This window comes from Centroberyx gerrardi, chromosome 12 (assembly GCF_048128805.1).
Source record: "Centroberyx gerrardi isolate f3 chromosome 12, fCenGer3.hap1.cur.20231027, whole genome shotgun sequence".
Lineage (NCBI taxonomy): Eukaryota > Metazoa > Chordata > Actinopteri > Beryciformes > Berycidae > Centroberyx > Centroberyx gerrardi.
This window is the reverse complement of record NC_136008.1, coordinates 18885072-19028752: the sequence shown is the minus strand read 5'-3', so window position 1 is coordinate 19028752 and position 143681 is coordinate 18885072. Positions and strand designations below refer to the sequence as shown.

Here is a 143681-nt window from a genome sequence, read left to right as displayed (position 1 = left end):
GAAAATTCCATGACCAGCCAGAAAATACTGTCCTGTATGTTGATTCTCCACCCACATGCCTGTGAGCAACCCTGCTCAGATTATAAAAAAGTTACAGAGGCCAAGATGCTCGTTCAGTTCTGTACATAAAAATGGGAGATTCCGATTTGCTAACCAAGCCACAAGCATTTTGCACAAATAAACCCTGGGAGAAACTGTGGTACAGACTTTGTGCTTCTAAACTGTACAGTATGGTACAGACCTTCTGAGTTTCACTCACAATTTGACATGTTTTTGCATTTATTTTGCAGTTAGGGCTAGGAAAATATACTTATTTTAGGCTTGCATCCTGCAGTTTTCAGTTTGCTGTTCCTTTGTACAGGAGAGTGGGGCTTGTGATTACCACTTATGTCTTCAAAATAGGTAAATAATACAAATTTCTTCATATTAAAAAGGCAGTGAAAACAAGAGTATAGTACTGTCAGGCACAAAGTAGTTGACACTCATTTTGACATGGGTTTTATATTGCATCTTTCATGTCAATACTGCAGAATATGGGACTATAAATATTGTATTCCTGGGTTATTAGACAGATTTTGACAGGATGTAATACACTGTAACAGTGGGCTATGAGATATATAATGGCTACACAAGCATTCACTGCTTTTCAACCTTTTCAGTTTTTACGATTTTCCCGACATGGGATTACCATGGATTCAATTAAGAAATGTAATCAAAAGAAAAATACTGTAATGCCAAACCATACAGACACAAATTGATCTAAATGAATTACAAAAATATTTTTTTACAGAATATAATTGATTCCATAAGTATTCATGCCCTTTGCTGACACCCTTAATCCGCTCTGGTGCAACCAGCTGTTTTTAGAAGTCCCAAATTAGTGAAATGGAGATCACCTGTGTGCAGTTACGATGAAGAAATAATTTCAGGTTAAATGCACCTGTATCTGGAAGGTGCCGCAGATGGTTACCACATTTCATAACTACACCATGAAGATGGAGGAAATTTTCAAATTAATCTTGAGTAAATTTCTTGAAAAGCATAATCCAGCTATATGAAAACAGATTTCCAAGGCATTACCAAGTCCCTTGAAACAAAATAAAGACCATCATAAAGAACTGGGGGGAACAAGACATGGCACAATTGTAACAATTAAACAAAATAAGCAAAAATTGAGTGTCTGGATGAGAAGGGCGCTAAAATGTCTAAGGCAACTCTGAGGGAGTTGGAGTCTTTTATGGCTGAGATGGGAGAAACTATGCATACTATAACAGTGGCCCAAGTGCTTCATCTGTCTTGCCTTTATGGAAGACAAGCCTGAAGAAAGCTGTTTTGGAAAAAAAAAAAAAAAAATCCTGGTTAAGAGTTTGCCTAAAAGTACGTGAGAGACTGAGTGGAAGAAGGTTACATGGTGTGATGAGAGGAAAACTAAGCTTTTTGGCCTTGATGCTATAAGCACTATGTTGGGCGCAGGCCTAACACCGCACATTACCCCGAACACACCATCCTCACTGTGAGGAGAAGTCTGCAGGAGAACTGCAACCTGGGAGAGGATTTATCTTCCAGCAGGACAGTGACCCCAAACACACAGCCAGAGCCTAGACCTCAACTGAATTGAGAATTTAGAGCAGGCCTTGAACATTTCTGTTCGCTCATGGTTCCCATCCAGCATGATGGAGCTTGAGCAATTTAGCAAAAAAAAAAAAAAAAAAAAAAAGATTGAGCAGAAATTGCAGTGTCCAGATGTGCAAAGCTGAGAGAGTTGTCCACATAGACTCAGAGCTATAATTGCCTCCAAAGGTGCCTCTACCAAATGTATACTCACGTGGAGTGAATACTTGTGAAATACATTTTCTTTTTATATTCAGATTTAGATCAAATCATTTAAATTTGTTTTTACTTTGACATTGTAGTATCTGTTGATCAGTGGGGGAAAGCCTATTTAAATCAAGTATGATCAAGCAATAAGTTTATAAGTATGTTTTACAGTGATTTTAGAACAGCTTAGAGGTGATGTTAGATACAAAACAAAGCATTGTGTATTTTTTATTTTTTAAATTAATAAATAACAGTGTTACTCATCCTCTAAGCAATATACAGTAGTTCTAGTACCTTTAATGAGTGGTGATTTTTGTCTGGAGCATGAATATTTAAAGTAGTTATGTGGTCCCAGTTGTGCATTTTCCGGTATTTACAAAAGCTTTGAATGTGACACTGTCAATCACAACTGAGGACTGGAACTATTTGTCTTATAAAACAGAAAACAGTTGATTCAGAAAGTATTCCCTTTACAGGACGCCTAATTCCATAATTGCGTGATTTAGGCGTGTGATCCCCTGTTGCAAAGCAATAAAATATAGAAAAGTTCAAGGATGGTGAATATTTTTTATAGCCGCTGTAGCAGTAATATCAACAAGTGAGAAGTATATTTTGGCTCCAGTATATATTTTTGCTACTGCTTTACTACGCAAATGTCATGTATACCAGCTTTTTGGTCTCAGGGAGCAAAAACCATAGCTGTCCCACTTTTTACTTCATGCTGCAGTACTGCTGTACGGTGGCTCTGTCTCCCACAGAAACTACTGGGTTCAAAATGTTCTCTCTTTCTTGCTGCCAAAAAGTGCAAGCAACCATTTGGCAAATCTTTGTTTGACAGACACCTGTTTTGTGTTTGAATATACCAATTATGTTATATAACATTCAAGACTGTAGAATAGAAATAACGGAAGATAAGGGCCTTCTATGATGGCTTCCACTGTACACATAAATAGTATAATGGATATAATGCAGTCAAATCACAAGATATACCGTCTATAGTGGTACCCAAACCTAGATGGGGTAAATATTCATGCAATACATAGTGTTATGAGTTATTAAATAGCTGCCATTGCCTATCAGTACAGTATAGAATACAATCTGCTATTGCCTAGGCTGAGGATTACAAACTGCATCAGTTTTTGAGGAGGTTCAATAACTCACTGAGGTGACATGGGACCAGCACTCTCACTGTGCTGTGCAATAACTTGAATCCAAGTGTGAAATTCAATGCCTGTACATTGTGTTTTGTTGTTGTGTGTCCTCCTCCATGTTTGTAGGCAGTTTTCTCAGAATTCTTTCCTCACGCTGCTACGATTATCAGTGAATTGCCTTGACACTGATGATGTTGTCTTGTCCCTTTTTTATTGGCTGTAGACTAGCACCAGTCGGAGGATATATCCTTTAGAAATCTATACAGCCGGGGGTTATGCTTGTAGCCAAACCTTGACAGGGGTGAAGAGTGGGATTCATATGGAACATATTGTTGTTATGAGCGGTGGAAGCTGTCCAGCTGCATGTAGAGCTCAAGAAATGTACAGGATCATATGGTCAAAAACCACAGCATCGTTGCTCTCCACAGCTAAAACCCTGTCCCCCCCCCCCCCCCCCCCCACACACACACACACACACACACACAGCACTCACATACACACATGCTCGAACACACAAGACAAATACATGTGCACTTGCACACACTATCTCACACACAAACAAATGCACACACACACAAACCACCCAAAACACACAGCACAGTCGCTCACATGCACACACAATTAATGCTGATATAAATCAACTGCCCAGTTTTTTGTTGGATAGCGGAGCGATTTTTTCCGAAATTCCACAAAATGATCTGCTGTAATTTACGGTGTGTTTTCCACCGAGGGGAGTGATACCGGGTTCTGGGCTGTAAACGTTTCTCTGCCATGTTTATTTTCATTTCATTTTGTTCTGCCTCTACTAACACTTTACCTTGGTGATTTAAGGAGGCTAAGAGCTGCTCTGGAAGACAACCAGCTAGCTGCGTGTGCGTGTGTGTGTGTGTGTGTGTGTGTGTGTGTGCGTGTGTGTGTGTGTGTGTGTGTCCCTAAGGCACTGAGCTACTGAATTCTATTCTATTGCACTCTGTTTTATTCCATTCTGCAGTTTGACTGTGACAAGGTGGACAGGAATCACCCCATTTGTCATCAAAATCATCTCAAAGTCTGTCTGTTAATTAGAGGGGAATTATTGATATAGCATTGAATTAATTCCAATTATACAACATATATACTAGATCTTCACATTGTCTTCTGTTAGCAGTTTTGGTTGTGCTACTGTTAATTAGCCATTATTTTTGAGTTGTGTGTTTTGAGATCAAATTGTTCTCAGTCATTTAAACCTGTTTGGTTTATTTCTTTGCTATTTATTTTTAATATGTTGTGTGCATGCAATTAAACAATTAGGTTTGCACTGGGAATGCATCATCTGTTCCTGAGTATATCTTCTACCTTCTTATAGACTCTTTGGCTGTTTTGGCATATCAATACTGAGACACACCAGGACTGCTCTCTTTCTGTGTGAGTGTGTGTGTGTGTGAGTGTGTGTGTCTAGCTATACTTACGCACAGCAACTTTTATTTGTTTCTATTTTGTTCTATTTGCTGAAATAAAACTGTAAAAGTAAGAAACACAAACCTCTGCTAGGCATTTTAAAGTACAAGCCTTTGCTTTCACCTTCCTCATAATCATTTGGTTTAATTAAATAAAGGATGTAAAACAGAGCAGGTGAATGTAACACATGCCATAAACCAGAGGTAAGATTAATGGCTGAATAGTTGCAGATTCATATCCTGTGATGAGCAATATGCTGTGGTGAACTGTGACGGCTCAAAGCTTTTCTGGCACATGACCAGGACAAGATGGCTGCTGACCGACCTGCCACTCAGGTTCAAGCTGTTAAATTATTATTTTTTATTTTTTTTGCACAACAGCAAAAAGAAAGAGTTAACTAAAGTGACACATACGTTGTCAGCCAGTGAGTGTCGCTCATCAGCCAACCAGTCAATCACCCATTCAGTGAGCCAGCCTGTTAGACAGCTTGTCAGCAACCAACTAGCCAATCAGCCAGTCAGTTAACCAACCAATCAAAAGAATCAGCCAGCCAGCCAGCCAGCCAGCCAGTCAAATCAGATCCCATCATGTGGGTTAAGACTATTTTTCCTTAAGGAAATCTGATTAAGCACGAAATAGAAAGCGAGAGAAACAGGAGGCTGCATGAACCATGTCTGGAGCATGCACACACGCAAATGTATGTGTGTGTGAATAAAGTCAGATATGTATCTGTGTGTGTGTGTGTGTGTGTGCAGGCAGATCCCAGAGTTATTTTCTGTAATACCCCCAGTTTCATTTCAGGTTTGGTTTGGGTCCAGGTGGTTGGCTTTAATGCAGACCAGATGGGAGACGCAGAGCGGAGAACGGCCCGATTTTTCCAGCGTTTCGGTCGAACCAGGGCTTTGCTAATAAAAGCAGAGGAGATTTTCACAGTTCCGCAGACAAAACCTCGCATTCTAATTCTCTAGGGGGGACGGAGAGCGAGCGAGACCGCAATGTTATACTTTGTTTTTATTAAAGCGGGTGATTGACAGCTTGGAGGGAATTTTCCAGCATTAAACCAGGGGTCTTATTGGAGAGGACAGAGCAGAGAGCACAGGGACCTGGCGAAGCAAAGCAACGCTCTGGCAGGCTGCTACTGACTGAAGACTTGGCTTTCTTTCTAATTCTCTCTTTCTTACCATCTCTCTTTCTCTCTTTTTAGTCTGTCTCTAGCTGAGGAAAGGCTCTCTGTAGTCAGTATTGCTCCTGTACCTGCTCCTCTCCTCCTCTCCTCCTTTCCCCACTGTCGCACACATTTCCTCTCCTCTCCTCTCCTCTCCTCTCCTCTCCTCATTGCTGTTTTCTTTTGTTTTATCTCTTTGGTTCTTCTCCCTTTCCTACCTTTCAACTTTTCATTTCATTTATTTCATTTCTGGTGTTGTCTGCCTAATAACTGCATCTAGGGTGCTCTGAGGAGGGCAGCATGTGTTCATAGTCGGATCTGTAAATGCCTGCTTAGAGGCTCATAAAACCTAAAGAGCCTCCTGATTCACAGAGCCTGTAAAAGGATGAAACACTTGCAGCAGCCCTGTGTGTGTGTGTGTGTGTGTGTGTGTGTGTGAGCGCACTTTGGGCAGGGGTGTGTCTCATTCTCTATCTATCTAGCTATCTCTCAGAGTATCTACAGTATTTCTGCATTTCTATCTCTGTAGCTATCTATCTGTCTATCTACTGTATAGTCATTTCAGTTCATGTGTGAAAATGTAACATCTTTGAAATGTAACAAAATTTCCAAAGCACTAAAGTAAAAGATAACATTTTTACATTAAATACCTTCTACTAGTAGTGTGTGTGTGTGTGTTTGTTTTGTTCATACAATGTTCTCAGGTTGTGATAATGCATATTGGGTAGCTAAGACATACCATGCCTCCTTTTCCTAGTAGCTCTTCATTTTGAAGTCACCATAGTTAGGAGGAAGTGTCTTGTCTCGACATCACTTGTTGAACAGTCACCAGATATTCTGTTTTTCTTTGGTTGCCAAGATTTCTTATGTCTCCCTTTGATTGCCAGTTGGTGGTTACTGAGCCTGTGCTTGGTTAAGGTCCGGTACTGTTTTCCATTTCCATCAGTAGAGAGCTTTTATGTCAAATCTTAAAGTCTTTTTAGTACCAGAAAACTTTCTGAACTACTTAATATTTTAGTTTCTTTCTCCCAATGTTCAAAATATATTATTGACATTGCTTTATCATTTCGTTTAGGGTTAGTATTCTCAAAACAGTTGAACTGAGAATTGTTGAGGTTTGAATGTGTAGGACTAGTTATTCTTGTATAGTCTTTCCACTGCACAAGTGCTGTACCGTACCCTACTGGCCTGGGTCTGGTTTGGCTCTGAATGGCACAGGATCGGTACCTTTTGGTTTTCCATTGCAATTTTTAACATATGGGACCCTGCCCAGAACTCACATGTGTAACTATAGCAAATGCAAAACCATAGCAACCGCAGCGTCAACATCGACATGTCTCGACTTATTTTTGAAAACACTTTTCCATTAAGATCATTCTGCACTTTCTCGTTGGCCAATAATGTCTTCCTTTTTCCCATTGTTGCAGTGTTTGTTCCATTGTTTCTTTATGTTTTGTCTCGTTCTCAACTTTCTCGGACTTTCCACTTTCGTTCCGTTTGTTTACACCATAGATTGTATATTTAAAAATGGTGGATGTGACTGACTGTTGAGCCTGTGCATTGCTTGTGCATCGCTTCCATGATAACGACAATCCTGCCATCACCCTTTAAAAGTGGGCTGGTATCAGATACATAAGGCTGCTGTATCAGCATCCTGAACAAAATATAATGGGAAAACAGCCATCTTGGCTCCAGCTTGGATCCAGCTTCCAAACTCTTGGTTTTGGAAGCGTTGTGTGGGCATCTGTAGAGGGTATCAAATTAGACTTTAGGTGCTTCCAAAAATTTGATGTTAGTTTGTGGGTGTAAATCATATATAGTATCACAGGATATTTTTTCCCTACATACAATTGTAGGGAGCTTTGAACTGTATAGCTGACAAATGACTGAGTGAACCTGATACACGAAACTCCCACCAGGCACCTTGTTGCAGGCTGATCTCCACCACGACACCTTGACTGAGTTTTGGGGTTGAGGGTGAAAAGTGTTAAAGGTTGCATTACTAAGTAACCTCCCACAATCCCAGTAAAGAGTGATTTATGAACAAACTACACAGAGTCAGTGGTGAAAATGGCCAGACTTTCATGGAGGAACCTTCTTGTAGTCACTTGCCAGCGAATTAAGTAACTGGCGAGCAAAAAGGGAATTTCCCTACAGAGGTCAATAAATCACATTATCATCGTCATTATTTAGACCAGAGATAGGCAACCATGTGCCACGCAGGTTAGGTAGGTAGTATGCAGGTTTTCATTCCAACAAAGCACCTTCAACCACCTTCTTATTCATTCACTCACACAGATATGCAGACACACTCTCTCTCTGTCTCTCTCTGTCTCTCTCTCTCTCACACACACACACACACACACACACACACACACACACACACACACACACTTTTATGTCAAGCCTAAACAGTTAAGCTATCATTTCATTGAGGATTGTTCTGAAAAACTGGAGCTAACAACAACGGGGGAGGACAAGGGGAAACAATCATTGGCTGGAGAGAGAACACTGGTTACCTGGCCAGAAGCTGGCGGTTCAGGATATGTAAAGATGCCTGACAAGTGGAGCTGAAGAGAAACAATTGGCCTATTAAAATCAGGGTGTGTTCAGGAGACAAAACATTGTGCAAGGCTCACAACTATTCAGTTGATGAGAGATTTTGATGTTTCCCACATGTAATCGCTGAAAAAAATCAACCGAGTCTGTACCATAACGCTGTTCCCCCGCAAAGATTTACTAATGGAACAGTGTTCCAGTGCTTTCCGGCCCATTTCCAACTCTGCTTAGGCCGATTTTATATTACGGGGGAAACTGGTTCCTAAATTTAGATTGATTTATAAAATCATACTTAGAGTATATGTGAGTTCTGTTTTGGGGAACATTTCCCTTTAATTGTTCAACGTTAAAATACACATTCTATGTGATGTTCTGGTATTTCAATTTCAGTGAATTTAAACATCTTGAACATGTCATTCTTCTGAATCACCTCCATTCCTGAGGGACTGGAAAAACAAGGTTCTTCTGTGATTCTGAGGTCTTTTGGTGTCACTTGTGGGAAACATTTTTGAAAATGGTGACTGAATATGATTAATGAGTACATGAGTGATGTGCACTCAGTGATCTTACAGGCACATAGGCCTTCACCATACACACATGCATACACAATCTTACAAATATATATACTGATCTTATAAATACGCGCACACACACACACGCACACAATGAAGCTTCCATGGTGGTATCCTCATCAGGAGGAAATGTCTTTTTAACAACCAATTAAAGGTGAGCCAGGCTGCTAGCTAACCAGAGGAATGTTTACACAGAGGGGCCATCAGAGAGAGAGCGAGAGAGAGAGAGAGAGAGAGAGAGAGACTAAGAGAGAGAGAGAGAAAGAGAGAGAGAGAGGGGGTGGGGTGGGGGGGTGGAGAGATTCAGAGAGAGAGGAGACAGATAACGAGAGAGGGGAGATAGAAAGAAAGACAGAGAGGAAGACGGAGAAAGAGTGAGCAGAAAGAGGTAGCGTTCAGGATTTTGGCACTTTCACAGGTGTGCACAACAGGGGTTTGAGGAGGAAGGAGCTTGTGTGTGTGTGTGTGTGTGAGTGTGTGTGTGTGTGTGTAAATATATATGTGTGTGTGTGTGTGTGTGTGTGTGTGTGTGAGTGTATGGAGCTGCCAAACTGGCCACCTGTCTTTCCCTCGTTGTAGTTTTAGTGTTTCCTTTCATCCGGCCCTCGGCAGCACAGCTCCCACTTGGAGCAGTTAGCCTCCTGCCGTGTGTGTGTGTGTGTGTGTGTGTGTGTGTGTGTGAGTGTGTGTGTGTGTGTGTGTGTGTGTGTAGCTCAGATCCCAGTTGGGTTAGAAAGACTAATGCTCCTAAAGGTGCATTTCACTCTTTCCCCCACATTTTATATCTTTGTTCTTTTTGTTTTATTGAGACAGTTCAAGTGGAGGGAGGAAGTTGGCCAACAGGCCGACAGAGCAGCAGAGAATACAAGAGGAAAGTTCTGCTCCAATGTCAACAGGAGGTCATGCTTCAGGAAAACCTGCGCTACCTATCCGTCTTTAATTAATAGGCCTTATTCAGCTGGGTGCCATCTGAGCGCAAAAACACAAGTGGGTTGGAAAAAAAACAGGAAGTGCTCCTGACTCCTGCATCGATTCTCATGTTATGGCCGTTGAAAACATTTTAAAAAAGCACAAAAAAAATAAAAATAGTGAAAATAAAAATAGACAATAAAAATGACTAGTAGATGCTTTTTTAAATGAGAGCGAGTCCAAGAGCCTCATTCAAAAACTACGCTGATTAAAAACAAATTGGATTTGAGTGAGTTGCGTCATTTTGATTATTTTGATTATTGAAGTGGAATTTTACGGTCAAGTCTGCTTCCTACTCACCCACTTCATACTTCAGTCAGTATACTGCAGTGGTGGGTGGGGCTAAAGTCTATAGTCACCCCATTAAAAACCATCATCCACTAGCCTTTTCACATTGTTCAAATTTCTAAATGTTTCTGAAAACACTCAGATTTGTAAAGTTTCTGCTGAAGGCGTTTCTGTATTATTAGATTGTGTACAGAGTAACAGATGGAGGCAAGTAAAGAACGTGAATCACATCATTTTAGAAAGCGATGTATGATCATTTCCACAAGTCACAGTCCCACTAAGGTTCAGGTGTGCCACAGGGAAATCAATTGGCAGTGTAATTTTCAAATTATTGGTGAGCTCACCAGAGGACTTAAAGCCTTAAGTTTCATGTGAATGACAACACTTATGTGACATCTTATTCTTTCCTAAGCCATTTAAATACCTTCCAAGTTGGCGTTTTCCTTGTTTATGACTTCACTGGGTTCTGCCAGTTGTCTGTTTGATTCAAAATCCTGTTTTGTTTTCCTAGATAGCCTTCAAGCCCCATTGGCATCGCTGCCACCTAAGCCTCTCCCAAAGCCAGCGTAAAAACTACAGCAGCTCTTTGACTTTGTCTTTTTATTGCTTATGTTATCGGTAGCCAAACACCAGATTTCCATGGGGGCATCATTGTCAAAGACCATTATGATGATAATGAGAGCCAGTCGATTCTCCAACCTCCGGTTCACCTTGGTCCAAAACCGCCCACTTAATACGCCACAGCAGTCTGCCCCTCAGCTGATCTGTTTTCATCAATGTAAAATACAGAGATCATTAGACAGCTAAGCTATATCACAGATCCTTCTGCTTAGCGTGTGTGTGTGCATGCGAGCGTGTGACTGCACGTGTGCGTATACGCCCACATACGTCCATCTATTAGCGCATATGTAAGTTCATCTGTGTCTGAGCTGAGCGCGTCTGTGTATACGGTCATCTGTGTGTGCGCAGACGTGTGTGCATGCGTGTGGAGTGTGTGTGTGAGTGTGTGTGTAGGCGTAGGGGGAACCTGATCTGTTCTGTGTGGGAGTAACCAGTTCCTCTCCCCCCCCCTCTCTGCTGCAGAGACAGACGGCCTGCTAGAGAGATCAGACTCTCAGACTAACTGGACCAGAAGTCATTAGGACACACTAGACACACAGCGCTTTTCAAAACTATTGCTTCCCTTAAAAAAACTCTCAGCAGTAAGATTATCTTTGTCTCGCTGACTTATAATAGATCTAAGATCTTTTAAACAAGACACCCAGTGCTTTTCAAACCTCTGTTTCAGGAACTAGCAAGCAACGGGGACCACTTACAATGAAAGGATACCTTAACTTGAGATTTGGTCTGTTGTTTTTGCTCAACACTGTGTTACATTCTGGAGAAAAAAATCTGCTCTGGCACTTCAGTTTAAAGGGCATTTCAAGCATAATATGCCAGAACTCCATTTTGTCCTTTTTGTCTTTGGTGTAATTGATTCTCCAGGAAGAACTTTGCAACTATCTTTAGTTCATTACTTGGCTGTACTATATTTTTTTCTATACCCATAAAGCAGTCTTTTCGCGATGAAACTTTATTTTTCAGTCAGTATCCCTCCATCACACTTTAACTTATACTTTTTTCACTTCCATTATTTTTGCAAGTTATTTTACAACAGATCGAGTAAGTGTCCTCCAGATGACATCACTCAGTGGACAAGTTCAAACACATTAACTGTATAAATGACTGTTTATAGTTTTGGGATGTTTGTGAGATTATACACACAATAAATCAGCTTTGTTTTCCAGTGCCCCTTTCACCAAAACTGTTTGCTGGCAGTACGATCAAGTGACGTTTGAATTTTGAACTGTCGGTTATTTTTCTTCACCAGAAACTTGTCACATTGTTGGAAAAAGACTCATAATTGGCACCTCAGTTACCCGAGAAACAGCTTGTTAGTATTGTTAAAAATCATTAGGACACACCAAACCAGTGCAAACTATTTGGTCGCAAGGACCAGCAGGTTGATTGCCTCCATTTAAAACAACCACCCATTCATGTTTCACTTAATAGTGGAAAATAGCTCCCGTTATGTAGTTTTAAATAGACTGGTTATAGACTGCATTAATGACCGGCCTATTCCCCCTAAAAACATCTTAGCACTAAGACAATCTCTGTCTCACTTAAAGTAGAATGAAGGAGAGTTTTACATTTGACACAAAGTGCGTCTCAAACCTTTTGGTCTTGAGGATTATAGTATTGGGGATTGGTTACATTAAAAACTCCTCTTTCCCTGACAGTTTATACTAGAAAAGAAACAGTGTCTCTGTCAGCCAAAATGAGTCAGTGATCACATTGGGCTTCTGATGTAACATTTCCAGGCAATCGGTGCTTTGATTTTCCTTGGGATTGTATTTGTCGCAAGTTTTGCTGCAGGACCAGATTGGTGTAGCGCCACTCTGCATTCAGCTCCGTCCTACCAAGTGATTAAAAACACAAAATGTAAAAAATGTGACAAACTAAAAAAAATAAAAGGTAAGACAACATTCCGCATCGCTAGAGCCCCGCTCATTTTCCATGGAGGCACTGGACAGATTTCTCAGTGGAAGGAGAACAAACAGTATAGAGAGATGCTGAAAGAGAGGGACAGTGGGAGCGGGAGATGGAAAGAGTGGGAGAGAAGAGAGAGAAAGAAAGAGAGAGAGGGATTGGAGGAGGCCTAGATAGATAGATAGATAGATAAAAAGAGTAAAAAAGATAGGGAGAGAAAGAGAGAGGGGGTATGTGGTGCGTGGCTAAACACGCTGGAAAGCCATCACCAACCAGACCCTGGCCAGTGGCACTCCAGGGAAAAGAGAGGAAGAGCAGAGGAGGAGAGGAGGAAAAGAGAGAAAGAGCATGTGGAAAGGTAAAGGAGAGGACAGCGAGGGGACACAGGCAGATGTCCAAGTAGCCATACCTGCAGATGCAATCTGTGCCTTTTTTCCTCTCTCTTCTGCTTTCCTTTCTTCTGCTCCTGAAAAACCCTTCTGTTCCCCTGATCTTCTATCCTTCTCTGTCTCTGTCTACTCTGATCTCCGTTCAACAGAATGGCAACTGTCTAGAGCTGGGTGCCCCGAAAGAGAAACAAAGAAAAGAAAGAGGAAATAAGAGAGGGAGAGAGAGAGAGAGAGAGAGAGGGAGAGAGAGAGAGAAAGATAGATGTATCAGTGAAAGCGGACAGGGGCCGAGCGGCGATGAGTGTTAGTCAAGTCTAAAAGTGAAGTTAGGTTGATGCGAGCTACAGGTGGAGTTAGTTTCACTTAATGCTTGCTGCTTCCTTGGTGAAAAAGATTTGGGTTTTTTTTAAATATTCCCAGCTGCCTGAATGAGCAAGGAATGGTTTGGCCATCATTTCATTTGAGAATATCTCAATTCTGTTGTACTTAATATGTTATAATTAATAGGCTGCAGTACAGGATAGATTCACAATGGGAGCTTCTATAATGGCCGGAGGATTAGGATGAAGTGTACAATCTGCTGAAAATATCACATATTGATGAAATATACTTCCAGATATACACAAACATTTATTGGTCATCTTTAGTTATTTTCCAGCATCAAGACACTCTTAAAAATGATTATTAGAAATACCAATACCACAAAAGTTCCAGCATGTATTTTTATGTTGTTGTAATCATCCCAGAGAATGTTAAAATAAATTGTGTGAATGTGAGAATAGCCAATGTTTTGCAAGTAATCCTCATTATCCATCCAGAACGTGATATGCCCGTTAAATAACATAGTTTCATTATATAATGTTATGTCACATAAATATACATTTATATTTCAGTTTACACATTAATAACACACAGCTTTTGATGAATACAAATTCGTCTTTCATAAAAGATAGGTCTTGTGTGTTCTCCGATCATGTGCCGTAAGCTCTTTAGACTCAGAGGCTGAACAAAGAGTCGCGGAGTCTTTGAACAATACAGTAAAAAGTCCCTTAAAAGCGCTGTTAAAAAAAATTCTTCATGTTCTCGACAAGCATGTGAAAGCCCTTTAAAAGTCATTGAAAAGTACTGTTAATCTTTTGAAAAGTGCCTCAGACATATTTGAAAACACTCTGAAAGGTCATGTAAAAAGTTCTTGTAAAAGCACTGTAAAAAGTCTACAAAATGAAACGAATTGCAAAGGTCCTTGGAAAGTCCTGGAAGTGCTATAGAAGTCTTTCAAAAGTCTTTGAGAAGCATGGTAAGTCTTGAAAGTCTTCAAGACGCACTGGGAGAGTAATTGAAAAATCACTGAAAGCACTGTCAAAGTCCCAGATGCTGGACTGGCATTTTATCCGTTTGCTGTGCGTCCTCGTCGTTAGCTTCTGATGGCCGTCTTCCTGTCTCTGTCTTTGTTCTGAAAGAGAGAGAAAAGGCATCTCACATTATCAAGGTCTCAGCACTGAAATCAGGTTAAAGATTACAAGGTTGAATGGGCTGAGGAATAGAAGATCGAATTCATTATTCACATTTAATCCATTTGTCAGACATCGGTGACAGATAACCACAACTGGATCTGATTTCTTTTATATTGCTCTTTAGGTACAAAAGCTCTATAGCTGCAAAGGTAGTTCCTCTATCCCTGGTTTGTTTAACTATGGATCAGGATCCAAACAGACAAAAGTGTTAATGTATTTGAATGAGTCTGTATCCTAGGGTGAGAGACAAAATATCTGGTTCATACAATTCAGCAGCAGGGTTAGTGTAACATTAGGGGCTAAGACTGACATCTTCTAACTGATAAAAAAAAAAATGGATTGGCATCTTTGTGTTACCATTTCCATGTTTCCATGTTTTGCTTCCATCTTTTTCCAGGCACCAGCACTACATTTGATCATTTGCTTATTGCAAAGGTGATTTGTAAAATCACACAGCACTGGAAGACATACCAGCATGTGTTTTATTTGACAGAATACTACTGCTACTACTAGTTTCCAAAATATGTTACATATGAAAATAATCTGTATTTAAACTGTTTTAACAAATGAACAAGTTTCTTAGGGAACATGGGAAAATGTATTTTAAGATACGTTTGGTAGGTGAACAACACTGAGACTGTTTTACTGCAGTCACTGGGAGTTTCTGTGGGTTGTGTTTGCACTTTGGCTCCCGGGTTGAAAAAGTGTATGAACGTTGGCTGCATGCACACATGTATGAAGGCATACTATGCACACGCAAGCACACACATACAGTACATCAACTTTGGTAACCTAGATCGATAGTGACACGGTCAGCTGATGTACGGCAGCATTGCATGATATGCTGACTATTTATCTGTGGTATCAGCACAGAGCAGCCTTGATTTCCTGGCTGGCGAGGAGACTTTCCCTATCTGGCCAGGAAAATAACATCACATTTTCCCTCCTCACCTTGCCTCCGCTCCGCTCAGTTCTCAGGCCATCCACCACTTAAGAAATTCCTTTTCAACCAACAGTCGCAGGATTTTGTCAACCTATCGAACAGACCATTGAAAGGTATCTAACACGTGAAGCCACTCATCTCTGCTCTGCTAACTAAGTTTCAGTGTTGTCATCTACCAAAAGTAAACTCATAGCCGACAAATCTCTGAAAAAGTGCTTTCCTCACCTTATTGTCCTTTTGCAAACGAAAGGAAGCAAGAAAAAAAAAACTAAATGTATCAAATACTTTATGATTGTGAAACCAAATGTGCTCATTTCCAGGAACTAAATCATACATGGAGGAGAATAATCAAAAACAACCAAATGACTAATATGTTTTAGTTGAAGAACATACTGACAAATCGCCAAGGTGACTAACCCCAAATAATCTACAAGTTCATTTCATGCCGAAAGTACACAAAGGTGCTGGGTGAAAATTCTTAGTAGTGTTTTTCTGACCCTGCAATGGCTCTATCTTCTGTTTTTTTACTGAAACTCCGCGCCAGTCCTGTCCTCTCCTGACTTCTCTCTTCCCCTCTCCTATTCTCCTGACTAATCCTCTCCTCCTTTCCTCTCCCCCTCTCCTTCCTCTCATCAGACGAACACCTGTTACACATTTCCTCTCTGACCATGCACAAGGTGTAGGTGTTTGGAAAAAGTCGTTTGACTGACATCAACAAAGGTGGGTAGGTGTCTGGAATGGTATCAAGCCGTGATGAGAGTGAGATCATTGAAATTGGAAAGGAATCGGTCCTCCCACTGATTGAGGTGAGTGTGAGGAGACACAGGCATGTTAATGTGAATCCCTCCTCCAGCTGGACTGAGTGTGGAGGATTGTCATTGGATTGCTATTAGCTATGTGCATGTGTTTTTTTTCTTAGTCTCATGGATAACTGGTCAAACATAGATAACGGATTTCCAGCAGCTACAATGGATTTGATAGCGGAACAATTTCCGACTGTCTAAAACATCAACGGTAAACGTCAGGTTTTGGTGTCAGTGCCTCAGATTCAAAGAGTAAGAGCTTCTTTCTAGACTTATCATTTGGCACCAACGTTCAACAATCAGACAGGTAGATATCCATCATAGAAGAGGAAGAGATACCAATTTCTCCACTGACAGTAGCCTCAATAGACCAGAATGCAATGCAGCCACCAGAAATGCTGCATTTTGTGTCAAATGGAAAAACTCGCTATCACTTTCACTATCGCTCTCTCCACCTACACGTAAAAACCAACAGCTGGATGCAACAAGTTCAGGCGTGTTCTCTGGGGGTTGTTGAAAGGCATTCTGGGAAATCACTAACGGAAGTAAAAGTAGATGAGGCAGGTTGAGGGAAAGTGGGTAGACCAAAAAATAAACTACAAAGCAAAAGTAAATTACAACACCTCATCACAAAGTTTCCTTTTGCTATGAGCTCTGACGATTTAGGGAAGAGTATATCTAACTGGCATGAAACTACTCCTGCAGACATTCTGTTTTTAGCCCAGGACCCAAACGGAGTTATTTGACCTGACCTCGTGACCCAGGCTAAATGAAATCCTATAGTATTCTTGTCATGTGGGGGATCCACTAGGCCTGCAGCTCAGTGTGGGTGTTGAGCCGCAGCTCAGGGAACACAGCTGTGGATGAGTCTTTGGCGAGGGCAGTTCAGCTGGAGTGTAACTGGTATAGTCAAAACAGGACAAGGGGGCTTTAAGCCGGACCTGGTAGTCAAAACAATCTCCTGAAGACTAATAGGGCATGGTCGGATGACATCTCTGCTCTCCCTCTCTCTCTCTCTCTTTCTTTCTCTCTCCCGCCCACTTTCTCCAAACACACACACACAGACATACCACTGAATTCTCCGGGGAGTGATTTGTCCGACACTAATATGATTACCTGATGATATTTACTTTAGATACAATATAATGATATTACCACGTTGGAACAATATTATTGTTTTATTAAGGTGAAAGGGGCCTGTCTTAACTTGAATATGAAGATAGTAAATACTCTCTTCACGGCATCTTATCAACTCTACAAATTCACCCACTTTGAATCCATAATATTGTTTTTCTGAAACTCAATCTGGGGTGTTCCTTTACCTATAACCGTGGATTTTCCATGCACTCTCTTTTCCTGCGTTAAGCCGCTCTGTCAAACACAAACATCTAATTTAGTTTCTGGCTGCACGAGCAGAGGAATGACTGGTTGGAAAAAATAATTCCACTTGGGTACTGGCCCGACAATCGTATAAGGAGATTGGTATTCAACCATGAAATGAAAACTGGCAATATCCCTTTAGCTTACAGACGATTTTATCGAGTGAAAGTCACATTTAAGTGAATTTGCATTAGTGCCTCAAGTGTCTAATATCAGCTTCACTGAGTTCCCTCATAAATGATCATCGATGTGATTGTAGAAAATTATAGACAGACATTAAAATGCTCCGATAAATAACACATCAGAGAAATCCAGACATTAAATTAAGCTAACTAACTCATCGAATGAGCCACAGCATGCTATTATGTGGCTTGGATACATCAGACACGTATTTCACTTTGACCCAGCGGTTTGCTAATAGGCATCGTGATGGCTTTTAAAAAACACTTGATTTATCTTAGAGTACCTATTCAGATGTGATTCGCACCAGCCAGCCGCACATGTATTTAATTATTCCCACAATTTAATAATCTGTCATAATGACTCCAGAACAACACCAACATCATTTTCACCAGTCTTCGATGACCTAATTCTGATACATTACACACTAACCGGCACTTTATCATCAGTGCTGAGATGTGCACTCTGCAGTAGCCAATATGTGTCATTAGCATCAGTGCTTGGCTTAATAGATATTGTTTTTAGAGACTGTACAATTTAAACCGAGGTTTTGGTTTTCTCTGTGCACTAGATCTGTTTTAGATTTGCTTTCTCCCCAGCTCAGTTTTCTGTAGTTTTGTTTCAATTTGCTCTGTGAGCAACCCTTTCCCTAATGACTAAATGACAACAGAATGATAGTTTTGCTAATAGATTTTGTTAGCTATCTGACCCGGCTTCTCCTGTTGGTGTTAAATTAGAGTTTAACTGCTTCCATCTGCACTGAAAATACACAGACAGACCCATGCATGTAGGCACACACACACACATACACTCACACACACACACCAAACATGGGCAAGTATGCATTTGAAAATCGCCTCCAATATATTAGCCACATTCGATGCACTTCATTAATATAGCTTGAAATGAGGAGCAAACAGACGAAGCCGTTGGTTCTCTTCATGACTTAACATCAGACACAAAACATTAACTGCAAGTCAACACTAACATTATCAGTGAATGAGGGTAGTTTAGTTTTCATCTATGACCTTGAAACTTCTATTTCATGCACCCAAGTGACGTAATGCTTTTTTCCAGTAAAAACAGACTAATAACCAAACGACTGTAAAACCACAGTCATTAGTGAGCTTCTGCACATGTCCCATCCATGCATTAAAGCTCTCTTAGGTGCACGCTTCATTTGATCTCTATAAAGAACCAAAGTGTAGTTTTTCGGCACAGTCTAAAACCAACTGTCCAAACTCTAGGATAAATAGCAAAGTTGATTATCCCTTAGAGTCTCTCTCTCTATTTCTCTCACTCTCTCTCTCCCCGTCTCCATCTCTGTTTCTCTAACTTCCTGTAGACCATTAGTTTCGAAAGTGTTGAAAGCAGAATCTCGATCCAGGGCTCCTTAACTGAGTAATCATATATTTTTTGGCGTCTCTGAAGAAGCAAAGAGCTGCACCCTGGCTGAAAAGGGAGTTTATTGAAAATTAGAAAAAGTTGAATGTAATGCCTGTGATAAAAGTGTCTGTGTGTCTGTGGTGTGTGTGTGTGTGTGTGTGTGTGTGTGTGCGCACGTGTCAGCGTTTGAGTGTGTGTATGAGCGTGAGGGTGGGCGAGCGTCTGAGTGTGTGTCTGCCTGTGTATGCTTCTATGGCCGTGTGTATGTGCGCTAGTGTGCATGTATATACGTGCCATATGTGTGGGTGGGTGTGTGTGTGTGTGTGTGTGTGTGTGTAAGCAGAGAGGGCGTTTCACAGAGCGTGGTTTCCAGGCTTCTTTAACATCACCATCAAAGCCCAAAGTCAATGTGTTTCTAATAGCAGCAGCTGAATTAAACACTGGGTCTACAGGCCTCACCAGAGGATAAATCATTTACAGAACAATTAGCTCATTTGTTGCTCTGCTCTACACTGCCAATGACTTCCAGACATAGGGAACAGCCTGTGTGTGTGTGTGTGTGTATGTGTGTATACGTATATGTATATACTGTAGACACATGGACACATACAATCTCTCTGTCACTCACATAAACTCCCATAAACACGCAAACACACTCTCATACACACACTCACACTCTCATACACACACTAAGTAGTGTAATACAAACCCACACGTAGACATGCACACTTTCTTTTTTTCTCTCACACACACACATGCAGTCTTTCTCATTCATTCACTCACACAGATACGTCGACCCATTCTCTCTCTCTTTCTCTCTCTCTCTCTCTCACACACGCACATACACACACGTGCACACGCACGTAGAAAGAACAGATACATTGGTCAGTTTCCTATTGCACAAAGCAGTTTAGTTCCAGTGTATTTCCATACGCCCTGCTTTCCAACCACCCACAGAAATAATCACATATAAAAGTTTTACTGCAGCCCAGATTTAAATTAGAACTATTCACAGTATTAGCAACAGTGTACATCATTTGGTGCATCTGCTATTTAACTGAAAAAGTTCAGTTTGTTTTCATTCCAAATATTCCAATTGTGCTTTCTTGAATTGATTTATAAATTCCTTGAAGCGAGAATTAAATGTCAAATCCGAGCTGTGCTATGAAATGCACAAATTGAATACACAAATTGAAGATACTAAGGAAATACACATAAACTCAACTAATTTTCCCCATCTCAAAAGAACGCAGGCTATTTGTAGTTACCACATTATAAGCATGATAATAGTTTTTGTCAGATTTTAATTTTCCATTGTAGCCAGCTTGATTTTGATTTAATGACATGTTGTTCTGGATGCAGTGATTTTTTTTTTTTTGACATTTTTGCGCTAATGTACGGTGTGTTTCAAATTTCTTTCTAGATAAAAATATCTTGAGCTGGATTCGGTTCACTTTCAGTTCAGTAAATTGGGGATCTCTTTAAAATTCAATAATTGGAAAATGTGTGGCTTGAGAAAATTGTCATATCCAACCTATAAGGAAAAAGTTGAGCATGAATGCTGTTATTGGCAAATGAATTGCAGTTTCTATTTACATTTGCAATTGAATGGAATTGACCCTGTCCCTGATTCTGGCCAAAAGAAATAAGCCACAATTGTGGAGGTAGTTGTAAAAATGCTCCAAGTGTTGTAGCCTATTAAACGTCAAAGTAGACAGATTATTACATTCAAAAAGCTTTGTTTTTCTTCTCCTAAGGCATGTTCCCTTCTGTTTTATTGTAGAATTACTCAGTAAACATCATTTGAGTATTAAGCTGAACATTATGCTACTGCAGCCTGGTGTCTGCCCAGCACTGCTACTGATGCACAACTGCTACTAAGTGTTTCAGGGTCATTACAGGTGAATACAAATGTTTTCAGGCTAACAGAGGTAGGCTGGAGATGTGAAAGCCAAGATAATTAAAGGAGTTGTACTAATGCAGTATTCCTGCGGTAGGTTGAAGCCAGATACCTGACAGTTGCACTGATCGGCAGAGGAAGAGAGGCCTAGCACAGGATATCTGGATAAATCAAGCAGACAGCACAGGGATTTGAACAACTCTCAGCACACCTCAATCCTCTATCCTCAGTCCTGTGCATTTCATTTACAGATGTAGCCGTCATTAGTGTCCCACTTTTTACTGCATGTACCACAAGCAGCAGTACACTAGTGTTGCACTGTCTCTCCACCCTAAACAGCTGTTACTCCTCAGAATTGTTTGGAAAATTAAAAAATAACTCTCATCCATTAGAAGGCTCAATAGCTTGGCTACCAGTCAAGAGATACAGTCTAAGGTTTGTGTTGCAATATCCCTATGAAAATAATAGGCTACAGTAGTAAAGTAGGATAGACTTCCACTATGGCCACCACTGTGACTAGGAACCTCAGCAACACTGCATAGGTTTCAGAAATCTTTAAAAAAATTATGATATTGATTATCTATCTCACACTGAGGGAAGCCCCAGTATTCACAACATAGATCTTCATGTGCCTCTTGAAATTTGGAAAACTTGGTTGGTCCCTGATTAACAAGATGATACAGTATATTGACCTCATATCCTTCTTCACCTGTAGGCACTGACTTTAAATCTCTCTGGATAATATGCATAAGAATACAGTATAATGAAATCAAAATACTATACCATTGAATATATATGCAATACTTTACCTTTCTCTGTGCAGTAGTCACTACTTTTAGTACTTTGTTTGTTTTGAAATAGTTATACTGTATACATACATAATAAGAGGAAATGAGCGTATACTTTTCTCACTTTTACCCTCTCCCACATTGGAAATAAGTGTAATTGAGGTGGCTGGTCTAAGCAATCTTGACAGCTGTGATGAACCTCAATGACCATGAAAACATACAAAGAGAGCACTCAGGACAGAATGTCTCATTTTACCTTCACAATCGTTTCCTCTCCGTAATCACCAGCACTGACTCTGCCCTTTAGCCCACTTAAATGTACTGTATAGCCACTTTTCCAGGGAAAAATGAAATGGTCTCAAGTTCTGCAGATCAGACTTAACCATTTAAACGCCAGCTGAACTTAGGCACCCCTTACACTTCTCCTTAAATAACTTTCAAGGTTACAAAAACAGACACATTTGGCAATTCTATGTTCAGCAATATGCTCAAGCCTGAGACACCATTTTGTTATAGCAGCACCGCTGCTTCGTAATTAAATATTGTGATATCTTACGCAGGTTGTTATCCATGTTAACCTGTTAGCTGGCTATGCTACATGCTATGTATCGATGGAGCATAAAGGTTTTAAGGAGGGACTTAAAGGGGAAATTAGTTCAACTGAAGTTTAACGGCCTTTTTAGAATACAAGTAAGGATGGTTTTCTATATGCTGTACATTTTGACCCAGCATTACTGATGAAGTGATGAGCATGTAAACTAGGCTTACACGTACGCCAGCGTGTCATCAGTGAAACATGTCGCTATAATGATAACTGGAACCAAACAGGAAAGTTTTTAAGGGAAATCCAGTGGGATTATTTTATGTAATGTAGGAAATTACACTGAATGTGCAATATATTAGGATCATCTTCCTGATATTGAGTTGTAGCCTCTTTTGCACAATCAGCATCTATCTATATCAATTGTCTCAAAGCTTAAAAATCCTTCTCTAACTCGTCTGCTTCTCTTTATCTCCTCCTTTGTGATTGGTAGAGATTTAATAAGGGAAATCAATAAGGGATAATGGCTTTTACCTGCATTCACCTCATCAGTGGACTTTATGAAAAGATCCCTAATGCTTTGTGCATTCAGTGTATATCATGCATAACAGAGAAATGTTGTTAGTGACAGTGATAGCCATAAAAAAAAACATGAAGTTAAAGAGCATAACATACGACGAACAATAAACAAGATATGTAACGTCAAAATAACAAAAGCAGCCATATTTGGGCGTGGCCAGCCAAAAGCCTGTCTGTCTGGGGGGCTTTTAGCATGAAAAAGTCTAAGAACTGTCTGCTACCCAGCATGCATTTACAGGCCTGCAGTACTGAGTTGACAGCAGCAGATAGTATTACACAGCTGCTACTGACAGCTTTGACCTCCACTAGACTGATCAATATGCAGACACACAGAGCTGAGGGAGGGGTGGTGGGGGAAAGAGAGAGAAAGAGGCCTAGGAAAAAACACACAGAGACGAGGAGACAGGGAGAGAGAGGGGAAAATAAGAGAAGGAGAAGAGTGTGAGAATAAGGGAGGAAACGAACAAGAGAGATGGAGAGAGACTCTGGGAGGAAGGAGGCAAAACGTGAGCGACCATAGCAGAGAGAGGTAGAGGGAAAGAGGTCGGTTTCCACACCATGGAGACGCTGGTGATCTCCCAGCTGAGGGTGTCTGGGTTCAGACACCGAGGACGTCTAGGCTTTCACACACAGAGGTTCAGAGAGGAGGGAGAGGGGGACTCAGGGAGGAGGGAGAGACACACTGCGGAGACTCGGGTTATCCCCCAGCTAAAGGGTCTCTGGGTTTAGACACTGAGGAGGGTATTAGCTTTCACACACTGCTGGGGTAATGGGGGAGTCTGCCAGATGTCAGCTCCTTACCCATAAATCCTGCTAAATGGGCAGCGGCTAGGTTAGAGGGGGAAAGTTGAGCGGACTTCACCTCTCTATCATCTCCTACAGAGGGCTAGTTATTGTTGAAGTCGGCGCTGGAGTCACCTCACTTTGATTTCAATCAAGTCGAAATATAAGTACAAACGGTATTTATTTGCCAGTGACAGAGCCTTCATTCTCCATTATTCATCTGATTGACAACCTTCTTCTGCCGAGAGTGTTTTTGATTACATCCATTTCCTGTGTTGATACAGTCTAAAGTGAATTGTGAACCCAGTGCTGGATGAAGTCCCCTCTATCCTGCATCTAGACTGCAACGGCCTGCAAGATTTATCAAGATTTCCCTCTCAGGGGGCAGACCAACAGTGCAACAGCAGTGGAGGAGGTTTGTAAAAAGCGTCACAACTTCATGCATCTGTATTCGAGGGAATACAACACCAGTCCGACCTGATCTGTCACTGAAATGACAGTTGTTTTTTGTTGCTGTCAGAGGAAAATCTTGTGCAACATTTAACAATGGCTTTATTCCTGTATTATTAAGTTGTATATTAACAAATGTACACAATAATACTCTCTAAATTTCCCTGATACATTATGTACTTATATGGGTATAACAACACCATGTAATAACAAAGTGTACAAGTAATTATTTGTACTTTATGTTGTTAATACATTGGAATAAAACCGATCTAAGTGACCAAAGCTTGTATCTCCGGTCTGTTTCTCAGGAATTATGATTAAAACCTTCTCATATTCAGACTGACGTCAATGCATTTTTGAAATTATACACATGGTTTTGGATGGGTTTCATTGGCTCCCGGGTCATAAAACTCACTCAGTACATAAATGCCCTTGTAAACTTTAAATTCAAATAAAAAAAAAGAAAAACACCACAATTGGAGTTAGAAGTTCTCGCAACAGCAGTGCAAACTTTGTCTGTCTGTTACAGTGAAAAGGGCTGTAGGCGTTACACTGTTTGACCCTTCTAGCGGGACAGTTTGAGGTCACTTCTCCACCACCTGTCGGCCCGTCCCTCTCTCACCTCCTATGACTCCAGTCCTTCATAAGCACACAGAAAAACACCTCTATCCTCTGTAATGTCCACTGAGTTTCCGAAACCACCTTGAACTTTTAAGCCACCTGCTCAAGTAAAACTAACCCCCAACAGTACAATAATACACAGTCCTTCACCCCCAAAGAGGACTTTAAAGAGGTTCTCCATTTAATATCCCTGAGGGCCAATCTGTTTTATAGCCACAGTCACTGATCTCAGGTCAGCTTTAAACACCAAACTGACCCTAAACCACCACAGGGTTTCCCAAAAGAAGCTTCACTGTATGATCAGCTTTTCCATTGGCTCAATCTTGGTGCTTTTCTATTTTTTAATTCAGGGAAAAGTTGCTATATTGCAGAGACCAGGAATCTATTTATGTTTTAATTGTTTAGATCAAATGGTTTGTTTGACATTTCAAGGGAATTTGTTAATTAGATGGAGGGTTTATGGTATGAAACTGTTTGGTTTGACTTGACCTGATCTTTTCTTTCATTTATTTATTTAGTTTATTTTGTTTCTTGTTCATCAGTTTATGGTTTTCGTCCGCTCACCATTTTCCTCTGGTTGCTGAGGCAGAAAGTACAGATGTGCTTGGGCTGAGCTGATTGGTCAGATCCTCGATTAGGGGAGGAGCTTAAGTGGAAGAACGGTGGTGAGGGGGCGTGGCATGGCTGTCCGTCATGAAGTCCCTCGCCCAAGAGCAGCACGTTTCCCAGATGACTGATGTAGCTGCTGGCCAATCGTAGCGTCTCGATCTTTGACAGCTTCCTAATAATCAAATCAAAACAAGATTTATTGGTATGAATAAGGAAGTATTACAATAAGACAATAAAACAATAAGATACCCATGAAAATATCAACAATGCTATTTGATAAAATTTGTGAGGCAAAGTATTGTGATATTACTATGAGGAACATAGACAGTGAATAAAAGGTTGATGTATAATAATACAAGGTGGTAAACCTATTCATCACCACTGTAGTCTAGAATGGCCACCGCCTGGACACTGGAGTATAACGTAATCTCTAACATTATAATACACCACTCATGATAAATATACACTCATAATCAGTATGCAGGGGTTTATTAATTTTTCACTGTGTCTAAGAATTTAAGTTTGTTTGTTTTCCAGTGCAAGGCACTACATTTCCCTATTTTGGTTCCCAACTGAAAGTTGTATGAGGCCAATTTGATGTAACCTGTCATTATCAATATCGGTGTGATAACAAAAACACTGATTATTTGCGTGTGAGAGAAGTCTAGTGTTGCTGCATGAAGCTGCTCTGTACCTGTCAGCGGGCTCGGTGGGGATGAGCGTGCGCAGCGCTGTGAAGGCCGTGTTGACAGAGTTGGTGCGATCTCTCTCCCGCGCGTTGGCTGCGTTCCTCTGGCGGACCTCCCCAACAGGTGGGGGGGTCAAGCCTGGGGGGCCGAGCCTCCCCACAATGCCTCCTACTCCTCCTCCTCCTCCCCCTCCCCCTCCTCCTCCTCCTCCTCCCCCGCACAGCTTCCTCTTCCTGTTCACCTTGATGTGAAAGGCAGACGGAGAGGAGGAGGACAGACGGAAGGCGGCGGAGTGTGGGGAGGAGGTGGTGTTGCGCTCCTCTGAGCCCGACCCCTCGCTCCCGTTCTCGTCGTCATCTTCCGAGAGCAGGGCGATGTCGCTGTACAAGAAGCGGCTTGCCGGAGGCGCCGTTCGCAGCATGGCGAATGTCATCTTCACCGCAACTATGGTCTGACGGCTACTGATCTGTCCTGGCAAGACTTCCTCCAGAGAGAAGCTGTCGGTTGTTGAAGTTCGACCGCTGTCGTTTACTGTTTGTTATCGGAAGTTGCTGAACAAACTTCCGGTTTGCTGGTGCAGCCAATTAAAGATGTCCACCTCTGAAACTGGTGCTTTTCCCCCAGCTGCCTTCTCTTGCTTTGCTGAATTTTGTTAAGCCAGGTGAGTCAGCGTATAGAGGGATGTTGCCCTTGCGATGCTGAGATATGCTTAGTTTCTAACTTCGCTCACTAATGGTTAAGCTTTCGACTGGATACAGGTGAGTTGATCCTAAATCAGCACTCAAGATCAACTTGACCACAGAGCTGCTGCAGTGTCGCAGGTGGCTGTAGCTTCCAGTTCCTTCTTGTCTCTCTCTCTCTTGGCTCATACAGAAAACACTTCACATCCCAAACACTAGTTCCTCCTTCAGTTAAATCCTTTGGAAGACAGCAACAGAAGTCATAATGATATGTTGAAATCAAATGACTGTTGAGTTCTCCTTTTTTTTTTTCTTCGTGTCTATAAACCTTTCTCTGAGTCCTTTGTTTCTGTGTCTGTTTCAGTCCCAGTAGCAAAAACTATTCCTGGCCAGTGGCAACAGTTTGACTGCAACTTTCCCCCCCTCTCTCTCTCTTTCACTCTCTCTCTCTACGTCTCCCTCCCTCTCTTTGCTCGGTGCTCCACGTGTGCCTGCTGTCTGAGTGTTTCCGTCTGCCTCTGGTCTTATAGCTGGTGGGAGGGCCGAAGGGCTCCTCTGCTCCTCCCTTTGAGCTGTGCGGGTCCCTCGGCTGCTGTCTAGAAGCAGGCCAGGGAGACCGGAGGCAAGAGGCAAACCATCGGCAGGAGGTTGTTTTGGCCGCACACTAGTTTGTTTCAGGGGAAATCCACCCTAAAACAGAACATGCATCATCCCTGTTGTTGTGTGAAAACTCATTTGTTTTTCATTTCTTTACTTGGATTGAAGGTTTATATGGATACCTCATTTGCTGGGTAGGTTTTATGAACTTAGGGCCCATAGAGCACACTGAAAAATTCATTGTTATATTGTAATAATGTTTTTATCTTATTCTGGGAAGGTGACCTTTGGGAGATAAAAGGTTCTCATCTGACAGGAGGAATATGTTTCATCTACGTCTTCGTTTACGTCTATGATCTTGGATTGTACGGTCAAATGACCGTCAAGAAAAACACATTTGAAATCTGTTTTAGGGTGGACTTCTACTTTACTGCTGCAAACGTTCGACCAAATGCTGCGAACCCATGCTCATTTAATTTTACAGGAGACCAATTTTTGCATCAGAAAAAGCTTGATCAATATTTTGATTCAATATTCAATCATTCAAACAAAGTAATCTATGGACATCTATTATCTAATATACCATTTTAAAGCTCTAAATGCAAGGATCAACAACCCAAAACAAAAAACAACTGACTTCCCCAATCCGCCTGTTTTTCCATGTTGGATGACATTTTCTTATTCCTGCACTATTTGACAGCCTAGTTTAGGAGCAGGCTGGAAGCAAGAGGCAGGACTGGGGGAACTTGGGATTGTAAAGGTAAAAAAAAGTGATACTTTGTTCAGCCGTTTTCTTGACAGCAAGAAGCTGAGAAGCTTGAGTGGTGAAATAAGAGTTTGCCTCTCTCCCTGTGTCTTCTTTTTTTCCCTCTGCTCCCCCTCTGTGCTGTTTGTCCCTGGACAGCAGGCTTGGAGGCGGGCGGCCGCAGCGCTGGAAGCTGAAGGCTCAGGCTGGGCTCGTGGCTGGAGCTCGGAGCTGGGTTTATTTAGCCATGGCCAAAGCCTTTTATCTGTAAAAAGTTGTGACGTTGAAGGGCCTGCAACTATTTTAACCTCTGGGGATTCAGCTTTTTGGTTGGAGCGTTGGTGATGAAGGGGAGGCTCAGGGGCTTGTAGTAGGGGAGCTGCAACTTTTACTCTCTTACACTCCCTATAACAATCTGTCTTCCTCTCAAAGAGCAGAAAGAATTAGACGAGACAGCAAGGGGAGTCAAGACGGAGGGAAGAAAGGAGAGAGTGTGAGAAAAGTAGTGGGAGACAAGACACAGAATGAAAGAGATTAAAAGAAAAGAGAAGGAATAAATTCTGCTTCTAATGAAAGATACAATGTAAAAATATCTGAATAACTGGTCATGCTGTCACTGTTGAAACACCAATCTATCTATCTATCTTACATACATACGTACATACACACAGTGTGAGAGGGCATTACACTGACACACAGGTACAAATTAACTATGTATGACAAGGCTTACTGGTGTTCCAGCAGTTTTGAAGATTAGTTTTGCCTTCAGATTTTGCTCAACAGTGACAAAATCAATATATAACAAAAGTATTGCACTAGCCTCATCAAGATATAATCAGCCTATTTTGCTCTTCCTACTAAAAGTTAATTCAGTTCGATCCTTGGCCACGAGTTCTTTATATTTTGCCATTTTCTTATGCATGATCAGACTACGTTTTATTTCCAAGAAACTGATTTACCTTGGAACTTTGTGTCCTGCTTCTAGTGTGCGGTGGTTAAAGGTTGACAACCGATGTAGTACTCAACTATGAACTCTCTAATCCTCAATAATACATTATTGAAAACCCTAAACCAAACTGCCATTGCTGGTATGCCTCTAATGTGTAGATTGGCAACAGTAAGCTGCTGCTGAAAACTAATAGCGCTATGAATAATCTGTCAGTTACACAATGTTACAGTCAGCATTCATCATTTTCTCTCTCTCTCTCTCTCTCTCTCTCTCTCTCTCTCTCTCTCTCTCTCTCTCCCTCTCTGCCTTCCTCCTGTCTATCTCTACCCTTCAATCTGACTGGTAGTGTTTATGCTGTGGTACTGACTGTATGAACGGAGGCCAATATTGGTTGCAGTGGTTGATTACAGACAGGAAGTGCTTGGGGCAGTTGGGATGAGAGGGAGGAAGTGGACTGAGGAGTCGGCTAGTGCTAGGTGGGGATCGAACCGCTGTCTAAATGGAGCAGTGAGCAGGGGACGTACTGTAAAAAGAAATGACACTCAACTCCAGACCTTTCCCTAGAACATTATACGTGCCTGGTGAAGAAAAACAGGAAAAGGATTAGGGATTGACACCCAGTGGCGCCCCCTAACACAGAGGGCACTCGGGACATCACAAAGTCCTTTACTCTGCATTGATAGGTCACCCGAAGGTGAAGTTTTAACACGCCGTGTCCAGCAGGACTTTTGTGATTGGTCCTCAGTGGCACCCCCTCGCAAACCATCAGGGCCCCATCAGGTCCTCTGCAATCAACTTTACCCTGGATCAATAACCCACACCTAGGGGTGTCACCTCACTGAGTGACCCAGTTTCAATATTTTTGCTGAGTGACATCATCGTTATCACTGTTATAGGCTGGTTCCTTGATGGTTCCACAACATCAGAGTTAATTCAGAGTGTTACATCATTGCTTTAAGATTACCTTCTAGATGTTTTAGATGTGTTCACAGTGTACACAGTGTTTTGCAATGAATAAAATATCATAAATAAAAGCAACATAATAGGTGAGTGGTATATAGAGGGTGGGGAAAATAACAGAAACACCACATGAAAAAGAACTTTGATGAAACTAAATCACAATTAAAGGCAGCTACACAGGATAGTCTTATTCATTTGAATGCCAATTAGCAGTATGTGCCAGCTTTAAAAGAGTATCATCACTTTTATGTGAGTTTTCAAAGCAACAAGAGACCAGTTCCAAGGAGGTCAAATAGTCAGTGCCCAAATTACAGATGCATCGGCCACAAAAACTGCAAAATTGGTTTTGCTCTGGCAAAGGGAACAGTCTTGAAAAACATGATAGTGTACGCCAAACACGGACAAACTGCCTCGGCAAGGAGGAACACTGATTGCAAGTCAAAGCTCACAAACAAGGATAGATCCATACTTAAAAGGATAGTTGTTAAATACCACAAATATGGACTCAAAATCACCACAGAATTGAATACCTCTGTGACACATGCAGTCTCATCAAAAAATGTGCATCATGAGCTTCACAAAGCTGGTATTTATACCAGCTATACTTGTAGCTAAAGCCAAAACACAAAGATGCATAACCTGGTGAAGGAGCACAAAACTTGGATCACCGAGCAATGGAAAAAAATATGTTGTGGTGAGTCATCTTTTTTTTTTTCTACATCTGCATGTGTTTACCTTTGGTGAAAGCCAAAAGATGCCTTAAACTCACAGTGTCTGTTACCAGCTGATAAACATGTTGGTGGATCTGTAATGGGATGGGCAGCCATCTCATGGGAGTCAGTAGTTCTCATAACTGCTCTGCATTGTCATATAACAGACAAGGAATATGCAGCTATTTTATAGGACGTGGTTCACACTGTGGCGCAAACACTGCTCCCTCAGGATGTTTCCATATTCCAAGATGATCATGCCCCATACACTGCTTCACAAATTCAAGAGTGGTTTCATGAACACCAGGATGAAATCAAAAGCCTTCCATGGCCTCCTCAATCACCAGATCTAAATGTCATTGAGCTTTTATGGCTAAGATCTGGAGCATGGAGTGCGAAGTAGATTTCCATTTCCTTCATTCCTCAAAGAACTGGATGTTTCACTTGTTGAAGAATGGTTCCAAAATTGCAGTACACACAGACCAGGACTTATGGCAGCTTTAAATGGGGGATTAGCTGCTCTGAAGGAGAATGGCCCTTCTCCTTATTAGGTTGATATTCATACATTGTTAGGTGGTTCTGTTATTTTGTCAACCCCCTGTAGAAAGTCTCTCAGTGTCACTAAACACAATCATATTTTGCAATTAATCTTTGTTTAAAACAGGTTTGCAAAAACCTCTGAGCCCACTTTTTAGTATGTTGCTCAAGGTTTGAACATCAGTCAATCCTACACAGACACACGCTTGAGGTTTGGAGTTAAACCAAGACCAAGACAGCTGAGTTTGTCTAAACGTGTTCAGGGCTAATTAAAGAGACCCAAGTTTTGTGCAGATTTAGTTCAGGGAAGTTTTAGGACACCCAGTCCTTGAAATCAGCCGGACACTGATACAACAACCGACCTTCAGAGATTATTTCTAACTGAAAGATACAGTTCAGTATTGTCAGCATAGCAGTGAAAGTCTTTTATTATCCTCTATCCAAAAGGTCCTACATTGAAATCAATGAAAAGCGACTTATCAAGTCCAGACTGAGGCAAAGTATATCAGCAAGAGAGACAGATGCTGTCAATCCCAACGAAAAGTTCACAGTCAGCTATACTGTAGAAAGGGAGAACATTATTATGGGCAGTGATGACAGAGAAATCAGTGGTACTGAATAAAAACCTAAAGTCAAAGAGCAGTATGTTATGTCATTTTGGGTCTTTATTTGCCTCCAACTTTACTGAAATATTAACCCAGCAAAAAAAAAAAAAACAACAGCAAATTTAGCGCACTGCCCAAATAATTTGGCTACTGACTATACCTCAGACTGTATTCAGATATATTTTGTCTGCTCACTATGAAGGTGCATTGCTCCAAACCAGCTCCACTCACTGTGGTCACTCATTACATGCATTAGCATGATCTTTCTCTGATTTGCATATCTCCCAGGAGCCTGTGGCTGGTCTAACACAGTATCCCTTTCTCTCAGAATTGCTGCCTGCAGGGCAGAAAACATTTGACTTGGTATAATGTAGACTTAAGTCTTTTCATAATAACACATGGCAGCATTTGCCAGCAAAATGTTGTGAGAAAAGGAAATAGTTACATTACAATATAGTAATAGTGGAATTTAAATAAAATTACATATGCAGACCTAGTCTACAACATAGACCATAATCATGTTGAGTGTGCCTGCATTTGACCGTAAAATGTTGGTTGTCATTTACAACTTATACAGTATAAGAATTCACATAAATACTTTACATAAAACTACATTAAATATGGACTAGCTCTACAATGTAAAACCTAGACAGTGCATAACATGGTTATGCAGTTACAGGCAATACTTATGCTTGGCAGAATGGAAAGCATGTACATGTGCTGATGTCGCTCAGAGACTGTAAGACTTTCATTAGGTCCTTGTTGAACTGAACAGTTTTTTCTTAATAACATAAAACATAACATAAAACATAGGATGGAAATATCCAATGAATTAGTTAATGGATGCTTTACCGCTTTTGTTGCTGCTTTTTTACAAATTAAATTCAAATGTCAAAGAATATATCTTAGAAAGGGTGCAAGGTCCAACGGATACTTTTCATTTGTTGACTGATCTATGACAGTTTTAACCTTAGCAGGAGGTAGGAAGGTGTGTGCTCATTTTTCTTGTAGAGAATTGTGTTGCTTTCTTAAAAGAGAAAGCTACACCCCTAAACTTCCTCTAACTTGAACTGTGAACTATGCAACAATTTGTTCAAAGTTTCAGTGTTCATGACAAATGACCAAACTATTTATCATGACTGGTGTGAAACACCAGGGAATGCTGCTAAATTTCAGTATTGAAATGTTACTTAATTCCCAAGGAACATTTCAGTTTGCATTAATAAAGATTCACAACTGTCTTCCTAGGCAGGGAAGAGTTTGGCCCAACTCCTACTCTGGGATGTCATGCTGATGTGCAGCGAATGAATCAGAAATGATGGAAAATGTGACTGATTGTATCCAGGAAGATAAGAATATAGACACATTTTCCAGTTAAGAGCAAACAGTACAACTATGTGAAGTTTATTTGGGTGTAAACATTTCAGTAAACCTCCTTTGGGTCCACAGTCATTCTCCCATCTTTTGTCACTAGTGCTAGGCTTTACATTATGGTGACATCAGAGATTACAGTCTTATCTCTCTCATTTCTAACTTTGAGATACAATTGTTCATGTTCACAAATACTGATTGCACAGTTCCAGGGCATAACAATCGCATATGTGAATTCTTAAATTGAGTGGTGTTCCCCTTTAAAAAAAGCAGCAGCAGCAGCACAGTAGTAGAACGCCATCTGATAGTCATTACCCCTCCCCTCTCCTCTCCCCTCCTTTCTCCTCCTCTTCTCTTCTCGCTCGATACTCTTCTCTCAGCTCAGACGTATTATTCATTAGTCTGATGAAAAACACCCACCAACTTAGCCAGGCCCAACCTCATTCACACACACACACACACATCCACACGCACACACACAAAAGACACATGCACACACACACACACATCCCCCCTAGTCCCAACCCAGCTGAACCATTCTGGCGCGGGTCAGGGACCTGTCAAAACTCGGAAGCAGGTCTGGACCCAATACGGTACCACAGAGCAGACGTCTAGAGAGAGAGAGAGAGAGAAAGAGAGAGACTCCAAGGGATAATCAACTTAGCTATTTATCCTAGTCCTTGGACGGTCGTTTTTAGCCTGTGCTGAAAGTGATAGAAGGAGGGGAGAGGGGAAGCGTTTCTGGACTTGTTATGGTGCCACTGAGCAGACGTCTGGAGAGGGTCATTACCAAAAGTAATTGTCTGCTGTCCTCACTGAGAAAGAGAGACGGTGGGAGGGAGAATAGGACAGAGGGAAGGGTAGAAAAGAAGGAGGGATGGGGGGAAAGTGGGAGGAAAAGAAGTGAAGGAGGGAATGAGGGGAGAAGGGACCGGGGGAAAGACGGAGGCGGTGGAGGAGAGACAGAGGGAGAAAAGCAGGACGGAAAGGAAGGAAATGAAGGAGGGAGGGAAAGAAGAAGGGAGAGAAGGAGGCGGGCTGCCAGGACTCCAGACTGCATGGTGTATTGCATGGGGAAAATGGTCGGAAGTGCTCGCCCCCCAACTTGTCCCCCCCCACCAGCCCCAATTTCAGCCTCATTCAGCCCCAGCTCCAGCCACACTCTACGCTGTTTCCCAAGAGAGCCAGACTCTACAGCTGGCCTTATTAAACTGAGAGAGAGAGAGAGACAGAAAATAGAGCGAGAGAGAAAGGGAAGGAAAGAGAGGTCACACAACTGGAAGACATCAGTTGAAGCCGTGCTCACTCTCTTAGTTTTTCCGTTCATATCCCGTTTTATGATAGAGTTTCTCACAAACACGCTCGCGGTGCACTGAGTTCAAACACATAGTAAAAAGCCATTGTTTGATTCGACATCCCTCAGAACATTGTAAAATAATGAAACAAATGCTGGGAAATTAAAGTCTGTGTGACTTTTATCTCATTTGTCTGAGTGTGTCTGCAAGCTGTCGTCATTTGAGCCCTGCTGTGTAAGTCTGAGGGTGCCTCTTGTAGTTTGTTTGAATCTAGCAGTATTTGAGAACACAATGGAGCAATAAAAGAAATGTTGAAGAATGGAAGTCTGTATATGGTTTGTCTACAATCCAATATCCAGTATTCATTTATAATTTGCCTCTTTTCTACTGCAGCTCGTCTGATTCATACTGAAACACACTGTTTGAACTTTGAATCATCCGAGGAAGTGTTTTGCTGAGCATGCACGCTCTTTTTCATCAATTCAGCCTTGCTTCACATCCATACAATTACACACATTCACACCTAGGAGATGCTCAGTACACCCACAAGTCACCTACTGGACAGTAACCAGTTCCACTGGGGCAGCTGGGGGTAACGTGCCTTGGTCAAGGGCACCTCACTGGTAAATGTTGAGGGACAGGAAAGCGTTACTCATTTACTTTTCCCCACCCAGTCTGGGGATTCAAAGCAGCCACCTTCCGGTCTTTAGCCCACTTTTTTGACATTTAGGCCACCACCACCCTTGTGAACTTCATAAAACGATGAAAGAAATGCTCGGTTATAGAAGCATGCATATCTGTATTTGGTTTGTCAACAGTCCATTTTGCCTTGTTGCTAGAGCCTATAGTTTTGCCGCTTTTTAATATTAATGTAAATGTATTGGTATGGCTGTGGGACACCCATACCAATACATTGTGATAATGATTCTGTATGAGGTTTAGTGCTGTAATCACTTGCATCACATAGTCAATTAAGTCAATTATGTGCTCAATTACACAGCCAGACCATTCTCCACACTGTTCCCCTTCTTTTCAGCACTTTACCAGTGCAGGTGAAAGGTCTGGCTGATGTCTGTGGAAATAAAGGCAGTAAAAAAAAAGAAAAAATCTAGAAACTGTTTTGTATGTCTGCAACCAGTCACAATCCAACTAAACTAAAGGTAGATGGGCACTGTTTTGTGTGTAGGTTAGCTATAGCCTCTGCTCCCTTTTGAATGAATGTGGGACACAGAATGAGCGGGCGAGATACACAGAGAAGGTTGTGGGCGTAGAGAAGGAGTGGGGAAAAAAACAAATGGAGCTGACGGTCCGCCAGCTCTGTTGGGAAGTAGAAGGCGCTAGTCCCCTGTGAAACATTGGCTTTGTTAGATTATACAAGACTTAGAAAGCTCGCCATAGGCATGTATGTGAGCAATATCAACAAGTCTGAGCCGTGATCACTCCAAAAAATGGCTTCTCCAATCAGAACAAAGCCAACCTCTTCTTTACTCGCTCGGAGTCGTTGGCTACATCAAACAGTCTGCTCAGTAGCAGCGTAGCTCTACTCCTCTGAGTAGTTAACTGAGGAGCAGAGGAGCGGTAGTAGCCGACTAAGGAGAAATCAGCTGTGATGTCATCGCCACTAATGAGGTGGCAGGAACGATTCGGCCACCTGGCTCACTCACCACCTCACCTCTCTCTGTGTGTTTTTCACTTTCTCTTAAACTCTCCCAATCTGTCTCTCTCTGTCTCACTCTCTTTCTTCTGCCCCATCACCCACCATCTCTGCCTACCAGTCATAATGTGTTTTTTTTGTTTTTTTCCCCCTGGGCTATGTATTTCCCCTGGCTGGTTATATGAGCTTAGCCAGTCTGTCCTGCTCTGCTATGCCCTGGCTGGTAGGTTCCAATCATTTCCAGAGCCATACTTCAGTGTAACAGTTGGGCAGTCTGTGCTCACCAGGACAAATGCTAAACGAAGCTCTTGAATCACAGATCTGCACACGCGGTTAGGACTGTTACTTTCAAAATGCAGTTCACTGTTACCTGTCTGAAACTGTAATTAACAATTGTGTCTTCTTGTGACGGAGATCCCAACATCTCCATCTATCTCAACAGGACCAGCCTGGATAAATGAAGGTTAAATAAAAGGTAAAAATGTATAAACTCTATCTTTGACATTAAAGGATCTATAGACTGTTTTTTGTGTGTTTACCCCACACCACAACCCTATATCCTAGAGGTTTGCCAAACTCTTAGGTAACATAAGGCTCTGGTTGGCTCCAATAGTTCCATGCTGTAATGGCTGGCTGCCTCAAATGCCAGGGAGCTCACATCACTGGAGCTGCCACTGAGAGAGAGAGAGAGAGAGAGAGACAGAGAGAGAGAGAGAGAGGGAGAGAGAGAGAGAGAGAGAGAGAGAGAGGCACTGACAGACTACTGGCAGAATATTGCCACTAGTCTGCAAGACTAGGAGTAGTTATTGCAGTTGGAATTGAGGCAGACAAATACACAGAGAGAAAAACAATATATAGAGGCATATAGAAAGAAAGAAAAACAGAAATATTTAACAGCCATTTGATTTCAACCTGTTGTTATGACTTTTGTAGCTATGGACAGCAGCTAAACAGCAGTGAGTGAGCACTCCTTCCAGAGGAATCTGAACTCACCAACATTAGATTTGTTGCCTCTCTCGTCTACCATTTGGTATAAAGTTATAACTAACTTGAACATGCTGTTTGCAGTTTACAGACATCAAGTCACAGTCTGCTATTTGGTGCCGCCCAATACCAAGTTAACGCTGACATTTTTTTCAGTGCTATAGGAAATAGTGAAAAACGTTGTCTTTGAACACTATTGGATTTTGAAAACTTAATAAGTGGTAGTCAGATCAAATGACATTCTGGCTTCTATTTCTGTATTTCCATCTAATAGCTTTGTGCTAGAATTCAGTTCATATGTGTGTTCAAGTGATTTAGTCTGGTGTTGGCCCCTTTACCTATATTGGTGTACCATTAGTGGATACCCTTTAAAAGTGATTTATAATCAGCCGCATGTTGAAAGTTTTTATGAATCTGAAGCAGTGATTATGCCTGAATTGATGTAGCTTTGAGGTATGCCTCAAATAAAATAGATAGATAGATAGATGGATAGATAATAATGCATTTACAGTAATTTATTGTAGTGAGTGGTGTAGTTCTTTAAATGCTTGAGCATAGAGACTAGTGAGAACTGAATTGTTTTGTCGGGGGAGTACTTTTGGCATGGCTTTGTCTCTCTAGATACGTCATTTCAATCGCTGTCAGTTTGTATTTTAGCAACTGTTCTATTGTAGAACTAAAAAATGGCCACTTGGTTCCAGCTGTTGGATTACAGTAACTTAATATAAATGGAGATCCCCAAGGAAGTCAAACTGCATTCATAGAAGTGAGATTTCATAAGCATGCTTGGAATTACTGGTGAGAGCACTGCCTTGTCTAATCCTTTTCTATAAACATCTCTCCATATACTGTATGCTCTTTATTATGTAATTAATAAAAAGAAGTTGTATTATTGTAAAAATGTAACTGAAAGTATAAATCCTCACAGCTGCAATTTTACACACATCTCCCATAATCCTCTTTTCAGGTGCAAATTAATTTTGATAACGTCACACAACAGAAGAAGAGACTTCTGGGTTCCTCATCTATTAGTTGGATGGACTGCTGCCGTCAAGTGATGTATGGTGATTAGAGCTAAATCTCTTTATGATGCAAAGACAACACATACTCTGGCATTTATAAGTAGTACTTCTATGTGTGTACGTACTATGTGATAAGCTATGTTTGCTCACGTTACTGTACTCCACAGAGGAGGCTTTATTGATCCCTGTAAGGAAATTCTCTTTGCACTTGCCCCCCTCCAGGGAGGTCAGAGGTCAGGCTCAGATACAGAGCAGCACGCATGCAGCTGGTAGGGATTCACTGTGTTGCTTTAGGACACTTCAGCATCTTGTTGACATGGGGCTTGAACTCTGTTGAAGGACAGTTTCCCTACTCACCATGCCACCCTGCTACCCCACCACATATTACACTGCAAAATTACACTGTATATTAACAGCAAATAAGAGTAGCTTAATCAACTATCCTTATATGTTTTACTGCATTTCAAAAGAAGGGAGTGAGGCTGCAGGAGGTGTGAGAAGGAGGTGTCAGGTAAGTTGGGAAGGGGAGAGGAGAGCAGAGGGGACTAAAGAGGAGGTCATTTGATGAACTTGTTAAGTGAGGCCGAGGGTTGAAGTGTGAGATGTGTGGAGTCAAACCTTCTTTGTGTGTGTGTGTGTGTGTGTGTGTGTGTGCATATGTGTAGGTGTGTGTGTGTGTGTGTGTGTGTGTGTGCATGTGTGTGTTTGATGTTGTAGTCTTGTAAAGCAGCAGCTGGAGAGGGCTGTCCCCTGAGAACCACTAACCGGCTAGTAAACCACACACCACTGACTGACACACACACACACACACACACACACACACACACGCACGCACACACACAGATGCAGTCTTTAATAAAGCTATTGCTAGGGAAACAGACCAGACCCGGCTAATCTAAGGCTCTTTCAAGGCGAGAGTGACACGGTCACGTTCACATACATCTAGATTCACATCCTTTTAGCCAGATGAAATGACAGGCTGCTACAGATGAAACTCATTAATCTGAATTTCAGCCAGTTAACCGACCAGACATTAAAAAACAAAAAGTAAGTGGAAATGTAAAGGTTATGTTCTATTGTGCGCATTTTGTTTTGAATTTCCTAACTGATGTATGCAATTAAAAGTATTTTACCTGCATATGGTTCTACTGTAAAACTGTAAATGTACTGTAAAACTGCCCAGTCCAGATGTGCAGTTTAGTAATACTAGCCACAGCAGGGGGGGACACCTAGTGCTATGAAGTCAGTAGCTCAGTTAAACTCATTAGAATCCTGAAACACCTGCGACGCCCTGTGAACCAATGGACTGAGGTACATTTTGTCATCTATATTATGTATTTTTGACAATTTGTAATACATTGTCATTGAGATAATGTCAGCTGGCAATGAAAAAAGCAAAGGGAAAATGGAAAAAAGAGGACGCTCATGATTTGCGTATTTGCTTACTTAAAAAAAATAGAAGCAAGTGTTTTTCCTTTATTTTGTTTTTTCAGCCGTTCATTCCCCTAAGAAAATCAGAGACAGGTGCAAGGGCTTGGGCAACAAGTTTCTCAGTTTACGGCACGTCTCTGTTTAGACAAACATTAGCTGCAGACAGAGCGCTGAATTAGTCTGCACCACAAAAATCTCCATATTTAAGGAAACCACTGTTTTTTGCACATTCGCATGTCATCAAATATCTTTTTTTTTTCTTGATTGTAGGAATTATATTGGATGACATCATGCTGCAGCTGACTGGGACCAAACACTCTTATTTTAGAACTGTGGACCGTTTCCAAGGAGATGATATAACACAGTCCAGATGACTCCCTCCCTGGATTATCTCATTATCACACACACCGCAGCTGCACGACCACTGTGTATGTGTGTGTGTTTGTGTGCATGCGTGTGTATACATGCATGTGGGCGGCACGTGTGTCTGTGTGTGCATTTGTGTGTGCATGTGTGTGTGTGTGTGTGTGTGTGTGTGTGTGTGTGTGTGTGTGTATATATATATATATATATGTGTGTCTGTGACCATTTAAACTCTACTTGCAGTCAATTACCAGAAAATGACTTGTGTGGACCATTTTCCCTCCAAAAAAACTAATTATAGGGTTTGGGTTAAGGTTAGGATTGGGTTTGGGATTGCAGGAAAGGCTCGGACTGTGCTTGCTCCATGTAGGCTATGTGAAACCATTGCTTTATCTTGCACAAAACCATAACTTTGATCATAACAACACCAAAGTGTTCAACAAGTTAGAAGAAAATACCATTCAAAAAAATACTGCTGTAGCCGAAAACAATTACTGATATGGCTTCGGACAGTTCAATCAATGCTTATGAACACACTCAATTCACCCCCAAAGCTACAAAACCAATGAACCGACACTCTAATCTGATGTAAAGGCACCCCACTGACAATGAATGGGAGACAATTTATTGACTGTTCATCTTGAAAGTTCATCTTATAGTACTGCTAATAGTTCTAAAATATACTGTAATCCCCAGAAAATAATCCAATAATGGATATAAAATTAAAAAAACAACATTTTATCTATCAGTCAGCTCACTGACGATACTTGCCTTTTGTTAAAGAATCAAGCAGGTTCACATAATTTCAGACGGCCTACAGATTTTCTCCACCATTTCAGGTCTCAAGGTGTATTCAAATAAATGTGAAACAATGATGGTACATGATTCAAATAGACTTATGACATCTATCTGTAGAATTTCCCTTAAGAAATCTGTTGAATATTTAGGTATTGAGATTTGTAAATCTCCTGAAGGAGTTGCTCTTAACTTGTCACCTAAAAATGTTTTAGGTGGGAATTAGGAAATCAAATCAACATTTAACTGTTGGCTACACATCTCAACAATCAAGGTTAGATACTATCAAAAATGAAAGGCATTTCAAAACAGTGAGAGGAGTGGGCCAGTGGTAGAGCAGAGAGCCAAAGACAACAGGCCTTTTACCGGGTGAGAAATAGTTATAGAAGTAGAAATAGTCGCGGTAATAATACCGCAACCTATTTTCTGGGGCACTGGCACAATCGGCCCAATTACTGACCAATCAACTGGGCCAAGTAAATGTTTTATTGGCCCCCAGGTATACAAGGTATACAATGTTGTAAGGGCCATACCCTTAAACATTGCTGAGGGTTTAGAAGTCACTGATCCAATGTGCAGCAAAAGCGCTCACGCTTCAGAACAGCTGCCATCCTACAAACATCTCTTGGTGAATACTGAAATTTCCTTCATCAGAGGAGAAAGGTATTTGGAAAAACCCTCACAAATTCTCGTCAACTGACAAAGTGAACAAAAAAAAATCCAATCAAAATTTTTACAGTTTCTACTCTGTAATATGTTTCTAACTTTTGAGGTAATCTCCTCTCAATTCTCCATCTCTGAAAATGAATATTTTTTACGCCTGTTTTACAACAGGTGTTTTGCAAATTCTCTCTGGAAAGACATCTTTGTTGACTTTTAAGCATCTCAACAAACTAATTCCTATCAGAACGCATGGTTTTCCATCTCTTTGTTGATACTAACAATAGAAGTGCTTAAGACACTTTACTGAAATTATTGTGCCTTTTGGGTAAGTATCACATGAATAAATCTAGACTATTGAAGTACAGTCATAGGTGGCGCTATTAAGATGCAAAATTGTCATGGAAAAAAAAACGGCAGTCCAGTAGCAGAAAATGGGAGAGCGAGCAAGCGAGAGAGACAGAGAGGCGAGCGGGAGGGAGAGGATTGAAGCAGCACACTTTGCCTACTACGGCCCACTGACACCTGAAAGTAGTATCAGCAAATGCATTCACCCATGGGCTCTTGAACGTTCTAGTTATGCACACAATGAAATGTGGACAACTTTATTTTTGCTTGTTGTATTTTAAAAACCGGAGTGAAATTCCTTGTATGTGTACATACTTGGCCAATAAAGCTGATTCTGATTCTGATTCTGATTAATAATAATGAATTAATCATTTTAATTTAATATGTCAATAAGTCATATTAGTATGACCGACGTCAGTCGGCAAGGTATGTCAACTATCAAGTATGAGCAACCCCAATTAGGAAAAAGCTGCATTTTGTGCCTGTGTTACATTCTTTATCGTGTGTAGAAAGATCAAAAAAAGAAAGAAAAAAATTAAGATGAAGACAATCTTAATTTCTGCACTGACCAATTGTTACAATCTGAGAGAAAATAAGTTGTGTATATTATTTGTGTGGTGGTCTGGGAGAACCCGTCGGATGTCGCCGCTACACATTGTTGGCAATGAGCCAAAGTAGCTCGAAAACTAGTTTTGCGGGTATTTCGAGATTTTGAGTGATTTGGTTACTTTCATCTCCGTAGTACATCATGGTGAATAATTATTTTAAGAAAACAAAAGGGAAAGTATTTATTTTTATGGTTTTGTGAAGGGTAGTTGGCTAGCAAAACAAGTTAGCCGGTACTGTCTCTCCCGTTCTGATTCCGACTGCTGACCACATCGCACCGTGGCAAGAGGAGCGGACTTAACGTTACTAACTTAACGTTACTAACTGAACGTTACAAACGTAACGTTACAGCTAACGTCCAGGAAAAAACACAGGCTGCCAAACAGATCACAAAATGACAGTAACCTACTTATCATGAGTGTTAGCTAACAAGCGGTAGGACAGAGACACTTACTATGAATGAAGCTAAAGGTGCTGGTTGTGTCAGATATCCATGATGACTGGCTTGAGACAAGGTCATTTTTCTTTATTTTTTCAAACTGATGGAGAGGAGGATGAAGCCTGGTGGTATTGACCGATAGAGAGGCGAGTGAAGCCTGGTGGTATTAGCTGATGGAGAGAAGAGTGAAGCCTGGTGGTATTGGCTGATAGAGAGGAGAGTAAAGCCTGGTGTTACTGGCTGGTGGAGAGGAGAGTGAAGCCTGGTGGTATTGGCTGATAGAGAGGAGAGTGAAGCCTGGTGGTATTGGCTGATAGAGAGGAGAGTGAAGCCTGGTGGTACTGGCTGATGGAGAGGAGAGTAAAGCCTGGTGGTATTGGCTGATAGAGAGGAGAGTAAAGCCTGGTGTTACTGGCTGGTGGAGAGGAGAGTGAAGCCTGGTGGTATTGGCTGATAGAGAGGAGAGTGAAGCCTGGTGGTATTGGCTGATAGAGAGGAGAGTGAAGCCTGGTGGTACTGGCTGATGGAGAGGAGAGTAAAGCCTGGTGGTATTGGCTGATAGAGAGGAGAGTAAAGCCTGGTGTTACTGGCTGGTGGAGAGGAGAGTGAAGCCTGGTGGTACTGGCTGATGGAGAGGGGAGTGAAGCCTGGTGGTATTGGCTGATAGAGAGGAGAGTAAAGCCTGGTGGTATTGGCTGATGGAGAGGGGAGTGAAGCCTGGTGGTATTGGCTGCTTTTCACCATGACGGACTTTGTAACCTCTTGTTTTCAAAAGTGCTATGAAGTTAAACTTACTTACTGACTTACCTACTTACTTACTTACTTACAATTTACAGTTAATACAGTAGCCTATATAGTATATAACAGGTCAGAAATCGAATTATATCAATACTTACAGACTACAAGAATGCCTAACTCTGCTACCTTCAGACAGCTTGCTCAGCAGATCAGAAACCGAATTGTATCAAAAAACAATTACATCAAGACCTGAGAACTGTAGCGATACCAGGGAGACATTTGCAGAAAGCCCACAACCTTTCTGTTGCCTTCTTGAATCAACACCAAATGGCCTATCACAACAAGTGGCCATAAAGGTGTCGAATGGACACAGTCCATGGCTCAAGGAGTTGAGTCTATGCCAGCCAGAGATGTCTCCACAGGACAGCTCAGGAAATTAACGACAGGATACCAACCCGGCGAAGAGCTTTGAAACTCACACATTCCACAATTAATGACCTTTATCTTTCAGCCATCAGGAGGAGAAGGACTCAAGAACTCAGGAATACTAATTAACTATACAATCACACATCCATACTTCTCACACATCTGAATATAGGGAATCACCCTCCTTTCTTCATTTGGAGTACCAGACTGTTCTGGTTAATCAGAAGGGACAGTCACCATTGGGTGAGAACGGAAATATACACCGTGTCAATACGAAGGAACCAATGACTGCTGTTGACACTTTCCAGAGTCTCATCACTACCCCCTCTCTAAATCAGGACAGTCATAAATCTCTTCCCTTTTCACATTCCTTTAAAACCTACTTTCAACTATATTTTCCCAATGTCTTTAATGGATCTATTTTGTAGTTTGGAGTATACTAGATGTGTTAACTATAGGCCCATATATATGTTGAAGATGTTCAATAGCTGAAGTTACATGCATAGACCATGATAGGTTAAATGATTGAATTGTTTCAGATATTCATCCAGAGACACTCTACTATTTCCATGGTCCTACACTGCCACCTTGTGGTCATTTATAGCAACGACATGTCCGTATAAAATGTCAGTGCGTCCAAATGTCTTAAATGTTTAAATTGTTTTTCTCATATTGATCACGAAGTTAGAGACACAAGTCACATATACGAGTTAACTTGATAAAGACTTTATAGCCACAGATTGTACCAGGAAGGTTTATTTGATGTCCTTATATTGATGTGCTAGCTATATAAGTTTGAATGTAAGTTGACAGGTTTTTATTATTTCGATCAATTGACAACAGTAATTGGTGGAGATGTAAAATACCGACATATTATTTTAAAAGGAATCTTTATTAAGATCACTTAGTAAGAGATCCCAAAATAAAATAGACTAGAGGAATGATTCCTCTTGCATTCCTTTCCCCCCTCCCTCTCGGTTCGGGGTGAAATCTTCTCAAACAAAGAAATTAATTAGTAAACAGAAAAAGAGCGCGAAGCGTGATTTGCATGGCAAACCACGCCTGAGAATTCAAAGAGCTATAAAATGTTCTTATCTGGGTTTTCAGACAGTTCAACATTCCGCCCTCGCCAAGAAACCTGCTGAAGCCAAGACCAACAATTTAGCTACAATTCGACTTTAGCTGAAACTTAGAGTTTGAACCTGGAGTTAGAGACGTCTTCTCCAGATGAACTTAAGAATCTCTTACAAGAAGTTTGAACCTCGCGTCTAATAGTTAAGAAGTTATCAACGCTCGGCCAAGCAAAGATCATTTTCGAAGCTATTTAGGAACGAGATCATTTAGTTTATAACAGTTAGAAGAGCTAGAAACGTCAACTCTTCCAAGACCAGCAGTCAAACACTGATGCAACATCGCCGCAGTGTTCCACATCCAGAGAGGCCTGTTGTCTACAGCTGTGAAAAGCCGGTAGCGCTGCTTGCCTCGACGTGACGATAACACATCAGAGACCAGCTGTTCCAGCGTCTGCCGTTGCCAGGTAACCGGCCACGCCGAGCCCGTCTCTCCGAGCTCAGCGGGACCAGACAACCCGACCCGGCAGGACTTCTCAACTGAACAAAGTAGGCTCTGATTATCCACGTCTTTACTGCTGAGAGTTGATGCAAAAGTTTAGATTCAAATTACTTAAATAGATCAGGAAAAGTTAGGCTTTTATAGTTTAGTTGCCCCGTAGCTTTCCGCCTCGTTTCTCTGGTTGATTGATCCATACATACCTCCATTTACTGCTGCCAATTCTTATTCCCATATTTCATTATCATTTCCCTTTCATTCTTATTGTGTTTCATTGCATTTCATGTCTATTTTTAGTCTATAGTTTCCGTTCTTCATTCTGGTGATCAATATACGTGCATTATATTGCTTATTTCATTGAATTTGTTATGCTTGTATAGTTAAATAAATATTCCCATTTATTACAGAGAAGTTGTTATGTGTTTCCTTACTTGCAGAGTAAAGTAATGCCTGTATTGAAAAGATTTCACAATCTTTAGACTGATGACTGATTAGTATAAGTAAAGGTCCTTCATCTACGAAGGTGGTGCCCCTTACGAGTGTAAATTGATATCTTTATCAAAGTTTCATATTTTCATACCTTTACTAAATTCTAGATTTGATAATTGCGACTCTACACGCTACAGAACAGTGTATCACAACTCACTCCAGCTACCATATAATGCTAAAAACCTATTTACGTCTAAAATCATAGGAGGCTGCAGCTGCTGCTCTGAGCTAATAGGACGGCTGACAGTGCTGGCATGGAACAGCACACTCAGTAGATCAGAAAGTGAACTGTATCAACAAATAGGCCTATAGGCTAAAGGGACGGCTGACTCTACTGACTTGGAACAGCCCGCTCAACATATCAGAAACCGAATTGCATCAACAAATATAGGCTAAAGGGACGGCTGACTCTGCTGGCTTGAGACAGCCCGCTCAGCAGATCAGAAACCGAATTGTATCAACAAACAATCATACCGAGATCTGAGGACAGTGTATCACGCCGGCTACCAAATCTCTAAAAACCTATTTATGTCTAAAACTATACTATTTACAGTACCTACAGTCAGAGTCTCAGGTGTCTCTTGGGAGGAGGGGGGCTGCTGCTGCTGTCATCGCTGGTAGCTTTCCTCTTCCTCCGACTCATCGCCGCCACGTCTCTGGCCCTCGGGAAGGTACAGGAGGGACAGCTAAAGGGACGGCTGACTCTGCTGGCTTGGGACAGCCCACTCAGCAGATCAGAAACCAAATTGTATCAACAAACAATCAAACCTGGGGAAGGTACAGAAGATGGACAGCATCATGTGGCTCTCTGGACTGTAGTCAGTCAGCCTCCCCCGACCCTTCAGCTCCCCTCTCACATGGCAGCACACTGGGGAGATGACCCTGATGAAATGGCTGCCCGCCACCTTGGAAATAAGAGTTTTGTGTAACACTTTCATCCTCTGGGTTCAATGTAAGTCTTTTAACATGTTTGATTATTTTTTTGCGCATAATAAATTCAATCAATCACCTCCATAGGGTAGACGTTGTTCCTGGGGTCTGCCATCAGGGCTGCTAGCTCGACCTTGTCAGGGTGGCTTGGAGTCACAAGGGAGCGAGCTGAAGACCTGGAGGCTGCTGTGGACATTATCACAGCTGCCGGTGCTTCCATCACAGGACCTAGGGATGGGACAGTATATTGAAATTCAATATATCGCAATACAAAAATGGGACAATACGTATCATGGGGCAGAAAAATCGCAATATCAGCTATATCTTACTCTGCTGTAGTAATCACAAATGAGACGGCATGCCCATCACAATTTCACAAGCTCTCTATCAAAATTATTAGGCTATTTATTATTATTTGCACTTTGTAATGACATTTTGAAATGTGTTGTTTAGGTTCTAGCAAGCCAATGCCATTGCTAGAAAGATTTGTGGTTCAGAAATAAACATAATTCTGCAGAGTCATACTTTGTTGTCATTGAACTTTTATCCTATTACATCGTTTCGTGGTTGCAGTGTTTCCCCTACCATAGAAATTAGTGGGTGGGCCCACTAATGTCGGGCCCAGTAATGTCGATCACCTGCCCACTAATCCCTAATCCCTAATCACTAATCACAATTACACCAAAGTTTGCCGGCTCTGCAGTGTTTGGCCCTTCAGGAGTAACTAAGCCCCAAACCCAAATCTGTGGTGAAACCTGACATCTGCTACCCTACCCCTCCATCTACCCGACTTTTCACCATTAGATGTCAGGCTACACCACAGATTTGGGTTTGGGGTTTAGTTTAAAAAAAAAGTCCACCCAACCGGGAAGCCGGGCCACTTTGAACAAACGCACAATCAAATGACAGGCACAAACAGTTCAATCTGAGCCGCGGAGCTGGCAGGTTGTGTTGTGAAAATGTTGGGAAAGAAGAACTGATGTGTTCAAGTGAATTTAACTTGTAAACAGACAGAAATATCACTGTCATTTTCTCATTATACATCTTTGAAAGTTAAATTACTATAGTGTAAAGTTTGCTACCTAGCATGGCAAGGAGAGTGAAGGAATATGTAGCCATCTATTGTTTGATTGACTGTAACGTTAGCTAAATAGGTGGCAGTGGTGTATCTGAATATGGTGGTGAATATGGTGTTAATCTGAATATAGTCATTTAAAAAGTCTCCTATAGACAGCCATCAGTCTCATAACTTCTGAATACACCAGCATTTTAGAATCATTTAGACAGAATGTCTGTGAAGCTTATTCGGGAATGGCAACAATATGGAGAGTGTCGACTTGTATTGGGTAATAAGCATATCGTCCCATCCCTACCTAGTGGTGTGTTCTCCATGTGGTCCTGGGATGGACAGACGAAGGGGGAAGTCAGCAGGTCCGCTTGGAAGCCCCCTCATGGTAAATCCAAGAATAGTCACTGGACTCTCCGGTGAGGCGGCGGCAGAGGGTGGGGATCACCTGACCGATGGCAAGGATGTTGTCCCTAGTCAGAGGACGGTTCCTTAGGTTGGTCACATGCATCAGCACCCCGATGACTGTTAGCAGCCCAGCTAAATGGAAAACACAATGAGTCATGAATTACTTTTATTTAACTGACTAGATGCCTTTCTTAAAAACATTAAATAAAAAGTAAAAATAGGAAATTTCATAAGTGATCCAGGAAAAATGAAAGATGTGAAAATATCATATCTAAGCTCAAATATTCAGCACTGTTGAAAAAGACATCCATGATAAAGCAACAAAAAGGAGCGATGCAACCTTAAATCCAAAATAGCATGCTGAGAGGGAAAGGTGTAACACTCTCTTGTAGAAGAAAAATTGAAATCTATTTATATAGTTATAAAAACATTAAGTTTTGGTCACTTGACCTTGTGCCTTTCTCTCTCAGCAAGCCCAAATATTCAATAAGAATTAATTGTTGGATCATTGTCAAACACATGAATAAGTGTACATTGAGTAAGATGCTGGGCTATTTCAGAAATGGTAGAAAAATTTGTTTGACAGTGGGACTGAATCAACAAAGGCTTCCAGAGAAAGCTTAAACAGCTCTATAGTTGAGAGACTTGTATAAATCTACATGCACCTAAATCCACATCACTCTTTGTTATTATCTGCACAATAAGCAAATTCTGTCTGGGAAAGGTCTTCATTTTATTTCAGCCACACATTATAATGCTTTTGAAACATATATTGACTTTGAAATATTTTTGTAGACTAAGAGAATTCTTTGGGTCTAATGATGGGTGCCCTAATCAGATACCCACTTATGTTTTTTTTAATATGCCCACAGTTAAGATATTTTTTCCTGGGATTTGCCTGGATATGCTTTACTAATAAACTGCACTCCAATGTCAAGATCTAAGAATTATAGTGTCAATTAGAAAATCTTGTTTGATATCAAATTTCCCTATGTAAAACACTTATATTAAGATCAAGCCCCTATTTGAATTGGAAAGAGGCACAATTACATAATCTAACACCAAAATCCACCCATTTGCTGATGTTCATAACAATAAAATAAATGACTCCCAGCGGGAACTGCGTGTTTTTTTTATTTACTTGGCCTACTATGTCCTTTGAGACATGCTTGTAATAAAGGGCTATATAAATAAACCAACTTGATTAATCTAAACTGGCAACACATAATACTAGCTAGCCAGCATCCAATTCACAGCCAACTCTAATTGAAAACTGCACATTTTCACTGTTTTAAGAAATCGTTTTTAGCTAACATTACGCTAGCTAAACAGTAGCAAGTAGCTAGCTAACATCAAACCTAAGCTAACGTTAGCTTGCAGTGGTAATTGATTTAAAAAACGAAAAAAAAAGATCAACCCTTTGGCTGGTAAAATATCGAGGGTCACAACGGTAAAATAAAATAAAAACTAATTGTTTTTCTAAGGCTCATATTTTAACAAATCGTCTCTGGTTTCATCCAAGTTATGTAAACTAAGTTAGCTAACGTTAGGTGAGCTAAAGTTAGCTTGGCTAACTTTGACTCGCCTTATTTTGCCTTACCATGTTTTGTCATGTTTTTATTTTTTAACCAAACCATGTCATGTTGTTGAATCAATACGCATTTATCAGCGAGAGTCTCACGTTTAATTGTGTGTCATTTTTGCGGTCAAACAATATGTTTTCCATGTTGTACAAACTTAGCATTAAACTAGCTTGCCGCCGCGACCCGCGGATGTTACAGTTTATTACGGTTAAAACTAGTCATGACATTACAGGCTCTACTATTGGGAAACCTGTTGGAAGGAAGGAGACGCCGCATGCAGTTGTTGTGGTGTGTTTGGATGGAGCTGTGAACCGCTGTGTCCAGCGCGTCTCCAGAGTGTCTAGCCCAGTACAGACCACAATTACCTTTTACCTTCATGAGTCCTATCCATCGATGGATAACATGGATTGATGGAGCGCAGTGTATAGTATATAGTTATCTTTATAGTTGTCACTCTAGGTGTGAATGGGCCTCAACAGCCGCAATTTCGGCGCGCGCTCATAACACAAACGTTACCTGACCTCAGAATAGATGTCTGAGGTGAGAATTGCTTCTGTGTGAAGAATGAATGGAATTATTCTACTGGCTATCTCAATTTGGCCATACCAGCGATAACTGTAATAATTTTGATCATTTTGAGCTTAATGCATTGATTCTAATTTTATATTTCATGGCAAGATGTGGCCTTTCTTATTCCATAGTGTCAGTCGAGCTGTTTAGGTGGTTTGCCTAATTTTGTCCTATGAAAATCCTGGAAATTTTAGCTTCCCCATGCGTGATGCCCTAGCGCCGCCTATGAGTACAGTCCTTTATATGAATATGTATATGTCAATACAGGTAAAACATTCCTTTTTTTTTAGATTATTACTACACTGAATGATGGATAAATCATTATGAGTGGCTGTTGTTTCTTTTTTCTGTTCATAATGCAAAAAAAAAAATCATTTATTTTAGACTGTATAAGCAATAACATTACATATAACCCAATAACTTATTAAATATAACCTAATTCTCTTGTACCATGTTCATATGTTAATTTTTTAAAGAATGATGAAGAGGAAGAGCAGGGGGAGGAGGAGGCCGTAATAGAAGGAGGGTTTCCGACAGTAGCCCAGACCTGACAGGTTGCCTCATATCCGTCTTCATTCAGTCCCATACGGGGACTCTCCACATGGTAAAACCATCACAGGAGCACACACACACACACACACACACACTGCATGCACACTCACTCACCAACGGCAACACACACACACACACACACACTCACACACATACAGGAGACGCACATGTGTTCTCTCTCAATCTGAAGACCAGGAAATGGCTTTTACTCATATTTGAGAGCACAAGAAATAGAGAGTGAGAAAGAGAGAGAGAGAGAGAAATAGAGAGTGTGAGAGAGAGAGAAGGGGGCGGGAGAGAGAACTCAATTGGCACTCAGTAGAAAGTTTGTGCCACTGTAGGCTGAGATAAAGACCAGCTGGGAAAATCTGGTCAGAAGACATGAACAAGGAGCGCTCTTCTCTCCCGCACCACTTACTGTCTGTGGGCCCTTGAGCAAGGCTTTTAACCCCTAACTAATCAGTGACAAACAGTATAAAAGTCTAGCTGTTGTAGTGTGTATGTGTGTGTGTGTGTTGGTGTAACAATCCTTCCCAGTGAAACTACTGTCCCAGACTTATGCTGCAAAAGTATGCTTTCTTAGTCAGGTAGTCTGGTTGAATGAGAATGTATTGTTGGTCAGCTTGCCTGGTTTAGTTAGAATGAGAGTTTAGGCAAGTAGTTTGGTTAAATAAGAATATATTCTTGGTTAGCTAGTCTGGTGAAACAAGGAGGTGTTCTTCGTGAAATTAGTCATCAACTAGCCAGGCTAAATATGAATATACTTAGTCAGCAAGCTTGTTTTTTGTCAATTAGCCTGGTTAAATATGAATGTGTTTATTCAATCAGCCTAGTTAAGTAAGAACAGTCAATTCTGTTAGTCAATTTGTGCAGTTAAATAAGAGCGTGTTTTTCAGCTTCACTGGTTAAATAAGAATGTGTTCATCCATAACTGTCAAAGCCGGAGTGTGTTATTAATCAACTTAGAATAAAGTTAAAACAAGAATGTGTTGTTACTCCACTGAGAATGTGTACTTAAGTCAACTAGCCTGGTTAGATAGGAATCTGATCTCAGTTAATTTGCTTGGACAAGGCTCAAAAAAAGCTGTAATTTTGTCTCCTGCCACTAGACGGGGTGAGAGATGGGGGGAGCCAAACGCCTGCCCATAATAACCACCAGACATGACTCATTCACCGTGGAATACCACAGCAGCCACAGACAGGTCTCTGGCAGACAAGGAGCAGAAACCCGACCCAGCAGAGTTTGTGAATGGGACAGGAATGAGCGAAGCCAGGGTAAATTTAATAGTACTCCGATAGGTTTCAAAGATTTAGGAGTTTTAAAAAATCATGAAGTGTTTGGTTTGGCTGATTTGTGAAAGTCAAGTGTCTAAATGTCTAAATACTGCGTGTTTCATTGATGTGATGTGACGATCAGTTTTATGACAGATAAGCCTGCCTCAAAAATTCACCAGAGGAGAAACGTGCTTCATCTCACCACAAGACAAACATCTTTGTTTCTCTTTATTTTCTTTAGTTAACTCTCTGCTACTTCCAGTGACTGTCTGGGCAAAAATCCCATTCTTCAAGTCATCATTTGTAGCTCCTAAAAAACAACATATCACATTGTCAGATATGATTGCAGCTCTGATCATCATCATTCTTGCCCATACCCCCACGGAGAATATCACTCAATTTAAAGACTAACACGTGTTGGACAGTCCAATCATTATTTGTTAATGTGGAATGCTTCCAACGCTGGAAGAGCCAGCACTCTAATCTGCGGGCATAGGAATAACATATAACTAACATATTGTACAACTTAAAGTTTAGCAGGGGAGCAAACTGTGAGCGGTCGGATTACATGAAAACAGCAGGCAGGAAGTGTTTTGCAACAGCGGAAAATCTTCAGGTCCAGTCTGACCACCAGACGGTCACACTTCATCTGGCCTGGAGGCTGCGGTCAATGGATGGATACCTTCCCTACCCTAAGGGTTGGATACGTCGTCGTACGTTTCTCTCTCCCTCCCTCCCTCTCCCACTTTTTCCATTTCTCTTCTCTCCCTCTCTCTCTCTCTCTCTCTCTCTCTCTCTCTCTCTCCTTCTCTTCTCTCGCATACCTAACTCTCATTTACTGTACTCAGTTTCTTTTATACCTTTCTCTTAATCCCCACCCCCACCAATTTCTTCTTTTCCTTCTCTCTTTAACTTTCTCTTCCATACCTTTTTTCTCTTAACTCCCCCTCTCTGCCGCTCTTGCTTCATCTCCTCTCACTTTCTTTCTTTCTTGCTGTCTCACTCTCATATTTTTGCTCCTGTTTCCTAGCACTCTCTCTCTCCTTAGCGTTGTTACTTATCTTTGTGTGTCTCTTTTGCTCTCTTGCCTTCCTCTCATAACTTTCTCTTTTCTCTCTCTCTCTCTCTCTCTCTCTCTCTCTCTCTTTCTCTCTCTCTCTCTCCCCCTCTCTCTCTCTGTTTGTGGTCAGTCACACTTAATCTAGCGCCATCCATCTGTTTCTCTTCATTCGTTTAGTCTCGTCTGTTTTCTATTAAGATTACATCAGGCTTTGACCTATTAGTGTGCCGTGATCCTTTTGAAGTCGTTCTGTGGTTACAGGTTAAGCTCAAACCCCACCACTCTCCTCACTCAGAATAATACACACAGTGTTTGGGGGAAAATATTGTATGTATGGAGAGTGTAAGTTCTTAAACTTTTTCAGCCAGGGACCCAAATGGGTTTTTTTTTTTTTTTCCTGGGATCCAGGATCATTAAATCATACTAGCGTTCGTGTCATGTGGAGACCCACTAGAAGCGGGCCTGTGACCCATTTTGGGTCCCAACCCATAATCCAACCCACCAATCTGTGAGCTGGAATATACTGTTCATTTAACCTCACATCCTGCAGATTTTGATTAGATTTTGAAGGTAACTTTACCAACCACGGTATTTCTGCTTCTCATTATGATTGAGGTTCAAACTCACGCTCAACTTCCCTGCTGGAAATGATGCAGCCATGTTTTAGAAAAAAACGTGTTATGCAGGTCAGGGTTTCTAAAACTTTTTCAGAACCCAAATGAGGAACTTACTGTCGCTTGCCCAAAAATCTATATACATAACTACCATCTATTAACATTATACTTATCACAACTGCTAACATCCCTACAGTTGTCATGTGGGGAGCCACCAAAAAGAGGCCCGTGGATCCTGAACCTTAATTTAAGAAACCCGGCAGGATATAGGGTGATTCATGCTTCCTTTCTCCAACGCTGATCCCTTATGTTTTTTCTTTCTCCTAATCATCCCTGATCAGTGGGCTAATAAGTAAAACGTCAATGTTCATTTCCAGATGTAGATAGAGATATCATCTCCGAAGCCCTGAACTAAGACTCCCTTCTTTTCCCCGACTTGGACGGCTGTGAATAGAGATTGACTGAAATGTTAAACTGTACATCATCATTACTCCAGGGTCAAAGCCGGGGTAAGTAGCCAATTGGCCAAGTAGTGACGCTAAACTGACATCTATTGGCCAAGTCGTCGCGGGGTAGGATGTTAAAGTCGTTTAGGCTCATCAGGCTAAGTGGTCACAGTTGACTAAGAGGTCTCGAACCTCACCACGTCTGGTTGTGGGTAGTTTTCTCTGCCAGCAATTCTCAATTAGACCAGTGGATGAGAGGACATCTGGGCTGCTGAGTCTATGTCTGCTTGACTTATATATAAATATATGTCAGTAGGCCTTCATTTAACAAATTAATCATGCAGGCCTGTCTTTTAATAATTCATTTAATCACCTGTACAAAGTTTGCACTAATATCGTTAGTAATTTCACACACTTTAAAGAGTAAAAAGTGAGAGGAAAAGGCCATCTTTCTGACTGAAAGGTCTTGAATCTGATAATGTCGTGGCAGAGGCTTATCTGGCTCTCATTTAGAGAACCATGGATAAGATCACAGAATGGAGGTCTGTTTGGCTTGATGTGCGTTCAAGTGCCCTTTGCTTGTTCTCTACTCCTAGATAAGGAGGGCTTGATTCATTATGGTCTGTATCGTTGATCATTTTAAACACCAGTGTAAGGATTGCAGCAGCCTAGAGAATAATTTGACATTATTAACTAACTAACTAAATACCTAGGCTACATACATACATACATAGGCCCACATTAATAAATAAAACAAAAAAACAAGAATGAGTAAGGTTGTTTTTCTGACTCAAGGTCTTGAACCTGACTATAGCTGTGGCAGATGAGACTGGCAAGATTCACAGTTAGAGTGAACATGAATGAGATTCTAGTATCTAAATCTGCTTGATGTCCATACAGAAAATGGGAAGATGATATTTGAATATGGCCTCCAATATTTGATTAAATTGAGGATCACCTGATTGGTCTTCTGATGCACTTTAGCTCCTTTCAGAATGGAAAGTGTCTCCATCCTCCTCCTCCTCTCCCTCCTCCTCCGCTTGAGCCTTCCTTCCTCTCCTCCTCCTTCTACTCCTTCTCCTTCCATCTCTTGCTGTACAATAAGGCTACAGATTACTGATTACTTACTTTTACTTACTACAGATTAATTACTTTCAATTGCTAGTGAAAGTGAAATGCTACTGTCACAGTAACTCAAAGTAGCAAACCTGAGTCACCAGCTCACTGACCTTTAAAAACACAGTGAGCTACAGAGGGAGAAGTGGAAAGAGTGATAGGCCTGAAAATAGCAACAATACAAAGTTTTCCTTCAAAAGATGGAAGATGGTGGGCAGTTGAAACTACTGAAAAAAACAACTACATCTACTTCCTCTTCCTCATCCTCCTCCTTCTCTCCCTACTCCTCCTCCCACCTCTTGCTATCCGATTCTGATCACCATGCAACTCTCACCTCTGTAAAAAACTCCCTCCGCACCGCACGCATCCCAGAAGCCCCGCTCTATTTGACTGACCTAGGTGAATGAAGATACTTTAACAGGTGAGTGCATCGTATTTTGATCAGCTGGATGGTGTTTTGCAGGATAAATGTTGTGTTTACCCCTCTCTCTCTCTCCCCTTTTGTTTTTCTCCATCCCTCTCTCTCCTTTTCTCCGGTGACATTACAGAGCTCGTGTCAGCGGAGATGTTGGCAGGTGCGTTAGTTCTGGGCACCATCCTAACAGCTTTACCAGGTAAAGAAAAACACCCCACTAAATCATAAATTATAACTTTGTCATCATGATGTGAAATTTTGAATCGAACAAGTATCGTTTTATTACTTCAGTGTTTCCCTGCATATGAGAGGAGGTGAGAGATGAGATGGCTGGCTGTTTTATTGTCAGATATTTGTCTTGCATCCACGCTGCTCACATCAAAAAGGTGTCACACATATGACAAGTGACAACAGTTGGACAGAAAAATGAATCACTGACCTACAGGATCCATTATACATCTAAGGTTCGGCAGCCAGGTGCCCTTGCCTTTACGCTCAGGTTATTTATACAGGAAGTATTGATTGGCTTTTGTGCAAGGTAGTCAGCCAGGCAGGCAGTTAGCAGCACAGGCTGACACCACTGCTGCACATCAAGCCTCATCATCAGTGCTCCATTTTATGTGTCACTCGCTGAGCTGAGTGGATCTGTGGTTTTACAACTTTTTCTCCGAGGATCCACACACTGACGGAATCATTTTTCTTCTTTTTCGCCTGCCAAAATGTGCCCTTCTTTTAGGCCGCTGATCTTCTAGTCTCCAATAATTTATTCCCTAACTCTAACATATCTTATATTTCGGGGACTTTGGGAATATAACACAGCCAGTAGCTTTGGATGCTAGTTTATTTAGAAATTTTGGTGATCTGTTTTGATCTTCCCGAACCCAACCTTTGGCTCTCGAACCAGTCTTTAATAAACACTGGAGCAGATGGTGGAAAGCTGCAGTGTGGAAAGACAGCTGTGTGTAGAGATGCTCTTGGAAGGCCTTGGGTGCTTTGCATGTGTTTCATGTTTTTCAGTGGGCCTGACAGCGATGTGCTTTTTGTGTATGTGCGCACGTTACTAACTGACTTGTGAGCGTGCCTGTGTATTTGTGCCATACATCTCAATGACTGTGTGTGTGTGTGTGTGTGTGTGTGTGTGTGTGTGTGTGTGTGTGTTTGTGTGTGTGTGTTTGTGTGTGTGTGTGTGTCCTGCAGGTAGCCAGAGCAGGTGGAGTGTGTCATTTTCTAGGAGGGAGATCTGTGTGTGGGCAGGAACAACTGTCACTCTGCCCTGCCGTTATGACTACCCATCAGGTATCCTGGCAATGTTTTAATTTTCAGTTTTTATGTTGCAATGTTTTGTTACTTTTGAGAAGATTTTGGCTTACGCTGAGAAAGTGAAACTCATGTAATATCACTGATATTATGACCAAAATTATGTTGTTTGCTTACAAAATAGTTTGCACTCTTTTGTTAAATATTAGGTATTGAGTTTACAGTTTTTGTTTTAAAAAATCTGCAGTGATGAAGCCAGCATCCCCTTCAAATGCTGTAGATACAACACATTTCCAAGCACCCAAGCAGCTAAGATAGAAACCAACTTATTTTGCAGTTGCAGAAATGATCCTAAACTGTTACTCTGAGATGCTTGATACTGATGTGTTTTTCACTTTTCTCGATTGTCATCATCATCTTCATCATCATCGTTACCATCAGTCTTCTTTGCATTAGTCTTTTGAATTTACTGTGTTTTTTTAACTTATAGGCCACACAGTGAGGCGGGTCATGTGGTTCCGTGTGTCTGCAGAGGGTCGCAGGGAGTTTACCCACCACTCTGACCCAGACCTGATCAGCCTGTCCTACCGTGGACGCACACGGTAAGAAAAACACACACACACACAAATGATGTAACGGCACAGAATGAATGAATCAATGAATACCATTGTGATATTTCAAGAATGTGAAGGAATGAAAGAATGAATAACCAGAGAATCAAAGTACGGTATGCACAAATTGACAGAAAACTACCGAATGAATGGATTTGTGAATGAATGTATAAATGTATAACAAGCCAATCCTGGATTCCAGCTACATCGGGGGCAGCTACTCCAGCTGTTCAGTCCAGATTAGGGGTGTTAGGCTGAGTGATGCGGGCCAGTACCACTTCAGGTTTGAGACAGACCAACCCCAGGGGAGATGGACCTCACCTGACACCGTCTCTCTAGCCGTCACAGGTAGGTCCAGCTTCCCTGAAAATATGCTTCACGGTGATGTGAAAGGCATCTGAAGCAGTATTTATAAACCCTGTGCTAAAAAACTTTCCTGTGAAAACAATTCTGATGAAATTCTCTGAAAAAGCATTTAGGTACTGTGACATTAGAATGTTCCATTGAAGCCGATAGCATCAAGTTTCTTTGAAATGGTATTCACCCCACCCTTGGATAGGTGAGCTCACCTATCTAAGGGTGGGGGAAAAAGCTGCTGTAACACGCAAGTTATGTCAATGGAGCAGTTGTATATGGATGTATGTATCCTGCTTGTTTGATGTGAAATGGTCCTCACAGCCCCGTACCACACGGCACTGAACACCCAGTGTTTCTGAACTTCCTCTTAAACCTTTGAGCAGATGTTGTTTGGACTCAGCACAGTGAGTAGATGAGGTTAGACACGTTAGCCTGCTGCTAGTGACAAGAAAGAGCTATACACTGGAGTAAACGTGTGTGTGGGTGTGTGTGTGTGTGTGTGTGTGTGTGTGTGCGTGTGTGTGTTTGTGTGTGTGTGTGTGTGTGTGTGTGTGCATGTGTGTGTGTGTGTGTGTGTGTGTGTGTGTGTGTGTGTGTGTGTTCAGACCTCAAGGTCCAAGTGCATCCAGCCAGGCCAGCCAACATGTTTGCCTTTGGAGAGACTGTGTTTCTAGGCTGCCAGGCCAGCGGATGTGCTGCTCCAGGAAGGAGTCTTGCATTGTACAGGTGTGTGTGTGTGTATGTGTGTGTGTATGCATGCATGTATATTATGCGTGTACAGCTTAAACTATGTGTGTGTGTATTGTGGGCTCCCCCAGTGTCTGTACTGGGAGCTGTTATGAGAGTTAAAATGTAACTCTATGTTCTAGATATCATATGTTATGTTTTGCACACAGGAACGGGCTGAACCTCGGCTCCTATGAGAAATGGATGATTGTCAACCGCTTCGACCAACAGCATGCCGGAGCCTACGCCTGTCGACCAATCCCACCACAGAATGTACAGTCCCCACCTCTATCCCTGGCTCTGGGATGTGAGTAATCAATCAATCAACCAAGCAATCATCCAATTAAGCCAAACAAAACACAACATTTTCACGATATATACTTATATCCTGGTGCATTCACATGCTGGTGGGAAGGTCCAACATCTGGGACTTCCAAGTGGGCTGCAAAAAAATATTGCATTCATGTTTTTTGTTGGAAAATAAAACCCAGAACAGAAACGATAAACAAACATGGGCATCCTAAAAAGGATGATGTGGATTTGGCTGGCTCTTGCTTTTTAAAAGCACTTGCTACCAGTTTCTTCACCAGGGAGTGAGCTAGAGAGAAAGCATATCAGGTGTGTGACAAAGTAGATTTTAAATGCATGAGTGCATTATTCTGATTTTTCCGCCATGAGGAGGTTAAAGGTTATCGTTGAGTCATAAGTTGGAAACTTGGGTAGCAAAATTTTCCCTGACTTTCCAACTTCATCATCAGACTTGAATGTCGTTTTTCCAAGTAGGAAACTTTTTTTTTTCTGATGTATTCAAAAGCATGTGAATGCAGGGTCTGATCCTTTGCAGTGTCTCAGCAAAATGGATCAGAGACTGTATAAGCCTGCTAATGCCTCTGATCAATATGAAGTGTTTTTCATATAGAGTTGTGTGTGTACAGTGTATACTGTAGTTACAATTTGATTTGCACAATTTCTACATCCAACCATTGAAGCGTCTCCTCCCCTCTTTCTCGTTATGTCCTCCACTGTCCCCCTCTCTCTCCCCCCCTCTCTCTCTCCCCCCTTCTCTCTCTCCCCCCCTCTCCACCCTCTCTCTTCCCCTTCTGTCTCTCCCCCTTCTCTCTCTTCCCCCCTCTTCCCTCTCTCTTCCCCCTCTCTCCCCCCTCTCTCTCTTCCCCCTCTCTCTCTCTCCCCCCTCTCTCTTCCCTCTCTCTCTCCCCCCTCTCTCTCTCTCCCCCCCTCTCTCTTCCCTCTCTCTCTCTCCCCCCTCTCTCTCTCCCCCCCTCTCTTTCCCTCTCTTTCTCCCCTCTCTCTCTCTTCCCCCCTCTCTCTCTCTTCCCCCTCTCTCTCCCCCCCTCCAGATGGTCCTCGTTCCACCTCCATAGCGGTTTCCCCAGCAGGAGAGGTGACAGAGGGGGGGTCGGTCACTCTGACCTGCAGTGGTGATGCAGCTCCGCCTGTAGAGAGCTTTGCCTGGTTCAAAGGTACAGGACTCCATGTTTTCTGTGTATCAATATATATGCTGACCGTATATTGACCGATCAATGTGTACATTGACCATCTTTGTGATTTAAATGATTGGATGGAGAACACTAATTACAGTGGACAGTGCATTGGCACAGGGATCATCATGTGTCCTATACAGTATAGTACAATTGGGCACCTGAAGGTCTATTGATGAATTATTGAATCAGATCAGGATACTGACTTCCTAGAGTTTGCTAATACAGTAGAGACTCATCAACAGTTTATAAACTTTATTGAGTTTTGGTAGATTCGTATAGAATTAAAGGCCCTTTGTGAGAAGAAAGCAATGTTTTGGTGTCCAGTATATAGATCTTTTCATACACAGTTGGCAGTCCTCACACAGACTTAAATGGATTATTCATTCTGGTAATTTGTGTGTGTGTGTGTGTGTGTGTGGTGTGTGTGTGTGTATATTCCAGACATGGAGAGTGGCAGTATCCCAGACAGTTTTAGGCCTCAGCTCCTCCTGTCCCATCTCAAACACACAGACAGAGGCGAGTACTTCTGTGTAGCGCGAAACTCCCTGGGGACAGACCGCTCCAAACCACTTCTACTCAACGTAACATGTAAGGTTGTCATGCTTTTTCTGTAGTATCACATGCAAAGTGTTCAAACCAGGGTCGGGGTCAGGTTTCTTAAACTATGGGTTGGGAACCCAAAATGGATCATGGGCCTATTTGTGTTGTGTAAGTCTGTTAGAGGTTAGTCTGGGTTATATTAATTGGCCAACAGCTTTGTTTGAACTCTAGTTTTGTCAGATTTGTCATATGGTCTGAGCAGGAAGTGATACGAACTCCATTTAGACTACTGACTTCCTGTTTGCTGACCATCACAGTTTTCCTACTGTTACTTTGCTGTTTCTAAAACTATGAGTCAGAAGAAAGTGCAAGGATGGTTTAATGGGTGTGGGATCCATTGCAAGACTGTTCATTTTAGGTCCTGGGCTGAAACATTGGCTTCCAGTTGTTTTTACAATTGGTTTTAAAACTTTCTTGATTACTTTTAAAGCAATAAATTGCTTTCCCCAAGTGATGTCAGTGTTTTGTTGGCATATTGACACATGCAAACAATACAAACAATGTTAACTGTATTAGGCATATGCCATAAGGGAACTTGGGTACTCTGTAATTTATGATACTCCTGTCTTTTTCTCTGTCCGCCTGCCTGTCCAGACTCCCCTAAGAACACACGGGTGCTGGTCAGTCCTCCAGGTGACATCAGAGAAGGCTCACATGTCAACCTCAGCTGTGTCAGCCTCGCCCACCCGCCTGTCAACAGGTATGAAGACTTTGTGCCTGTTAGCTTTAGGAGGCAACGTTTTCTTCCAGTTAATCAATCAAACAAGTGATGCTGGGGATGGAGTTTTTAACATTGTCATAATTAACATTGCTTTTTGTTCATCATGATCCTTATCAGTGTAATTGCTGTTATTGTCATCATTATCATGATTATCTTTTTTCATTATCATGATTATCCTATTTGTCATTGTCATAATCTCGAAATTATCCATCTATCTTTCTATCTATCTTTTGAACAATCTTAAGTTCTTCCTTTCTTTCTATTCTTCGCTATCGTTTTATGTATAATGAAGTAGGACTGGGTGATATGTCAGTCAATTAATGTCAACTAATAATCATAATTCATACCATAATCATAATAATCTTAAGAAATTATTGTATGCAAAATCACATGTTGAATAATCAAATTGATGTTCATTCTGCTATATAGAATATTTTAAAGAATATTCCCTAATTTGTTTCAGATCTCATATTTTAATTAATATTTGCTTTTTATCATTCATTTAGACAACAGAATTGTGTATCATGATAACTCATTGTAATGGTGCTCATGGTAACAAATTTTTTTCACAATACGATTCTATTGAAAGACAATAAATGATAATATTGAGTTATTGCCCAGTCCTATTGTGAGTCATTTTCATCTTCATCATAATCGTCATCACCATCCATCTTCCTCCAGGTATGCGTGGTATCGTATCCTAGGTGACCAGGTTTGGGCCAAAGGAACCTTCCAGAACCTGTCATTCCCATCAGTGCGCGCTCACCATGCTGGTCAGTACTACTGTACTACATGGAACCGACTAGGATACCAAACCTCCCCTTCTGCTACACTCGCCGTACTGTGTAAGTAGAGGATGCTGTGTGTGTGTGTGTGTGTGTGTGTGTGTGTGACATGGTTGGGAGTTCCAAGGGTTGGGATTTCAGTCAAATAAACAAGTGAATTTTCCTCAAAAGCTGGTAATATTATCAAAATGAAAGCTACCATTATGATGTAAATTGCAGTTGTGATTTACATTTGAACTGAGTGAAATGAAAATGAGTTAACCCCAACACTGGTGTTGAGGACAGTAGTAGACTTACCTAAATCATTGTCCAGTGTGAATTGTGATTCATTGTCACAAGAACAGGGAACCAACAAAATGTATACGTACTATATGGGGACCAATCTCCAAGCAATGTCTTAATTATTTTCCAGGTTAGGGTTGACCAAAACATTTGACATCAGGGTTTGTTATCAGTATTGAAGCTTAGCTCAGGCTGTATGACTGTGTGTCACAGTGTGCAGTCTCACCTTTGTCTGCTAATCAATACCTCCAGTCCAGTACCAACCCCCTCTGTCTCTGTCTGTGTACTTACCAAACCCTCTCCTCTCCTCTCCTCTCCTCTCCTCTCCTCTCCTCTCCTCTCCTCTCCTCTCTCCCATCTGTCTTTCCAGCTACCTCTTCTCTCTTGGTTTACTTTCTTTACTGCTATCTCTCCTCTTTGTCCTGTCTCTATCCTGGAGAGATTATTCTCTCACAGATGATATCAGTATCTCAAACTCTCCCTCTGTCTTCCTATCCATATTCTTTTCACTCTCTATCTCTCTCTCTTCCTATACTTTTCTCCTCTCTTTGGCTACCTATGGTTCCTATGTTGACCCATAGTCAGGCAAGGCCAGCCACCCATGTTGGCCAGATGTTGGTGCTATAATAAAATGTCAAAAATGTTCAGCTTTAAAAGGTCATAACTCTATATATATATATATATAGTATACATATGCAGCCTTTGCCATTGGGACCACCCGTGTTTGCCATATTGGATTGTCCACCATTTTAAATTTTTTTTTTTTTTATTTATTTTTTTTTGGATTTGCCACTTTATGATTTATCAACACCAACATTGTTTCATAGCTCAAACACACCTAAATACAAAAAATGCTCTAAAAACACACCCAGTCAGATAAACAACATGACCACAATTAACCAATTAACCTAAAGTTAATTTGTGGTAACATAATTTACATTCTCTCTCTCTCTCTCTCTCTCTCTCTCTCTCTCTCTCTCTCTCTCTCTCTCTCTCTCTCTCTCTGCAGACCCTCCTAAGAACACCTCAGTTCTGGCTCGTCCCTCCAGTGTCGTGGATGCTGGCCGACCTTTGACCTTGACCTGTAGCAGTCAGGCCAACCCAGCAGTAGACAACTTCACATGGCACCGCCTCGCCCTGGATGGGGGCTCAGCACGAGGTTAGCATCACATAATACTCCATGTGTATCTTTATATTTATTGGTCTAAAAATGTGGTTCCACTAGGTATTACAAAATACCCAGCTTCATGATTGACCTGTCTGTATGTCTGTCTGTCTGTATGTATTTATTCTCCCCTCTGCGCTCCAGTGTGGGGCACCAGGTCTGGTCCTATCTACACCTTCTCAGAGGTTGGTCCTGGAGAGAGCGGTCAGTACTACTGTGAAGCCAGGAATCGAATCGGAGCCCACAGCTCTCCCGTCCTCACCGTACGAGTCAGAGGTACGGAGGGATGGACGGCCATTTCCTTAACTGTCAGACTGCTGGTCTGTCTATCTGTCTATCTGTTTTGTCATGTGTCTTTTTTTTGCTGATATCTTCGTTGCAAAGTGCCCATTGCTGTTGTGTTTCTGCACTACGCTTCCCAGAGATCACCTGTCAATCAAACAGTGTGTCCAGTACTGTGGCGTTTTTCCTTGGATTTTCCTTGGAAGTTTGACTTTCTGTAGGTGGCGCTCTTTTCTTTGCTTGTTCAGCGATGGTGGCTATCACTGCATAAGTTAACTAGTGAGTTCTTATTTTTGTTCCAAACAAATTGCTGTTGCTGCTGCCGTAAATGTAAAACGCATCACTTCCTGAGCAGCAGAGAGTTTTTCCTGGGAAAGAGCTACACAACACCGGGTGTTTGAACAGAAAATGTAAAAGCTTTCATGCACTGGGTATAGGTTGAATCACTATTGTGTTATATCAATCAGCAGTGGAGAGTAGCAAAATGGACATTTATTCTTACGAAAATGTTGTGGATTATAACTTTATTTATAGCGTCTAGCAAGCAGGCTGGAGAGGCTCTCCGTCAGAAGCTGTATTGTAGGACAGCAGAGCAACCTTTAAGAAAAAAAGTGACATCTTAGAGGTTGTCAAGGTGTCTAAGGTACATTTAAAGTTACACTGGAAGCCTTCTGCTTGAATAGTTGACCTCTGCTGGCTGCAAGTGTTCCCTGACACCCTACATTTAGAGAGCTAGACTGCTTTTTTCGAGTCACAGTGTGAGACACAATAGATATATGTCACACTTATAGAAGTGTGACATATTTAGTGACATATACTTGCCCTCTTTCCGTTTTTACATCTAGTTTTATCATTATCTTAGACAAATGACACAAAAAGCTGTGAAGGGAGTCAAGGTTCCCGAGTGCTCATCTAAGATTGTAACAGAAGAGATATTTCACATCAGATCCTGTGTGTTTGACACAGTGAGCGATGAAACTTCCCTCCCATTATCACAGCATGAGGTACCCGGTCTGGTCCTCGTTGTATACTGTCTCATGAATTTTGACTGTTTTTCTGTGAGTCACGGTGACTCATGTAAAGCACTCTCACTATGAGAGGAGCGGAGGAGGTGATGAGGTGTTGTGGAAAACTACTCTGAAGTCTAGACAACTGCAGGACTGGAGTTCGGTTTGGAAATCAGAATTGGAAACACAAGACGCAAGTCTAGACATCTGCAGGATGATGCACAACCGCCTCGACCCGTGACTGCGATACTATTAATTTTGACCTATGTGTCTGTCTCGCTCTCTCTGTATTTATGTCTCTCCTCCCCTCTTCTCCTTTTCACTTTCTCTATCCCTATCCTTCCTGTTTCCTTTTTTCGATTTTTATGTCTACTTCTCTAACTCGCTTTATTTCTTTTTAGGCTTCTCATCTTTTCTCTCTGTCCTTGTCGCCACATGTATGATCTCTTCTCTCTCCTTCGTGTTTCCAGTCATGCTGATGATAATCTTTACCCTGGTCTCTCATTGGCAGGTCGTCTGAAGGTAATAGCCTTGGCGTCGGCGGTGGGCGTGTCTGCTGGGCTCATCACCCTCACCGTGGCCATCATGATCAGGTGACAGGAAGTACACTGTTACAGACACACAGCACACTCTGTGATGCGTTTCCTTTATCCTCCCACACATCTTAAAAGCTGCCACGGGCCACTAAACCATGTGAGATGCACTTTTTGCCCCAATTCTTACAGCTGGCTTTGGTTCCTGAGGTCAGAAGGAATATACAGTACTGGGTGCAGCTTTTTGTCTTAATTTTAGCTGCTTTTTGAGCTCAGCATCAGTTTATTGAATAGTTTTGTGGATGTGTATAGGAGGCACAGTGTAGTGTACAATACCATCAGTTTATTTGTTCATTCACATTCATTTCATAGTATCCGTCGTCACTGGGTAACAGGAATAATAATTGTCCTCTGTGTCTCTCCACAGTAAGAACATGCACAGAGTAGACATGGAGTCAGCAGAAGATGTAAAGAAGGTACAGCGATCATTGTTTTCTGATTCTTAATATGCCTTTAATTGTTTCTGTCGCTCCAGCTCTCTCTTTTTTGGTATAGCTTATAGCTGACAATTCAAAAACACACACATTTTTAACACTTTTTTTTAACACTAAATCAGCCAGGATCTCACATTAAAGTCCTGAAAGTTTCCATAGTCGTCCATGATGTTCCGTTGTTGTCCTGTCTGTTACAGAGTATTAACAATCCTTACTTTCACTTTCCCCCACTGTGTGTGTGCGTGTGTGTGTGTGTGTGTGTGTGTTTGTGTGTGTGTGTGTGTGTGACCCCAGCGTCCGTCACTGATAGCTGACACCTTGTTCTATGAGTCAGCCCAGCAGACCTTGCCACTGAGAACGGGCAAGATGTCCGACATACCAGTACGCAACCCAAGTACACACACACACACACAGACACACAGACACACACACACCTAACACACAAATAATGATTAAAGATACTTACATGCTAACCCCAGTCTTACATTACTATGAAAATACCACATATTATGCATAATCTCATTTTCTTAATTTGTATTTTGATGTGCACCTTTGTGTGTGTGTGTGTGTGTGTGTGTGTGTGTGTGCGCGGGTGTGTGTGTGTGTGTGTGTGTGCAGGAGGAGCCAGAGGAGGTGAGTGACAGCTCCCACCCCGCCATCGTTCCTCTGAAGGATGCTCCACCAATCACAGAAGCCGAAAGCCGCAGCCCCGCCCCCAACTACATCACTGTCCACTACTCCAAGATACCCAGGTAGACTCCACCCTCCTCTCTCTGTCTCGCTCTCTCTATTTATTCCTCTTTCTCTCCTCTCCATACTTTATCTATTTCCCTCTTTCTCTGTCTGCCTTACTCTCTTTCTGTTTTATTCTGTAACTCTCTCTCTCTCCACATCTGTCTGTCTCCATCTGCCGCTCATCATCTGTCTCCCTCAGCTACATGGCCGTTGACCACAGCAGCAGTGTACTGTTTCATGTCTCGCATGTCAGAAACTTCGACAACATCTACATCAGCGCACTCGTCCCGTCTCCCTCTCGCCGCCTCCTTTTCTCTCCTCCTGTCATCGCCTTCCCCCTTTTGTCTGTTTCTTCCCTGCTCTCCTCTCCTTCCCTCCTCCTCTCGCTCCCTTCTCCTGTCTTCTTTCTCTCCTCTCCGCTCCTTGGCTTTTCTCCTAGTCTTCTCTCTCTCTTTCCAGTCTTTTCTCGGTCTGCTAAGTGACGCCTCCAGCCCCTTCTTCTTCTCTGTTTCTGAGAGTGGAATCGATCTCTGGTCTCAATTTTTGCCCATCTTAAAAAACATTTACCCCAAAATGATTCTGGAGCAATCTGGATGATTTTTCTTTTTTTAATAATAATAACACCTATAGCAGCAAATGAAACTGCTGTTCTTACGAGTGCATTAACACAACCGTGTGTGTGTGTGAGAGAGAGACAGAGAGAGAGAGAGATAGAGAGAGACGGAGACAGAGCAGATACAAATACAGACAGATACAGACACGGGCACAGAAGTCCAGATTAATTTACGTTGTTGCTGTTTGTTGTTGATGTTGGTTCAGTGTGGACCAGGTGCAGGTCACCCACCTGCCTCTGGGTGGCGATAAAGAACCGAAGGATTCCTCCAAAGTTGTTTACACTTTACTGGCCCAGCCTCGCCACTGAGAGAGAGCAGGACGCCCCTCAGGTAGGACACTTTGCGACTAGTATACTATTGTTGCCATATGAAAACCTCATGACTGTAATTATGCTGTTTTATGCATCCTTTACCTGGAATGATCCTGTTTGGGTTTTGTTTTTTTGGGGGGGCGGGATAAGTTCCATGATCTTAGAGCGCATAAAACTGATTCAAGACACATGGTAACATTTTCTGAAATGCATGAGTGTCAAAATCACCCAGTTTTTCACAAGTCACACAAGTTTCACAAATTGCCTGTTTGGTGATGAAGGGTTTTCATCTGACAACAGCAAGATACCTCTGCAGTCTGCAACCATACATTCATTCAGCAATGCTGTGTCACTACATCAGGAAAATTGACAAGACTGCAAAAGAAAATCCAATGCTTAGAATCATTCCTTTCATCTTAATAATGTATAGGCCTATAAATAGTTTTACTGGTGCAACCCAAGCAACAACCAAACCTGGGACAAACACAGGGAGGAATGAAGAACCAAAGCAAAGTAACACTCAACCACCAATGCCAATTTTTTGTGTAAGAGAGATTATTACTTAAGATCTTCCAGTATTGGTAAATGAAATAACAGTAAAAAAATATTCTTAGTCTATTCTGCTGTGTTTTAAACCATTCATTTGTGTTCTGTGTTAATTCTACTTTACTCTTTTGTCATTTTACTCTAATTAATTTTCCCCTCTTCTCACTAGCTGAGCAACACATCAGCCCTCCTAAAGAGAACCAATCACTTTGCTCCCATTCGCCCAACTACCAGAGAGGATTGTGGGCCAGGAAACTGATCCTTGTGAACTCTGACGATGCCTTTGGCTGAACCAGATTGGACATGTTAATATGGGAAGCTCCGTGGCTCACCAGACCGTGAAGGCAGCTTGTGGTATTGCTGCTTCAGTCCAGCTCCTGATCTGTGTCGCATGTCATTCCCTCTTTTCCTAGTCATCCTACCACTGTATGATGTCTAATACTGTAAAGCAGAAATGCTTTACAAATAGTCTACAATCACATTCATATTTTAAGCCATTTTGCTTGCATTCCTAACCAGAGTAGCAGTGGGTTACGAGTTATTTCCTTCAAATGATACCACAAGCTATATCTACTTTCTATGAAATCTGTTGCTTTTTAATCGATAGTTGACACTGAAATCCCATCCAAGTATATTTGTAGATACAAACAGATGCTGGAGTGGCAGCCATTGTATACATCCCCCATCATGCATCTATCCTGCATTAGCTACTGCAGCAGCTACTGCAGCCCATTCTTCCTCAGATTTTGTAAAGTACCATTGATTAGGGATATTTTGCCACAAAAGTCATAAATGCTTATGAATGAGTGGTTGCTACATGAGCAATCAGAATTTCCGCACAGTATATTTAACAATGTAAAATCAGTTCTACTTAGCTAACTAACCAGCTTATTTTGAATAATGACTCTGCAACATTTATTTGTCTGTTTTGCATCCATTCTTGATTTAGAGGAAGCAAGCTAGCAATAACGTAAATCACATGATGTGATCTGTTACATTGAAAAAAAAAAAAAAAGACAGACAACTAACTAAACTTTGAACTTGAATATACTTGGACATTTTTGCAGCTCACCAACAAGACAGCATGGATACATTAGCAGCAGGTGAGTGTTGAGGGTGAGGAAACTCTATGTTAACCTGAATGTCACCAGTAAGGTCAGAGGAATACAGTGAACAACTTTGGATGCATTTAGACAAGAAAAGAAAAGACTTTTTCTCACAGTAGTATTAACATGGAAATTTACCCTCCATGTAGTTTCTCCCTGTATAGGCAGCCATGAAGTCTTCAGATCTGTGGCTCTGAAAGGAAATCAACCAAATACGCCATATTAACTTAATATGTCATATCAGTCAAGGTTACTTGGAATTTGTTTTGGTATGTTCAGGACAAAAATATAATAATTTGCTGGTGTTATAAACATGTTTTAACATGGAGGCAATAAAGATTATTGCAATTAAACTGACAGTAAATTATTTCGCTGCATATTCTTTTTGATTCTTATTTTTTTCTGTCTTTCTAAATCACTACTGATATTGAAATCGTTCTTGACCTGTTAATTAAAATTAATCTATGAACAAGATCTTTTTACTGTATGCATTTTCAGCATATTTTAAGAATTTTCAAAATTACACTGATTCGCCCAATCGGAGCACTAAAATTAGAACTACATGTCACAATGAAAATGTTAGAAGCACTCATATCTCCCACACCTCAAGTGTGAATGACATGAAATTTGTCATTTATTTACTGATTGGCCCAATGGTTGACCGCTTCATTCGTAATCAACCAATATGGGGCACCACAAATGCCCCAAAAAAATACACACAATGCAAATGACCCTACAAAATGTATTTGTATTCGTCACACAGCAGAATTGAAACTTTTTCACATTATATTATACATACATAAAAGTGGCTTAGTGAAGCCATTATAGAGTTAAAAGGACATCAATTGATTTCAGTTCTGCTAAACTGACCATCAACCTAAAACTGACAATCTTATATAGAGATCCTAAGTAACTCCGGAAGAGATAATCGTCAGTTATACCAGAGCACTAAATTTTAATTAAATGGTGTTGTGTGACTCTTGCTCTGTTTGAGTGGTGTAGAGGAAGTGTTTGCTGTAATGCATGAGTCAGTATGGTGGCACATCCTCTTTTGGCTTTGAGTAAACTTTGATTGGTTTAATTTGTTAAAATATCCTAAACTTGCCAAAATCCAACATATTCTACTGTAAATGTGGAAAGAATCACATTTTGTGATTTTGACATCCATAGGGAATCAGATTTTCAAAAGTGAAATCAGAATTGTCAACTTGTCTAAATTATAATTTTTTAAATCTTACACAATTAGTTCTATACTTCTATACGACCATGTTGCTTTGAGAATGTTTATTATGGCAAAAATATGTATTTGTTTATTATTATTATTTAATTAATTATTTATTTATTTATTCAAACTAACCCATGTCCTGATACAATATTGAACAGAACAAAATGGTGCCACCATGGTCAGTAGCCACTTCATGAGACAATTCAAGATGCACTGAAGTGTGTTTATTACTCAAAAAATATGGTGGATATTTGTCCTAGAAAAAAAACCTCTCCATCTTCATTGAGTTAAGAAAAATGGTTCTTTCCCTGATGCTCAAATATTTTTGCCATTAAAAATAAATACATTTTCAATGGTTTGTCTTGGTCCAAGGATTATGATGCCTTTTGTACACACAGGAGACCATCTGCCACTTAAAAGTAGACAGAACTGAAGGTTAAAGGTTTCTAGAGACAATAGAGAGAAAGACAGCACCTCTATAGGAGGAAACAGATCTATTCATGAAATCATAGCATCAGTTTAAACCTGGTTTTTATTCAACAAATCAGGCACAGTAGTATTTTCTTACCAGCTCCTCCAACCACCGGAGGTTTGCAAATTAATAACACATCTGTTGCACGGTCCAGTGACACCATCCTGTGGACAAAAATAGAACATGTTAGAAAGCTGACTTTGTGAAACCATCTGTTTCTGAAAATATCCCACAGACTTACTGGACAAAGTTTCTTATCACCAAATAAAAAGCACATCTGACAGAGGTAGAGCTTTCACCACAGATGGGCATCAGACAGCCAACTTACTAAGAAAATTTCGGTTTTAAACAGGGCTCGGGCCCAGTTTCCCTCTGACATGGGCATGTGCCATTTCATGTGGTGCCTGGTGGTGTTTCTGCTGCATGCTGAGTTGGCTGTCCTGCAGGTGGACAAGGCATGTTTGGATCAGATTAGGCTATATAAAGTTTTCAAACTTTGTGTCATCAGCTGTCTGAAGGTGTGAAGACTTGATGAGTAAGGGAGGGGACATCGGCTTAGTGTTCTCACCCCTACTTCTGTTTTTCACTCCACATCCACAAAGTCGCCTCCAGTGATCTGCATGAAAATAAATCCGCTTGCTTTATGGTGAGTTCTGCTATTTTCATACACTAATGTACTTTCTTGATAAGCAGGTATAAAGATATTCAGGGATAGTGTTAGATCAATGACAGAATTAAGAGAGACGATTCGTTGTAGGCACAAAACCTTTTTGACAATGTTCACAGTGCTCTGTCTGGTCATTTGTGATGTAATTCAGACATACATTAATGAGATGTATCCTGTGTATCATGTTGCAGGTTGATGTCAAACGATGGCAAGTGTGATTCTGGTGATTCTGGTAATTATGCCAGGTGAAGAAATGCAATTTGTGTTTATTAATGCTTCTATATTGCTGGGTAATATGTGGTGGCTGTAGGCTAGACTTTATTTAAGCTTTACTTTTGGCTTTAACATGTAATACTTTGTCATGAGGCTTGGCAAGATGTAATCAAGTGATTCTGCAGGTTCTGCTTCGAACTTTGAAATACAATATATCACGTTATTTTCTGTCACAGTTAACCACAAAAGTTTTATTTTCAGACAGCATAAATTTAATAGAATCCAAATAGTTGATTGCACTACAGAATTTATCATTCATTTTGTTGGCTGATTATATGAGAAATAACAATAGTGACACATTTCTTATCCTTTTTTTCCCAAAGGTGTTTGGAGTGGAAACTGGAGGGTGACCTTCAGTAATCAATGTGCTTTTAGAGGGCAATCTGTATTGATACAATGCTCCTATGACTACCCTAGAGGTCATCGTGTCACATCAGTCACATGGTTTAGAGGGAAGTATGTATCGGGCCAGTGGTTCACAACTGCCCTTTCATATCAAGGCCGTTTTGAATACCTAGGTGACAAATGGAGTAATTGCAATCTGAGGATCAATAACCTACAAGACACCGATGAAGGAGCGTACTTCTTTCAGTTTGAGACAACATCAGATCGGTGGCAGAGTAAAACATACCTTTATTTGTCTGTAACAGGTAATGACAAAGTGATGACAATTGATGTTTAAGTAAAAAAAAAATGGTCAAAGGTCTCTCGTGAGCGTAAATGATTTTACTAAAGCCAATCTGTTTGTGCTTCTATTCCTGGACCAGAGTTGACTGCTGTTGTAAAGCCGACCAGTGTGACAGAGGGAGAGGGGGTCAGTCTGACCTGTGTGTCAGGTTGTGCTCCACAAAATATAGTCTGGTTCAGAGACAGACAACCAGTAACCAATCCAAACTTCCAGGCCAGCATAGAGGATGCTGGGACTTACCACTGTGCTATTAGAGGACAGGAGACAATCCGATCTGTCTCCGTTGCTCTGAATGTTGAATGTGAGTACAGTGTGAGTATAGTGAGTATGTGAGTGGTGGCAGTTTCCTGTGTCAAGAAAATGAACTCGAATTATCCCCCCAACACCACAGCTACATAAAATTACAGAGGAAACACTGTATATAATTATTTTTTTATATACTATTGGGAAGATCTCCGTATGACAAAGTTACACAAATCCAGTTTTGCAATGTCTCGGTTTTCTCAAGGCCAAAAAGTTCCTCTTTAACCAGTCTCCTCCCCTTCCTCTACGTCTCCCTTTCATGACTGAAGCTGATTAGGCAGGAAATCAATAAGGGACCATGGCTTTCACCTGGATTCACTTGGCCAGTATATTTAAGTGAACATGGGAATGTTCAGACTCATGTTAAAGAGTAACTTGAGTGAAATACAGCTTGTTCTAATGAGATATTGACAGCACTGAACTGTTAATAAGCAAATCTTGACGTCAATAAAACAAACAAACACAATATGGTGACAGGTTGTAATGTGATTGAGATAAATGATGACAGACAAGTGTGTTGTGTGATGTAATCTGTGTTAAATTAGTTTCTTTGCCATTATGTTATTATCTCTTTGTCAGTACATCAGAATGAAGACAGATCAAGTAGTCAAAGTACAGTAGAGCAGCGGCATAATCACTGAGACTAATTAGCGGACTCCACCCGTATATATTCAGTAGAATTTAGAATACATTTCTTTGCTGAGTCTGTTTGATTAACAACCTCATCTCCCCTTTATCAGACGGTCCCAGGAAAGTCAGTTTGTCAGTAAGTCCATCGAGAGATGTTGTAAAAGGAAGTTCAGTGACTTTCACCTGCAGCAGTGATGCCAACCCAGCAGTGACAGAGGGGGGATACACTCTGTACAAGGATACAGAAGATACCCCACTGGCATCAGGGCAGAACCACACCATCTCTGACATCCAGCCCAGCCACAGTGGGCTGTACCACTGTCGAGCCTGGAATAATATCAGCTCGAATGGCATCGCATTTCCCAAGTCTGCCGGTTTAAACCTTGATGTCCAGTGTAAGTATTATATGTTTTTCCTTACTTTGAAAAGTAAAAATCTGTTGGTCAAACTGTGTTGTTGTGATGCCAGTACTCCTCATGCTGCGTTCCAGAGATGTCGCAAATTCAGACTTTCTACTAGAAAAAATATTTTTCTGAGGTGCACTTATCTGACATCACATCAGCATGGTGGTATTCACTGTAAATGCTACACAGCATAATGTTAAACATGTTTAGAATTATAAAATACACATACAAGTTACTTTTTCAGCATTGCATGACCTTAAATTCATCAAACCACCTATGTGGTCACTGGTTAAAGATATACTGTACATTTTAATTGTAAAGTTGCACTTACAGTTGGTAACATTATATGCTGACTAGCCAGCTAATGCTGCCAAATATCATTCACAAAACATAAGCTGCTTCATGGGGAACAGTATTGCATTGGGCAAATTAAATCTTTCAATCCACTTTTCCAGGACTACTGGAACGCACCAAGGTTGCGATTTCAACTAGCTGAGAATGATTGACTTCCACAATTGATGCAATTGGAATATAAATGGCTAAATTGTGACTATTCAAATAAAGTTAATGAGATGGTGAAGAAGAGTTCTATTCCAAAACTCTACATGTACATCTATGTATTTATACAAAATGGAGTTAAATATAGTCTCAATGGTATAAATTATTTTGTAAGTGTTACTTTTGGTTAGCTCATTTTGGAACAGAACTCCTTAACAGTATTTGTCCTTCATCAGACCTTCCAGAGAACATTTCCGTATCAGTGGATCCAGCAGGACGTGTTGCAGAGGGCAGCAGTGTGAACCTGAGCTGCAGCAGTGCTGCTAACCCAGCAGCAGACAGCTACACCTGGTTCAGGAGGACCGGCTCTCCCGGCTCCAGCTCCCTGCTCCAGGTGGGGTCAGGACAGATGCTGTCTCTTCCCTCCATGGAGCCGTCCCACACTGGACACTACCTCTGTCAGGCCAGGAACCCACTGGGGGAGAACAACTCAACTGAGCTGCTGCTGCTGATGCAGGAAAAGGGTTTGTGTGGCTTCACTGTCAAAATAATGATTTCAACTGTACCTACTATAAAGAGCTGCTAAATACTCCTAGTTTATTTTTTTCTCAACTGAGCAGAGCTAAGTGGCTCATCTTTACTGCACTCAGTTGCATCTTAGCCCAGTCCCTCTGGAAATGTCCAGATTTCATCTTTATTTTTGCTTTGAAGCAGCATATGGCAAGGCTGTTCTTTCTAACTGCTTATTTTTGCCATTTTGCAGGAATTCCTGCAGAACTGGTATGCTGACAAATACTCCCAATCTACCAACAGTAATCTAACCCTATACTGTGTGTTTCTCCTCAGCCAGCCAAGCTTTGCCTATCTTAGCTGGAGTAGGAGTCACTGTGCTTGTGATATTTTTGGTCGCACTTGTTGTCCTTTTGTTCCGGTGAGTTAATGAATGAGTGAATGAGTGAGTTGATGTTACTGTTAGACACTGGCTTGTTTGTGCAGCTTCTCTCTTTACTGTTAGAAGACTCAAAAGTATCAGCTCGCAGAATCAGCAACTGCCCAAAAAAATCTGTATAAACTAAATGGAGCAAGGAAGGTTTTACCCAAATGTTGTGTAAATTTGCCTGATGTTGTCATAGGAACTGCACGTGAAGTAGCAGGCTGCAGTGAATTTTCCATTATTACAAAATAACTTCTCTAAAATATGAGGCCACATAAGAAATGTTGTGTGAGTTTTTCAATCTTTGATATGTTAAGTAACTTAAAAGTTTTTTGTGGGGTTTTTTTGTGATTTTCTTGGTAGGAAGAAACAGAAACATGCAGACAAACAAGTGAGTACATCAAAATCAAAGTCTTTAAATAGTGAATCAAAACTCCTTTCAACATTATCATTGCAACATAGATGCACTTACTGTTTAAAATTCCTACTATCAGTGGTGCTGTATCTACCAATCTGATTTAATCCTAGACCAAGGACTTTATTTTTGAGCGTACTAAACAGAGGTAAAAGCGCTTACATTTTTGAAGAGTATGTCTTGCCCCTACAAATGAACCTTTTTTCAATGAGTTCACGACCTTTCCACAAACGATACACACAACAAACCATTGAGGCCTTCAAAACAGGTTTTTAAACTCAAATTTCAACATCATTTTCAGTCTTGCTACTTTATCAAGAGTCCAACCAATCAATTTAAGAAGAGAAAATGTCACACTGGTTACCTGTGGTGTTGCCTTTATTATGGATTGGTCATGACATTGCACAGTGACACAAGACAAAAACAGGGATTTTAGTGGAACCAAAACACACACAAGTTCCCCACTGGCACCTGTGGATGACACTTTAAAGGGACAGTTCACCAGCTAACTTTGTCTGACTTCTGGTGTCTCCTGTCCAGCAGACTGTGTCCGACTCCAGGCCCAGTGGGAGGGGCTCCGACTCTTCAGCCAAGATAGAGCAGCCTGACTCTCTTTACGCCAACGTCGATCACTTTTCGTCCTCTCCTTCCCCCAGCAGGAACTCAGATCACTCAGGACAGGCAGGAAAAGTTAGGACTGCTTCAAACGAATACGATGTAAATATGGTGCAAAAACAGGAATGTTCAAATAACAACATAACATGCTCCAACACAACACATTTATTTAGATAAATACTTCATATTATCTGAGTATATTTGTGTTATGTGGAAAGAGGAGAGCTGATCACTGTGTTTCTCCTCTCCTCTCCTCTCCTCTCCTCTCCTCTCCTCTCCTCTCCTCTCCCCTCCCCTCCTCTCCCCTCCCCTCCCCTCCTCTCCTCTCCCCTCCTCTCCTCTCCTCTCCTCTCCTCTCCTCTCAGGACCCCAGCAGTTGGAGAGATGAGGTTGTCTACTCTACAGTGACAATCAAACCAAGAGAAACCAGGCTTCCAGATCACACAGACAACAGCCTGCAGGACCAACACACCCAGTAGGTTGACCACATACAGTAAAAGTTCATCTGATCCCCACATTGTACCACTGCACTTTGCAAAGTTTATTTGTAAAACCCTTAATTAAGTATTGTGCTTCTTTCTTTTCACCTTTCTGTAGCAGTGAGAATGATGGAAAATTAGGCAAAGGTGACCTAAAGTGTCGTACATTTATTAATAAGTTAGATTTATTCAATGAAATATTGGCATACAGTTTAATGATTGAAACCATATGCTGATGCAGTGACAAAAAAAAATAAAACATGCCCATGATACATAGGTTAAGATTGCAAGACAGGACAGACACTTTACAAGATACACTTGTCAGTAATTCATATCTGCAGCCGCTCCCCCTGCACCCCTGGGATTTACACCAGTGAGAACGACACTTGGTGCAGGGACGTCAGCACCGTTGACGACCCCAAAGGACGCAGTTCTCTTGTGTTTGATATTCTATCCTAAATTTGTACTGTCTCCTCAGGTCCGAGAAGCCAGGAGAGGGAGACGACTCTGTGATCTACGCTACTGTGGCTAAACACAGCTGAGTTTGGTGGAATCCTGATGGGTCCAAAATACAATCAAGAAATCGATTTTTATTTTTATTATTATTTGAGCAGGTTCAGCCTCAAGCTTATCATGGAACCGTCAGTATCTTGTCTACAGCATGAATAGTATTGAGATTTGTTATGTTTCTTATGACAAATGCGTCTTAATAGTAAATGGAGAGAGGAATTTTCCCCTCTGTTTTCTTTGTTTAAACAGTAATTTATGCAATGTTAACCATAAGCCTACTATCACAACTGTAACTGGTTCAAAATTTTGAAAAATTAAAATTTTTATTTTTGTAGATTATACATTGTATTTATGATATTTGTAGTTGGATTAAAATTAAAAGTTTGTTTGTTTTAATAAGAAAGTTATTTTGTTTATTAAGCGTTTCCATTTTTAGAGGTGGACCAATGTCATTTTTGTATGAAATGAATTTTGGACTACTTACTGAAAACCTAATAATCTGGGCACTTTTACTAACCTTTGTTATAGTATATAAATTATTGGGGGTAAAAAATCTGTATTCAGGCTGTTCCACATCTGTCTGTTTAGTGGAAATATTAAACTAATAAAATAACAATGCTGTAGTTACAGGGTAACAAAACAAGATGTCTGGCAATTAAGGGGTAACAATTTTGTAATTATGAGAGATTTATAAAGTAGTTATGGTGTAACTGTTTTTGTAATTACTGCCTACTTAAAAAATAATTACAGGGTACAATAACGTAATTAGGGGGGGCAAAACAAATGTTATCGGTGCTTAAAGGTTCATGCACTGGAAATGCCATTGTAAAGTGCTACCCATGTTTCTTTTAACTACATGGGTTGATGCACAGGTTGTTCTGGAAAAAAGAAGTTCTACACCTGAAAAACTGAATTGAAGATGAATAACTTTTCTGTTTATTTTCCTAAAGTATCCCCTCAGCAGGAAGTAATAGTAATAGTAGGCCTAGCAGGGAGTAGTAAGATTAGAGTGAGCCAACTTGTGGCTTAAAACAGTGCAATAGGCATTATCAATTAGATAGATGTTTTCCGCATAAAAAATACGGTATCTTAATACAAATTCCAAATATTCAGTTATGTGTTCTTTAATCATGTGTAGTTTATAAACCATGTACAAAGTGAGTCATCTCTGTCATCAAAGTTTACTGTGGCTGAGCTTCATCTGATGATTCATAATGCAGCTGGACAGAATGCAGCAGAGTTCATAGAATTTAGAATGTCAGTGTCATAAAGGAGCGATTGACCTGAACAGACTCAGACTCACAGTTTCATCTCTGATCGGTGTTCACCTGCACATTGAGACAGAAAACTCACATTGCATTCATTTGGAGAAACATCAACAATATCTACCTTTTAGAAAGGAAAACATGGAGAGTGATTTACATCTTGGTAAGCCACATGTATTTATAATTGTATTATTTAACAGGGAAAGATTAGTACAAAGGATTTTGCTGAACAGACAAACAGGAGACAGACAGTCAGGATAGACTTGTTGTTTGTGTTGAAGGATTTTCATTTGTGTCTAGTACTTCCTTAGTTTGATTTACATTGTAAATTCACAGTTAGATTTGTTGTTGAAACAAAACTATGATGAAAGGCATAAGATGAAGCTATGATGAAGCATGTTGACCTTGAATGAAGCTACATCAGGTGGCCTCATGGTTATTTGATTACTAAGATGTTGTCATTGCATTTCTTTCAGCATCCATGCAAATGGTCGCTCGACTCAATGCCCTTAATGACGATCGCCATGAAAACATCAACTGCATGTTTGCGAAAGTCCTGAATAAGGAGCAGTACCTTTATGCTGAAGCCTCTAGTTTCTCTGGAGTTCCTGCTGAGCTCGGCTGTGACCTTTCACCTCAGTCTGCTGTTGGTCTCGGCTCCAAACCTGCTTGTGGATTTGAGACCCTCAATATCTGGGAACCAATAGCCAGTGCAGCTTCATCAGCATGCAAACCTCTCTTGGATATGGACAAAGGAGACCTTCCTCCCACAGAGAAAGAGTCTCCTCTCATGACGGAAGACACAGTGTTAGGTAATGTTGGAGCATCCATCCACCCAGCTCAGCATGTTGAGTCTCAGTCCAACCTGCTCCGCCTTGTTGAGACTCCGTCCCATGAGGCTCAAACTGATTACTTCAAAATCATTGAGAGATTGAGGCTGCTTCATCGCTCCCCCTTTGGTTTTGATGATGACTACCACCTGGAGGCAGTTGGGAAGAGATACCTCTATGCTCCCCCAGGTGACACATCAGGATTTGTGGCTGACTGCTTCTCACCCTGTGGATCCACTCTGGGCTGCCTGGATGAGTGGGAGCCACTGGTCAAATCCCACTTTGACTTGGAGAAGGAGGGATTTGGTGAGGAGCTCCTCTACGCTTCATCACATCTCTCTAGATTTGCAGTTGACTGCTCCTCACAGCATGGGCCGACTCTGGACCAGCTTGACAAATGGGAACCCGTTGTCAGCAGCACTGATTCTCACATGATGCAGTTCCTCTCAGTCCTCCTGGAGGAGGAGGAACATGGTGAAAAGCACATCTATGATTCCTCAACAGTGAGTTCTACATTTATGGCGGCCTGCGCTGCACACCATGCCCCTACTCAAGATCATCTTGATGAATGGGAGCCAGTCGTCAAAGCTGATTCTAAACTGAAGCTGTTCCTCCAGGAGTTGGAGAAGGAGGAAGAACAATGTCCTTTTATCATCAAGAGAGAAACGGTCGACTCCTGTGCACAGACTGAGGCTGCTGCTGAAAGCTCTGTCACCGTCCTGCATCAACCTGAATGTTGTGAGGGAACAGAAGTCACTGTCCTCTCTGCTGGACCTGACAATATCTCCACCCCAGAGGAGGCTCTCCCCGTCTCTCTTGTTGAAGACACCCTGATTCACCTGCTGAAGGAAGGATCAACCAACCTGCTTCAGGAGTCCCAGGCTCCAGTCATCCAGGTTGAGGTCAAAGCTCCACCAAGCCTTGTGGTTGAAACTGTAAAGGACACCAAGGATCTGTCCGGTCTGACCCTGGAAAAAACACTTTCACCCGTCCAACTGGTCAAACCTGCAGGACCTCAGAGTTCCAGTCCCAAAGACAGTCTGTCAACAAATCCAAAGAAGAAGAAACGTGGCTTCTTTTCTTGGCTATCCCGCATATTCCGGCGGAAGAACAAGAAATCTGCAGACAACATGGCTGCAACAGCAGAGACGCCGCTCCAACAGACCTGGCAAACAGAAGCAGATGAGCCAAAGCCCTGCTTGACTGCCCTCTCACCTGCAGTCCACTTCTGACTCCTGTCATCTTCCAGTCCACTTTACAGAAATCAACAACTGAATCATTTTATTTCAATACATTTTTTTTGCACACTACTGTTATAATGTCTTTGCACATTTCTTCAAAACATACAACATTTATTCCTGCAGTTATGGGTAACCTGTAGTCTAAAGCAGTGAAAGTGTAATGGAATTAGTAAATATATGTTGCCCATTAACATTTTCTATACATCTATTACTAACAATATAATCAATATTTATTCTAAATGTGGCTGTTTTTCCACTGAGAGTCCATTTTGCTTTTAATATACCACTTGTTTTCTGTTAAAAAAAAAAACTGAAAATTATTATTATTATGGTAATGCTGTAATTATTTTTTAAGTATGCAGTAATTACAAAAATAGTTACACCATAACTACCTTATAAATCTCTCATAATTACAAAATTGTTACCCCTTTTATTTTATTAGTACCCCATAATTGCAAACTAGTTACACCGTAATTAGTGGGCTATAAAATAAAGCGTTACCTATTGCAGTTTTTAAAAGTAAATGTGGTACCACTCTATACAATGACAATGGCACAAACTTCTTAAATTAAGGCTTTATTTCAATACAATATTCAATGCAACAATTTACATTTTACAATGAATAACATTGTAATCAGTAACAATAATATTTCTTCTTCTAGCACACATCATAATTGATAGAAATGTACATACATACTGTACATATTATTTTAAAGGGGGGATTGGCTGTGAGCACTGTGGGACTCTATGGCTGCATTTACACAAAAGATCCGTCCAAACAGGGAGGAAACACGACAGCTAGAAACCAAGTGGAAACCATCTTTGTCTGTTTAGACTGTCAGTGAAAAGATCACATCTGTGCCACAAAAGATTTAGTTTTCTCTCCCTGTGTGAACACAGTGTAAATCTACTGTCTTCTTGTAATTTGTAAGTTGTTTTTTTTTAATTCTCTGGTGGCAGACACCACCCTCATCTCAACCATACAATAAACAATCCATATCATCCCTTAATAAACTATTGAAATAAATCTTTGTGGTACATGTGAAATATGCCCTCGGGAACTAAAGGGGAAGATCACTGAGCATATAATTTAGGTTAAATGTTATTCCAATGTCCTGGGCCTTGGGTCGTAATCAGCGAGCATTCATACTGTGTCAACTGGTCAGAAACAAAAGAGAAGAGTTTGTCCCTTTTCCTAATCTGTGATGTGTCAAGCATTATCAGTTCTCCTGCCTTCCCAATCATGTGATTTATGTGCTTGGATTCTGAACTTCAGTAATTGTAGGAAATGTCTTTGTAACCTGTGCTGTGAAAAATTACATTTGCTGAGAACATGATTTTGGTTATTATTGCACTCTTGGCATTACAATCTGTGGATCATTTAAACGTCTGTAACATGTCTAATATAAACATCTATCAACAAAAAAAAAAGACATTGACTAGTATTTACAAAATAACAACAACAAAATACTGATTTGAACTGAGTCTCAACTTCACCAGTTCATCTTAAACATTTGGTAATTTTTTTGTTCTTTCATAGTTTGTGTCTTGGGCCAAACAAACAAGCAAAACATAAAAATGCCCATAAAGACAATGTGTCAATAATCAATAATCACAACAATGTCTACAGCAGACTACTGCATATAACAAGACTTCACATGTATCACAAATGCAACATCTACCATCATGATAACCTAAAATGTGAATAGTAACTGCAGTTTTGTTCTAAAATGAGATACTCACTATTTTAAAACTTTGATATGTGCTGTACTCTTACACAAGGATTTTTGGCTTGAAAATAAAACTCACTAAGGAATGTTATCAAAGTTATTCACTAGCATTAACAGTAACATTTTAGAGGATCTGTAATCATGTGACTCTAAAACCTGCCCAGCAACTGTGACTTTCTATTGTTGTAAACAAACAAAAAAAGTAATTGTAGTCTCTCTTGCACAAAGAATCTAAAAATGCTGAGTATGACTTTTTTTTTGTTTTTCATGAGTTACTACTTCATCGGGGCAGGAAATGTATTTTTGTACTGGGAGATATACAACTGATTTTGTCAGAAAATGCTGCATTTCATTAGCGGATCTGATTAAAAATGACATTTTAAGTTGACTAATTCCTCAAGGGAGGATTATCAGGTGGTTTCATGACAGTTGTGACAGTGATAGTTAAGCTCTATAACCAAGCAGCCCTATCCCCTCCTCTATGAGCTGAGATTTTCTTTATTGCACCTCGTCCTCATACACAGCCTGTTCGCCCCGGGACTCTGCTGTTGAGCTAAGGCAGAGTTCCTTGTTTCATGCAGCTAGTGTAAGAGCTACCATTCCTGGTACTTGGGTTAGGGTTCATCACTTATTTCTTAACTTCCTCATACAAATTTCCTGTGACAATAAAACTAAGCACATAGTCACACTGCAGTTATTGTGGCTTGCTATGAGCGAGCTACCACTTGCTGGCTGTTTGAAGTCTGGAACTGAAGGAATTGGGAAAAACCTCACCTCTCCACAAGGAATTTGAGTGTCTTACCATGTATAAATGAATTTCCTTACATCTGGACTGCTAAAGACGAAACTGAGTTTTTACAGTTGCAATTACAGTTAACTTTTTTCTAACTTATAGTTTATAACATTGATTATTACAGTTCTGGTAACGTTCATGAACCTAATTGTTTGTATGAAATTGTTTTGCATTTGTAACAGCACAAATATTATCATAGTATTCAATTGTCAAATCAATTGTTCTGTGTCCATCAATTATTACATCAATGAGCTTATTTTGATTTCTTGGATGTGCAACTTTTCACTTTCTAAGGTAATTGTTGCTCATTGAAATGTGGCTTGTCAATGTTTTCAAAACAATTTAAAAACAGGTTAATGAGTGAGTTTCAGGGTTAGTCATAGTCTAAATGTGCCATAAAACCTTTTTAGGCATAGGTTACTTGCTGCTGATTTTATCCAAAACAGATGCAAATAATCATCATGATTGAACAGATACAGATATAAATAGTGCCACGTCTGCACACCTCTACTACCTAAATAGTATGCAGCTGGAAAATACCAAAGTAAAAGAAAAAAATACATTAATCTCATATTGCAACATCATCATCTTTAGTCAAGCATAGTTAGTTCTGACATTAGTTCCTTTTTTTGGCATTTATTGATAATTGCGTTCAAAGTGTTCAAAGTGTACTCCTAATATGTTGCATGAGCTTAAGACTTAACGTGTTTTAAGAGCTCTGTGTATCTCTCTGGAAAGGTGCAGGATGGGATGGCCAGTAGGCTTTTTGCATCAATTTAACAAGGGGGATGCTAATTGGGTAAATTCTATAGTCTCCACACACATTTCTATATCTTAAATCTATAGGTAAAAAGGGGAATACATGCAACCATGCTGAGAAGGGGATGCCATCCTCTTTCACCCCCCATGAAATCATCCCCCATGGACTTCTTCAGGGTCCATCCTCACTGTTAGTCTTCCAAGAGTAGGAAAAGTGGGAAAAATAGGTGTAGCAATCTCATGTCCGGGCCAGCTTGTGAACCCCTGGTGAGTTGTGATAGTTCTAGAGAGGAGAGATGAGAGGAGAAATTGCTGAATCAGACTGAAAGGTCACGAGTGGAACATACATGATTTACAGTTCAGGTCCAATCTTAAAGAAAGTATGTAACACTAATACTGATCACTTTGTGTATGTCTGTATGTGTGAGTGTATTTGCACACGTGAGCCAGCATTCAGGTGTATGTGTGTCTGCGTGGATACTGTGTTTAACTAGCAGGTGTGTGTGTGTGTGTGTGTGTGTGTGTGTGTGTGTGTGTGTGTGTGTGTGTCTGTGTGTGTGTGAGTGTGTGTGTGTCTCATTTAGAAAGTGGTCATTGGCCTTTGGGTGTGTTTTTCACAGAAGGGCTGATAGAGTTGTTGCGCAAGTTGGGTCATCTGACTGACAGGGAATTGCCAACCCCAAAAAAACACTCTGAAACTGTTGGATGGAATTTAAATACAGGAACTTTCAGATAATACTAGTTTCAATAAAAATTCCAACTGCAAAGTATTGAAGTATTTTCCTTCCCCTATCTCATAAATCAGTTGCAAAACAACCGAATTACAATAAAATAATGAAAAGCCACCCTGAGTGTGTTGAATGAATGTAATTCAACAGTGTGCTCGCAAGAGTAGTAACACAAATGTGTTTGGTCCATCATAAAGTACCAAGACACCTGAGTAAAATAGCCAGTATACTCATGGCATGGTTTACATCCAGTCCTTAGTGGTCTAACTATTCTGAATGAAAGTGATTCTGTAACAGGACTTGAAACAATGTTTTCTACAATCAATAACAAATCAACATATAATGAATTTCTTATGGCAGAGTGGTGCTGAATCTCTAATGGATTTGTCATCAAAGCTGTTCGGGCAGTTTGTGGTGTCACAACACCCTATTAAGACATTCTGCTTCCTTACTTTGGCAGTTACCGGCATGTGTGTGTGTGTGTGTGTGTGTGTGTGTGTGTGTGTGTGTGTGATCTTTCCCAGTCCCTCACCCTCATGGCAGTAGATATCCAGGGCAGAAATCGGGACACTCTGGTGTAGACGCCAGGCTTCTTGGCCATGGCACAGCCGGTTCCCCAGCTCACCACCCCCAGCAGGCGGTACCGGCTGGCCTTCGACAGGCAGTCGTCTGCCACAAAAGGACCCCCACTGTCTCCCTGCAAACACACACATTTATATCAGGTCACACACACACAGCCATGAAAAATACACACACGTCAGAACTGCCCATTTCAGGCACACATATGGAATGCATGTGTTAATAGGAAGGGATACAAAGACATATCGGACATATAGTTAAAAAAGCATGCATCAGACACACATATGCATTCAGGTTACAGGTGTACACAAAACCTACACACACACACCAGCACACAAACACACACGCACAGGTGAAAGTGCACCAATCCATACACACGCTGACCTGGCAGGCATCGATGCCTCCCTTCTCAAAGCCGGCACAGAACATGCTGGTGGTGATCTGGTTGTCATAGTAATCAGGGGCGTTACAGACGGCGTCGCTGATGATGGGGACATTCGCTTCCTGGAGAACATCCGCTAGATGACCTGGGAGGGAGGAAGGTTACACAGTTACAAGCTGCAAGTAGTGCTGGTATTGTTTTGATAATAGTACTTTATTGATCCTACAATGGGAAATTAATTCAATTAATTGTCTCTAACAAGTAGGGTTGGGTATCGGTACTCGATACCTTTAAGGTATCGACCGAAATAACCCAGTACCAAGTAGTATCGAAACTTCTCCAGTCAAATGATACCTGCATTCGATACTTTTTGTACACAGATCTAGAAAAAAATGACTATTTGTATGGTTTTGCTCGCAGCCAATCATCACAAGCGTTCTTCGATTTAATTTTTTAAGTTTAGCGTGCCGAGATGCCACCAAAACGTAAAAAAAAAGGTATCGAATGAAGTACTCTATTGGTATCGGTATCACTTTAAGGGTACTGGTATTGGTACTGGTATTGTAATTTTTTAAACGATACCCAGCCCTACTAACAAGTGAGATAAAATACAGAGTAAACAACAGTCAGCAACATCAGTAACATATACAGAACAGAGCAAATAAATATGAAAGCAACATTAAGAGAATAGGTCAGGTACATTTCAATTATTTTAATTATATGTTATCAAGCAATTCAGGTTAGTGTGTGGTGCGGTATTGAAATATAGACTCACCATAGTATCCTACGTTTCCCCAGCCTGTTACTGTTCCCATCTGTCCATCAATCAGTCTTTGACCATAGGCTGGCAGGCAAATAGGCTGGATGTATTCTACACACACAGGCACAAGTGCACAGTAAAAACACAAATTAAAAACACAATAAAAACATAAAAGCAGAATAAAACACATAATAAACCACTGCAACATCTACCACACAGATAAACATCAGTTGTTAAGGCCAGACAGGGAGTCAGTAGGTCAATATGGCGAGATATAAAGTTACTTATCAGTGAAAAAACACTCTTATATAGGCATGATAGATTGCAATTGAGATAAATGAGTCCCTGCCTATTTTATTCTTAAGCTCACACACTCTAAAGTGGCACCCAAAGGTGTCAGCTGTGTGGCCTGTCACACTGGGACAGTCAAGAACGGTATTGGCCTGCCTCTTATACTTCTCAAAGATTGCAGTTATGTCTAGACTGGCTCGCACCAAGCTCCCCAATCTGTTTTAGCTCATGCTGCTAAACCTGGCTACAGTAGAAAAGGTTAAGAATGATTCAATAAAACTTGAATAGAACAAGGTCACCATTTTACCACATTTGCTAAAAAAGCTCATTCTCTGTAGGGAAACAAACACTGCTGTACCTTCTTACAGATTTCATCTGCATTTGTCTCAAAAGCAACTTTCTTATCCGCAACAGTTCCCAGATATTTATAGTTGGGAACAGCATGTAATCCTATCAAATCAGTTGCCGTTTCCTTAGTTTTGACAACATTCAACTCAAGGAAGAATTCACACCATGACACAAAGTCATCAACAACATGACCATGTCCACTCAGCCTCCTGAATGACAGAATCATCTGCAAACTTAATAAAATGTCTATTTACATGTTTGCTACAGGTGTCAATAGTGTATACAATGTGTATAAACAAACATGCATGTACTGTATGTACAAACACAGATGCACATGAACACACATAAAACACATAAGCATATCAGCACAGCACACACAGGCACACTTGCACACAAGAGTGAAACAGCTGACTCCAAACCACAAAGACAGAAGAAGAGAGTGAAAATGAGATATAAGCTGTGGGACCTGGAAACCACATGATTTCCTGCTGGTCTGCCTCTAACAATAATAGTGTAACAGCTTATTGTAACAGAAGGGGTATTCCAAGTTCGACTGTCCATCACCTCCTTTATTTTCACTCCAGTGAACTTCATGCTGTGATTGTAATCATGTGTGCCAAACACTAGATGTCAGACATGACCAACTGTTTTTCACTGAAGGGATCTTGTCACATCGTGTCACATGGTTCAAATGCTACCACACTAAGAAATATGTTTGGGGGAAACATTGCTTTAAAGGGCCAGATTTTCACTGCCCCATAGCACAAAGTGAAGACAATATATCTGCAAGGTCGATCAGGTTATTGACCAATGTATCTCTCACTCTCTCTCTCTCTCTCTCTCTCTCTCTCTCTCTCTCTATCTCTCTCTCTCTCCCTCTCAAAGCAAATCTATGGCACAAAGAGTTGGAAACAAATCAAACCTTTGATGCCTGTGTAAATCCAGCCTGTATACACCATTTCCCCCACCCCTTTTCCCTCTTTACCCTCGCCTCACAGGATTACAGTAACCAGGGAGAGATGACAGATGACTCTTTTTGAGAATCAGTGTATCCCTCTCATTATTACAGTGCTGATATTTCAGAATAAGAGCCCTGGGATTCCGGCAGAGAAAGACAAGAGAGGGAAGAGGCAGTTATATCCTGTTCTGTCCTGATATAATTATGTTGGACAAAAAGAACCTTTGTCATGCTGACTCTTGCTGAAACATGTTTTCATGCTGAAACATGAAACCTGAAGCAGCCAATTTACCATAATGACCAACTGTCTCTCTCTCTCTCTCCATTTCTTTGCCAGTCCCCATCATCTCTCATCATCATCATGCAATCAAATATGTGTGCAGACATGGGTGTGTTTGTATGTGGGTGTTCCTTTAGGTGTGTCTGTTTTTGACTGTTTTTGTGCCTGCTTCTGCACAGGTGCCTCTGTGTCTTACCGGTGAAGGCGAGCGGCTGAGTGAGGGCCAGGACAGCGATGTCCCTGCTGTTGTCATCGATGTTAGCGTCTACAAAGGGCAGGTAGCTGCTGTGGTAGACGATGGTCTTCACCTCCGCCACATTGGCGTTGACCGGTTTATTGTAGATGGATCCCAGCAGCACACGCCAGCGAGCCACATAGCGGTACCGTCTAGCAGAGAGGGAGTGAGACAGGGAGACGTAGTGATATATTAACTCTAGTTTACACAGACCTAGTTGACAGGTTTATACCAGGACATTCCTATGATGAGGATTGTTGGATTTTGATGCAAATCACACAATTCAAATGCAACAGTTGATTTCTATCAGAGAAACAATGTGTGTAAAACAGTGACAATGTTAAGGACAATAACAGTGATTCTGATTTGAGATGTCTTATAGACTTTATTACAACTATATGAGTCTCAGACTGAAGTTTTAATATTATTCAGCTAAACTAACTACAGTACATATCTGTGTACATATTTAAGTAACTAAAGTTTGTGTCATAGCATGTATTTGTGTGTGTGTGTGTGTGTGTGTGTGTGTGTGTGTGTGTGTGTGCATATATAGTATGTATTTTATACACTATGTTACTGTACTCTTTCTTTCTGTCTTTCTGTCTTTCTTTCTTTCTTTCTTTTTGCCCTTATACACAGTCACCACCTGCAAATTGACTTGCTGTCATTGTGTTCTATTTAATAAAAGTTGATTGGAGCAAGTCTTATAAAGTGTGTTTCAAATCTGACATTTAACCTTTCGTGGCACAGACCTAATCTTCTCATGGCTGTCTGAACATGGAGCAACTGCACAGACCCTGATTTCCCTGTTAAGATATCTAAAAATAATCCAATCTGTCCAGCACATGCTTAAAATGCAGATATATATGATTGCTGTGTAAATTCAAGCCCGGCCTCTTACTCAGGGAAGCAGTGTGCTGCGGAGACAATCCAGCGGTCTGAGATGATGGATCCTCCACACTGGTGAACTCCATCGTACTGCAAGCTGACCTGCCATGGCCAGCTGCCCTGCCTGGCATCCACACCACCCACTATACGGTCCTCCGTCAAACTACGCCTGCCGCAGTCTGTGGAGGGAGAGAGGTACAGTGAGGAGGGAGGAGAGAGGAGTGAGCTAGGGTAAAGAAAAAAGCAAGGTAGAAGAGAAAGGACTAGCTAGGTGGACTAGTTGTAGGTAGAGTGAGGGTGGGTGAGTGAAAGAGAAGCAAATCAGCATGAGAAAACAAAATAACTGAGATAAAGTTAAAAATGAGGGTGTGAGAGACAGAAACAGGGAGAGATAGACAGGATACAGAGGGAGAAATCCCTTTGAACCAAAGAATAAAGAGCTCATGGAAGAGTACGTGCAAAAAGGTCAGAGGTCAGAGAAAGGTAGCGGAGTATAAAGTATGCCAGTGTGTCAGAGAGAATGAATGCAGATCTGTGCTCAGATCTTACCTTGGCACAACAGCGTGAGAACCTCCCTGCTCTCACAGTCACTGCAACAAAGACAGACGGAGTTAGCAACAGGCTGACAGTGGAAAAACAAATAGTCAAACTGAATTTAAGTTACTATTCAGGTTACTCTGAGTAGACAGGTACAAGACAGACAGTGAGAGAAACAAACAGGACAGCGGGGTAGAAAGCTACATGTAGAGACAAAAAGACAGACAGGTGAGAGGGAGACAGGTTTGCCACAGAAAGGTATAGAAGAAATAGAAAAGTACAGAAACTGAAAGAATGAGAGTGAGACAGATGATTATTATGATGGAAACTGTGAGTAAGCATCAGAGAAAAATTACTGAAAACAGTGAAACATTCTGACAAATTAAATTTTGCGTTTTTCCACACTGGAAGAGCAAGATCAAGTAGACACATTGATGTGTCTTGTACTTAAAGTAGAGAAAACACTGAGATGCTTTAGCTTGTTCAACGTTTTAAGTTCTGAGACAAAACCCCCCAAAGTTTTGAAAGGTTTTTCAGGCTCTCAATGGTCTAAACAAGTATTTAGAAAATTGTCAGACATGGATAGTACTACTAAGTTAAATTAAAAGTTTAAGTGAGAGGCTCACAAGTACTACATGAAGAATGACCAATGCTAATTTTACATGTTCATAAATTGTAAATCAGATTTACAAAACTGTCTTCATACCCCTACTTATCTACGTTGAGTCCTAGCTAAAAATGCTCTAATGTGACAAACGCCAAGCATGGCAGCAGACTTTGTCTACCTGCAGCTCGGGACAGGTGCAGAAACAGACAGACAGGTGTGTGTTACCATGGGAACAATGAGTCTTTGATTTTCTTGCCGTGGCTGAGCTCTTCCTGTTTGACACAGAAGAATTCCCCTCCATCACTACTGGCCTCTGGGACTGACGCTACGGAGTAATTCACCACACTGAAACACACACACACACACACACACACACACACACACGTTAGTCCTGCTGATATATTACTAGGTTGCATAAAAACATAGTAAATTTCTGCTGTAAAACATCTCACCTTACAAAGCCCACTTCCTCACAGCTGATGCTAGCCAGCTGCTCATTGGCTGAAGAGGAACACACCTGACGCCACCTCCTCTGGGCGGAGTCAAACACTCGAAGATGCTGGTCAGCTGAATTTACCTGGACTGGAGGGGGTGAGATAGGGTTACTTTCAAAGCAAGCTTGGTACGAAGGCACACACCCCTGTTTTCAGTCTCTGATGTTGTAATTATTGCATAATTAGAACAAAATGAAGCCCCAAGGCACTTTTCTGGTTAGAAACTTGAAAGTCTCTTCATTAGAAGAGTGCCATGAATGTGCCCAGTTCACTTTTTAAGTCCTTCTCCCCTTGAACCACATGTGGTCTATAACTGAATCCTGCCAGAACATTCTCTCCTGTGTCTTTCTCTCTTTTTTCAGCTATCTGAGTTTTCTGAAAAATGTGAACAGGTTCTGAATCCATCAGTCTCTGCTCTCTCACTCACCATCATACAGTCCTGTGTCTTCCTCCATGTTGCAGTATGTGACTACAGAGGGCGAAGAGCAAAACAGTAGGTATATATTAAAACATCAGTGTGACACAAAGAGTTTTTGATCACCGGATTTATGAAAATGAGAACTCAAAACAGAATGGAGGACTGTGTCTCTATAAGCAGGGAGGAGTCATTACATGTCCTAGGATTGCAGTAATCCTTGGATTAGAGATTACTGTACGTATACAAACATCATGAGATAAGAGTTGAGAATGGTAGATTATCATAACACTACTCAAATTACAGCCTGGAAATTGAAATTCATGATCTATCTTCATATTCTATGGATTTTGGAGGCAAAAGTAAGTTGGAGGGGGATCTTATCATGTTGTTATTATGTTATTATGTAGCTGTAATACTCCAGTGAATTACATAACAACTGATTACAATTATAAGTATGCAACCAGCAATCTTTAATGGATTTAGCCTTCCCAAACCTGTGTGTGTGTGTGTGTGTGTGTGTGTGTGTGTTGTCTAACCTACGGCCCAGACAGCAGCTCCAATGGCTCCCAAGGTCATCAGCGTCACACACACCCCAACCACCCGACAGGGGGTCAACACACAGGTCAGAGAGATTCCCCTGCTGCCTGTAGACACACACACACACACACACACACACACACACACATATGAATGTATGTACACACAGGCACAGACACATGGATATGAATGCACACATGCAAGAGCACGTATACAGCTGCACACACACACACACACACACACACACACACACACACACTCCCACACACTCCCACACACACCCACACACATACAGATGTAACATTACATAACATTACACGCCAACCTGGGCAGATCGCTGAAGAGAAGATTTAGATGATACAATCAAAAGATATAAATATATATATATGGAAATATTACAACAGCCAACTAAAGATAGATTTGTTTGTTGTTTGTTTGTTGTAGACTTTACAAACTTTACACTTTACAAACATACTGTTAGCAAAAGAACATACTGTTAGCTTTTGATTTTGTTCTGTTTTTGACTCATTCTACCACAAACAGTAGCAAAAAAGACCAATTTCTGCACACTGTCCCAATGCTTATCCTCCTGACTGTATGCCAGTGGAATAGCATAACAGCACATTTCCTGGCAAAATCTGAAAAGTACAAATGACACCGATTAGATCAATAGTCTAAAGTCTAGCATTTCTCCACCAAGCGAGAACAAACTCTTAAACTGAGAACTGGGATATGGTGCCATGTCTGTCCGTGTGTGTGTGTGTGTGTGTGTGTGTTGTCCTGAGTGTGTCCCTCTCTGCCCCTGTTATCCTTGCTCTGAGCAGAGTTTGTCAACTTGACCCACAGATTGGAGTGAACTGATTAGCAGAGGTAGTTAGCACTATGGAAGAGCAATCTATTGGAAACTGTTAATGCTCTGATTAACTTATTATTATTACTAGTAACCTGCTTACTGTAGGTCTTACTTGTGAAAAAGATCCATGGTCTCAGTGTGACTAACCTGGATAAATAAAGCTGAAAAACAATGTTCAGGTGGCGGATAGCACTGAAATTAATTCAATCCCCTTGGCCTCTCGAGCCGCATCCCTAATCTCTGTCTCACAGATCACCAAACCACAAGTATAGGTGTGAGACCAAAACTTTAATTACTGGAGAGGAGAAGAGAGGAGAGGAGAGGAGAGGAGAGAAGAGGAGAGGAGAGGAGAGGAGAAGAGCTCATGCTGATACGTGTCCTCCAAAAGCAGCTTTGTACTTAGTATGTTAGCAAAATATAACTTCTCACCAACTGCCAAGTAAGTGAATCTTTCTTCTCATTCATCATCAAGTCATTTCACATTGTGAGAAGCATTACATGTTATTTGGCCATGCTGGGCGCACAATCATGTAATTCACTTCCTAGAGAGGACACACTTGAACATCCTGTACTGAAGGGTTTTAAAGAAGTGTTTTAAGCAGCTTCTCTTTTCTCCTCCACTATCAAGACAGCGAGGAGCAAGGCACACTGGCTCACAGAGAAATGGAGGTGACTAGGGGAAAACAGGAAGGATTTTTAGATTGCACACTTTGTAAGCTCCTGCAATTCAACATGCTCCCTGTTTGTTTTTTATTTCTGTCTCAATCTTCCAGTCTACCTAGGGGTCACTCAGCTCAGCGGACGGCCACACCAAGATTCCCATCCCAAACATCAACAGAGCGTCCCTGGTTCCCCGCTAAGATACCATTCCACCATTTCCGAACTAATCAATAAATCTGTAATTCATTCCAGTGTTGCCTTGTTATCACACTTTTGGCCCGTTTAATTGGTTCCACTTTTACATATAGGCCTACCTGATGCTCTACTCCAGAGCGATTTAGAATAAGAGTAATATTAGTCAACATTCATTCCCTACAGGATCTAGCAAACGCGCACAGACAAAATGTGTTTAAAAAATGTGAACTGTCAGTCACATTCCTTATCACTACAAAAACAGCTCATTTCATTTCCCACAACCCACCAGTTTTAGACAACGACCCAGTCATCATCATTATCATCATCATCGTCATCATCATCTGAGCTAGATCAACAGGGCAGACAAAAGCAGGAGGCTGGGGTTAACATGTTTGACACAGACAGATTAAGTCCGGTCACAAAGCAGTAAATCTTGCCTCATGCACGGTTTAGGGTGGAGACTCCAAAAGTAAATTACATCATGCTACTCTGTTGTTTTTTTCAGACTCTGTAGTGAAAATAGAAAGGCGAGAACAGTGTGTGAGTGGAAGATGTCAGTCTATGCAGCCAGAGTAGAAAAATGATTTCTTAGGGAAGCTAACAACTGAGCAAAACAACCTGAACCAGGAAATCTATTTGATGAAAATTAAGCTTGACTGTATTTGTGTAAACAAACGTTATTTGGTGAACTGTCCCTTTAAAGGTGGATATGTTGTTGTTATTGGGGTGAGCAGTTGGACCTGGGGACAAAGAGCCAGTGGCTACTTTAAAGAAAAGTAGTTCCAGATATTATTATTTTATTCTGTGTCCTTGCTCATATTTTAAAACATAATTTTGCCTATTTCTGTTTATCAGTATTGATAGCAGAGGGAAAATGCTGATAGTGGGCAGTTGATGTTGGAGATTGGCGACTCCTGAGTTCCAGTGAAGGTGTGTATACTAAGAAATGAAAATGTTAACCCAAAGTGAAGTACAGTTTTAAGGATTTGGTCTTTAGTGCCATGTATCAATGGTTTTTGGTGTAGGACAGCCTGTAATGTGCGCTCTCTTAAAGTGGATTTTCTATTCTTCATCACACTGTAGTAGAGAGTCAGGGCTGGAGGGATAATACTGCTAAAACAGTAGTGTGTGCCAGAGAACAACAGCAGAACAGTATATGAGAAGGAAATGTTCCCTATCAAATCAGAGAAAACATTCTACATGCCAAGTTTCCTTCCTGCCCCCATCTCTCTCCACGTTCTCCCTCCTCCTCTCTCCCCTCTCATATCTCTACCGTTCTCACTGTCTATAGAAAGAGGTTAGTGCCAGCAGAGATTGTATTTGAATTGCAGACTTGCAGATTTTTAATTTCCCATGCTCATATTGAACCACTGAATTAAAAAAAAAATGTTTGTTGAATAAATGAACTCAAAAATTGAATATACATAGCACAATTTGAAACTGAATGCAATGGCTTGAAATTTATCATTGTTATTATTATTTAATTTAACTTTTAACAATAATTTCAAACTTGGTTTTTGCAATTCAGTCAGTTTTCTCGACACAACAATGAATATCCGGGCACACGGTGCTTTAATTCCCTAAGTGTCGAGTGGAAGGCGCCGCCTGCTAACAGTGGCCCCGTCCCACTCTTCACTCAGCCAACCTCAAGCCAGGTGACACTATGCCTTGTTCTATACACTTGGTGAAAGAGTTGCGAATCTTGTCATTTGTTTTATGTTAGTGAACGTCATATCAACTTGATAAATCAAGCTAAAATTGGCTTTTGTCTAGAAACATGTGAACATGCAGCCTATAGCTGTGACCTGTTAGCTAGGTAACAGCTAATAGCTAACTAGCTTGGTGGGCAACTAAAGTTTTGAAAAAGTGATAATTTTCCTAATTTCTTCAGAAAACATTTGTTGTTGTATCATTCACTGCAGTGACCAGGCATGTAAACAAACTTCAGTGAGATTCTACACTACCACTGCTAAATATCCAAATATTTGCTGCCCGCTACGATGTTGCAAACAACTAGGCCTGCCAGGCTTCAGTACACTGCTTTTAAACCAACGCAGCTGTAGCTGCAAGGTGGCAAACTGGTGAAGCAAACTACTGAACGTCCTGCAGCCCAGTGTCCTAGTAGATAGCACACAATTTGCAACTCTTTCACTAAGTGGGAAGAAGAAAGCTAGATCATTGGCTGATGTTAATTTTTTCAAATTTAACAGTTCAACAGGGGCATGACACATTAAAATTTCTGCAATTCATATACAATCTCTACTGGCACTAATCTCTTTCTATAACTGCCTCCCTCCCTCACCTCATTAGTTTAGTTTTCCCCCAACTGACCCTCCAGGTACAACTCCATCTGCTTCCATTTCTCTCATTTCTTTCTCCCTCCATTAAGATCCATAAATCATGAGGTTGTGTCCTGATTTGTGGAAGTCAACAACTCATGGACTGACAAGAAACCGGTGTCCTACAGAACCAGCAAGCCTGCTCGGTCCCAGATGGTCCCACGGTTGCCGAATTTCCATGTTGTTGTCAAAGAAACCTGATAGTTGCCTGGACCTGATAATCTAGAGACCTTACCTTCCATCTCAAACTCTGCCTTTTCCATCTCCGCACATCTGTTCCCTTCCTCTACACCTCCACCTCTGTCTGTCCAACTCTACCTGTACCTTGTTCCCGCATTTCCCTCCCCCTTAACTTTCGAACCTTTCCCTGAATCTTCTCCTCTTGACCGCTCCCCACCTTTCCTTTCCTCCTCCCCTTACCCATCTCTCCCTTTCCTCTCTTGCCCTTCTCGTTTCCCCTTTCCGTACCTGTCCTCTCTCCCCCCCCCCCCCCCCCCTCCCTTCCTCATGCTTTCTTCCCAAAAGTCCAGTCAGCTCGTTAATGGTGTTATTGTTCCTTGGCTTGTTGGATTGTGGGTAACAATAGGGGCCAAGGGTCAGAGAGAAAAAGAGCAAGAAAGACGCAAAGACAGAGAGAGAGAAAAGGAAGTAGCGAGAGACAAAAAGACGTGAACTTGGTGAGTATGTGAACAGTGAACATTAGACAGCCAATGTACATATTATCAGAGGGACATTCCTGGCTCCTGTGTTCATTCTTTCAGATGGCGGTTCCAGGAAATACCCCAATGTTTCCTCCACCCACCTCAACTATAGCCCAGTGGTTCTCAACCTATTGGTCAGGACCGCCCAGGGGCTCGCAAGATGATTTATGGGATAGGAAAAGAAACATATTTCTACTATACAAATGTATTATCACGTCAGATTTTTCTGTAATTTTTGTTTTTTTTCTTGTGAAATACTGAATATTTTTAAGCCTCTCAGCCTCCTCTGATAATTAATCAATTGAGACAGCCTGAAAATGGAAAATCATTCTTTGGTTGAACTGTTCTTCAATATGTACACTGGGGGTCGCGAGTAGGCATCGCTTCGTTTTGAGGGGTCACAAGCAGAAAAGGTTGAGAACCACTGCTCTAACCCAGACGCAGCACTACCTGCCATGCCGCTCCCCTCCTCCCCGTTTCCCCATCTCCTCTCTTCTTCTTTCTTTCCTCCCCTCTTCCCCCTCGTCATAGCACTCCAGAGAACAAACACTCTATTGTCCCTGTCTCTACCTAAGACCTCCCCCTCTGTGTGTGTGTGTGTGCGTGTGTGTGTGTGTGTGTGTGTGTGTGTGTGTGTGTGTAATGCAGGATTCTTCTGAAATCGCTGTGGTAAAAGTACACTAAAAGTACCACTGCTGTAGTAGTGAAAGTTGGTAGGACTGAGAGTCTATAGAAGCCATATTCCACCTGTATCTGTTGTATTTTGTGTTACACTAAAGTGTTATCTGTCATGTTGAGTGTATAATGTTCTACATGTATGAACATTAACTAGTTGGAAAGGTGTATTTCATGCCTGGGAGCTCTACACATTTTCTTCAGCCAGGTGGACTGACTATATACAGGACGTCATCACTGAAGTCCCAGTTTTAACTGCAGACCCTGCATGCAACAGTAACACTGCTGCTGCCCTATTGCTCCACACCTGTAATCACTTAAAGATGGAAACAGAAACTTATTGCTAACAAAATTCCCTTGATAAGTTAGATAGGAAAATCTTCTTAGGTAAAAAGTTTCTCAAAATGAAATTTTGAAAAAAATCCACTTCCCAAATAGAGTGAATTGCGTAAATTGCAATGTAAATTGAACCTGGGAGTGGTTAGAATAGAATGAGCCAAAAGTAAGTTGAAAAGAAACAGTTGCAGAAACAGCATGAGCTAATACTGGATCTATTAAAGGTAACTGGCAGACACTGACTGACTGTCCTTCTTAGAGACGCATAAATACACACACACACACACACACACACACGCACACACAAGTGATATGAGTCATAATGTGTTGCGGCCGTAGTCATAACAGAAAAGTTAAATCAAGAACAAACACACAGCAGACATCAATTGATTTATCCCCCCTCAAAGGAAGGATATTCTAAGCTGTGTGATCATGTGTGTCTGTGTGTGCATGTGCAATTGTGTGTTTGTGTGTGTGTGTGTGTGTGTGTGTGTGTGTGTGTGTGTGTGGGCGTATTAGTGTTTCTGTGCTTGTTTGCACATGTACAGTTTGTAGGTGTGTCATAAATCCCATCTAATCATAACACATACACACACGCGCAAACACACCACACACGCGCCACTCCTAGCCTCCTCTGCTTCTCTTGTAATTATACACACCCAAAGACACTTGCTGCTGGGCGGACTCCCTTCAGTCAGATAACACAGAAACTGTAAATCCAAGACTCTAGTTTACCTTGTTAAGTCATAGGAATAGGGAACATATGGAAGATTGAAATGTCTCTCTAAATGATGATGATTTTCAACTGAAGACAATTTTACTTTGTGCGAGGCGACCGGCTATGTTATGCTGTCACTGAATTCCCAAGTCTCTGCAATATAAGGTAGGTTACATACAATACTGTCGGCTAGTAGGTTTATGGTCTAAAAGAAAAGGGTAAACTTTGTTAGACGAGCCTCCAGAGCCTCGAGTGCTAAGTGCTAAAATAAAGTTATCTGGTGAAAAAGTTTTACCACCATTGCAAAACATAAACACATGCTTCCAAGACACTCCTCTACAAAACATTAGAATCACTTTAATCACTAAATACACCAAAAATGTATGAGTTTGTCTTGGTGACGTTGGAACAGAGATATATTGACAACTCACAGAGTTTCACAGAACATATTGACACAAATGGCTCAAGGACAACAGTAAAAATGAAAGAAAGTAATCTTATCTTTCCTTCCATAACATCATAACAGATAGTATACTCATTAAAAGCCATAAAGCTGCAAATTTGGTCAGCACTCTGTATGCCATAACACTATATGATAACTGAGGCCAAGAAAAACAACTGAGACAGGAAGACAGAGGGAGAGAAGTGGATTCTTTGGTTGCCTTTTATATGTGCTGTTTCACTGATGATGATGATGATGATGATGATGATGATGATGATGATGATGATGATGATGGGAAAAGTGCGTTTCAGGTTATGAGGGGATGAATAAGGTAGGAAACCTTTATATGGGCTGTGGGTTACCCTGGGTTGTTTGTGCATGCCAGGACAGAGTGTGTTGTTATTGGTGTAATTGTAATAACTGGATAGTAATGTTATCAAATGCATTCCTCATGCTGACAATAGGTTTAAGGAGAAATGTTAACTTCCCTCACCACTTTCTTGAATTTCAACAAATTGCCCATTGATTTTCAGGCATTATTGGCAGATGTATTGGAATTTGGTTATTTTTTTATCAACATTGCTATCACAGTCCTACTGTATTGGTTGGGCCTTACTCTTACTGAATGAAAGAAACAGAAATAATTGCAAAAGAAAACATTATATGGAAGTAGAGAGAGAGAGAGAGAGAGAGAGAATATTCGCCAGCCAGCGATGAACAGACCAGTTAATAGTTAACAGCCAAGTCGACTGATGTCTGGTCCCAAATACAGAAAACAGCCATGGCCAGCAAAGCACATTGTTTGACTGTGTGCGCATGTGTGTGTGTGTGTGTGTTTGTGTATGTGGGGGGAGGGGAATTAAAGAGTGAGTGATGAAGAATGGCAGGTGTGTGACATGTGTACTCACCCATCTTTCCCTCTGTCCCAGCTTTCTCAGCATACATTCTTCCGGTAGCGGAGGGCAGAATGGTCAATTAACAGTCTCCTTCCTTTCTTTCTTCCTTCCTTCCTTCCTTCCTTCCTTCCTTCCTTCCTTCCTCCTTTCCTTTCGCCTCAGGGCAGGTCGACTAGTCCCTCAGCAATCCCTTTTGCCTGGTGAAATAATGTTGAATTGTCACCAAAAAAACAGTGTCACCAGGTACATTTTAGGTAAGAGTTAGATGTTTTGAATAAATTTCTCCCTTAAATTATTCTCACATCTTATAACAGAATCCTTTAAAATGGGACAGGAGGAGTCAGAGTACCTGAGCACAATGAGTGACGCATAGTTCATCTATGCATACCTCATGCCCAGTTTAAATGCCTAGCAAGTAAGCTAGCAAGCAAATAGATAGATAGATAGATAGATAGATAGATAGATAGATAGATTCTGATTATTTTGCACTTTTCAGTGAGTTAATGCTTCCTTTATCTAAAATAACCATAAGTGCACCCCCTCCATTTTCCCATATAACCTAGTAATGTGAGGGTGATCATTTACTTTTTCACTCAAAAAAATTTGATTTTCCTCAAGAACGGGACTTGAATGCCAGTCACCCTAATATCTCACTGAGATGTATTCATACCAGATTTGCTACCAAGCAAGGTAAAAAGAAAACTTTTGAAAAGAAAATATTATACATCTGCTATGAAGTGAGAGGATGAATACTTTAATAAAATTGATTGTTTTCACCCTGAAATTTAATTTCCCCAGTTGATTTTCTTGAACTATCTTTTTTTTTCACTTGGATAGAAGCCGATACCATTTCTGCCCTCCTCCCTGCCTCCCCCGCCCTCCGGTCACAGCCTTGAATCAAGTTCAAACCCCACAGTCGCCCTTGATGAAATGGTAGTTTCAGACTGTAATCATACAGTATTGATGATTCTGAATTCTTATTTAATTTCTCTTTCAGCCTTGATATGTCCTCAAGTCCTACATGAGGAAGCTGATTTCAGAGCAGGAGTTTATTGACTCTCTGTTCAGTTCATTCAAAATGTGAGCAAAAAGTGCAATATGCCACTAATAGAGCATTCTCAATTTATGTCCCCCCACCCTCATCTGCCCCATAGCACCACCCAGTTAAGGGATCCATCCCATCACATAGGTCTAGCAAACAATAGGCCTAATAAAAAGTTATCAGTGTAGGCCTACAACTAGCCTACTGAAGATATTATGCAAATGTGTATAAGAGGAGATAACTAAAATCAAAATACTGATTTGTAAAAAAACCTGGGCTTTAGGGGCCCTTGGTGGTCTGGGGTCCTGATATGTAATCCATTCCTCAAATGCCAAACGTTTATCATTACATTAATTTTTAATATGCACTCAGTTGACTGAACCCAGTCCTGGTTTATATACTATACTACACTATACCATGATATACTCTACTTAATATTTGGATCTAGTTCATCCCTGCTGAGCAAGTCTTCCCATGCACAGATAGCTGACTGCTGATCGATTAATCATCAACGAATGTTAAACCAGTCACGATACTCACTCGCTGCCCTCCACCAAACTGCACGACTGAGACATGAGATCATAGTTTCTGTGACCACTGTAACCACAATGAAACATCACTATAATATTCCTATAATATTCCTATAACATTAATAAAGGCACGTCAAGTTTTGCTATGATATTTGTATCATTTTCACATTTAATATAGGGCCTAGTTCCTTTTCGTAAGGTTACTGATATTAATGACTGAAATTTATACATAGCGTTAGGCTATATACAGTATCTGCATGGTTATAAGTTATTAGGGTTAAGCCTATTTACTAAAGACTTCAGGCCTTTGCAGCTCAAAAGCATGAAAAAGCAGTGTGGGGTAGAGATGGGTTAAACAGGTTCAACAAACCAAAGGGCAGCTGACGTTTGCACGTCTCACTAAATGGTTTAAATAATTAAAATGATTTAGAATTATTTTATTTCACTGAAAAAAAAAATCGAATTTCAACTATTTATCTAAGAAGTCGTAACGCATTATAGCAAATACGGTATTTTCTTTTCAGCATAGGTATTTTTTTTGTACATTTCATAAAACCAATCTTCTTTTCATATGACAGCATAAATAAACTAAGAGCACGGCGACTTTTAAGGGGCAAATTAAACTCTTGGAAGTTGCCTCTTACAAAGTCACTCACCTGTCTTGTTCCTGCAGCAGGTGTAGCCCAGGCCTCTTCCAGTGAAAAGTTATTTTGTAGTCCGCTTTGACAAAAGAACAGAAAGTAGCCTATTCGCCTCTGCCTTGGCGAGAGGCAACAACACCACGTTACACCCCACGACAGATAAATCCCAAGTTTTCAGTAAATCCCTTATTGTTCTCTTCACAGGTTACTGACCCCGAGGAAAGCAGGAAAAAAAACAGAAGCAGAGTTTTCTAGCGACACTTTCAGCCGTTTCAATCAACCAAAACCACCGGCGTCCGCTTCTAATGGAAAAGAGAGAAACATTTGGAGGACTGAGCGAATAAAAAACAAGTTTGTAAAAGTGTATCCTCAGTTTCCCGGGTGGTGTGGTGTAGTTGGGTCCTGCTTGTCCTCTGAGCGGTCAACTGCGCAGCCAGGAGGGTCCAGCTGACGTCAAATTATACCGTTACTGCCTGCCTGGCCAAACTGGACATCAGACCTGCTGTCTGTCTGTCTCTCTGTCTGATAGTGCAGTCTAGGTATAGGCTAGGTGACAATCACACAATCCAGTCCTCAAGACGTGAATAATAAAGCACAACCTGATGGGGATTCAATGGAAACGGATCAATTGACAAATGATAATATTTTTTTAACAACATGATAATAAATCATATTGTTTTGGTAGAGCAAGTGTTCTCAGCAAGGGAAGTCTAACAGGGATACCATCAACATCATCATCAGGATCACCCTCCCCCCTTCCCCTCCCCAACCCTAACCAAACCACACACACACACACACACACACACACGCACACACACACACACACACACACTTGAACAGTAAGATAAAGAAGGTCATATGTCTCTCACAAGTTGCAAGTTCCCTTTGCTACATATGAAACACCAGTAACCGCACCGGTTCCTTGTTGAGAAGAAAAACAGAACAGGGAAGCAAGAAAAACAGACACAAAACTCTTTCTTCTGCAGGAGGAGGAGAGGCGTACAGGTCGCTGAGTGAAGAAGAGGACAGATTGGTAAACAAGGGGCCAGAGACACCCTGTAGACAAAGGAGAGGAGAGGAAAGGTGGACCAAAGGAGAAAAAGGAAGGATTGGAGGACTGTACAACTAAAGTGGCAGCAACGACAGAAGGAAGAGGAGTGGAGGAGGAGAACGACAAAACGGAGAGATGGGTAGAGGAGTGCCACGGACCTGCTGGCTGCTGCTGGCGCTCTCTCTGACAGGTAAGACCCAGAGCGGTAAACAGAGAGAGATCTAGGATGTGTGACCTGCAAATATGTAACGATTCCTTCCATAACATCCACATGGTGAGACGTCCAGAAGATCAGCTGGCCTAAACTCAGCAGTTACAGTGCTTAGCAATGATGATGGAACAGGATTATGGAGATAACTTGGCTGCCACTAAAATTGGTATTAATGCATTTGTCACTGTCCACACACAAAACTAAACTCATTTCTATGGCAATATTATCAAAAATGTTTGGCAGCATCTACAGTATGTGCACAGAGGGAGATTACTCCAGAAAAAAAAGTATTCCACTTCAAGACTGTCAGTTGCTGATCGAGTTTTGAACCTTTCTGTCATTGTATGATTTTGAATGACTGTCCTGTAATATTGCAATAACTGTACAAACCGTATTCCAACAAACCTTATTCCAACAATACACTTGGCAACTTAGTTTCTACTCAAGTAGGTACTCAAGGAGGCTACTCAAGGAGTTGCCTAAACATTGTTGCCACATCTTGTTGCCAAGTGTATTGTTGGAATAAAACATTTGAATATTTGATGATATGACTTACTTTGTTATCTGTTGTTGTTATATTGTCCTAAATATTGTCTAATGTATCGCCACCCTTAGAAAGCATCCAGTGAGTTTTGACTGTTACTGGAATCGCAGGACCTACTGAGCAGACACATTTCTCACTCCTCACTTTTAAACATTGTAATATCTCAAAAGAAAAAGACGTCATGCCCAAATAAGTTGTACTGTCCACAAAATACAATACACATTGTCACATTAATTATAATGTGTGCACACTCCAAAATGTCAATCTTAACTCATTTGATCTTGTTTTCAGTCTTACAATCACATTTTCTTGAAACAAGTGAAAAAATCTGATATGTTGAAATAAGGCTCATCACACCACGTGTTTCAAGATAATGGCACTGTATTGAAATAAAGTGAATTATCTCACCACACAAGCACATTTTTTCACTTCTCTCAAGTAAGACTGAAAACAAGATTAAAATAGTTCATAAGGTCAACATTTCTGGAGTCTGCAAATTGTAGGTGAGAGATTTAGTTGTATTTTCTGTGCAGTACAAGCTACTAAGCCTTATTTTCTTTTTTTCTTCTTTTAAAATTGATTTAGATAGTAATGTGTTGTGCATGTGTTCCGCGCTTCAGGTATTCTCGCTGGTGATTGGTCAGTTCAGCTCCCCTCCGGTCCTATCTGTGCTGTGATTGGCTCCTCTGTGGTTCTTCCTTGTTCCTATGACTACCCCCAGAGCTCCAGGGAAACAGGGGGAGAGGCGCAGCTCTCTGCCAAGGTAATTAAATAAAGACCGCATTGTCAGCAGTCCCAATGTATCCCACAATTCTTTGCATTTATCCGGAAGACATTCTCTACAAGGAGGTAAAATCAGCATTCAGAATGAACGGAAGTCAGTGAGCCTCTGGCATGTGACATAAAACCTCAATACTTGTTCTGAGAATCAGCAGCTAGTGGATTGATGCAGTGCAACTGCAGTAAACTATTTCACTGCTATCCAGTTTAACAGAAGTGGTTTGAAAACATCTAGAGCCACATTCACATTTGACCTATCAACTGCTTGCATACATTTCTAGTGTTAATCTGCTGCATCAGGCAGTTCCTCTGGTCCTGTAAATCTGTTCACATTTGAAAGTGTCCACTGTTGTCACTTGACTCCTTGTTGTTTACTGTTTACTGGGATCAAGGGTGGAGGCGGAGGAGGAGGAGTGGAGGAGCAAGAGTACAACGTTCTGTCTGAGATGTGGTGTCTGGGAGAGAGCCGCTGTATCACGCCAAGGTATGAATGATAATACACACATAGACCAGACCTGCATCAAATAATTTTTGCAAAGAATTCTTAGTTTAGAGTTTAGACAATCAGAGGAAATTAACAGTCGATGCATCTCTCCCTCTGTCAGATATGTGTTCCACAGTGCCGGTATCCTCCCAGATCCGTCCTACCAGAACAGAGTTGAGTACCTGGGAGAACCGGGAACCAAGAACTGTTCTCTGAGGATTTCTGAGCTGAGACCGTCAGACAGTGGAAGCTACGTGTTCTACCTCGTCACCAGCCACCCCACACAGAAGATGCCAGAACAGAGCGGCGTACAGCTGCTGGTGGCAGGTAGGAGGAATAATAAACCCTTTTAAACCCTTCACCACCATAATCCTATGTTTGAGAATGTTCTACATAAGCAGTAGTAAGTGCAAACATGGATAGGTTTTTACGCCCATCCTAAACTATTGCCTGTTGTGTCTGTTTGTCTCTCCTTCTGATAATCCTTTCATGATGGGAAAATGTGCTTCTCTCACTTTCAAATTTCGGAGGACCAGGCTTGTACAAAATTAGCAGAGGTCTCTCTGAATGTTCAAAGGCAGGAGTCCAGTAGCAGTTCAACCGGGCCACACTTATACAAAGTACAAGGCAGAGACCGCTCCTTATCAGTTCTGCCCTAATATCTTTCATAATCATGTCAAATTCTTAAAGAAAGAAATGTTTTGTCAGTTTTAAATCAGGTTGCAATGAGTTCCAAGCAGAAGGAACAGAGCAAATGAAAAACACAAGGAGGCTCAGTAGATTGATACAGAAATAATGACAGTATGATTAGGGGCTGATAGATGGTCAGTCAGCCCTGCGGTTAGTTTATCAGTCAGTCACAGAATGAGTAAACAAACCCCACATCCCCCATCAGTCTTTCCTCTGTTCTGTCTGGTTTTGTGCCTGTTTGTCCATCTGTCTGCCGGTCAGTTTAAATGTCTGTCTGTCCCCACTGTATGAAGACAATAGTGCTAGCCACTTCCTCTACCCATCTACAGTATGTCTGTGACACACTTTACTATTCCTCAGAAGTAGAACTGAAACTGAGCAGTGACTAAATATAAATACTGTATGAACTCAGCTTGATAATATTCACCTTATAAAGTCAAGGACCAGTTTCACCTTTCTTACCAATTTCTAAATTGCATTTCTTAGTCAACTCATTGACAGCCAAACATGACAGTGCACATCATATCTGCCAACACCGAGTTGTGAAAAAAGGGGGATTTGGACCAATTTGTGATATTAGAGCCTATTGGAAAGAATCACAGTCTGCTGCTGAACATTGTTGTGAGTCTCATTTTGTTTGTGTTGGGGAAGGTGGATGGTAGAGGGAAGTGGTAATGTCGTTCCACCACAAAGACAATGCTTTGGTAATTATTGAGAAATCTTTGCAGGAAGTCACACTCTTGTTTGTTGTCATAGACTCATCCTTTGTGACAAACAGTGCCCTGGTAACTACTGGCAACCTGTAGAGTAAACAAAGCAAACAAAACAATAGAATAGAATAGAATAGAATAGAATAGAAGTTTATTGTTGGAGGAAGGCTGGAAATTTGTTTTTGGTCTCACCTCAGTCTGAGTAGAAAATAGTAGTAGAAAATATCCGGTGCATATAATCACAGCATATTGTACTGTACATCAGTGATTCTCAACCTTTTTCATACAATGGACCCCTAATTTAGTCCACATTAGAGCCACGGACCTCCATTTGATGAGATTTTGTCTCTCGGACCCTTATCTGAGAATATTTTTATTGTCAGATATGATTTTGTCCAGAATTCCATGACTATTCGCATTGTAGGTAGAGAGATAACAGTGAAACTATGATCAAAATAGTATTTTCTTCTACATTCTCTAATTGTGTTAACTGCTTGTAAATTAAATAATGCTGAAATTTAACAATTCATCAAGTTGCTGGGGACCCCCTGGAACCCCCTCAAGGACCCCTGGTGGTCCCCGGACCCCACATTGAAACCACTGCTGTACATGATAGCAACCATACAAGGCCACGGCCTTGTATGGTTGTATGGTCATACAGTTCAACGGATATTCTTGAGGATATAATTGTGCAAGTGTGCAGCTGTATGCAGCATTGCCACACAGTATTGTGGTTAGGCCACAAAGGGCGCAGCATAGCGAACTAGACCTCCCATCCAACTGTAGCTGGAAGGTGACGGGTCAAACAGTGGGCAAGAAACAATACTGAACCATTAGAAGTTCATTAATGCTTTTAGAAAACTAACACGTTCTTGTTATCATTGGTATCGAGGGGATCATGCAGCTGCTAGTTGGTGGGACAAAGCAACATCAATAACACTTTTCAAAAGTGACATGATGTGAAAAAGTGAAAACAGTGCTATGCACATTTGACTCTTACAGCCCACAAATTACTAAATTGCTGGAAACAATGTTGCAGAAAGAGAATTAGAAGCTAGCGACAAATTGGATGTCAATATTTCTAGCCAAGCAATTAGTATACGATTTTCATCATGCTGAATTAGATACTTAAAGGATTCATATGTAGCCCATAGGCGTAATCGGAGGGGGGGAGGGGACGCGTCCCCCCCAATGTTCAAAGTAGGCAAAATGTCCCCCCCAATAAAATTGACGGTTCACATGCGCTGTCTTTTGCGCGTGCAAATCCATTATTTTCAATGTGGGCGCACTGCAGACGCGCTGAAAAGTGAGAGCGGCGCAGTCGTGGCGCAGTCGCAGTGCACACGTGTTGCGAGGCGATAAAAATATCTCAACTTTTTTGAACACCACAAGCGCACCACATGTCACATAGCCTGAAAGCCAGAAATAAGCCTTGAATCGCTCACCATCCAAACGAAGGTCCAGGATCTACCGGTGATATTCTCCATACTGCCTTGTGTTTGATACCTCTAGCATTTTGACTAGTCATAATGTAAAAAAAGATAACTTAAATTAGCATTTTGACTAGTCATAATGTGAAAAAAGCTATCTTAAATTAGCATTTCAACTGGTCATAATGTAATTAGAGATAGGCCTATCTTAAATTAGCATTTTGACAGGTCGTAATGTAATTAGAGATATCTTAAATGCTAATTTGCAATATCTATCATTACATTATGACTAGCCAAAACACTACTTTAAGATATTTCAGATATCTGTAATGAGAACTAGTGGAACTACCACTACTAGGCCTATACTGCTGCAGCAGCTGTAGTAGTAGTAGCAGCAGCAGCAGCAGTGTTGTTGCTTGCCACTACTGACTACGACCACCTGGCTTAACTGTACTGCTGCAGCAGCAGGAGCAGCAGCGGCAGCACCCACCACATTCCCTGGAGCCCCTGGTAAAGTCCTTACTGTGGACTTTGACAAGGGCCTACAACCCTATAAGATAAGATAGCACTTCATTAATCCACTTGGGGAAATTCAGGGAAGCTTGCCTCCCTGAATTGACCCCGGTCTCCTGCGTGACTAACGAGGAGCACAAACTTTTTGGACTGGCTGGCAGGTTTGCTTCAGCGGGAGGCGAACCGCGCCTCTTTGTACCAACCACCAGCTCTTCAACAAACCACGTTTGCTAGCCGCCACGCCACCTGGTCCAAACTGTCCAAAATTACGGCATGAGAGACGTGAGAGACACCACCAATCTGTTGCTCCTGCTCCATCTCTTGGTGTCTTGTGTCGGTTTTGACAGGTTTGCGATCATTTGAAGGCGTTTTCACAGGGTCCTCATTTCTCTCAGAAACACATTTCAGTGAACTATTAACTTAATATAAGAGAAAGTTTCCAAACACACCCATCAAGCCAATAGCTACTGGTCTGAAATGAGGACCGTGTAGAAAGATTCCCAAAGAGAGCCTCTTGCCGCGGTCCAAGCAACAGCTGTACCAGCACCCAGGGGAGTTCATACCTTACCAGACAGAGTCTGGTAAGGTATGAAGCTGAAGACCTCAAGCGGGGCTTTTTATGCCCTGAGCTGCTGTGACCAAACACGTCAGAATTCTGATTGTGATGTCATCAGTGCAGCTGAGATCTGATTGGTAGAGCAGAGTCCAGCTCCATCCAATGATGTCGTAATCGGTTAGAATGGTGAAGCGAAGCCGTGTTCTGATTGGTTGAGGGGAAACAGTGGGCCAAGCCACAGATTGAATGCCAAAAATGAGTTTGGATTATTTTAAATGATATTTAGCCTATTATGTAGAACTTTATTTCTATTTGGAGTAGGCTTGTAGATGCATGCATTTACAAGTCAAACTTTTCAAGATGAATGTATGTAAAATAAGTCAAAATTTATGTCACATGCTTCTTAGGTGTGTGTGAGTGTGTGTGTGTGTGTGTGTGTGTGTGTGTGTGATATAGGCCTAAATGTTGTCTAACAGCCATGAAACATAAACACGCTGCCAAGCCTCCAGCTGGTCCAGAAAGCGACAAACAACTAAGAGAAATTAGAGAAATTGTGTGGCTGAGTTCCGTAAAGAAATAAAACATAATGAATGTATATGAATAGAGTTAAACTGTCCAAGTAGTCCATTTTATCCAACAATGTCTGATAGAAAATAATTGCAATATTTGTGTGAAGAATTCCCTGTAAGTCTCCTTTTTCCGTGGCCGGATTTATGTAGTTACCCTTTTTTTCAAGTAGACACATTACACTGTAAAAGAAAAAATATAGAACTAATAGAGAAAAGGATGGTATTAAAAAACTGTTTTAATTGTGTTCAAAACATATATCAATAGTTTGTCGCTTAGCATTTTCCTTTTCTGGTGAAGGTGATTTAGTCTATCTTTTACTATATTCAAGAAAGCTCAACAGTGATGCCAAAGTCTGTAGAATTGCAGGAAATGCATTTAAAATTAGTAACATTTCCCGGCCCCCCGACCTTCAGTTGGTCCCCCCCAGTGTTTTAGACACAATTACACCACTGATGTAGCCCATTCAAATAAATGTTTGTCTACTATCAAATATAAAGTGGATAATAATGTAACCCTGGATGTATTTGTATTAAGATAAGTGTAAATATTCCATGGCAGACGTGTATTGTTGTGAACTAATGTCACTGTAGAATTGCTTCTTGGCCACAAGCATGCTGTAGATCCACCATAAAAACTGATTGTCTTTTTTAATAATAAATCCATATTACACTATAAATGAGTCAGCAGCAAAACTTTGAACTGAAGTTTCTTTCTTTCCTAATCTCTCTATCCTCCAGACTCCAGTGCGGTGGCGGTGTCAGCGAGTCCCTGCGGTGACATCACTGAGGGCGTGGCCTTACAGCTGGCCTGCTGCAGCCTTTCAGCCAATCCAGAGGTCCGTTACAGCTGGTACAAGGGAACTAGCGCCACCCCTGGACATGATGGACAGGTCTGGAGCATGAGTGATGTCAAGGCTGAGGACACTGGTAGCTACTACTGCCAGGTCCAGACTAGAGATGGAGCACAAAACTCAACAGCGATGGCCATTGATGTACAGTGTAAGTGAAGGTTCAGCCCTTTTTGAATTCGGATTAACACATGGTGTGAAATGAGGTTTACATATTGTGTTATTTTCCATCGAGCAAATCCACAGGTTAAATGTTCATTCTAAGTTCACATCTAAATATACTGACCAATCTAAATGTGCAAATTATTCCTTCATCTATCCTTTCGTTCAGCTGTCCACTAATTCATTCATTCATTCATTCATTTATTCATTCATTCATTCACAATGCATTCAGCCATCCATTAATTCATCCCTCCATCCATCTCCACTCCTTCTTCTCCAGACCCTCCTCGAAACACAACTGTCTCTGTCTCGCCGGCTGGAGAGCTACCAGAGGGGCTTCCTGTGACTCTGACCTGCAGCAGTGACGCCAACCCGCCTGTGCACACATACACCTGGTACCAGGGCCCAGGATGCCTCACTACACCGGGGATCAACTTTCAGCAGAATTCAGGAGCAGAATCCCTCGCTACACCCAGAACAGGCCAGAGACTCAGCATTGCTAACATCACCATGAAGGAATATGGGCAGTTCTGCTGTGTATCAAGCAACAGACACGGCTCACAGAACTACACTGTGACGCTCACTGCAGACTCAGGTGGGTGCATGAAGAGACGGTGACTGAGAGAATTTGGATGTTGCAGTTTTCAGCGACAGCCATGTTCGCTCCACAGTCCTGCTCCATGGCCTTTGGTGACTAATTTGAGATTCTGTGGTAGCTGATCTTTATAATGTTGGGCATCTCACCATGCTGAAGTTAATAAGGCTATTGTTACACATTTACAGCCAACACCTCTTAGGGTTAGAGCAAATGGTAATCTCACATCAAATACGTAGTTATAGCTATGAAAAGTAATGCACCCTAATTTCATATGATATTCTGTGAATCCAGTCAAACAGCAGTCAGGGCTCAAGCCTACATTATTTTTCAAAATTGGTTTATTTTTAAATTCATCCACGCTGATAACTACAAATTTGAAGCAAAATCTGAGGGGAAGTCTGCCACATCCTCCTTGGTAAATATGAGCAAATTCCCCACTAGGTCTGAGTGAAGGATCTTGGTTGCAACAACCTCTTGACCAGCCCAGCCTGCTCCTCCCACATCCTAAACCTTCATCATTAGACACTCAGCAGACAACATGCTGATACAGGAACAAGTTTTTCTGCTTAATTCCTTAAATTTCAGAAGGGGTTAAAAGAGCATCCACCAACAAATTAGTCTTGTGGCAACATGTTCATTTACAAGTCGCTAATTACAGCTCATTAGCCTGACATTTATCACAGAGCTCACATCAAGGACACGGTAATGTGCAATAAATATATCTAAGGGAATAGATATTATGAATAACTTGAAACACTAAGGTGATAGAAATTATTGCAAAATTTAGGTAAATTAGTGATAATTTAGTAACATTTTCAGAAACTGGTAATTAACATGTAAGCAGTGCAGATCTGGGGTTGGGGGGGCATAAAAGGACAAAGTGTTGCTGGTGTCTGGCTTTAAGAGGGATGAACTTCCAAATAGTTGACAGGAATTTGAAGCATTTCCTATATTGTGACATAATATCCAAGTAGCATCACATGAACTGGAACTGTACTGTAAATTGTAGCTTCTACCACGATTTTCCTTTAACCTATTTATAAAATATGATTCATGTTAAAATATCCATTCACAGGCACATATTGTATTGTATTGTATTGTATTGTATTGTCCACTGCAGCAAGGAGCCACTCCGCCTCGAAAGGACTGAGAGTTTTGACTGTTGGAGTGATCGTCGCTCTCCTACTGATTCTCATGGGCGCAGTGGCCTTTATCATCAGGAGGTGAGCTGCTTGGCTTAGTCCACAACCAGTCAAGAGTTTGTGAAATGCATTTAAAATATGAATAATTCAGACTGTGTGATCTGTTCTATCAGTATTTCAGGTAAGGTCTTCTGAAACATATTAGTCAGTTGTCAGTTGGCTCAAGTGACACAGCTGTGAATGGCAGAGATTTATTATGATTAAGTAGCACCTATTCAGATTGAAATATGTGATTAGAAACAGGTGTGGAAGACGGGCAGCCTGTCACCATGACATCGTGTGACATCACTGTTTTACTAAAGACAAATCCTGGTTTGTGGGATGGCAAATTCAATTCAAATTGGTGTTACAGATATGGGATAAGGCAACAGGGAGGGAGGCCCAGAAAAAATGCTTCTGCTCGGCCCCAGAATGACCTAGCCCAACCAGTGTCCATAGCTTATGTTGTAGATATAACTACCGAAAAATCCAAATCTAATGATATAGCCATATATAAATGTCTTTAGCAGAAAGAAAGAAAGAAAGAAAGAAAGAAAGAAAGAATAAAGAAAGAAAGAAAGAAAGAAAGAAAGAAAGAATGTAAATATCAGTGGTTTATGTTGATTAATTTGTCTGTCCTTTCAGGAGACAGCGCTCAGCCTCCAGTCACCAGTCCTACGTTCTCACTGAGACAAACCCTACTTAGGCACTGCAGCTCAAGTCAACTCAAATTTTATTCATACAGCACAATTCATACCAGGGCAGTTCAAAGTGCTTTACAGACAAGAAACATACCCAAGACTGCAAGACCCAAGACTCACAGTACATCATAGGCAAAGCACCATACAGCCACCAAAAAGCAGGAGAGACTTTCTGTTACATTTAAGTAACTGAGAGTAGGCTGACTCAGCATCCTTGACCTTTTTCAACAGTGTTTTCTGTCACACTTGTCCCGCTCCATCCACGCCTCTTGTTGCCCAGTACAGCCTCAAGGCTACTGATAGTGTGCCAGAACTGCAAGATCCAACACAGCAAGTATGCCACGTAACACACACACACACACACCCCTTTAAACCCTGCAGGACCCTGAAACCAGTATTAAATAAGATGTACATCAGAATCAGAATCAAAATCCTTTTATTGGCCAAGTATATTTGCACATACAAGGAATTCAACTTACTTTTTTATTTTATTTAGTTTGCTACACCTTACTACTGAAATCATGTTCACAATCAAAAACTCTCAAGATTGTTGACAATGACACCATCCACACAGTACGGAAGGCCCTGCAGATCATATGGCGGACATGAAAACCTGCCAGACTGATGAAGTGTTCAATGCCACACACAGAAAAACTTCTGGACTTCTGGAAAAACTCCTGGACTTGACTGGATTTGACTGGACTGAGCTGAATGAAGATGAACTGAACTGGAGTGAAGTGAGATGAAGTTAATTGGACTTTAACAGCCGAACTGAAGCAAAGGAAAACTGTTGGAGTAACTCTGAGTAGCTTTATTCTGGTTTTTTTAGCTTGTGGCCATTTAGTGGCTAAGACCTGGGAAAAAATATCTGTTTCTACTTCCACAAATACATTTCTGCTGTGGGACAAGCTCAGTGCTCCTGCCCTGCCAGGAATCAACCAGAGCCTCCAGATAGAGAACAGCTTTATCTCCTCAGACTGATGTACTGGAAATGCATTGTTCAGGTTTCCAGATACAAAAGGTCTATTATAACTGCATGGACACAGAAAATAGACTGGGAATCTTCTGTTATCCTGTCTAATTGAATACAATGTGTCAGTAAATGATTGTACCTTTCTATGGTGCTGATGCCCATGAGTCCTTGAAAAATATTTAAAACAATGCAATTTTTTGTCTGTTTTGTTCTTAGTGTAAAGAAAAACTTCTGTGTTCACAACTGTGGAGCTTATTCTTCATGCCTGTCTACAGTGTTATGTTATTGTCAGCAGTTACTGTGAATTTCACTATGACTTCCTGGGTTCATCACGTAATAAGACCACAGATAAAGCCAGGAGTTATTTTTAGCAGTAATATTTTTAGTGGATTTTAACAACATCCACCCAAGAATGAGCAATGTCCATGTCAGACACACTGACATGGACTGACATGATAGTGATGATGATGATGATGATGATGGAAAATAAAGTCATAATGATCCAATTAACTGCTGTTTAAAATTAGCTTACATTTCCGTGGTTTGGGGTAAACTATTCAGTGTGATAAGGCACAAAGATACTGACCAGAGCCTGAGGGTGAAAACCAAGAGGACAGTGACTCTGACACCAGGACATTCATTTACAAAAATACACTTGGATTTCAACTTCGTCTCAAGAGCCTTTTTCAAATTTTGATCTGATTTATAAAAATTGCTATGGCTGAGTAAACCTTCCATTTTTAAAATGCCAATTAAAATGCAAACGAATTGTCAGTAAATCAGTTAATGGTTCTCCCACCTTGCAATGCAGTATGCTGTGTACAAAATGTTGTCATTATTATATATGAATATCTACACGTCATGACAATTTCCGATATGTGCACATTAATGTGGATTTACATTATACAAAAGCTTCTGATATCAAATTCCAATATGGAAATTCCAGTATTACACTAATTTTCTGTCCCATATCAGCTTTCATGACAAATGGAATGATGCATTTTCTCGTACACTCCTTCAGGTAAAACTTTATTGTCCAAAAGGAAACTTGATGAGAGACTATGATGGTATGCTTTACAAAAATAGCATTTAGACCACTGTTCTACATTAGGTGTTAGAAACCAAATAGACAGTAAGTGCCCTTCAATTTAAAACGTTATCTTCAACTGCTGATGGCAGTGGAGGTTTATTGAACTTTTAATGCCAGTTCTCATAACATACAGTTCTATCAATGGTCAGGATTTTCTCAATATACCAGAACCAGGTGTGCCTGTGCATTTTGAACACTAGAGGGCAGCAGATCCATCACAACAGCAGTGAACCACTCACTCCACAGAACGTTGTTGTAACATTTTCAGACCAGTAACACTGGTCTGAAATATAAACATGAATATTCAATATAAACATGAAACAAGAATAGGAAATTAAAGTTTCCCTCTGAAAATTGCTGCAGAATCAAAACAAGCTCTCCTATCTAAATGTATTGTCAACAAATTCTCCCATTTGGGACAATAAAAGTAACAGATGTAACTGAAACTTCAGTGTGGATGTTGTGGTCATGATAAAAACTGAACTCAAAATGAGTTTGTTAGAGGATAATTCAAATTAGGAGATGACTGTGGTGGCTCAGAGGTAACACAGTAACCATTTACACTATTGGACATAAAACTCATTTTGGAAATACTACTACTACTGCTACTAAATAATAATAATAATAATAATAATAATGATGATGATAATAATATGCTAAATAGTTTTGATGGGGCAATAGCATCCAGTGTTTGTTAAACCAAATGTTTGTTTGGGGAAAACTGATCTATGTTTACAGATGATTTGGTGGAAAAGGAGGAGAATTTTATAGCAGATTGTTGAGTAACGCTGCAAGAACTTATGATGCTTAATAGCTGCCTTTAAAATACAATAAAAAAATATGTATGTATTGCAAGATTGGTTGGAGATTGGAAGGAGTGAAGATAGTTTTGTGACTTGAAAATGTTGCACTACATTAATACTCTGCTATTGAGAAGTTATACAGTATATACAAATAAAGTTCTATTGTGCTGAACTTTTTGTCTTCAGCACAATAGAAATTATAACAACAATCTAGTGTTTACATGGACATGAGCCAGGAATGGGTGGGAGGTACAATTTGCAGCATTTTTCAAACTGGCAAGCTATAGTTAAAAATCAAGCTGTTCTTGGTGTCACATGTGGAGTTACACCATACAGACCGCAGACATTTATATGTGCCAAGTCCTTTTTTTAGTTTAATGGAATGTCATCATACTCTAGTTTCATTAGACAGTAGTTTCCTCTTCTATAACCCTGCTGTCCTGTCCATAACATTTGCTTCCACTGATGCTTTCATACGTTGGACTGGACTCCTGAAACATGACAACAGAACAACATTAGGCTCCATGTGAAAAACTGTAATGAGCGGATTTAAAAAGAACTGAGTCCTCCTCACCTCTTTGTCCGCAGCAGAATCCTTCCGCCTTTCAAAACAACATGAGACAAAGTTTTTTAAAGGAGGCAAACTAAACTCTTCAACACTTCACATTATTCACTATAATATTAACTATAATAACACTGTAGTACAAAACAGAATATCATGAGGTATGCTACGCAACTGAATCATTTAACCATGTCCCTCTGATTCAAAATGAAAACTGGCTATTTAATCAATTGTGTATAAACAGTCACTTACCAGGCCCAGGCCATAACCACTGGAAGCACCAGCACTGCGAAGACCTTGACTCCAATACCAACAAGAATGATGAGACGGTCAGCTGGAGCAGAGTAGACAGAGTAAAACAGGGTGGAAAATAAATGAATTAACAATTATTTAGGTATTTAGTATTTGTATGCATATACTGTATGGTCAAAGATGTTCAATGAAGACATTGTTATAATTTGCTTTTTTTGTGTTTAAATGTAAAGTCATTGCATTTTTAAAAAATATCCATCCTTTTTCACATAATGCTTTGGATTAACTCCAGTCAACACATTACAACTGGACATGGTCCTGATTGGCTCCCCTCACTAATTGCTAAAATCTTTCCAATCAAGCCAGTTTGTAACATTTGACCTGACGACACAGCAGGTTTACCTCATTTGAACTAGAGAGGCTGGTATTGTCAGCCAATCAGGGACTAGTATTGTTAGGACATATTCTTATCCTGAGCCATAGTATATTTGAAAACAAAATCAAGAAACTGAATAATATGGGCCCTTAAAGCATTATTTTCAGTATATTGAAAATTTTTTGTTGTGTCAGTCAAAGTAGCTTCCCCTCCACACTCACTCTCTGTCATTTCCACCAGCAGCAGCAGCTCAGTTGAGTTGTTCTCCCCCAGTGGGTTCCTGGCCTGACAGAGGTAGTGTCCAGTGTGGGACGGCTCCAGAGAGGGGAGAGACAGCATCTGTCCTGACCCCACCTGGAGCAGGGAGCTGGAGCCGGGAGAGCCGGTCCTCCTGAACCAGGTGTAGCTGTCTGCTGCTGGGTTAGCAGCACTGCTGCAGCTCAGGTTCACACTGCTGCCCTCTGCCAGGCTGCCAGGAGCACTGGCCTCCACCAACACACTCACTGGTGGATCTGAGGAAAAATCAAACACACAGCGCTATTACTATGCATTAAATAGACTGTATTTATTATACAAGTTTCAAACACTGTATGATGCACAATGATTCTGTTTGGGTGACCGGAAAGCTTGATCTGCTGCTAAAAATGTTCCAAAGAATAATAATACATTTTGTTTGTGGGCGCTTTTAAGACACTCAAGGTCAGCCTACAGAACAGTAAGTAAAACTTTGAAATGAAACTGTGTGCAGAGTACTTTTGATTACAGAAAATAGGCTACAGATACAAAGAAAAAACATCACTAAATAAGAGGAATCTTTTGGAAGAAAATAGTTTCGCAGTACATACAGAATTCAAATTTATAAAAAAAAAAAAAAAAACACTTTCGTTTCTTTAGACAGATGAATTTGGCACAGCTATATTTGGCACCATAGGACATAAATTCCCAAGATTATGAATGATACCATGTTTCAGCTTGATTCGTATGTACTGTAGAACTGAGTTCAGCTGTGCTAAAAGATCATTCACACCAAACTTGCCTCAGTGAAAAATTGTGCTTCATTCAAATTCTGACTGCAACCAGTTCAATATAAGTCAATGGACAGCTTGTACGAGAAAGAGCTTATCTTAACGAATAATGTAGTGATAAATGTACTTACACAGAACATCCAGAGCCACAGGGTCTGATCTCACTGACTCCTGTCCTTCAACGGCACATGAATAGTTCCCAGCATCCTCTGCTCTGGCCTGAAACTCTGCTTTGTCTACTGGTTGTCCATCTCTGAACCAGACTATGGTGGCAGGCAGTGTGCAGGATGTTTTACATGTTAGAGTCACGTTCCCTCCTGCTCTCACACTCTCAGGATACACACTGGCAGTCGGCTCTGAGCGATTCACTGGAGAAACAGAGACAGATATTCAGAGACTCTTCTGAAAATATTAAAACTTGAATTCAGCAAAGCACAGTTATACTTAATATCAGCAAATTCTACCTGCTAAAGACAGTCAGAGACAGAGTAAAAAGTACTATTTAACCATTATTACTTTTTTATTACCATTATTACATTATTACTATTTAACCCAAGGGGCCCGATTTTAGGAACTGAAATCTCCCACTATTCATATACATATATTGTCAGAGATGTTTAATCAAGACAATGTTAAACTGTATTTTGTTTGCATAAATTTAAAGTTATTGCATTTTCAAAAATCCATCCTTTTTAACACATGATGCTTTGGGTCAACTCCAGTCAACGCATCACAGCTGGGCTTGGTCCTGATTGGCTCCCCTCACTAATTGCTAAAATCTTTCCAACCAAGCCAGTTTACAGCATTTGACCTGACCTTACGTCATTTGAACTAGAGGGGCTGGTAATGTCAGCCAATCAGGCTCCAGTATTGTGAGGAGTTAGTCTTCAAATTCATTCAATAAATACACTTTTAATAAACTACATTTATTTGCAAAACATCACGAAGAGCATTCTTATCCTGCTCTTATCCTTCCCCTCCACACTCACTCTCTGTCATTTCCACCAGCAGCAGCAGCTCAGTTGAGTTGTTCTCCCCCAGTGGGTTCCTGGCCTGACAGAGGTAGTGTCCAGTGTGGCACGGCTCCAGAGAGGGGAGAGACAGCATCTGTCCTGACCCCACCTGGAGCAGGGAGCTGGAGCCGGGAGAGCCGGTCCTCCTGAACCAGGTGTAGCTGTCTGCTGCTGGGTTAGCAGCACTGCTGCAGCTCAGGTTCACACTGCTGCCCTCTGCCAGGCTGCCAGGAGCACTGGCCTCCACCAACACACTCACTGGTGGATCTGAGGAAAAATCAAACACACAGCGCTATTACTATACATTAAATAGACTGTATTTATTATGCAAGTTTCAAACACTGTATGATGCACAATGATTCTGTTTGGGTGACCGGAAAGCTTGATCTGCTGCTAAAAATGTTCCAAAGAATAATAATACATTTTGTTTGTGGGCGCTTTTAAGACACTCAAGGTCAGCCTACAGAACAGTAAGTAAAACTTTGAAATGAAACTGTGTGCAGAGTACTTTTGATTACAGAAAATAGGCTACAGATACAAAGAAAAAACATCACTAAATAAGAGGAATCTTTTGGAAGAAAATAGTTTCGCAGTACATACAGAATTCAAATTTATAAAAAAAAACAACAAAAAAACACTTTAGTTTCTTTAGACAGATGAATTTGGCACAGCTACATTTGGCACCATAGGACATAAATTCCCAAGATTATGAATGATACCATGTTTCAGCTTGATTCGTATGTACTGTAGAACTGAGTTCAGCTGTGCTAAAAGATCATTCACATCAAACTTGCCTCAGTGAAAAATTGTGCTTCATTTAAACTCTGACTGCAACCAGTTCAGTATAAGTCAATGGACAGCTTGTACGAGAAAGAGCTTATCTTAACGAATAATGTAGTGATAAATGTACTTACACAGAACATCCAGAGCCACAGGGTCTGATCTCACTGACTCCTGTCCTTCAACGGCACATGAATAGTTCCCAGCATCCTCTGCTCTGGCCTGAAACTCTGCTTTGTCTACTGGTTGTCCATCTCTGAACCAGACTATGGTGGCAGGCAGTGTGCAGGATGTTTTACATGTTAGAGTCACGTTCCCTCCTGCTCTCACACTCTCAGGATACACACTGGCAGTCGGCTCTGGGCATTGGAGAAACAGATATTCAGAGACTCTTCTGAAAATATTAAAACTTGAATTCAGTAAAGCACAGTTACACTTAATATCAATGAATTCTACCTGCTAAAGACAGATACACCGATCCTTTACTGCGCCATCCGTAATCATGCGTATCGAACCTGAAGTAGTAATATCCGGTGTCATTGTCCTGTAGGTCATAAATTGCCAGGCTACAGTTGTGCTGTTGGTCGCCGAGGTATTCAACTCGACTTTGATATGAAGGAAGGCTGGAGAGCTCAGTGCGTGTCCATCTGCCATCTTTCGTTGCTCCTTTGGACCATGAGGTTTTGTTAACCACTTCACCATCTGGGTATTCGTATGAACACCTGAACTCCACCGATGAGCCCCGCAAAGCACAAGGATTTGGATTTTCAAAGGTCACTGAAAATCCATCACCAACCACCACTCCTGCAGAAAGACCATGAAACATGCCATGTCATCTGCCAAACTGATAAATTGACATTAGTCTATTATAAAATAGTTATAAAATATCAGTTTAATTTGTCACATAGACGACAAAATATTAAGACAACAGTGGAAATGTCAGATAAGCAAATAAGGTTTAATTGACTGATATCATCCAGATTATCATCCAGTATTTTTTTTAACTTTTTGACCCAAAAGAGGTCAAGGGACTGTTGGGACTGTTTGGGTCCGTACATGACAAGAGTACGAGAATGGTCTGGGGATGATTTGAAGTTAGTCAGTTGTTACTCAGTTGTTCCGAGTGAACTCATCAGAAACCACAAAGCTATTCATTTTAAAGTCCATCACAGTATTCAGGCGTAAACAGCTCATTATTTCATATACAAATTGACAACTAAGTCTATCTTCCCTGAGCCTACAAAAGACAGCATTTTCTTCTGTCTGTTTTTTGTCATCTTTACAGTCGGTTCTGTATTGAAACTGAAATAGAAAAATCAGTCTGCTCACCTGGACTCATGATCAGAATCAGCAGCATTACAACGGTCATCTTCAGGAACCACATCAACACAAAACCCTCGAGCACAGAATACATTATATAGACAACAATGACAACCATGAGCTGTAGAGAAATCTATATAAAATGTTTTGTAGAAATGAGGAAGCTGTGGTTGAGACTTCTCCCCTTCCTGTATCGACCCTGTCTTAGCACTTAGTATTAGTCTTCATAGAAGTCCATCCTCCTCCACTAGCATTCACCCATCCTATGTTAAGCATGTGTTGCCTCCCACCTCAACTACCATCTTTCAGCCCTCTACATATCAGTCCCTTCATGGTTTTTTTCAATTACCTACTGCAGTGGAGATTTTACTATTAGGATTCATAGCTCACAGCATCGCAAACATTAACATGGGTGCATATTCCAACTGAAATTGTAATCAATATTGCAAATGTATGTACATGCATTAATCTTTCAGGGCTTTTACCACATGCTTACTTGGTAATTCAAGCATAATCCTGCATTTTTACTATAGTGTTAGAAGTCGCCCATCGTGTATTTCTAAAACTGCAGTCATACAAGTCTTGAATGGAAGAGGCACGTGTTAAAACTCTGACACATACAGCTGAGAATAGCAAAATCTGAAATCTTTGCAAACATTGCAAACTTTTCCTCCTGGTGGTGCAGCAACAGTGGAGACGCAGTACAACAGATATGCAATAAAAAAAAAAGCAAGTCAACCTGAGCTTGACTTTTAAAAACAAGGAAATTAATATTTGGTGGACTTATTTGGAAGTGAAATTTTGTAACTCAAATATTCAAATCTGTAAGACAGAGCGAGGGAAGAGCAAAGGAAAGGAGAGAGGAGGGAGAATATGTGAGGGGGAGAGAGAGAGAGAGAGAGAGAGAGAGAGAGAGAGAGAGTAAATGGGGCAGTGAAAGGCCCTGCATGATTGGTTGACATCTCTCCCAGTGCTATTATTGGCTCAGGCCGGGCCCGCTCAACCTGTTTGCAAATATTTTCCTTCGAAGGAATCTTTCTTGTAAATGAGGAAGATGTCCCCGTTCCTTCATTTGTTTTTTGTTTTTTTGGACTCCTCACCTGGCTGGAGAGAGAGAGAGTGGAGAGAGAGACACAAACGGAGAGAGAGAGACAACAGAGAGAGTCAGCATTGTCTGAGGTTGTGGAGACATTTAACAGCTTCTTCACTGTTTGTGCAGATATTGACAGTAGGTACATGTTAGACTACCAGTTTGGAGGAAGTCTTGTCTTGAAGCATCTGAGAAGTTGATTTCAACAAGTTATAAGGTTTGTCTTGAAAAGAGTGTCGCCATCATCTTCAAATAAGGAAGCTTCCTGCAGACCAGTTGGGGAATTCCAATTCATTTTACGGTCAGTATGTATGACTTCCTAGTTTTAAATGGCTTTCTTTACATTTCAAGTTTATTTTTAAACTTTTTACTTCACTTTATCTCACCCGCTTACAATGAGCCATTCAGGCTTTAGACCTAGGTTTAAAATTGTGTTTACAGGCCCTAATATTGGCATCTCTCAGAGTATTGGCAGCTTTTTCATCCAAAGCTCAAAGGAGTTTGCGGTGCTGCCCCTTTTAAAACAGACATTACTGGCTGTTATCCTACAAAGTTACTCAAAGGTACTCAACAACTAGTACAATCTCTGTTTATTGTTGTGGTTGGTGAGGAGAACCTTGCTGCGAGGGGGCGCCAAGTTTAAACAGCCTGTATATAGTGGAAATACTGCAGTTTAAATGCCTTCAGATTGGTGCTGGCAACAGATTTTACATTCGATCTCACTGTTTCAATCTGAAAAGGAAATCTAGGACACATGACATAATGACCCATACACTGTTACATGTGTTGTAGTCCTTTATAGTTGCCCGAAGTAAAGTTTTACTGGTTAAACTTTATCAGACTACAAAGAAAACCTATGGAATAGGAGAGAGAGAAGAATGGCAGAGAATGGGGAGAGGAGTGCAGAGCGGATGGAGAAGAGGAGGAAAGGAGAGGTGAAGAGGAAGTTCTCTGATTTCTGCATGCTGCTGCTGGCTCTGCTCCAGCTCACCACACCCACCTCAGGTAAGAGAACGACTCAAGATTTAAGATTCAACATTTATTGTTTCTATTTTGCTCAAAGATTGAAAGGAATTGCCTCAGTGCATATTTACATTAAATACAAGATCGCAAAATTCAAACATCCACATACCGCTGACCTAAAAAAAGGGGTAACATTAAAAAACAAAGACTTTTCTCCAGCAGCTATTATAATGTCCTTTTCCACACATCTAATGCTTTCACTCCTTCATAGTCCACTTTGTTAACTTATCCTCGTCAATTCTGGAAACATTTTTCTTTGTCGTTTCTGAAATTTCATTGATAATCTTGTCTTTTTGTGACATTTTACAATATGATATCTTTGGTTTGACTTAATCCCAGGGTGATGGAACATTTTCTACCATTGAGGAAGCAATGTAATCTATTAATTACACTAAATAAGTAAAAAATGCAAGAATTGGAGGACAGTATATATTGGATATCCTTAGGCTTGACCCTGCATTCTCCATTATGCCATTTTTATATATTTTCCACCTCTAATCTATGAGCAAATAAGAGGAAAAGATGGATGCCCACCATCCCAGTTGTTGAAATTGAATAAATGACTCGCTGGTTCCAAGCCTAAGATTTTCTGAGGGAATTCACGCAGTGTCTCACACACCCGACCACACGCTGCATCATCTTTATTGTTATTTGCTGGTAGTGGTGCCCACTGCTGAAACGGCAGGGAGGGCCCGTCCTCACTCTAACCCTGACCAGAGTAGCTGCTATGCTTCCCAAAAGAATCTCAATTGTATTATGTTCAAAAGAGAATTTTAGTGTTTCATGGTCTACTTCCTCTTTCTGCGGTCTTTCCATCCTATCAAGAAAATTGTCTGAGGGAAACACTGGTTGCCAGTCATTAGAATATTCAAATGTTTAGAAGAGAGTGGAGGAACTTTGCCTACGGTCACTGAGGAAAGCTGGTGAATGCTTGAGTCTCAGGTGGCGATCCTGATTTCTGAACACTACACAACAAGGACGGGTATCTGTTTTTGGTACAGCATGTAACAAAAGCTCAGCTCTTCATCACCCAGGTATGTTGTAGACAATGTCTAGGTTATTGATACGACCTGCTGAGGTCTGAGGCTACCTTTACCCATGGGGAGAAACTCAGATCTTTACCTGTTTGCCTCTATCTGATCTTTTCATGGCTGTCTTAACAAGGAAAAGATCAGATTCCACGTGGGTTCTGTCTGGCTACGGTTACGAGCGTCATTTGGATTTCATGAGATCACATCAGAATACTGTATGTTTTTGTTTGGCCGGAAAATGGTTGCTATGTGTCTCCTGTGGCAATAATACTACGTAATTTAAATCTGTGTGTTCCCGCTCTGCCTCTCCTTCTCTTTGCATTGCTTGTATGCACATTGTGGCTGGATTGCTTCCTGGCTATGTAGGATTCTGATCACAATGCGAACCACTTCAGTATCTGGTTTTGAAGACCCAATAGCAATGTGAGCAAACTCTGTGTGTCTACACCAGTCACTTAATGCATCCTGGCATGATGATCAGATGGTAAAAGTTGTATTGAAAGGCAAGTGTAATAGGTTAATAGGTTAAAAATCAGATCTTTGATTGTTGATTGTTGATTGTTGACTGCGATTGTTGAGGAGAAAATCACGAAACTTAGCTCATAAAACAGACCTATGTAGACATTTTGTACATTCCAATTCATAACTTTAGCTCTTTTCATTCTTTCAGCGGCAGCAACTACACTGGGTGATGACGGTGCTTTTGATGATCTGTGAATGTATGCAATGTTATGTCTATTATGTCATTTATTTGACCCAACTCTTTGCGTTCTTTTCTCTAAACGTATGGTCCCTACACCCCCCTCCCTCCATCCCTTTATCACACACAACAACAACAACAACAACAACAACACAACACCCAATCACTATTTCAGCCCAGAACAACACCAGCACTTCCCCTAACAACACCACCAACGCTTCATCAGAGAGCCCTGCAGCTCTCAGTTACAGCACACTCCCGGCTGACATCACCGTGGCGGTCGGGGAGCCTGCGGTGTTTCGCTGCGGAGTGTCACCCGCCTCGTCCGAACTCACACTCACGCTCTATGGGGGTCATGGCAACCACAGCGTCACCTGCCCTGGAGGTGCAGCGGAGGATATCCCGCAGGTGAGACGGTGACCTTTGACCTCTTCATTCTCTCTCTCTCTCTCTCTCTCTCTCTCTCTCTCTCTCTCTCTCTCTGTATTTCACTCTAGCTCTTCTTTTTTATCTCCCTCTCTCCTCCTCTCTCCCTCGGTGACACTGTCTTACTGTCACACACAGAGATGGGCAGTATTTAAATTATATTTGAAATATGTATTTTAATTACTTTTTAGTATTTTGTAATTTGTATTTGACCTGAGCGAAAAAAACAAAATGCAATTTGTATCAAGATACTTTTAGGCGTAGAATCTTTGTATTTAAAATACTTAAATAACTTTTTTTTTATATGTAAGACTAAATGAAATGGGGAGTTCAAATATTTAGATTTCCATAAGTTTTGAGATGCAGCCCTGTTTTGACTGATCCTATGGACATGTGTCACATGACTTGCTTGATGCATGTGCCAGCTGGGAGTGACTACATGAGTTAAAATTAGTTGTACTCAAAAGCAACTAAAAAGAAACAGAAAGTGAGTAAACAGTGATTTGCTAACTGTTGAAATCTAAGGAAAAGTACACACTTAAAAATAAAAATACTTAAAAATATGTTCATTAAACATGTTCACTAAGAGGCAAAAAAGATAACTAAATATTTAGATAAATAAGGTTTAGTTGTCCTTTTTCTTTTATGCAAGGCAGCTGTTTGGGGCTTCATGCTTGATTTATTATTTGTTGTCAAATGGACACCTAAAGGCAAATAACAATTATGTTTCAGTGTAGGCCTATGTATTTTGTATTTGAAAATACAAATTACAGGCATTTTAATTAAATACATTTGCTCACACCAGTAACTTGTAATTTATTTTGATACATTTAATGGTCATGTATTTGTATTTTGTATCTAGATACATTTTACTGTATTTTTGCCCATCTCTGGTCACACACACATACATACACCAGCTCTTAAGTGCCCTCTGACCATCACACTAGAAAGAGCTGTTGTTGTTGCATGTTTCATGGGTTTAATGATTTTACTTGAATTTTACTCCTTTATTGGTAGAGCAAGTTTCATGCTTCTGGGGGCTATGTAACTTATTCATAACTCAAAAAATGAAGGGTGTGTTATGTGAACATAAGGCTTTCTTTCTCTAAAATCTGTCCCGGGAGACCCTGAATCACATAGAGGGTATAGTGTATCATAATATATAAGACCCAAGCCAATAATCTAATTTAATGTACATTGTCTATTGTGCTACCTGGCTTGGTCTGTGGTTTAGAACAAGGATTTGATTTGATTTCCTCTCCTCTTTTTTTTCTTCTATATATATTCATTTTATTCTCTTTTCTCCCCCTCGTCCTCTCCTCTTGTTCCCCCTTCTCCATTCCCTTCCCTGTCTCTCTCTACATTTCTCTGTCCCTCTTCCCCTCTCCTTCCTCTCCCTCTTCATCTCTGCCTCCCTCCTCTCCCTCTCTCCAGGCTGTCTATGGGAGTTGTACGGAGGAGAATGGACAGTTGCTGGCTGTGTGGACCATCAGGGGAACCTCCTTCTCTGACAACTCCACACGAGTCGTATGCAGGCGGCCGGGCCACCCGGATGCACCCGTCGCCTTCCTGCATGTTTATGGTGACGACTCCTTTATCTCCTTCCTCTGCTTCATATCAAAATTTAACAACATTGAATCCTAGAAGCAATAAAGGCAAAGCTTTGAAACTAAAGTGTGACCGACTTACCGTTCTCCTCACCTGGCATCATGATCAGAACTGCCTGAATCACACTGATATCTTGAGGAACCACAGGACATCAACCTGGAACAGGCTGATGATACAGCACACAAATTCATTTCAGTGCAGCCAGTTTACATTAGCCACATTGCGTTTCCATGTGTCCATTTTAATATACATACATTTCTCTGAGTGAAAGCAACCCATGGACAGTAAATACTCACAGGATAGCATACAATAGCAGTCGCCAAGACACAGCTTTAGTTCCTGTTTGTTATTATGTCGTTGGTACAAGCAGGTCTTTCAGGTTTTGCAAGCCTACCAAAACATCTTTGGAAATGCTCCTCTATGAATGAAATACAGTTTGTTTCTAGTACATATCAACACATAGTCTTGTCCAGCCATACCTCTACCTTTTGGTCATATTTGGCTCAGTTATATCTAGATAAACATGTGGATGGAAGATAGTTTGATTTGAATTAAATGAAAAATTAAATTGGTAAATGTTTTCTCACTTACCTTTACTTAATGGATAAAAATAATCTCTCTCATGCAAAGCACATAACAGCATAACAAGCTCCTAACATTATAAAATAACATTTTGAATCTATAGGCCTAAGTATTTCATGGGAATATTAACATATTTACATTCATCTAATATTGACCTAGAATATTAATTAGGATATGAATAGGATACTAAAAATGATGTGATCATGCTGCCATGCTAGCATTACTTACGTCAGCATGCATTTTCAGTTGACCTAAGTGCTGTTAGAATCCTCTACCCACAATGCTTGTTCAGTGTCAAAAGTAGGGTTTTGCTTGGTGTTAAAAGGGCATAAGTGCAGTTACGCCCTTTTGGCAGCAAACAAAACCCTACTTTTACTGTTACGGCTTTCAGTTTTTGGTTATTTAAAACTTATGGGTCATGATTTCAGTTGTGTCCTTTTGGCACTGAAAAGATCTCACTAAGACCTTTCAATTGATCAACAAGTTATGGGAAGCAAGTGAGGAGGGAGAGGGAATGGCACTCCCCTTCTTAGCAAAAAGTTTCAACGCATTAAGGATAGACTGGGGGAATGTATGGGAAAGCATTAGCTTATCAGTTCACTTTCCCACTTGTTAACGTGGACAAATCACTAACTGTCTGTGGGAGAGTGTAAGGGGATAAATGTTTGTTTGTGTTCATTCGCTCCCCTTCTCAATCGTCCCCTCCATCCTCTGTCTCTCCCTTTCTCTCGCCACCTTTCCTCCTCATCTCCTTCACTTCTCTCCTTCCCCCTCTGTCCTATTTCCTCCTGTCCTAGATGATGGCAATAACTTTGCCACTCTCATTGGCTGTGCCATCGGAGGCTTCTTTGGCATCCTGTTGGTCTTCGGTTTATCTTACACCATGCTGCGGAAATCTGAGAGACTCCAGAGGTGTTTTGGTAAGTAGTGCTTCACTTTTAAAGGGATACCTTGATATTTTGAAATGTATTCAGTTATTTTTGTTTCCGTTGTGAGCATTCTTATCTTTCCTCGTTAAAACCGACATTATCTTGAAACCAAGCCATTCATGACCAAGAGTCTACATAAAAGTAATAGTTATTCTTGTGTAGAAATGTAAAGCTGAGATAAATAGATTGAATAGAGATTGAAAATAGAAAAGTGATGTATGATCTCTTTGTGCCTTTAGGAGGAAAAGAAGAAGACGATGATGTCATCACAATAGTAACAAAGGACTAAAAAGAGACGCAAAGCTGAGAGAGACTTTGATTTGATCACAGCAGATGATGAAGATGATGCTTTGTAAAACTTATTTCCAGAGCTGAGGTTCATTCACTTTCAAATCAGTCCAAAACGGAAACACAAGCTGGAATTCATTTACTAATGATGGAGCATTAATTCTTACTTATTTCTCAATTGGCTTGATATGATAAGCTTCATTCCAAAGGATTTTCACTGTTTACATTTTTAAGAAAATCTTTTTCCTAAAGCAAGTGAATTGGAAGCTGATTTGAACCCAGACCTGGAGATGACATTTTTGACAGAGGCTGGATCTACACAGGTACAGCAAACATTTGATTTTCATCCACTGTGACCCCAAACATCTTCAGTTCTTTGCTCTGCCCTCATTAATTGGCCCAGCTTACCTTGCACACACCGGTCACACAGCCTTACAGTATGTCACATAGTATTAGTCAAGTATTGAGATTCAATAAGGATTGCATCAGATACTTGCATTTTTTAATCCTGCCATCCCCACTTCTGCCAGTTTAGTGCACCAGGCTAGGTGTGAGCAATGCAAATGTGACCAAAATCTAATGAGTTTTCAGTCAGTAGTGAAAAGATTTTATCTGGGGTCATTTTGGGTTAAAAATGTATATATATAATATGTAAAATTGTTTGTATTGCTATAGGTTGTGAATGAAAATGAACTGTATGTGTAAAATTGTTTGTTTTTCTGTATGTTGTGAATGGAAATCAATTTATGCCTATAGCAAGATACTGTATTTAGTTTTAAAAAGGAACGATTTGAGGTGTAGAAATACAGTCTGTAAAGTTGGTACAATTTAATGTTCAATAGATTTTGGCTGCATATTATAAAAGGTTAGCTGAAAATGTGAGTGTTCCTGCAGGTTATGCTATTGATTGTTCTGAAAGTGCAGCTTAGGGAAGCTTAGTGGGTCTTTGAGGGAATCCCAGCAGATCCCCAGTACAAACAAATTAGAGGAGGAAAAATACTCGCACATTGGGGTGCCAACCATGCTCCTCATGCCCATTTAGGCAGTTCCACAGTTTGTCCACTGGAGGGAAGCACTTACAGAGGAGATGACAAGCCAGTCGACCACTGTAACCTCATGGAGCAAAGCATTCACTTTACGTAAAAGAAACATATAGGCCTACAACAAATTTCTATGAAGGATAATTTACTTTTTTTTTTTTTTACCTTGTCTGTTACAGCTGCATTTAGTTTCCATCAGAGCTTAATTATCTTTCAATGTAATCAATTAAATTGTCATCTTCAATTGATTGAATTGGAAGGGAAGTGACCAGCCTCGGTTTCCATGCATACAGAGATTAATTGAGGTCCTAATGCTGTTGTGGTTAGATAGTCAATTGTCTTTACACAGAGGCAAAGTAGGTCATAGTTCAGTTACTTCTTCAGCCACAGTTACTAAATATAAACTCGAGGTTATGATGAGTTTGTGTTTTATATTGTTCCTTATGTTTTTTGATATCTGTTGTTCCTGTGCTTTCCTTTAAATTCTTGACTTTTTTTTAATGATGAAGTATCTTATACATGTATACAGTATATATCAATGTGTTCTTGTTTCTTGTTTGTTCTTGTTTCCTTGTTTGTCTGTTCACCCTGTGCACAGTGACACCTGTATAATAAGAGTTTCCCCTGACCGAATAAAAGTTGAATGATGTCAAACCAGGAACTGAGTGTGGATAAATCTTAGAGGGGCATGAGAGGTGCTTTGTCTAGATGAATCTCATCTTTCAGGTTTTTGTATTTTTTCCCTAGAATAATCTCTTTGATCGTCAACTGAACAACGGCTTTTACCAGTGCATGGGATCTGATCCTTTTGCACTATAAAACCTGACATTTTCCCCGCTCATTTACCAATACATAGAATTTGATGTTGCAATCCTCTAAACAATAACAGGCTGAAGCTGACCCTGCAGCCTTAAATAAGAAATGCTATTAATGAACACAAGTTCTCTACTTTTTATCAGAATTCAACTAATTAAGCTCTGAAAAATGTCACATGACAATTTGACTGCCTTGGACTTTAGTGTTCCTTTTAACGGGTCCTCGTCCTCTGGCTGACTGTGTGTTGTGACACCTGTTAGAACAGCATGGACAGCCAGCAAGACACACACACACACACACACACACACACACACACACACACACAAAGACAGGGTAATCAGCAGGAGAGAATTCTCTCTCGTCTTTTAATTGTTACAACAGAGGTGGTATGGAGCAATGTGTTGACTCAGCTGCAGAGCTACTCCTCAGTTCACTGCTCGCCTCATGGTTCTGCTATACAGCTGAATATGAAGCGTTACAATGATGGGTACGTGTTGGGTCACATTTAGTGTAATGCCAGTTTATTAACTTGCATTAGAAAATAATATGGTGTATAGAAGTCACCCTTTCCCTGGGACCCAAACAAGAAATTAAGACCAGTCCTGTAACTTTGTCTAAATGGATCATACTGACGCTTTTCTCATGTGGGGACCAACCAGAAACCGATCTGTGTTTCATTTTGGGCCAACCGAACCCATAACCAGAATAAACCAGGCCCTACATGCCAGATATGGCGTTCTAAGGGAGCAGCCAGAACACAAGTGTCAAGTGTTTTGAATCACAGCAAACTATAGAGAGCTCACTTACCTTCTAAACGTTAGAGTAACTTCTTAAAATCTCTTAAGATCTTGGTAAAAATCTCTTATCTACCGACTGATTGGATTTCACCACATTGCTATGTAAGCTAACCTGTTCTCAGCCCTTTAGTCCTGCTGTTTAGGGACAAACACACTGAATACCACCACAATAGACAGGCGTGTGTTGCCGAATGTGTGTGCATGTGCGTGTGTGTGTGTATGTGTGTGGGTGTGCATGGGTGTGTGCGTGCGTGTGTGTCCACTGATAACCTACATTGTGAGGTGTGTGTTCTCAAGATGACCTTTAGCTGACACTGAATCAGTTTGACATTCTATACTTATCAATACCGGACAAAACCGAGGTTAAACTGTTACGATAAAAGTTAAAGAATTACAAGTTGAACATGTTAAGTTAAATCAGTGACAGTGGAGATAATAAGATAGGGTTTTACAACATTTTTACCCAAAAAAACCCAAAAACTAACTTTCCACATCCATAGTGGACCAATGAGAGAAAAGCTTAATTTACATAACACACAACATCTCTGATTTTTAACCCCTTGCAGCATAGATCTTCATCTCACTGTCTAAACAGGGAGAGCCACATACAAATATGATAAGTGCCAAAAAGCAGACAACAACCCAAATGACTTATAAGATAAACATCTTATAAGTCCACTTATGTATTTGTTCTATGTGGACTACTAACATTGTTACATTTACACTTTGGTTTCAATGTCCTCAGGAGATTTGGATGATTGGATTGCTATCCATTTTCATTGTATTCTAGTTTAATTTAGACTTTAGGATTTTTATTAGTTTAAACCTTACTTATAGAAATAAATTCTAAATCCTTAACATGCATGTTAATGGAAACAGTTCATGTGTAAATCTGGTCTTTGTCATGTCAATCTGTTTCATAGGTGATACAAGCCAATGTAATAGCCTAGTTAAATTTTAAAGCTGTTTAATCCACAACTTTCATTTGAATTTTATCCGTTTTTAACTTGTAATAGTTTAACTGTATCACTTAAGACTCCTGTTTCCTAAACTTTGTGTCAGGGCTTCAAATGGGCTTTCAGCCTGCTGCTGCTGGGTCCCCATGTGACGAGAATAGTAATACATTATATTGGCCCAGGGTCATTTGACTGGTACATTTAAAGATAAATGTCGTAAAATGCCTGATAATGTTGTCATGGAAATGCTCATTGGCGCAGATGAGATGATGTGTTGCCATGGAAAAGGTGCCATTTCAGTGAGTGCTGCAGTGGCAGTTTGTGTCATGCACTGTCCACAAATCAGAAAGTGCTTCTTCTCCATCACAACAGCATCAAATTTCTCTGGCAGCCATCTTAGATATACTGAAAGAAATACCACAGCGAGTACACTCTCTATCTATTCTTGTGTGTCACGCCATTGACATGGAACAATGTGACCCATACTTAACCTCACATAAACAATGTTACAGGCAACTGGTGCTTTACATCGACAGACACCGGCACAAACATACAGACATAAATCCACTTGAACAAAGCTACGGACATTGTCTCTTCTCTCTCTCTCTCTCTTTCCCTCTCTCTCACACATGCCTCTCTATCTGTTCTCACATTATTGTATTATCACTTGTCTTACATACACACACACACACACCTTGAACTATGTCTCAGTTTCTTCTATCTCTGCCATTCTCTACCTCCTCTCTCATTACAGTATTATCATGTGTGAAGAGGTTGATATATGCTGCAGCTCTGTCACTGTGTGACTGGAAAAGATATTAATAGTCACAGAAAGCAACACATCACCACTGTGGCGATAACACACACACACGCACACACACACGCATTCACAAGCACATTTATGCACACATGCATTACACGTACATGTGCACATAGGAGAAACACCTACAAATCTGCCCAGATACACACACACACACACACACACACACACACACACACACACACACAAACACACACACACACACAAGAATAATATAATGTGAAGAAAAAAAGACTAAAAGACTAAAATTCAAAAAAGTATCCCAATCAGCCAAGGTCATCAGTTAGAATGAATCCCAGTCATGAGAGACAAATAAAATCCCTCCCTCCTGCCTGGGTTTAGTAAAAGGAAAAGGACTGTCAACCGTCAAACTAACACACAGCTCTCTACTCTGGAGGGACAGGAGAGGTGGAGGATACCTGGGATACCTGGAGAGAGAGAGAGAGAGAGAGAGAGAGAGAGAGAGAGGGGGGGGTAGGAAGTCAGTAGAGAGCGAGAGAAAGAAAGTGAAGGAAGAGACAGAAAGAATTTATAGGCTGGAGTCCATATGCTCTTGTTTCCTGCATCTCTCTCTCTCTCTCTCTCTCTCTCACACACACACACACACACACACACGCACACACTCTCTCTCTCTCTCTCTCTCTCTCTCTCTCTCTCTCTCTCTCTCTCTCTCTCTCTCGCCCAGCTCTTCTTGTGTAAAACAAGCACAGATCCTGTACAGACCCACGACGCGTGTGTTCAATTTAATGAACGGAAGCGCTGCGACACAGTTAAATTATTAATTCCACCGTTACTTCACCACAAGATGATGTCACCTTAAAGTCTGTAGGGCAGCGAAGAGTTACTGTCTGCCAATCCCCATTACTGACTGTGGAATGTGAAGTTTCACTTTTGTTTTCACACTGGAGACTCTGTGGATTGAGTTCAATGCTGCTGGTCTGCTGTCTGTACATCTCCAAATTACAGACATGACGTGATGAGACATCAGGTGCATTAGAGATCGATCTCACAGTCAAAACACCCTCTAGAGGCCATCTGACGAAGCGCATCATCTCACTAAGCATTACCTGACTGACTGACTGACTGACTGACTGACTGCCTGCCTGACTGACCTGAATTTGCCTCCTGATGCCCTCGGCTGCGCCTGGGAAAAAAGAGAAATGTATTTACTTTATCTGTTCAGGACTCTTCAGAGTTAGAACATCTCATCTTATCTTCTCATAGTTATTCGTCTCTTCTTACTGATATCCCTCTGGCTTCTGGCCTTGCAGAAGTACCAACAGAGACAACGTGTGACACTGACTTTGTTTTTCCACAGTGTAAAAAACGTTACGTACTGTCAATATTCTTAGTGTTGGAACAGTGAGTGAAAGTTAACATTTTTTTTGCTGTTGAATCATAAGTAGCGTAATATGAATTTAACAATAAAAGATGAACATGGAGCAAACGAGCAACGGTTAACTTTTGATCTGTTTGGCCTGTCAGTGTGTGAATTAAGTATGTAACACAACTATCAAGTTGTAAAGTGTGGCTTCCCTATAGCAATAAAAAGGAGTTCTCCCTCCCTCACACACCACACACACACACACACACACACACGCTAATGTTTATGGAATAACATACAGTGCCACTGGTCTCCTAAACATACACACACACGCCACCCCTGCAACCACCACACACACACTCACATACTCATACAGTACACACATACACACACACAAAGGTTTATACCCTAAACAAAGAGGAGGAGCAGGCACTACCTATCCAGGTAAAAGAATAAAGAGATAGTTTTAAGCAGCACTTTCTCTGGACGTTGCTCTCTCACTCACACACTTCCACACCTGAACCTGCAGATCAGGTAAGAACAGGTAGGGTGGGGCAGGGGAGGATGGGCTTAAGGTCACCTTTCCATGTAACACTTGGGTGTAAGGGCCCGAATTCTCATTAAGTCAGTATTCATGTAGAACATTTTCAAATTTTTGTCTGAATTCATAACGTTTTGGATTGTCAAACACAGTTGGAGTTGACAAAAATATAATTTCCGTGGGTTGTAGAGGTCATTTGATGAATTTACCATAAATTGAGTTGTAATGGAGTTGTTAAATTGCTTTGGAGGCTTCCTGGCTATCTAGAATTAAAGCACGTCCAATATCCAGTATGGTTGTGTTGATGAATTAAGATTGAAGAGACTGATGAGAAGTGAATCATATTGATCCAATTTATCTCTCTGTACATTTGTACAGCATCAGGCAATGTTCAATCCACTCAATAGGGCTTCTATTTTTGTGTTATATATGTTCCATTGTATTCTCTCTATGCAGCGGTCCTGACATAGCAAGAGCAGTATTTTACTATCTTTTAATTAGCCTGGTTCGCAAGGCAAGAGAACATTTTTTAAATTGTATCAAATTGAGTTAAAAAAAAAAAAAAAAATGTTAAAACTCCAACTCCGCTCTGTTATGTGTTACAGCTAATGGGAGAGTAAAGTAGGCAGAGTGGTTTGAAGGGACATTGGTGAGGGTTGAAGGACATTGGACTGTACCAATTTTGACCCTGATCAATGGCATGCACACAATGACCTGCTTTTGAGGCAAACTGGCAGTTTTGTTGATGACATAATATAATACTTTGACATTTTTAACAAATGTAGAAACATTTCCTCATAATAATGCAAGCACCTGGCGAAGAAAAATGATTGAGGTGTCAAGTTACAGCCGCTCAGTTGACAATACAAAGCCACATTTTGAGGTAAATTACTGTGAATGACAAAGTTGGCTATAATGAACACAGTTATTACGAAAATATGTTGTAGTTCGTAGTTGTCGGTAAAATTGCCTGTCAGCACTGTCTCCTAAAGTTGCAGTTGTGCCATGAGAGAAGTGGGAAATGGTCGGCACCCAGTTTGACCTTGCCTGATAGCTACAACGACCTTTAGTTTCTTTTGCCAAGGACAGAGGCCATGGAGGAAGATTTGTACCAACAACTGAATGATAAAGAGTCTCTTCTTTATCTTTGTTTCAGTTTAATGTCCATTAATGTCTTATTATTGGAAACCTCGCAAGGGATGATGAAGGATGATTAATGGTTGAGGATTAGTTCATCGCCGTATGAATATTTTCATATAGAAAACAGATGAATACAGAAACATTGTAACAAAGTATCTAGCAAGTATTTCATCTTCTATTCAGACTTATCAAGCATGTAAAAAAACAAAACAGGACTCTTGTTCCCTCTTTATTAGACAGCTGGGTTTCAATAACAGACAGGGGGAAAAAACTATCTGGGGAAGGAAAACTAGTTCTAGCCAGAATGAAGCAGAGCAGATGAGACGAGCATTAGATTTCCAAAACACAGTGGATCTAACAGGCCCAAGGGCGCCCAAGGTTAGTTAGGAGTTACACAAAGGTTGTTGAGAAGTTGGCTGGATGTTGTGCAGAGCTTGTTTATGGAAAACACTATCCTTTTACACTCATCCAATTTCCCCATACACCTAGTATATATTCTAAATTCATAAATAAAAAATGATTTAAAAAAAATGTTTTTTTAATTAGTTTAGTTTAGGTTAGTTTCATAAGAAGGAACAATGAGTACAGTCAGTCGACAAAGTACTGTCTTTATGCTGTAGTCTAATCTATGGTATTTAGGTATATACATATTACTTATTATTATATGTTACTACATATATACTGTATCTATGGCTATAATATGGATCTCACATCCATGGATAAGAAAAAGGCAAAAGAACAAACTGTCGGTTTCTGATTATGGGTCTTTACTGACCTTCATGATAAACCATGTGACATCAGCAAACAGAGAATTTTGCTACATTTAACAATTTAATAATAAAGTATTATAGCTATACACATTCAATTTTTAAAAACAATTTATAATGCATTTGTATAAAACGTATATCAAAAATGTGTTGTATTACAATGGTGTAGATGTTATATAAAAGTTGTACGGTGGTTGTGGCAAAGTCAGCTGATCATGAACAGCTGAATGTGAAAGAAATAAAAACGCTTGAGCGCTTGGGTTACAGTAAACTAAACATCTTTATAGAAAGCACATGATACCATTCAGCCCGATGTGATGAAGTTAACTGACAGATCCGGAGAGGTTTCTCTAAAACTTTCTGGAAGGGTTTCACCCCATGACAAAAACTGATCCGCTGTTTACTCTCCAAACACCCAGAATGCATCCCTGCTGAGGAGACACTGACCTCCCTCACACCGCAAGGACATTCTTCCTGGGGAGAGGGCAAAGTGTGTGTTGTATTGGTGTGTGTGTGTGTGTGTGTGTGCCTGTTGGGGGCTGAGGGAGGGGGGCAGGGAGGAAGGAGGAAGCGAGGGAGGGAGGGAAGAAGGACAGTGGTGGAGGAAGGGAGTGAGACAAAAGAAAGGGGAAAACATGAGGAAACGAAGAAGGAAGGAATCAGGGAAGAGAAGAGGAGAAAGAGTGAGTTTGAGGGGAAAAGAAGGACGTCAGGTCATCTGATAAAGAGACTAGGAGGTGAAGACTGTTTACGTAAGGTCAGTGCTTTCGTCTGCAATGATCAGTTCAGCAAGTCATGAACGAGCATTTGGGGAAGTTGTCCATCTTTTAGTCTGAACATGAGAAAATCACACTAAATATCTCCCCTTCTTCCATTTCCTCTTTCACTCTCCCTCATACTCATTTTCTCTCTCTCTCTCTCTCTCTCTTTCTCTCTCTCTGTCTCTGTCTCTCTTAGTTGTGTTGAAGATGGGACACTTCACTGTTGTGGCTCTGATGGCAGGTAAATAAAAGAGAGAACAGATACCATACAAATATACATCATTTCACGTTATCAGTGTCCTGCAGAAACTTTTAAAAAGTCAGTTTTTCCGCAATTGAGAAAAACTGGGTGGTTTATAATACTCTAACCATTGGTTTGGCTTGGTCTCAAGGTCATGAATCATTTCCTGTTCTCTGGGAGACAATGTAGCTGTCAGCTGCAGAAAAAGTAAAGTTGGAGATATGACATTTTGACAGAACCACCAACTATATATAAAATAGCTTCTACAACTATATATCCTTAATGATAAGATGATATAATGTAGGCCAAAATAAAAAAGACAGGTACATTTGGAAATGAACTGAGTTTAGGTGGGTTTACAATTCACTACATCCCTGATTATAGTTAAATTTACACCACAGTGATGCTTGACACTCAACACTCTCCCAGACCACACACACCTGCAACAATTGTATATTTGCAAAAATCTGCAAACATTTCCAGATTTAGCTTTTTTTCTCTATTGTAATTGTTGAAAACATTTCATGACCCAGGGACCAAGCAAAACCTTTGATAATACATCGTCAAAGAAGACGACTCACACTCTCAGTGAAATAACTTGTTTTATTTCTGTCCCTTTGTCCTCCAGTGCTCTTTGCCCTTTTCACGGAAACTGAAGCAAGTAAGACCAAAGCTCTGCTCTCATCTGATCTTGTTCTGAGACAGGTTTGCTGTGGAACCGGTTTGTCAAGACAGCAGACACGTTGTCAGACTTCTGTGTCTCCATAACAACAGCCTGATCATGTGCATAAATCCATCTTCATCAGCAAAACAGTTTGTCTTTTGTCAGCAGTATTGGGATAGTGAACCTCAGTGTGTCTTTTTAGCATGACATTGCCTTGACAAGCAGGCCAACAGAGACCCATATTCAAGTTTGTTTATATGCCTCACAATCATTTTTTATGTTTAATCTATCCACTGTTGATATTAAGATGTCAAAAAGGAAAAATTTAGGTCACAATCCCAGAATTTCTGCTTTAAAATACTAAATTTAACTCCCACTTCCAATGTTTATGATTTAAATAAGACTAACTCCCTGCCCCAATACTTGGCAATGTGGACCAACAAGTGGGTAGTGTGTTTGTCACTAATTCTTTTTCTTTTTCTCATTCCTCCTCCCTTTTTCCTCACATCGCCCCTCTCTTCTCCCACCCACTCTCTCTCCTTAATCCCTCCCTCTCTGTTTGGTCTGCAGATCCATTTGTTTACAGTAAGTACAGAAACTCTTAACTCCTAATTTGTATCTATCTATCTATCTATCTATCTATCTATCTATCTATCTATCTATCTATCTATGATCTCACCATGATCTCACTTATCAGTACTGATGAAACCAGATGATGGTGGTGAATGATAGTGGTGAACATCATTCATTCACTCTCTTCACATAAAGAAACACCTTGATGACTCACTGGTCAAGGTCTGCCCGATAGCAAAGTAGCCACTGCAAATGTGCCTGCAAAAGTAGCCACTGCAAAATACTTTTCTTCTGATTGGATTCATAAGAAATTAAAATAAAAAAGAAGGATGGCTCTCCTTCACAGTGAAGTGATTCTGATTCTTGATTATATAGTTCATCAGCCTTCAGATGTGTGGTAATTCAGGTGAAGAGGGTATCTAATAAATAAGGAGATGTTTATCGATTTTCCAGTTAATTTTAGGGTATGTTTTCTTTATGAGAAAGTGTCCAATACAGACCTAAGAAAAAAATAACCTCTTACATTACTGTTTCTCAGACTATGAGAGGCTACGAATCGCAGGCCTGATCTGCGCCTGCTTGTTGATGATTGGAGGAGTCGGCGTTGTACTGTGTAAGTGTTACAACCACACAGATGCAGTATATAGGCCTAACATCAGCACGGACTCATAGTGTATGGACATACTGTATATAACTGGGGCTTACAGGTTATGATAAAACCCATGAAGAAAACATTTTACTTGTGATGGAGTTTGTTTTTCAGCCCTGATCTTTGTCTCATTTGAAGAACAACCAGTCATAACTGAAGTTTGTTGTTTTGAATAATTTGTTGCTGAATAACCCAGATATCACATTTACAGGACTAGGCCAGTTTTATAATCGGATTGGTAATAAAGACTTCAGCTAGACATGTGGAAGATACTGAATGTGTATTGAAGTGTGTGTAACCACGGTAACACTTCCTGGTTTTCCTTAACAGATAACAAGTGCTCCCAGAGGAACAAGTAAGGATCTTTCTTTTTTTCTTTCTGACTCACTGGCTCTATTGAGCGTGTGTGTGTGTGTGTGTGTGTGTGTGTGTGTGTGTGTATGAGAGAGAGAGCACAATTTGAACTCTGACTTCCTTCCCCTCTTAATTTCCCTGTCTCTCACTCTCTCACAATCTCTGTCTTTGCCCTTCCCTCCCCCTCTCTCCCTCGCTCCTTTCCTCCTACCTCTTTACCTCTCTCTCTCTCTCTCTCTCTCTCTCTCTCATCTCTCCCTCCCTCTAACTCCCTAACCCCCATCCCTAACCTCCGCCCCGCCCTCCACTCTCACCTTCCATTGTAGAAAAGTGGAGGATGACAACAGTGAAATCTGATATCCTGTCTGACAAACCGGTTTCTGCCTGGAAGAAGAAATGACAGGCGGAGAGGTGGGGGAGGTCGGGCGGGTGGCGGGGGGTTTGAAGGAAACACACTAGCTCACATGATCACACCTGTACAGACCTGCGCAAAAAAATAGACATCATTTAAAAAACAAAAACAGCTGAAGTGCCTGTGAGGTGCGCTTGTTTTATCTTACCAGATGTTTAAGCAGCCTCATAAGTGGGCATGTCATGTGTGAGATGAAATAAATCAAGCTCGCCTCATGTTTTTCATGTATTCAAAGTGTATTGATTTTGCCCAGATATGTAATGATCTGTGAATCAGGATCATTTATATTCACCAAGTAGATTTAAGACACATGTAGTAGCCCTGTATCCCTGTAAATGCATTTAGGATGAGGTTGGACAATTTAGTTAGTCTGCATGTAATATGCTGCTTTGTATTGTCATTTTCATGATGTTGCATGCAGTATCTAGTAGTATGGTGCATTATCAAGAACATGATGTGTTGTTCAATCATAATCGCCTGCTGTTTTCATAGCATGTTTTACTGTCTGGTGGATTGTAGAGTTAGATTATCACTGTGGTCAGACATTTCAACTTTGAGAAGATTAGGACAACAGCAATCTTCTATTTTAGAAAAGAAAATTGTGCGCATATCCAAAATCCAAATAAATGTTACTATTCTAAACATTATTTTGATATTTTAGTGTTGTTGTTTTTTTTTATAAGTATAGAGAGTGAATGATTTTATTTAAAATGAAGTGACCAATGACATTACTGCACTGTAATTTTGCAGCCCTTGTACTTTACAACCAGATCTACATTTATTTACTGACCACTGAGGCATTGTGCAGTTCTGAGCATTATTTTATTAAGCATGTGTAAGCATCTGTACAACCAATAGTGTTGATGGTCTTATAGTGTCACTTCAAAGGGCAGTTATTGATCTTAGAGTTTCCATCATTTCCATCACTCACATTTATTTATTTATTGATCTAATGGCAGCCTATCCATCCTTATAGACGTGGTGTCATTTTGTTATGCCTGTAACTGCTGATATAAACCTCAAAATGGAAGAAAATCAGCCCAACTCAGCAAATTTCAACATCTTCGTTCTCGACAAGCAAAGATTAATCCTCGCCTCTACTCCTCCTCTCGGATCGCAGCCCTGACTCGGGATCAGCCTCCACGCCCCGGTTCTCCAGCAGTCAACTGTTGCTACTTAGACAGCACAAACCGACCCCGGATCAGGATTCACTCCTACGCTGTAACTCCAGTGTTTTAAACTCAGCCCCCTTTCCAAAACCAAGCCAACCTGTTGAGTGTGACTAGTGGAAGGGTGTTGGCGCACAGTGTGGAGAAAAGTCGCTGGTCCTGAGTCAGATATCCGTCTGTGTGCGAGATTTCTTCGTTTTTCTCCCTGCCCGTATTCGGATTCAACGCGTGTCGGAGGTAAGTGTTCAAAAATAGTGAGTCCATACAACACTGAAGATTTATAATGTCTTCTCAACTTTTTACTTTATAATTAAAACTTTAGGAAATTGCTTTAGGACGTTCGGTTTTTCCAAATATAAGCTCCTGCGCATCTTTTTAGGCTACAGGAGCGCAATATAGCTAGGCTATCTTTAACTTTGGACACAAAGTGCTATCTAAACACGTTTGTTTGCGTAGAAAAAACATTCCTTTGTAGGTCACTGTATTTCTTCAGCTGACCCATGCACTCCATTGCTTAAAAAATAGTGTTCAAAAAGGCTACAGCATTTTAGCTGCTAATTCTTTTAGAGCAATATCTGTCATTTGTAGAAATATGTGATCATATGTAAGTATATAACAGCGCATCAAAAGGCTATAATGTCATCCGGTCCACAACGAATGGCTTTTCTCCTCGAGCTCACCAGTGCCAAGACAATGGAACGGCACGCGCCCGCGGGCCAGTGTGCGTAACGGCCCGAGATAGTCTTGCGTCACGGGCTTTGATCACACATTTTTAATCAATTTCATTAAAGTCTAGTAGGCTTGGAGTTCGATATGAAGCTTATATCTTAGGTCTATCTTTAGGCCTAACATATGGTACAGAGATAAACTGAGAAAAAACTGTATTCCCTCTCCTGTTGAACCTGTGAGGAGGACAAATGAAGTCCGCATGATGTTGCCAGCTTGTGGGACTTACAAGAATGGCGGCCTGCTGGTGTAGAATAAGCCTTTTCATCGGTTCTTCAGGTTATTTAGGAAAGCTTACCTTATATTCTTTAGGAAAGATTGTTAGATAGTAGAGGCGATGACCTGCAACAGATGTCAAGGGCCGAATTCAAGCTCAGGACTTCAGGAGCACATGGTGCTCAGCTCAGCCCGCTGAGACACTTTAACTCCCTTAGCACACATGATCTTACCAGGGCTTTCTCAGCCCGTGAAGACCTGTTGCTGTTGGTAACATCACCTGTTGTGTCATCATCGTACCATCTTAACATACAGTATTTTGCAATACTC

General features: G+C 40.8%; 8 protein-coding genes across 15 annotated transcripts in view; 5 read left to right on the top strand and 3 right to left on the bottom strand.

Annotated features, from left to right (window-relative positions):
* Positions 1–13590: 13590 nt before the first annotated feature.
* Positions 13591–27111, bottom strand: LOC139916195 (basic helix-loop-helix transcription factor scleraxis). Of its 2 annotated transcripts, none has more exons than XM_071904998.2 (3): positions 26049–27111; positions 25310–25526; positions 13591–14330 (listed from the first exon to the last, which is right to left on the bottom strand). In XM_071904998.2, exons 1-3 carry the CDS (start codon positions 26474–26476, stop codon positions 14292–14294), a joined length of 684 nt encoding a protein of 227 aa, XP_071761099.1. In that variant the 5' UTR covers positions 26477–27111; the 3' UTR covers positions 13591–14291. The 2 variants fall into 2 exon arrangements, with proteins under 2 accessions (XP_071761099.1, XP_071761100.1); XM_071904999.2 differs by lacking the exon at positions 13591–14330 and adding an exon at positions 22762–22787 and having other exon boundaries at positions 25306–25526.
* A 44794-nt stretch (positions 27112–71905) lies between these two features.
* LOC139916188 (sialic acid-binding Ig-like lectin 16) lies at positions 71906–78137 on the top strand. Of its 4 annotated transcripts, none has more exons than XM_071904990.2 (11): positions 71906–72028; positions 72241–72281; positions 72646–72972; positions 73090–73311; positions 74054–74338; positions 75082–75369; positions 75692–75776; positions 76143–76170; positions 76738–76911; positions 77175–77284; positions 77767–78137. In XM_071904990.2, exons 1-11 carry the CDS (start codon positions 72003–72005, stop codon positions 77828–77830), a joined length of 1650 nt encoding a protein of 549 aa, XP_071761091.1. In that variant the 5' UTR covers positions 71906–72002; the 3' UTR covers positions 77831–78137. The 4 variants fall into 4 exon arrangements, with proteins under 4 accessions (XP_071761091.1, XP_071761093.1, XP_071761089.1 ...); XM_071904992.2 differs by having other exon boundaries at positions 76735–76884; XM_071904988.2 differs by having other exon boundaries at positions 76735–76911.
* A 6345-nt stretch (positions 78138–84482) lies between these two features.
* Positions 84483–100322, bottom strand: hpn (hepsin). The gene is made up of 12 exons (XM_071904994.2): positions 100286–100322; positions 92458–92565; positions 91931–91972; positions 91462–91591; positions 91235–91354; positions 90415–90455; positions 89879–90044; positions 88939–89129; positions 86881–86976; positions 86108–86250; positions 85677–85841; positions 84483–84699 (listed from the first exon to the last, which is right to left on the bottom strand). The coding sequence occupies exons 1-12, from the start codon at positions 100320–100322 to the stop codon at positions 84655–84657; spliced, it is 1284 nt and encodes a 427-aa protein (XP_071761095.1). The 3' UTR covers positions 84483–84654.
* LOC139916189 (igLON family member 5) lies at positions 98887–114651 on the top strand. Of its 3 annotated transcripts, XM_078287305.1 has the most exons (11): positions 98887–99100; positions 102691–102837; positions 103473–103593; positions 103624–103727; positions 104913–105055; positions 105465–105556; positions 105678–105883; positions 110763–111023; positions 111315–111629; positions 112753–112855; positions 113459–114651. In XM_078287305.1, the coding sequence occupies exons 4-11, from the start codon at positions 103673–103675 to the stop codon at positions 113517–113519; spliced, it is 1236 nt and encodes a 411-aa protein (XP_078143431.1). In that variant the 5' UTR covers positions 98887–99100; positions 102691–102837; positions 103473–103593; positions 103624–103672; the 3' UTR covers positions 113520–114651. The 3 variants fall into 3 exon arrangements, with proteins under 3 accessions (XP_078143431.1, XP_071761094.2, XP_078143432.1); XM_071904993.2 differs by lacking the exon at positions 102691–102837; XM_078287306.1 differs by lacking the exons at positions 98887–99100; positions 102691–102837 and adding an exon at positions 101121–101206.
* A 1832-nt stretch (positions 114652–116483) lies between these two features.
* Positions 116484–121999, bottom strand: LOC139916187 (B-cell receptor CD22-like). Of its 2 annotated transcripts, none has more exons than XM_078287304.1 (9): positions 121718–121999; positions 120845–121192; positions 120523–120747; positions 119585–119875; positions 118727–118963; positions 117792–118082; positions 117195–117276; positions 116955–116982; positions 116484–116871 (listed from the first exon to the last, which is right to left on the bottom strand). In XM_078287304.1, exons 1-9 carry the CDS (start codon positions 121824–121826, stop codon positions 116785–116787), a joined length of 1698 nt encoding a protein of 565 aa, XP_078143430.1. In that variant the 5' UTR covers positions 121827–121999; the 3' UTR covers positions 116484–116784. The 2 variants fall into 2 exon arrangements, with proteins under 2 accessions (XP_078143430.1, XP_071761087.2); XM_071904986.2 differs by having other exon boundaries at positions 118727–118951.
* An 857-nt stretch (positions 122000–122856) lies between these two features.
* LOC139916196 (uncharacterized) lies at positions 122857–131079 on the top strand. The gene is made up of 6 exons (XM_071905000.2): positions 122857–123099; positions 123639–123803; positions 125728–125960; positions 127413–127560; positions 128966–129088; positions 129337–131079. The coding sequence occupies exons 2-6, from the start codon at positions 123677–123679 to the stop codon at positions 129384–129386; spliced, it is 681 nt and encodes a 226-aa protein (XP_071761101.2). The 5' UTR covers positions 122857–123099; positions 123639–123676; the 3' UTR covers positions 129387–131079.
* Positions 131080–135565: 4486 nt separating this feature from the next.
* On the top strand, positions 135566–141468 carry fxyd11 (FXYD domain containing ion transport regulator 11). Its single transcript, XM_078287307.1, has 7 exons — positions 135566–135672; positions 138544–138588; positions 139217–139249; positions 139823–139837; positions 140364–140438; positions 140805–140829; positions 141155–141468. The coding sequence occupies exons 2-7, from the start codon at positions 138555–138557 to the stop codon at positions 141183–141185; spliced, it is 213 nt and encodes a 70-aa protein (XP_078143433.1). The 5' UTR covers positions 135566–135672; positions 138544–138554; the 3' UTR covers positions 141186–141468.
* A 1028-nt stretch (positions 141469–142496) lies between these two features.
* The window catches only part of fxyd3 (FXYD domain containing ion transport regulator 3), a 17062-nt gene continuing 15877 nt past the window's right edge, over positions 142497–143681 (top strand). Inside the window, exon 1 of the mRNA XM_071905005.2 lies at positions 142497–142646. The gene's annotated coding sequence lies outside the window, so the exon portion shown is untranslated. The remainder of the gene's footprint in view (positions 142647–143681) is intronic.

Excerpts from the sequence above, each read along its gene's own strand:
- LOC139916195 (XM_071904998.2), bottom strand. The coding sequence starts at position 26,476 with ATGACATTCGCCATGCTGCGAACGGCGCCTCCGGCAAGCCGCTTCTTG. Across the intron at positions 25,527-26,048 it reads CCCACCGAGCCCGCTGACAG|GAAGCTGTCAAAGATCGAGA; the intron begins GTACAGAGCAGC and ends TTTGATTATTAG. Across the intron at positions 14,331-25,309 it reads TCAGCAACCAGAGGAAAATG|AACAAAGACAGAGACAGGAA; the intron begins GTGAGCGGACGA and ends TCTCTCTTTCAG.
- LOC139916188 (XM_071904988.2), top strand. The coding sequence starts at position 72,003 with ATGAAAATAAATCCGCTTGCTTTATG. Across the intron at positions 74,339-75,081 it reads TTTAAACCTTGATGTCCAGT|ACCTTCCAGAGAACATTTCC; the intron begins GTAAGTATTATA and ends GTCCTTCATCAG. Across the intron at positions 77,285-77,766 it reads CTGCAGGACCAACACACCCA|GTCCGAGAAGCCAGGAGAGG; the intron begins GTAGGTTGACCA and ends CTGTCTCCTCAG.
- hpn (XM_071904994.2), bottom strand. The coding sequence starts at position 100,322 with ATGTATGCTGAGAAAGCTGGGACAGAGGGAAAGATGG. Across the intron at positions 91,973-92,457 it reads AGCTGCTGTCTGGGCCGTAG|TCACATACTGCAACATGGAG; the intron begins GTTAGACAACAC and ends CGCCCTCTGTAG. Across the intron at positions 86,251-86,880 it reads GGGAAACGTAGGATACTATG|GTCATCTAGCGGATGTTCTC; the intron begins GTGAGTCTATAT and ends CCTCCCTCCCAG.
- LOC139916189 (XM_071904993.2), top strand. The coding sequence starts at position 103,673 with ATGGGTAGAGGAGTGCCACGGACCTGCTGGCTGCTGCTGGCGCTCTCT. Across the intron at positions 105,557-105,677 it reads AGCCGCTGTATCACGCCAAG|ATATGTGTTCCACAGTGCCG; the intron begins GTATGAATGATA and ends TCCCTCTGTCAG. Across the intron at positions 105,884-110,762 it reads CGTACAGCTGCTGGTGGCAG|ACTCCAGTGCGGTGGCGGTG; the intron begins GTAGGAGGAATA and ends TCTATCCTCCAG.
- LOC139916187 (XM_078287304.1), bottom strand. The coding sequence starts at position 121,826 with ATGGTTGTCATTGTTGTCTATATAATGTATTCTGTGCTCGAGGGTTTT. Across the intron at positions 118,964-119,584 it reads GCTGGTGGAAATGACAGAGA|TGAATCGCTCAGAGCCGACT; the intron begins GTGAGTGTGGAG and ends CTGTTTCTCCAG. Across the intron at positions 117,277-117,791 it reads GCTGGTGGAAATGACAGAGA|CTGACCGTCTCATCATTCTT; the intron begins GTGAGTGTGGAG and ends ACTCTGCTCCAG.
- LOC139916196 (XM_071905000.2), top strand. The coding sequence starts at position 123,677 with ATGGCAGAGAATGGGGAGAGGAGTGCAGAGCGGATGGAGAAGAGGAGG. Across the intron at positions 123,804-125,727 it reads GCTCACCACACCCACCTCAG|CCCAGAACAACACCAGCACT; the intron begins GTAAGAGAACGA and ends TCACTATTTCAG. Across the intron at positions 129,089-129,336 it reads GAGACTCCAGAGGTGTTTTG|GAGGAAAAGAAGAAGACGAT; the intron begins GTAAGTAGTGCT and ends TTGTGCCTTTAG.
- fxyd11 (XM_078287307.1), top strand. The coding sequence starts at position 138,555 with ATGGGACACTTCACTGTTGTGGCTCTGATGGCAG. Across the intron at positions 138,589-139,216 it reads TGTTGTGGCTCTGATGGCAG|TGCTCTTTGCCCTTTTCACG; the intron begins GTAAATAAAAGA and ends TTTGTCCTCCAG. Across the intron at positions 140,439-140,804 it reads AGGAGTCGGCGTTGTACTGT|ATAACAAGTGCTCCCAGAGG; the intron begins GTAAGTGTTACA and ends TTTCCTTAACAG.